At 38.0% G+C, this 144,179-nt stretch overlaps 9 protein-coding genes across 16 annotated transcripts in view; 6 read left to right on the plus strand and 3 right to left on the minus strand.

The window, feature by feature from the left end:
* Positions 1 to 24,514: 24,514 nt before the first annotated feature.
* slc38a10 (solute carrier family 38 member 10) lies at positions 24,515 to 55,553 on the plus strand. Its single transcript, XM_056233763.1, has 18 exons — positions 24,515 to 24,733; positions 25,670 to 25,886; positions 26,193 to 26,310; positions 28,667 to 28,712; positions 28,815 to 28,908; positions 30,660 to 30,803; positions 33,442 to 33,566; positions 38,203 to 38,305; positions 40,409 to 40,591; positions 43,148 to 43,259; positions 45,304 to 45,410; positions 47,394 to 47,556; positions 49,629 to 49,796; positions 49,874 to 50,338; positions 50,539 to 50,637; positions 51,291 to 51,311; positions 53,322 to 53,573; positions 54,400 to 55,553. The coding sequence occupies exons 2-18, from the start codon at positions 25,797 to 25,799 to the stop codon at positions 55,551 to 55,553; spliced, it is 3,444 nt and encodes a 1,147-aa protein (XP_056089738.1). The 5' UTR covers positions 24,515 to 24,733; positions 25,670 to 25,796.
* A 4,701-nt stretch (positions 55,554 to 60,254) lies between these two features.
* Positions 60,255 to 61,879, minus strand: ndufaf8 (NADH:ubiquinone oxidoreductase complex assembly factor 8). The gene is made up of 3 exons (XM_056233743.1): positions 61,542 to 61,879; positions 60,746 to 60,856; positions 60,255 to 60,363 (listed from the first exon to the last, which is right to left on the minus strand). The coding sequence occupies exons 1-3, from the start codon at positions 61,620 to 61,622 to the stop codon at positions 60,343 to 60,345; spliced, it is 213 nt and encodes a 70-aa protein (XP_056089718.1). The 5' UTR covers positions 61,623 to 61,879; the 3' UTR covers positions 60,255 to 60,342.
* Positions 61,880 to 62,159: 280 nt separating this feature from the next.
* On the plus strand, positions 62,160 to 69,594 carry tepsin (TEPSIN adaptor related protein complex 4 accessory protein). The gene is made up of 13 exons (XM_056233745.1): positions 62,160 to 62,332; positions 63,063 to 63,135; positions 63,229 to 63,320; positions 63,494 to 63,587; positions 64,600 to 64,667; positions 64,921 to 65,002; positions 65,805 to 65,873; positions 65,985 to 66,173; positions 66,249 to 66,414; positions 67,271 to 67,384; positions 67,548 to 67,626; positions 67,757 to 67,891; positions 68,604 to 69,594. Exons 1-13 carry the CDS (start codon positions 62,294 to 62,296, stop codon positions 69,102 to 69,104), a joined length of 1,701 nt encoding a protein of 566 aa, XP_056089720.1. The 5' UTR covers positions 62,160 to 62,293; the 3' UTR covers positions 69,105 to 69,594.
* Positions 69,595 to 70,219: 625 nt separating this feature from the next.
* si:dkey-21c1.1 (uncharacterized protein LOC100150256 homolog) lies at positions 70,220 to 73,851 on the minus strand. Its single transcript, XM_056233756.1, has 3 exons — positions 73,719 to 73,851; positions 72,909 to 73,020; positions 70,220 to 71,954 (listed from the first exon to the last, which is right to left on the minus strand). Exons 1-3 carry the CDS (start codon positions 73,847 to 73,849, stop codon positions 71,715 to 71,717), a joined length of 483 nt encoding a protein of 160 aa, XP_056089731.1. The 5' UTR covers positions 73,850 to 73,851; the 3' UTR covers positions 70,220 to 71,714.
* si:dkey-21c1.4 (uncharacterized) lies at positions 73,003 to 80,221 on the plus strand. 3 transcript variants are annotated; one of them, XM_056233755.1, is made up of 5 exons: positions 73,003 to 73,087; positions 75,822 to 76,910; positions 78,944 to 79,054; positions 79,132 to 79,248; positions 79,333 to 80,221. In XM_056233755.1, exons 2-5 carry the CDS (start codon positions 75,884 to 75,886, stop codon positions 79,359 to 79,361), a joined length of 1,284 nt encoding a protein of 427 aa, XP_056089730.1. In that variant the 5' UTR covers positions 73,003 to 73,087; positions 75,822 to 75,883; the 3' UTR covers positions 79,362 to 80,221. The 3 variants fall into 3 exon arrangements, with proteins under 3 accessions (XP_056089730.1, XP_056089728.1, XP_056089729.1); XM_056233753.1 differs by lacking the exon at positions 73,003 to 73,087 and adding an exon at positions 75,196 to 75,434; XM_056233754.1 differs by lacking the exon at positions 73,003 to 73,087 and adding an exon at positions 75,196 to 75,430.
* A 1,835-nt stretch (positions 80,222 to 82,056) lies between these two features.
* On the minus strand, positions 82,057 to 90,786 carry bicral (BICRA like chromatin remodeling complex associated protein). Of its 2 annotated transcripts, none has more exons than XM_056233757.1 (11): positions 90,549 to 90,786; positions 87,461 to 87,506; positions 87,300 to 87,348; positions 87,157 to 87,222; positions 84,754 to 86,145; positions 84,606 to 84,666; positions 84,085 to 84,169; positions 83,825 to 83,970; positions 83,642 to 83,736; positions 83,414 to 83,516; positions 82,057 to 82,785 (listed from the first exon to the last, which is right to left on the minus strand). In XM_056233757.1, exons 1-11 carry the CDS (start codon positions 90,637 to 90,639, stop codon positions 82,325 to 82,327), a joined length of 2,595 nt encoding a protein of 864 aa, XP_056089732.1. In that variant the 5' UTR covers positions 90,640 to 90,786; the 3' UTR covers positions 82,057 to 82,324. The 2 variants fall into 2 exon arrangements, with proteins under 2 accessions (XP_056089732.1, XP_056089733.1); XM_056233758.1 differs by having other exon boundaries at positions 90,275 to 90,785.
* Positions 90,787 to 92,199: 1,413 nt separating this feature from the next.
* tbcc (tubulin folding cofactor C) lies at positions 92,200 to 93,416 on the plus strand. Its single transcript, XM_056233741.1, has one exon. It carries the CDS (start codon positions 92,233 to 92,235, stop codon positions 93,298 to 93,300), a length of 1,068 nt encoding a protein of 355 aa, XP_056089716.1. The 5' UTR covers positions 92,200 to 92,232; the 3' UTR covers positions 93,301 to 93,416.
* A 1,363-nt stretch (positions 93,417 to 94,779) lies between these two features.
* prph2a (peripherin 2a (retinal degeneration, slow)) lies at positions 94,780 to 98,924 on the plus strand. The gene is made up of 3 exons (XM_056233751.1): positions 94,780 to 95,779; positions 96,600 to 96,846; positions 98,147 to 98,924. The coding sequence occupies exons 1-3, from the start codon at positions 95,199 to 95,201 to the stop codon at positions 98,354 to 98,356; spliced, it is 1,038 nt and encodes a 345-aa protein (XP_056089726.1). The 5' UTR covers positions 94,780 to 95,198; the 3' UTR covers positions 98,357 to 98,924.
* A 25,177-nt stretch (positions 98,925 to 124,101) lies between these two features.
* qki2 (QKI, KH domain containing, RNA binding 2) overlaps positions 124,102 to 144,179 on the plus strand; it is a 41,255-nt gene continuing 21,177 nt past the window's right edge. For 3 of the 5 annotated variants that reach the window (XR_008803794.1, XM_056233761.1, XM_056233762.1), the window contains exons 1-3: positions 124,104 to 124,852; positions 136,192 to 136,331; positions 141,456 to 141,572. Coding sequence is in view for 4 of the 5 variants with exons in the window: in XM_056233761.1 (XP_056089736.1) it covers positions 124,711 to 124,852; positions 136,192 to 136,331; positions 141,456 to 141,572 (399 nt within the window). In the remaining variant the exon portion in view is untranslated. Of the gene's footprint in view, positions 124,853 to 136,191; positions 136,332 to 141,455; positions 141,573 to 144,179 lie in introns of all 5 variants that reach the window. The other 2 variants (XM_056233759.1, XM_056233760.1) reach the window with 1 other exon arrangement.

A 144,179-nucleotide genomic window follows, 5' to 3' on the forward strand; every position in this document is an offset into this window, starting at 1 on the left:
CTGCTGATTTGATTTTATGAGAAGAATGAACAACCAACTCCATCAGCCACAAAATGAAACCGATTTAAGGAAGAGAATGTGAGAAGCAGAAAGTGAGGGGAAAAATAAGCAAAATGGATGAAATGGGAGACCTCCTGATCTGTTTGTTTACTTTTACATCACATTCATACCTCTAATTATATGAATTATTCAATTATCTTGCAAACACCAAAATATATTTTTTAAGTCAAGTCAAGTCACATTTATTTATATAGAGCTTTTTACAATCCAGATTGTTTCAACGCAGCTTTACAGAGCAGGAAAATAATGCAAAAAAAGTTTGTTTCCAGAAGAAAATAGCATCACAGTCCAGCTTAAGTAAGTTCAGTGATGTTTCATTTTTGTTTTAAAAAAGTTATTAATTTAGTTCATTTATATACACTCACCGGCCACTTTATTAGGTACACCTGTCCAACTGCTCGTTAACACTTAATTTCTAAGCAGCCAATCACATGGCGGCAACTCAGTGCATTTAGGCATGTAGACATGGTCAAGACAATCTCCTGCAGTTCAAACCGAGCATCAGTATGGGGAAGAAAGTTGATTTGAGTGACTTTGAACGTGGCATGATTGTTGGTGCCAGAAGGGCTGGTCTGAGTATTTCAGAAACTGCTAATCTACTGGGATTTTCACGCACAACCATCTCTAGGGTTTACAGAGAATGGTCCGAAAAAGAAAAAACATCCAGTGAGCGGCAGTTCTGTGGGCGGAAATGCCTTGTTGATGCCAGAGGTCAGAGGAGAATGGCCAGACTGGTTCGAGCTGATAGAAGGGCAACAGTGACTGAAATAACCACTCGTAACAACCGAGGTATGCAGCAAAGCATTTGTGAAGCCACAACACGCACAACCTTGAGGCGGATGGGCTACAACAGCAGAAGACTCCACCGGGTACCACTCATCTCCACTACAAATAGGAAAAAGAGGCTACAATTTGCAAGAGCTCACCAAAATTGAACAGTTGAAGACTGGAAAAATGTTGCCTGGTCTGATGAGTCTCGATTTCTGTTGAGACATTCAGATGTTAGAGTCAGAATTTGGCGTAAACAGAATGAGAACATGGAACCATCATGCCTTGTTACCACTGTGCAGGCTGGTGGTGGTGGTGTAATGATGTGGGGGATGTTTTCCTGGCACACTTTAGGCCCCTTAGTGCCAATTGGGCATCGTTTAAATGCCACGGCCTACCTGAGCATTGTTTCTGACCATGTCCATCCCTTTATGGCCACCATGTACCCATCCTCTGATGGCTACTTCCACCATGTCACAAAGCTCTAATCATTTCAAATTGGTTTCTTGAACATGACAATGAGTTCACTGTACTAAAATGGCCTCCACAGTCACCAGATCTCAACCCAATAGAGCATCTTTGGGATGTGGTGGAACGGGAGATTCGCATCATGGATGTGCAGCCGACAAATCTGTGGCAACTGTGTGATGCCATCATGTCAATATGGACCAAACTCCCTGAGGAATGCTTCCAGCACCTTGTTGAATCTATGCCACGAAGAATTGAGGCAGTTCTGAAGGCAAAAGGGGGTCCAACCCGTTACTAGCATGGGGTACCTAATAAAGTGGCCGGTGAGTGTATATATATATAGCCGCTCTGGAGTAAACCGTGATGTCATCGTCCAGCTCAGTTCAGTTCTTGTTTAATACTGTCAATGCAGGCAGATCAATATTATTATTGAATATTAAATTAAATGTTAAATTTAATGTCCCCAACTAAGCAAGCCAAGCCAATGGCAACAAAGGTGGAAAAAGGTGAACGTTTAAAAGAACAAAAATTCTGTCATAATTTACTCAATGGTGTGTTGTTTAAAAAAAGGTCATACAGGTTTGGAACGACATGAGGGTCAACCAATAGCCTAATTATACTGAATTCATTTTTTTTGGGTGGACTGCCCCTTTAATTGTGTATATTTGCTTATATGTATCATTTTTAAGGAATAGTTCAGGCAAAAATTTAAATTCTGTCATAATTGATTCACTCTCATGTTGTTCCAAACCTGTATGAGTTTCCTTCTTCTGCTGAACGCAACAAAAGACGATATATTGAAGAATGATAGCCACTGACTTCCATTGTATTTTTTTCCTACTATGGAAGTCAATGGCTACTGTCAAATGTCTGGTTACCAACATTCTTCAAAATATCTTCTTTTGTGTTCAACAGAAGAAAGAAACAGGTTTGGAACAACACGAGAGAGTAAATGATGGCAAAATTTTCATTTTTGGGTGAACTATCCCTTTAACACCAAAATTAGTTTCACATGCATCAAAGAATATGGCTTATTAACAAAATTAGGTCTCATGTGACGCATAATATTATGTACTGATAATGGTTCATGTTGTATCCTCTGCAACAGGTGGCCTCTTATAGATCAGTTCCAAATCCTGTTGGCTCTTTTATCACCGGACAGCAAGAACACGAGTGATATTTCATAGGGAAGGCTTAAAGGGTGCCCAGACATTGAGTTTTACAAGCTACATGAGCAAACGCCCCCCTTGGCAAAAGGCAATAGTGCTGTTATACACATATTCTGGAGCGCACACACACACTCAATCACACACACACACACTCAGTATCCTGACAATGTTAGCTGGAAATAAAATTTTAGTACCCCTGGTAATGTGCAAGTCGTGCTGAAGACCAGGACAAAACTGAACACACAGACTTAAACACACACACACACACATATTGATGCACACACATCTTCAGTTTACACTTTCATTTCACCTTTCTATTTGTTACAGCAGTACTATCAATAAATGCTCAACCCTGTGCAACAAGTTTCAGCATGTATAAAACATTGCAATCAAAAACATAACAAGATACAAAACACTAACAGAGGAAAGGGGATTAGTAAATTAACAACATGAATTGATCTACTTGGTAAATTGTACCAATAAAAGTCAAACAATAATTTACAAATAAGGTTTATGCATTTTTAGAGCAAGTCTCTAAAAACCCACTGCATTCAAAAACAGATCTACTGTCTGATCCTAAAACTTCAAATCAAATCCAAAATGCCTCTCCATTCCCCTCTGCACGCGCTGCTGTGTTCTTTATTGCTTTTAAATGGGGCTCCTTACAGACAACAACAGGGGGTCTGCAGCTAGCTCAGGGGTAAATGACAGCCATGTTATGTTTATCAGAGTTAACGTTGGAGATTGCTTCCAAAATTCCAAACATTATTGGCTACTTATTGCACTTTTATGCTGACATGCAGAACTCTCTTAAAAACAGCAGCAAAATAAATCTATAAATGAACGTAGCATGACTTTGGAAAAAGAAAGAACTGTCACAGTATCAAAATATGCTATCAGAGATAGATAGATAGATAGATAGATAGATAGATAGATAGATAGATAGATAGATAGATAGATAGATAGATAGATAGATAGATAGATAGATAGATAGATAGATAGATAGATAGATAGATAGATAGATAGATAGATAGATAGATAGATAGACTGGTCCGGCTGATTAATAAACCAGGGGACACTGTCAGTTGAACTCGATTGTCTAGACTAGAGTGGTAGTAATTCGCACATTTAGGGGGAGCACCAAATGTGCGTCAAATGATCAATTGTCATGTAGCTGGTGACAGACGGACTATGAGAAAGGCAGATCAACCCGAAAGTCGAGTAATCACCCCTCTACGGAGTTATCCATTAATTCAGGGTTAAAGTCTATTTGCATTTAGACAAAGAGAGATCGTCCATCCATCACCGAGTCGAGGGTAAAAAGGAGGGGTAAAATAGTTCTCTTGCAAATAAATCTGTTGCCCTCCGGGGTGCGTTTACATAGGTGTGAACTGCGACTGTTGGAAAGCCGAGAGTAATTCATTTGAAATGCGAAACCCCAACTCACAATACTTTCCAAATAGCCACCCCTCGACTTTTTTTTGTAATTCTCCAGGCCTTTATATTATATAATGTATAGGCCACACAACTGGCACTATGTTAAACATTATACGTTGTATAATGTTTAACAGATACGTGCACATAAAACATTGTAAGAAACACGATTTTAATGAAAATTTCACACACGAATGCGCGCGCGCGCGCACAAACACACACACACACGCAATGTTGATGACTTCACCATAACTTAATTTATTCTAAGGCATTTTTCTGATATCCTCATAGTTCCCCTTTTGTTTTTGCAAATCAATAGTCTTAGCTTTCCAAAAAGTAGCCAAGCAGAACATCTGACCAGGGCATTAACCACCATCATGAGCTCTCTGCGTTTGAAAGAGCTCATGTTTTAAGGTGGACACGTTCAGCTCCAACACACTCGGTTTTCTTTTAAACAAAAATAGGCTGGTGCTGAATTTAAATTCTGCTATATTTCAATCGGTTCTCGTTGGGAACATTCTATGCCACGTATGATTGTCCTGATCTATTTGTGGACATAACTGGATCACATTTATTTCCAAATTATGTTATGTTATCTATAAACGAGTCCGACGGATACCATTCCCTGTATTTCAAAACAACTTCTCCAACATTGTGTTTTATGAGGTCTAAATAAAATTCTGGCACGACCGGAATGCACATTTAACGTGCCAGTTGTGTGTGTCTATCGAGTCTACGGATCCCCCTTAAATATGGGCTACGTTTGGTGGGAATTCCTTTTTGCGCGGCTGGCCAAGGGCTCCCTCCCGTAGATCCAGCGGGTTTCCCCTCCCCCTATCCACCTCAGCGGCTGGGTTGGGGAGGGGAGATCCCCTTGCACGACTCCTCTCCAACCCTGCTACCTTGGACGCCTGTGATTTTGCGTTAAGAAGAATGGCGCGCCTCCGGTGCTTCAAACCCTGTTGTGGAACGACGACGGTGCACCTACAACGGAAGAAGCCAAATGTCTTGCGTTTTCTTGATACGTCTAGATCGTTGTTGTGGAATACAACAGTGAGGAAGATTGAGCGGACTGTATCGTCTGGAGCAGAGAAAGGGCTAGATAGCTTATTTCAGTCTTTTCCGAGAGCTGTTACACGTAGTCTTTAAAAAGGCACCGCGAGCATGAACGTTCTTCTCCGCGTAACGCTCTCATGTTGTCATGGATGTCGACTATTTGTAAATGTTTCCAAATAGCACTACGAGATCAGCACGAGTTACAGCATTGCGCGTCATAATGACCAACAAGACACTGGATAATTTGGCGCGAGTTTCGAATGTCGCGCTTGCTTGTTTTCTTCTTGCCTTGCATTTCGGATTTTAGTCGTACGATAGTGTAATGGTAAAGATAATGACGACAATCAACAATATTTGGGAAAAAAAAAGGAAAGAGATTTTGTGTGGTTAAACAAATTCGTCGTTTTCACATCAAGGATGTTTTATATGCATGGGATGTCTCGGAGGTCACGTTGCCATTAAGGTGGGATACAGCGGTTTATTTATTTAGCCTATATATATAGGCCTAGCCTAAATAATATTACAGGCTGTTTTCAAAAGGACATATATGAATAATTCATTGGGTATCTACCGATTTCTTAGAGGACAATTGTTTGGATCATTAGTATCATACACTTTTTTTAACAACGCAATTTACAGCAAGACTAACGATTTTTTTCCCCTTAGTCATCTTTAGTAGCCTATAAAGTCTATGTATATGAATGATCAAACCGAATTGTTCTGAAATAACGAATGCACACCTTGCGCTATATATTTTAAATCCACGCATATATACAATTGCGATTTCTGATTCAGGAACCGAAAAAGACTTATGGTTATTTATTAGAATAAGTTCTGCTTTATTTTTTATATCGCACATGATTTGCATTTTTTTTATTGTATTTTTAGCCTACTTATTTATTTTACATTTGCACAGCATTGTTTCCAGATACAAAATACTGTAATCAGATGTGTATTGTTTATTAGTGTGAAAAATAAAAGTAAATAAAATCTTCCTGGTCCTGTCTCGTATTTTATTTCGACCTATCTATCAATTTAAAAATTATGAGCCATATTTTGTTGCGTGTCTATTAAAAATCCCTATACACAGACACGATTTTTAACGTGTTCTTTAAGCAAATCTCGTCTTTAAGTTATAACGTTATAAATAAAGAGTTGATTAAGATTTTGTAGGTTGCATTTTTAGAAGCCTATAAGGACTTCAAAGAATGATATTTGTATGAAATGTACATTTGGTGTGTGACACAACTGCCTAAAACTAAAAAGCGTTTTGTGTGTTTTGTATCGCCATAATTTACACAGCGTTGTGTGTGTGTGTGTGTGTGTGTGTGTGTGTGTGTGTGTGTGTGTGTGTGTGTGTACGTGTGTGTGTGTGTTTTATCAACATGCACAAAAGCAAATCCAATTCAACATTGCCGTATAGGCCCCAGATAATTCATAAAACATATTGTCCCAAATCTAAAGCAAACTACAACCCTATTTTATTTTACGATCTTATCTACTATTTTCTATTTTTCTACATAATTACATGTAAGCTATTTATTTTACCACATGTTTGTTTTATTTATTTTACCATATTTTTTTGTAATTGTATGGCTATACTTTTTATAGCTATTCGCCTACCTATATTATGTTTTTCAATTTGTGCAGGCATGTGATCTTTTGCATATGTGGGAGTGTGAGTTTGATAATATTTTTTTTTACATTAAGCCTATATGCTTGTATGTTTTGTAATTTTGAGATTAACCGTCAGATTGTCGATAAACTGGCATCCTTGTGAAGGATATAGATAGACAGCATAACCGGTTTACCTCGTGCACTGACTTAACAATAACAACAATAACAAGAATTCAAGAACACAGAAAGAATATTTAATTTTCCTCGTTTTTTCTTTCTTTCTGTAGGCCTAACAATAGACGGAGCCCCGCAGCGAATAGTGACGAGTTTCTGAAGTTAATTCAAACTGACTTGAGCAGAAGGGATTTTTTATGAATACGATGACGGAGTTAGGCTAGTAGCAGTATATTCTTAGAGGAAAAGACTACATTTATAATAAATCAAGACAGTCAATTTACACATTTTTGTGGCAAGGCCCTATTATGGTTAATGGAACATTGTGATTTGCAATTACTCAATCTTTCTAAAAATGTTCACGCCAGACCAACAGCCTGCCTATGACCCAAAGCCTTACTCCGACGACGGCCAGTAGAGGATGAAGGCCAAATAACCAGTTTTTCCTCGATTCTTTTTACAAGACCAAAGACAAATCTGTGTTTTGTAGATTTTCCAGATTGACGTGGGTACTTGATGTATAAAACATTCATTAATTTATGCAGGCTGCTGGCCAGTAGGGCCTCTCATAGTTCGTGTTATCAGTCTTTTCACTTCACTGACAATACATCTCGCTGCCAACTGTATTTGGGATATGTATTTACAGTGTAAACCCTTTAGAAAAACAAGCTATTGGGGGGGGGGGGGGGGGGGGGGGGGAAATGTTATTTATGATGTTTTAAATAAATTCAAATTAGGTAATTTTATACGAAAACCTGAAAGCTATATGGACTCAGGCCATTTTACAATTAGGCATACCAATAAGTCAATTTTTATTTATTTGTTTGGTTGTTTGTATGCTTGTAGACTGTTAACACGCGTTGAAGATAGCAGAGGAGTTAATGTGTGACATTTTATATGGTCATATAATAGCTTTATGTGTTATTATGTAAGCTTAGAGTAATGTAGTTTACCAACGTTCCAACGCTTAAGCCAAAGCAATAAGAATATTTATGCAACTACTTTATATTTAATTTTATTACTTTTGTTTATTATGTCCGTTTTCAAAAAAATCTTAGGAAAATACGGTCAGAGATTATAAATTCTTAAAATACGATTCTACGCCTATATATGCAGAATTATAAAGCCTATAAAGTTGATGCGAACATTATGATCAGCTGAAACATTCAAGACAGATACTCAGGTAGACATATTCACCAAATATTGTACTACTTCAATAGCGCTATTAAACTGTTGTTCGTATAGTTTAAAAATAGCATTGGTGACGATTTATATAACCTTTCATTTTAATAGGATTAGCAAGTATTATTGTATGCTATACATTATGTAAAGCTCATATAATTTGTGATAGGCCTACATCAGTGAACAAATGCCTTAAACCCTTGATTTACATATTTTAATAAATATTGTAAATTGAATGTAGCCCACACTAATTACTGATCTGTGTTAGTTAATATAGTAAACATTAATAAAATATATTAATAAAAGTTATTTGACCGTGTTACCAATAGCCTATATTCAGTGGGCCGACCGATATCAAGACAGAAGGTGCATAAGCTCAATGTAAAACTCCGAAGTCTCTCAGGCAGGAGACTCTCGCCCCCCTGAGGCAGCCTCATACCTTTCCCTTTGTGTCTGAGAACTAAACTATCACTTCAGAACGCCTTCTAAAAGTCATTATGGATTTATAAGAAATATTGGAGAGCTTGCAGCCATTTAATTGAGTCATAACTTGAAAATCGTCAAACACGAAATTGAATTAAGAAAATGCTTATTTGAAAAGTTCGAAAATAGTGACGTGTGGATGGAACATTCCAAGTTGTTAAAATTCCTTAAATCATTTTTAGTTATATTCAGCAAGTTTTCAAGATATTCCACATATACATCTAGCGAAGTATTATTACAATTGATATATTAATAATAGCCTATCACATGTGTAAATAATTATATTTATATATATATATATTAATATATATATATATATATTATTATTAATAAACACCCACAGTCATCGCACAGAAAATAGGCCTACCAGATTTTTGTAGAAGGCCTATTTTTTATAATATGAATGCTTCTTTCTTTTCACACGATAAACTTGTTCTTAAAGTTACAACTTAAAGTCAATGCTTTAGGTACGCTAGATGAACATTATAATACGTTTAGAACACTAGAACTCAACGGCTATGAGTCGACAGAATCTTGCGCTGTAAAACACAGGAGAGCCCGTTAAACACAAGTCCAAAGCCGCCGTGCTCATTTAACCAAGGAGATCCAAATACCTTTCTGGAAACGAGCTTCTTTCCTTTGATTATTTTAGCTATGGATTTTAAACATTTTTGGAGCAACGTCACTTAATTTTACCTTGCATAAAACAAAAGTCATTTGAAGGCGTTTTTTTTTTTTTTTTTTTACAAATAGGACGTGATTTCAGATTAAATTGCTAATACAAACAATGTCAAACAGAAGTTAAGAATATTCTTTAGGTAATGAAATAAGTCAAACAAGAAGCATGTCTGTTTTTACGCTTTTTTCCCTCACAAATATAATATGTGGTTTTGTATGACCCTGGCTCTTTCCTGCAAATTCCTGTTTTATTTATTTATTTTTTAAGTTACACTGTATCAGTACCGAATCAGTTTTATAACTTTGCCAAAGTGTTTTCTCTCGTGTGTGTGTTTTCTCTCTTTAGTATTCAGTTTCCTGTGGTTGTGTGAGCTCTGCATGTAATGACCAATGAGGATGTGAAGACTAACTGCAGATTCTGATGCAGTGGCCATGCTGAATGTTCATTCAATACTTTTATTCTTTCACTGTATTGATACAGACTATTGACTGGTGATCAGAGATTGATCTGAGTATTTCATGCAATGTTACAATCTTTCTTTCTTTTCTGTTTCTCATTCCCTTGTGTGACCCCTACTTTTAATCCCTTTACAAATGTTTTGACAGCAATAAAAATATTCACGAAACATTGGTGTTGAAGAGTGTTGGATTGGAGAATATATTGGAGAATACTGTATTTAGAAGTACTAGACTTTTTGTTTTATACAAGATCAGACGTATTCTGGCCAGTGGCTATCCATGAAAATTTTTATTTGGACTGATTGGACGCAGAGCAAAACGTACTTTATCATATACTTTGTTCGTACCGAAACTATCGTCCGCTCCCATCATGCTTATCATTTCATTTAAAAAAAATTGCTAGGGTCAAATCTTTACTCCATCCTGACAGGTGTCCTGGCCAATGACTGGGCTCCTAGGTGTTTTTTTTTTTTTTGGCTGAAGTCTGCCCTGTGCTGAATCCCCACTGCAAACACCCCACAGGCTTGTAAGGTACCAAACATATCCGAAGACTCAATGGCCTTTCTCTGCTCTTTGGTCTATCTGCTTTACCTCCAAGGCCCATGGCTATGACTGACAGACACTGATGACAATAGAGATCTCTCTTTCTTTCTGTCTCTCACTCCCTTAGTCTCTAGCTCTCGCTTTCTCTCTGTTTGCCTCTCCGAGTGAGGAATGAGTGTTGAATAGGAGGTGCAGGGGGTCTTGGAGCGAAGGGTGGGTGGGGGTAGGGTGGAGCTGGATTGGTGCTTATTTAATTGGCTGTCAGACCTCCTGGAGTTTCAGCATTTCCACAAAATGGGATGAGCCTCCCTCTCCACCCACACCCCCCACAACACACATGCACACCCCTGACATCTTTTCAAACTAATGTAATTATGATTCCTGGGGATGTATTACGATACATTGACTCAACATGCATGCACAGAACAGAGAGCAGCACAGCAGAGAATGAAAGCAAACCAGAGTTTGAACCTCTCCACTTAAACTGATATGACTTTTATGGTAAATGACAATACATTTTTTTTAATCCAAAGAATCCCCATGAAGTCTCAGTGGATGATTCCTGTGGGAAGACAGCAATCATCTGTGTGTCACAGAATCCTAACTTGAAATCAGTTTCTTTCTGACTCCCTAAAAATATGGATTGGTCTGTGTGTGTAACTAAATAAGTGGGAGATCAGATGCAATGTCCATCTGTCTCATAATAAAATAAATAAATAAAAGTTTTTTGACCTCTCATTTATTAACACCTTTTGGAATGTTTTTTTTTTTTTTTGCATACAGTATCTAATTTCCCAACATCCGAGATACAATTTTTAATTGAAAAAAATTCATAAAACTTTTCAAATTGTTAATTCAAGTTAATTGTAGCCTATGAAAACATAACCTTCTGAAACTTTACGAACCAAAACCCCCCCTAAACAAAAAAGAACAGTAATTGAAAAATGACTTGTTCTTGACTCTTTTACTTCCAAAACACAAATTCATTAACAAAAACACTGCCCACTTTTACGTCAATTGCGCTTGTTTTGTGTTCAGAAACTTGGCCTGACAGGTCTATATGGCCACGTTCACACAGCAGCAGAATATGGTTGTCAGTCCTATATTAGAGTGATTCATTCTTGGTAAGCGGCATTCTATAACTGAATTCACAGGCTTCACAACTGCATTTTCGGTAAATATGCTTTGTGAACGAAACCGTAGTGGGCTGCGTTTCTCAAAAGCATCTTGAGCTAAGTTGATCGTAGAGACCATTGGTGCTGATGATTTATCTTTCACATCACACACGTGTATTTTCATGTGTGGTTTCAGTAGCTTGCAAAGACTGATGTGAGATAGGCCTGTCTTGTTCTGCCATCAGTTTCTTCCTCATCAGTTTTGTGTCTGCACGCAATTCTCGACTCGGATAAAAAAAAAAAAAAAGGCAATTTACTGTAATTTGATTAATAAAAAAAAGATAAAAAAAAAAGATTTTTTTTTTTTTACATAGGCTATAGCCTATATATACATACATACATTTAACATGCATTACTGTTGTGCATCTGCTTCATTTAAGAAAATTAAAAAAAAAAGCTTTTTTTCAGTGATTGTGTACTGCTCTTAATTATTACAGCCTCTTTGTGAGGTTCAAGGGACAGAATTACAGTTCAGTGATCATTGTTTAACACCGAAAGCTGCGGCAGCGTTTGGTGTATTTAGGCTGAGAAATAGCAGTGTTATTGCTGATGACAAGATGGCTGAAAATTAACCCCACATTGTCTTTCGAGACAACAGTTAGTTGATGTTTTTATTATTCACAATGACAGTACAGTGCTCTCCTTCCGAAGAATCATTAGAATCTACTGCACTACTGAAAAAATTCTAATGACAAAATGCATTATCTCAAGACTTTGTTCTACTATGCAACAAAAGCGGTGCAGCGTTTATCATAATGGGCCTTACATTTCCAAAAATTAACTGTATTTACATAGTAAGATGTAGTTTTGGAAGCACATAAGGCAGCAACTGCCTTCTCCAGGTCCTCTTTCTAACAAGGCTTCGGCTCAGATGCTTCCAATAAAGGGCTGAAAAACCCCTGCCTGTAAACCGTTGTGACATATAAGGAGGACAGGTGTGTCTTGCCTATTGGGAGAAAGGATTTCTGGGAGAAGAGTGGGGTCCTTTGAAGGGGGAGAGAGCGGCACAGCGGGGTCCGGCCGAGGTTGAGGTTCTGCTCGATTGTCGTTTCCGTAGCAGAGCAGCTCATACATCATTTTCACGTCTTGGGTTTACTTTACCAATCACTGCGAAAGCGGAGGGCACGATGTGGCTGATACGATTAATGGACGGAGGGCAAGAGGTGGCGCGCATGTGTGTGCATGTGTGTTATGTTGAGGTACCTGTGTGTGTGTGTGTGTGGATCACCGGCAGGGATAGGGATAACCAAACCAGATGTTGAGCCAGAGGAAAAGAGGGGTTGAGGAAGGTCATGTGCGCTGTCTTCCTCGTGTCCTTTGAGCCTTAAGTCCCGTCTCAGCTTCTCAGAACTGCACAGACCTGGCGTGTGGAGGACCCCAACGGACACCGCTGTATGTGTGTGGTGTGTTCAGGTTTCCTTGACTGTGAATGCCTTACAGGGGAGAGAAAAAACAAGGAATAAGGCAGTGTATGTGTGTTTAAAGATGTGTGCGTCAATCTCAAGGCAGACCTGTCAGCAGGGGTAACCTATGACTGATGAGATCTGAAAGGGTAAGTTTCAGTAAGAGAGATGTTCTTGGGGAGGCCACGAGGGAATTGTATAATGAGTCGAACGGTGAGGCCTGCAACATTCAGTCCCTCTTTTTAAAATTCACAGTCACATATTACTATAAAGCCCACTGAAGCAAGAGAGAAATAAAAATAAAAATAGCACTTATTGCTTACATTACGTGTTAAATGATGTGTTCATGTTATGCAAGGAAATATGAGCAAACGTCTCATAAAATACATGATGTTCATGCTCACAATTCCATTATTAGAAATATTCCCGAGTCAAACAGGATATTCAAAGAGAAAAATGTTAAGAGGGACTTGATTTTATTCATCAGGAACTGATTGGATATGTTATTTTTATAAAATTTTGGTGAGATATATAGATGGGCAATATTTTGCAATATATCCTTTCCCCCCATTTGGCTTGTGCAGAGTATTGAATACATGACAGACACTTTGATGACTCCACCTACTGGTGTAAAAGCACAGTGCAGGCTAAAAAAACACTGGACCACACTAAGATGGATTGGTTTGTGTCCTATTTACCTGTTTAAACATGCAAGTAAATAAGGAGCTAAAATAATAAGAGCAATAATGTAACATGTAGCCTGTAAAATCGTGAAATAAAGTAAAATGCAGATGTATTAGTTGGAATTCTCATCATTTTCTGTAATTTGTCAAGTAAACTTCTTGCAGTTGTTTTTTTGTTTTTCCTTTGGGGGGATTGTAAATTTACAGGTTGTAAATGTATTTTTGTCTGTGCCTGAACTGAGATGATATTGCCACGCCTGTGATGTATAACCCAGGCTCAAGGTTTAGTGGTAAACAGTAACACCTGCTGTATGTATAATTCATACAAGACCCTCTCTCTCTAACACACACACACGTACGCATATACAAGCCTATGTATGTGGAAGAGGCTTGCAGTGACAAAAACATCTGCAAGAGATTTGTAGAGTGAATTGATACCTAATCATAAATAACATGAACATTTGAAACTCATTTGGTAGGCTGGCTGTGACCTCAGAAGAGTTGAAGGGAGCAGTAGGGTTTGCGTATGGCACAGAAAAGTTTTAGGCATGGAGTTAAGTGACTCTAAATGAGATGGGAGATGAGTGCTGTAACATGGCTGCTGATTGGTAGGGGATGCCCTTCCTCACACTGATGAGAGGGATCACAGGGATACGCAACCGGACCCGGATACAACGCAATCCCCCCTTGTGCCCCCTTATTAAGCTGAGTTCAAGATTACACAAAATGTAGCTGGGAAAAAATGAAGAAACTACTCCAATTTTAATATAGTTAAATGAGACACTTTGTGGTTGGTTAAAATGATTGCATATGATTAGATTTTTCACTTCTTGGTTTCTTACTTCTACACAATAAACAATAAATATAAAGTTGCAGTTATGCGAAATGGTGAAATATAGTCAGAATTTCGCAATAATTGTGAAATATAGTCACATTTTGAGATTCGAGGCTTACAATTTTGAAGTATAAAGTTGCAATTGTATGACAAAAATCACACAATATGTGAGTTATAAGTAATGAAGTTGCAACTGTGAGATGTAGTCACATTTTAAATTAGAATAACAATTACGATAAAGTTGCAGTTATGAGAATTATAGTTGCAATTGTGAGATGTAGTCACATTTTGAAATGTAGCCACAATATGATAAAGTTGCAGTTATGAGAAAAAACTGGGAGAGACAAAGTCATAACTGTGAGATATAGAGTCAACCTTATGAGAAATAAAAGTGCAGTTGTGAGAAATAAAGTCACAATTACTGTACTCTGTGTCACAGTAATAATAAATTACTGGTGCGGAAATGGACATCCCCAGCAAACACTGTTTACAAGCCTGTCTTGCAAGCAAAATTAAAAATTGAAGTATTCAAAGCCCTTAAGCATGTTGTATGTCAGTGTGCAGAAAATACACTTTATGTGACAGACTTGGAAAAAGTATGTGCATTCCAATTTCCAACAAGCTTCCAAGAACTTTTCAAATCTGTGGCTTGTAAAAGGTTGCTTGTTCATACAGTTAGTCAAAACCAGCATGAATGAAACTTGTCAGCAAACACACATTTTTCCCACAGACACTATTTTTAGTAGTAAAAACACTTCAGCCTCACACATGTGATAGCCGTCTGCCTCTGTAAGCAGTAACACAGCATGTTCCTCGTATGAAAACAACAGCACGCATTATGCGTGGACAGTAGAAATACCAGTGACCCTTAAACAGTGTATTTCAATTTTCAATCAGTCTGAATAACTGTGTATGTATAATGCAGTACGTCATTTGAACTGCACACGGTCATTCAAACAAATTTCTGATAGTAACACGAAGCTGATGGAAATATTTTTTCTTACTCTTTGTAATCACTTTATTGTTTTATCTCTCCATAAAACAGTTTTCATCACTTGCTTCTGTTGTTGGATCAAAGAGTCTTTTTTTGACTAGCAACTAGGCCGGTATCTCAGAGGGCATGCAGTCTTGTTTCTGTTGAAATCGGTTCAGCCCAGGTTGGGTGGGTTTAAATATTTTGACACTGGCTTCTTTAATTTGAATCGGCTTGTTTATGTTCTCGCCTCAGCAGAGGTAATCATACAAGAGGAGTCTCTTTGTCCGAATTGCATGTGTTTCTTATCAAGGCAGCCAGGCACAGGCATATTTCCAAACTGCACACAAGGATCCAGTGTGGCCAATGAAAACCCTAGACCCTACAGCGCCCCCTACCTGCACCAACTTGTCTGCTTGCAACTCATTAGTCTTGAAGTCTTAATTGTTCTCTGTTACCTTTTAAATTTATTTTCCTTTCGGATCCATCATTAATTATTCACTGCACGCCCGCTATCAACTCGCTATCATCGTTTTCTCTCTCTCTCTCTCTCTCTCTCTCTCTCTCTCTCTCTCTCTCTCTCTCTCTCTCTCTCTCTCTCTCTCTAGTCCCTACCTCTTGTCAGTGTGATTTGCTGTGTTTCTGTCAGTAGCTGACTCAAGGCAGGTGGAGGGGTTTCCATGTGCTTTCCATTTGCCCTGGACTGAAACGGCCACAATTAAAACCAAATGTGCAACCTGTGGCTCGCGCATGCAGCGCCACTTTGACACACAGACACGTACTCGCTTGCAAATAGTAGGGCGAACAATAACAATTCAAATTTATTGCCTCGAAACAAAACGATTGGCTGAACTCTGGAAGTCTGCGCTGTACTGCAGTCTCCGAGCAGGAGAGAGCGTAAAAGTTGTTTTGGTCGGGTGCTAGACGTGCGGAGGCCGGGGTGAGCGAGAGGCCAGGCCGGGGTCACCGGCGCATTTCAGTTAAAAAAGGAGAAGATTATGCGGGCAGCTGAAGTTTCTCCACTGCAGCCAGAATGTCTGCTGACCACACCATGTAGCTTGAGGACATGGAGACTATGATTAGAGCCCTGGTAGGCAGGGCTGGGGTGACTCTGGTAAGGTCGTATATAAGTACACCCACATGTTGTAGAAGTGCAGGTCCTTATACCTTGTGGGCATATGCGCCCCACCTCTGACACCCCGAGGCCCCTCTTCTCTCTGTAGCATGACCTCAGCGAGCTGATAATCATAGTTATTGACAGAACAGGCTCCAACTGCGCTAAACACTCCCTGTGGACAAACCGAGCTCTGATTTTCCTTTTGTCCAGATATAGGCTATGGTAGTGGTTATGTACAGCATTGCTTTAGGGTGAGGTTGAATCAATTTTGGGATGTTCAGGGCATAAATGTTCACATTGCTAGTTTTCATAATACTTTTTTATCGATGTGCAACTTACATTTATTAATAATGTTATCTATTGCACCACTACAACTGCTCATACTAAGCCTCTAACCTCAAATAATAAACGTTGATGTAACTAATAACTTGCTTGCGTTACAAATTGCAAAGCTTCTTAATATTTAAAAAAAATGTAAAATTGTCCCGCAGTTTGTGATGCAGACAAGAGTGATACCTCAAATTATGCGGCTTGTTGAGGAGAGCGTGCTATTACTTTTCTAAACAACTGGACTTATGAAGGCAAGTATGACTTTTTCTTCAGAAAATGTAAAAATCTAGTTTCATTTGTGCCGGAGTCTGACCAGACCACCTGTTTCCTCTAAAAAAATAAACCTGATCAGAATACTGAGTCACTGCAATGAGACCCAGAACGCTACTAATTCCCCTTGCAGTCTATCTGTGGGCTTCATCTAATTTCATAAGAGCTAATTAAGCAGTGAAGGAGAGGTGAGTAAAGGGTTAGTTCCTGCGCTTGTGCACAGAGGGGAACAGTTTTATCTCTCTGTGTCCAAGGGCAATGCCACTCCTCTCTCGTGAACACAAAGTGCCACCCACTATGTGCTCTGTGCCCAAATATTTACACTCACTGCTGGAATGACCCCCACCACACCCCTCCTTTTGATGCGGTTTACAGCTCAAAACTCACTGGAAAATGTGGCTTTGGCACAAAGTCAATGACTCACAGCAAATAAGCAGCACCATTACAGAAAATAAAGAGCAGCGCTGTTGTTTCAGGACACTTGGGAAAAAAAACAAATGGGTAGGAGGATGTAATGACAAAGGGAAGACATGGCTTTATTCCTCAACCACTTTTCTCTGTCCACACCACTGCATCCCCTACAGCCGCCAAACACATCAATCGCATGGCCCTCTTTTTTCATTTACCTGGAAAAAGGCACGAATTACGGAGCTAAATTTCAGAGAGAGAAGAAAGCAAAGGAGTAGACATGGAAGAGAAATATCCCCTTGAAAGTGCACGCAGGCAGGGCACAAGGAGCTCACAAAGACTGCCCTTGATCAGACCAGTGTAAGAACAAAGGCGAGATTGTGGGGACAGTGAAGGCTTTCATGTGGATAGCCACTGTCTGTGTGCAGGCCTCACTCATGTGCAGGCGGACACAAAACCCAGGCCATTCACAACACACAAGTGGCAACCAAAAAATACAACAAGTACAAAAGCCCCAAAAAGTATCTGGACACTTATAGGCTTCACTTGCATGAAAAAAAAATACATAAAAATGTCATTGCATATTCACAAAATATCAAACCAAGTGGCATTTATTTAAAGTCATCTCTAATTTCTAAAGTCAGATCTATTTTCTAAATGAATGAACGAATATAGAGAGAGTATTGTAAGTAAAATATCACGGCTGGTGGGCACATAAAAAATACATTAAATCAAGCAATATCACGTGCAAAACATGTGTGGCCATTTATCAGCACAGCAGATACTTTGTTTGAATATATACTGTAGCCTATATAATATATATAGTGTATGTAGTAGGCCTATACTGTATGTGCTATGTGTATATATATATATATATATATATATGCCACAAATGTTCTCTGTGCTATGAGGATATATAAAAGGCAGACTGTGAACTAATAACTGTTTAGATTTATGTGTGATTATGTTTACATATGTTGGGTTTCGACATGAAATAAAAAATAGTGTGTTTCCAGGGCCCAACTGTGCAGTGAAGCCCTTACTTATGGCTATTTAAGAAGACATTTCCTGTTTAGAACAGGATAATGTGTTTCTCTTTGGCCCGAACCTGCGGCTCTTGCCAGCAGCTGCTCTGTGGTGATCCTCACGCATTTCTGCGCCACAGAACGAAGGAGGAGGAGGAGGAGGAGGAAACGGGGCAATAAAACGTGAGGGTCTGAGATTCCAGAGGAGTCGGAGCAAGTGTGACACACTTTCTCTGGATGAGTGTGTACCTGTCGGTATTTGTTTGTGCTTGAGTGCAAGTATGTGTGTGTGGTGGTGAGTGAGTGTGTGTGTGTGTGTGTGTGTGTGTGTGTGTTCCTGAGCATGTGTTCGTGAAGGGCTGAGTTAGAAGCAGATGCAGAGATAATGGATGGATGTTGATTCTACACTGTCACCACTGTATGGCCATTTGGAGCCATTAAAAATCCCCAAAGTCTCCTTGATTCCTGTTCACTTCAGCTGCTGTGCTCCTTCTGAATTGCATGTGTGCATTTGTGCATGTACGTACGTGTATGTGCCTATTAGATCTGACAAAATGACCAAAAAGGAAAACCATGCTGGAAAGCGGAGAGACACTGAATATAAGAAATACATAGAAGTTTCTGGGTAAGTTAGTTCCACTGGGCTAATGGGCTTATTTTATGAAGCGATTTTAATCATATAAAAAAAAATTAAAGAAGAAAAGGTTCATCCTCAAGCTGCCCCATTAGCTTGTAATAATCCTGAAGTATGTGTGGGAGTGTGAATACACACACACACACACACACTATATGAAAATAGATTTGTGAATGGTGAGTATCATGTAAGATATCAAGACTGGTGAGCACATAAAAATACATATCACGTGTTAAAGGTAAGATGTTATGGCCGTTTATCATCAGCACTGTAGGTACTTTGTTCTTATAAATATGATTTAAAACATAACAATATAACATAATAAGAACAATTCCGTTAGAACAGGTCTCCGTTGCTAATTCAAAAACCGTCACGGTAGCAATGACGGTTCGGCCATTTTTGAGGCGCAAATGTATCTAAACACAATTGTGTGATATTGCTTTTATACAACAGTTCCAATAAACATGAAGTTAATATTGAGTAACTTACTGTCCAAACACGTCTTTCAATTCGCCTTCAATACGTCTTAAAAACAAAAACAACAGAAGAGCAATGCAGTAGTGGCGTTTCGTTGCTGGAATGATTCCGTCTTTTCGAATGAATCGGTTCAATGAATGATTCAATTAATCACCCGTAGACCTTTCCTGAATTCGGAACCGCATTCAACCAAACTACTCTTACTATTTCTGCCATAGAGAGATATGGTTAAAAAAAAAAGTAAGAATAGTATGCGATTCCGAATTCATTATTACGTCATTTGTGTCTATTTCTGAATGAATCAGCTTTATGAACAAATCGGCTGAATGAATGATTCCAAAAACGTATTCATAAAAACAGACACCTGCTGCCACCTAAAGGCGTGTCGATACTATTTACATGCAGAAAGAGTTATACACTTTTTGTATTTATCTTAATATTATAGCATTGTTAAGTATTGTTTGACAAGTAGCATATTGTCAAAGTAAAATGACATAACATTACAAATTAAAGCAGTAAGAATTGCCTCCATAACTCAATTCATTCCACCAGATCAGTTTTTGTCAAATGTATTGTGTAATACAATTTTTATTTTATCTATTTTGCTGTCTAAAACATATTTGGCAACATGAATAATAAGATATAATGTCTGAAAAGTGGCAACAGGAACATCTCCTCAATAATAAACGACAACATGAAACAAAGCTCTCCTGTATCAGGTAGACTGTTAATTTTGTTTTGACGCCAACAGAGACTTTTCAAAAGATTCTCTATAATTTGCAGCACACATTTACTTCCCTGGAAGAAAGGAGCCTAATAAAGCTGATGGAGAAGAGAGAGAGAGATTATGGGGTCATGGTCCATAAAAAGGGGGGTGGGGTTATGTGGTGGTTATTCGAAAGAGTGAAAAACGGGTGAGGAAAGGGGGGTATTCCTGTACCCCATCTGTTCCCCTCAGTCACTATGAAGAATATACGTGGCCAGGGATGGGGTCAATCAGAGGGCAGGGGCTGGGTAGCTCACTTGCTGCATGTGAAGCCATGAAAGTCATCTAAAAGAGATTCATTAGTAATGTTAGGGGAGCAATGCTGTACCCCACTAATTCCTCAGCAGCTGTGAGCCACGCATCTGGTCTGAGCACTGTGCCTGTGATTGGCTGTGTTTCAGTGGGAGGGGCAGAAGAGGGAGGGGCCACAAAAAAGATCTATGATCTATGCTTTTCTCTTTTAAGGCACTGAGCTGCCACTGTCTCCTCTCTTTTTACCATGAGGGTTATAATTAGTGAGAAACGGCCGACGCAGATCTCTCAAAGAATTATAGAGAGGCCCGAAAGTGGAATAGAAAGATTTCCAGAGGCATGCGGTGGCCGTTGCTTGTGTAAACTGAGGCCAAATCAAAGCATTTATGGAGTAATATATTATATTTAGAATTCACTTTCATCAAGCAAGTCCTAAATGATCCGTTAGTTTTACAGAAACCTAAAACCACCCCAATCACTCCCCGCTGCCACACAGAAATGAGGTGCCTTCTTTCTCCGCACGGACCCACCTACCAAGACTGTATATCAAAAAATCAGTCAAGTGTCGGCATTCGCACATAACCATGTCTCAAAAAAGGATTTTAATTGGAGGAGCTCGACGGGAGCCTACTCAGGGGCCCTTTCTGTGCCCGTCGCATGTAACAGGCCTGGCCATTGACTGGCCCTCCATCCCCCGTGGCTGATATACGGCAGGCTTGTATGAGGATGGCTGTGCATAACTTTGAGAGTAGAGGCTACATAGATCAGCCCATCAGCGCAACTCTTGTCACCCTCCTTTTTTATGAGTCTGAGGTGGGGTTTTTTCTCGTGTAAAGATTTATGACAAGTTTTTTCTCTGCTATTTCATGGGTGTTTGAGAGGGGTTAGTTAAGCCCAATTCAACATGAAGACCTGATTGAGCTGTACCAACAGACGCTACTGTAGTTGGCAGTCACGGGGGAGGGATGGGTCGGGTGCAGAAAAAGACGGAACGAAAGAGGCAGAGGAATGTCTTAGGCCTGTAAAATAGCCACCTCTCAAGCCGAGACGCTTGCCATGTTTGGGTGGAGAGCAGTTTTTAATGGGGAAAGACAATTTGGCGCTCTTTCTGAAAGACTGACTTTCAGTGAGTGCTTCACAGGCAACCAGCGTCTGTACACATGTGGTCAGACAACTGATAAATGGACAGGACAACTAATCTGAAAGGAAAACATTCTCACTTTAATTACCCCCTATCTTTAAGCTGTGTGAAAACCGAAATTATAGCTGTCAGGCCAAGTAAATACTGAATGCACAGTTTTTCCCTTCACAATTGCCATCTTGTGTGTGTGTGTGTGTGTGTGTGTGTGTGAGAGAGAGAGCTTCGCCCCAAGCCGTAATAGCAGTATCTGTAACGTAGAGAGATTTAGTCGTTCTGGTGTAAATGTCATTCTGACACTTTTACTGTCCACATGCACATGCCAAAGAGCTGCCTGTGCATGTGTTACTGCGGGAAAAATTCCCAGCAATGTTGCTGACCCCCACGCAGTGACGCGTTGATGTGTCTGAGGCCGTGTTCTGCTTATTTAACAAGATATATCCATGAAACAATGAACACTGTTTTCAAGCACCAGCTAATATTCAGTGTCATCTCCCAAATGTTCTCCCTAAAGCGGAGTTGTAACCACCAAAGACATTGAAGGGGTCACGTTTTCCCTGATATTTTCCTCAATGATGAATTCTTAAACTGTCACCTGCAATCTTGAATTTGGCATTTGGTAAAAAAAAATATACACTATATACAGTAGCCTATATAGAATATGATCGATTTAACTAATTAGTCAATTAATTCAGTGTTTGTGCTTTTTGTTATTTTATTTAATTTATCACCAGGATTATGACAAATTCAGTACTGAAGAATTGGTTCCCTTTCAATCGCACACCTACAGGAATGACAGGAAGGAAGCTTCATTTACTGAATTGAAATTCAACACATGCATTTGGGGAAATGAAGTGGTTGTCCCACCCTAAAACTAATTCATTACATATAAATTAATTAATTTAAAATATATCTACCTCTATACTGTAAAAAGTGATCAGTTGACAACTTAAAAATGTAAGAAAACCAGTTGCCTTAAATCTTTTAATTTTTAACTTAATTTTTTTCAATTACAAAAAGTGTATTTACTTAATAATTTTAAGGCAACTGGTTCCTTCTATCTATCTGTCTATCTATCTATCTATCTATCTATCTATCTATCTATCTATCTATCTATCTATCTATCTATCTATCTATCTATCTATCTATCCCTATAAACAAACTTCAATGGTTTTTAAAACTTTTTTCAAAACTTTCAAACTATTTTTTAAATGTTGCCATTTTAAGCCAATTATAATTTACAGTCATTTGATAAAAAATCAATTCATTTGAATTGTACTGATATTAAAATTCAAATTACAAATCTGCATCCTGTTTGCTACTTCATTCCAAAGTCAGTTGAATTTGAAAAATTCTTAATTTGCAGAACAAGACATTCTAAAGGATTTTCTTCTAAACTGATTTTCTTATCTTCATCACTGAGTCTATTAAAACACACCAACATGAATTTGAAATAGATTTAAAACTCATGATTTAATTTAGCAAATCATATTAAAACAGGTGACACTGGAGTGAGCAAACACCGACAGGGCTGTTTAGAATACTTAGTAAACCATTGATTGGTGACTACAAGCGTTGACAGATTATTGGCACAGGAACAGGTATTTGTTTCTTTTACTGAATCAGTCCTTAATTTCAACCAGGCTCCCATTATAGGTCCGACCTTTGGTTGAACGGTTGATTGAGGCATACCATTCTCATTGCACAAAAAAACATCTTTTGTTCCTTTTATTCACTATTATCAACATAATGGTCGTTATCTGCAGCCTTTAGCAATGCTGATGGTTAATAGAGAGGGCTTTAATAGATTTTAGGAGGACAAAGGTAGCCAATGTTTAGCTGCACATGTCAGTCTTTTTGTGTGCAGGGAGAGTTTGCATTAAAAACCTCATTCACAAGGCTGGTTGATGTGTAATTAAATGTGATTACAGCCGCAGTCTGTGTGTGTCCTTTCTGAGGTCACTTGCGCGCACACACACACATAAAGCGCTGCAACACTCCGTCGCCAGGTTTCATCCCCCTTCCTTGGCTTCCTGAGGAGCCTGTGACTTTGGTGGCTGATGGGAAATTTTGTGCATGCCTGAGCTCACAAAGGCTCTCTTTCAGCTGCATGCATGCTTGACCTCTTGCAGTTCATCGCCCCGCTTTGTGCTCCCGTGACCTGGCGCTGACCAGGGGTTTCCCCTGGAGGTCAGCGGTTCAATCGGGTGGCTGTGTCTAATTTCTTGCTGGCTACAGAATCTCTCTCCCCCCGCTGCCAAATCTGCCCAGCAATCTGCCCACAGTCTCCCCTTCTGCTGCTTGGGCCTAATTCCAATCTTCAGGGATTAGGTGTGGAGTGACAAGACCCTCGGGCCAATAGGCTGACTTGTCAGTTAGGTTCGAAGGCCAATGGTACACAATAGCCAGACTTTTCCTGTCTCCTACCTAAAACCAGCCCCCCTAAAACAACACACTAAAATCCCCTCCCAGGAGAGCATATGCCTAACTGGGGCACGCTGGTCCCAACCTCTCCTCCAAAAACACTAGCAACAGAAAAGAAGCCTATGTTGCCCGGAATCCGCGGAGCTCCTGTTGCAGATCAACATCCCTTGTTCCTGTTTCCCTTTCCTGCTCAAATCTCTGTCCAAATGAAACAACACCGTGTTTCGTCTCTGTGTAGGTGCTGTTGACAGACAGAGCCATTGATGTGATCTCTGCATGCATAATAAAACCTACACCGTGTGTCAAAGTAAAGCATTGCGGGACTCAAAGATATTGCAGGTGTTGGTTACTTTGAAAACAAAACGAACAAACCGTCAACTTCCAATTTCAGTAATATTTGTCAAATGAAAGTGAACCTGACTAACCGTGACATGCTGTGACGCTGTAGGCAACATGTAACTCCACTCCTGGCCACTGGAGGCAGCAGGGCGCACTAGTGTCTTTGGGAACGCCACACTGGCAACACTGCGCGTACTTCCTGGTTACAGATTGTGCAAACAAGGTTTTTTTGTGCCTATTTCGGGAAATATCTTTCTAAATATTTGTTGACTCTCTTTTAACTTTATACAGACGGCATAAACATCACCGGACGTTTATTCATAATTATTTTAAAACAGTTATGAACCGATGGTGACATAGAAATGAATGACTGATGGGAAAAGTGTGGACGTGGTATGTAAACAAGCTTTTTTATAGCATCCTCAGTCCTGAGATGGGAAACTGTATGAACTGTCAATGTGGTTAGTTATGAGAAATGTTAATTGTTGCAATATAAATAGCATATTAAATTGGCAAATTAGATATATAGTATAGAACAACTACTCGATGTGTTACTGTAGTATTCACTCAGTGTTATACATACTGTCACATGAACTCTTAATATTAATCTGATAGACTAAAGTGTTTATTTTCTCCATTGATTGAAGATAAACGCAAACACTGCATATTTTCTTCCATGTAAACATGCCCAATCAACATGTTCTATGAGTTGTTTAAAAAAAAACTGTTGCCATATGGCAAGCAAACCAAAAACACATTTGACAACTACACTTGCTGTTTGTAATCAGTGCAGCAATTAGATATATGCCATTGTTAATGTTTTCAAGGAATCAGGTTAGTTGAACTTGTCTGTAGACCAACAATAGAAACATTTATTCAATGTATTCCAGGTGTCATTATGTGATGATCTGCTTTCCTTTAGCATGGAAGGGAATCTCTTCTAAATTTAGCATCTTTTCTATATTTCAGAGTTTATTTGGAGTTGGTTTATTAGTATAAAGTATTTATATTATAGTATATTAGTTTATTAGTATAGAATTTGTATTGATTTACATATATATATATATATATATGCTTTGATTGGCATTGATTACTGTTTTTAAGAAACTGTTTGCATATTATTCTTCTGTCATACAGGATAAAAATTGAGTAAATTAATAAATAAGCAATTTAATTGTTGGAAATTGTTATTTTTTATTAACCTGTATATTCCTCTTCATTTACAAAGCATAACACTATAAAAAAAAAAAAAAAAAAAAAAAACTCTCAATTTCAGTAAGGCTGAATGTGATAATGCTGATGTCTTTGTTTTCTTCTGTGTCTCCACAGAGCATCATAGCGAACAGTTAAAGGACATCTGTGTCAACCCACTTATCTTAATTAAACCTTAAGCCAGTGTAGAAGCACCACACATACCCGTCTGGACATTAGAGATCTCAGCTGTCCGAGAGCCAAAATGACTGCGTCAAATTCGGGTCTGATCATGAACGTTGTAAACAGCATTGTGGGTGTGAGTGTCTTGACGATGCCCTTCTGCTTCAAACAGGTAAACACATGGTTAAAGCCGGGGTTATGGGAACGTGTGCTGTGCAGTTTTGTGTGCTGATAGGAGGATTCCATATGATTAAGTCTGCCAAATGCACTTACAGTGGTTTACACACAACTTTGCTGGTTAATAATCTGTAAGCTGAGTGAATCAGAAATTGATAAGCTGCCATTTTAGTTTGTCCACACTATTTTGTATCAGTACAAGAATCAGTGTAACCATGTGACTTTGATTTTAAACATGTAGGACTGTGTTCATCTATTATCTATCTATTATAGAAAGTTTTCTTTTTCCTTCTCTCTGCAGTGCGGAATTGTGTTGGGCACGTTGTTGTTGTTCTTCTGTTCGTGGATGACCCACCAATCCTGCATGTTTCTAGTCCACTCAGCCAGTAACACCAAACGCAGGACTTATGCTGGACTAGGTGAGAGTGAACAAAAGCAACAAACACACAGAGGTTGCATTCATTTTCCATCATTTACCAAATAACAATGTTTTAGAACAGTGGTTCTCAACTCCAGTCCTCGGGACCCGCTGCTCTGCACATTTTGTATGTCTCTTTTATCTGACACGAGGGGTGCTTCTCATTTCTTATTTGTGCATCCTCGTTTCCTTTCCTTGTTTCCTTTCCTCGCTTCCTTTCCTCGCGTCTCAGCTCCACCCCCTGTAGAACACGAGGGAAGGCTGCAAGGAAAAAAAATGAGGATGTAGGAATTGAATAAAAGCTTTTTTATACATTGGAATACTTGATCACTCGAGCGTCACTTCACAGCGTCATCAGCAGCGCTCAAAGGATCTGCCCTTATGTTGTTAAAGTTAGTTTATTTAAGAAATTCATAATAAATAATAATAAAGCAAGATACCTTGTTGAAATATGTGAGATGTGTGGTTTATGTAAACTACAAAAGTAAAGTATAAATTCAAATGATTGTGACAGATGTGAAGGGGGAGGAGAATTGATACGTGCGTCACGTTTAGTCGATAAAACTCTTCCGCAAAGGGTACACCTGTGTATCCTCGCTCATAGCTCCTCTGGAAGCCTCCTCACTCCTCGATCCTCGCCTCCTCGCGGTGCAAATTATAGAATTGAGATGTCCTTCTAGATGGCTGAGCTCAATCGGTTTCCGGGTCATAGGATGGAGGACGGAGGAGCGAGGAGACAAGGAGGGATATTGAGAAGCACCCACTCAGTTCAGTTTATAGAGTCTATCCTAACGAGCTGAGGATCTGAATCAGGTGTGTTAAATAAGGGAGACATATGCTGCGTCCCAATTCGCATACTATCCGTCCTAAATAGTATTCGAAAATAGAATTAGTACGTCCCAAATCGTAGTATGTTGAAATGAGTGTCCCAAAGAGACCCGGATGGTCTACTATATCCGGTCAGAATCCGAAGTGCAGATCGTTGCGCACTCTAACGGCTGATATTGCCCACAACCCATCGCGCGTTGGACGAGGATTCGGTTAGAACTACAATCACGAGTGAAAAGTGTTCAAAAACTACAGACATGGAGGACGCGCAAGTCCGACGGTGATGTAGAGAGGTTTAGACAAAGGGGTTTGAGTGATTAATTATCAGTATCTAACCTGACGAAAATGTATTTATTCAATGTCGTCCACATTATATTGCATCTGCAGCATTGTGAACTTTTGCAAAGATACGTTTAGCCATTAACTTTTAAATGCATTATTATATTCAAATTCCAAACACGCGAGGAGAGTCTCCTCATGAAAGACCCACGACTGGCAGATGAACGTGCGACAACAATTCTCTCCGAAATGGTAAGAAGTTATATTAGATTGAATGGAGGATTTTAACTGTGACGAGATGATTGACAGGGCAGTTTACGGTGACAGGATGCACGCGACAGAGCTGTCCGTTAAAGATGACGAAGTAGTATGTCCCAAAGCTTGCCTACTCTTTTGCTACACACTCAAAAGTATGTACTTTTTCTTCACAAAAAGAGTACATACTTTTAGGGCGTAGTATAAGTAGGCGAATTGGGACGCAGCAATACACAATATGCAGAGCAGTGGGTCCCGAGGACTGGAGTTGAGAACCACTGTTTTAGAATGTCCTGCGTGTGGATTACTGTGGAATAATTCATTCAATTCAGTTAAAGGGATATTTCATTCAAAAATTCAAGTCATTAATTACTCCCTCATGTCGTTCCAACCCCGTAAGACTTTTGTTCATCTTCAGAAACACAGATGAAGATCTTTTTGATGAAAAAAAAAAAGACCTTTCTGTCCCTCCATAAACAGTTATGCAACTAGCACTTTGACACTTCTAAAGGTTCATGAAGAGATTGTAAAACTAATCCATATGAGCACTGAGCAGTTTAGTCCAAATTTCCTGAAGAGACTCACTCGATCGCTTTATATGATGAACAGATTGAATTTAGGTTTTTATTTAACTTAATTCACTTCTTTGCTGAAGATTAAGAGATCATTATGAAACTATCATGAAATGAAATGCATTTACAAAGTTTGAGAAGGCAGCTAAAAGAAAATCTCTAACTTTATCAATGCAAGTGAATCAAACAAAATAGGCCTTTTAATTTATATAGTTTCACAAAAGCTACACTTACAACTCATCGTTAACGCAGATTGAAAGATCTCCTGCCACAGCAGTGTTTGTACAACCTTTATTGTCAAAGGGGAGAAGAATAATAGTAATAAAAAATGTACTTTTACAAGACATTTTTGGAAGAAACTTCCTTTTTTGGTTTTGGTTTTGAAATTTGCCAACCTTTTTCTCTCTATCTCTTCCTTCCCAGCTTTTCATGCTTATGGAAAACCAGGCAAAGCACTTGTGGAATTGAGGTAAGATGCTTTTGTGGAGATTTAACTTTTCCAGCTTCGGCCTCATGAATGAAGTAAGGTCTTATTGCTTGTATTTTCTACTTACAATCTCTCTCTTTTCAGCATGATTGGACTCATGCTGGGAACATGCATTGCTTTCTATGTCGTCATCGCAGATCTGGGGTCCAACTTCTTTGCTCAGCTGCTTGGGCTGCAGGTAAGATTAACCTTCCTACTTTTAGGTTGTCACCTGGCTAAAATTAGTTAAACTCCTGTTGCTACTCCAACACATTTCTTCCAAATCAATTAATTGTTGATACGCAGTTCCCAGAACTGATCATTGCCCTTGTTCACAATCCTCCTGTAATGATAAATTGAATTCAAAGGCCACTATCTATAAAAAAGTGCTGAGCTAATAAAAAAAGAACACTTCATAGACTTTTTATAACTCTAGAGTAGATTAGATCACAGTTTCTGTGTGAAAATTAACTTTTTATCACACCTTATCACACCAGGTGAATTGAGAAATATTACTGGCCATGAATATATCTTACTAGTGGTCGAATGATATATCGCCAAAGCGAATATATCGGCTTATCAACCTTATCTTCGGCCACCCTGCTCTCTAAGATATCGCCATTTGCCATCAAAAAGCATAATATTGGTCGATCACTAGTAATTACATTTTATATACACTCACCTAAAGGATTATTAGGAACACCTGTTCAATTTCTCTTTAATGCAATTATCTAATCAACCAATCACATGGCAGTTGCTTCAATGCATTTAGGGGTGTGGTCCTGGTCAAGACAATCTCCTGAACTCCAAACTGAATGTCAGAATGGGAAAGAAAGGTGATTTAAGCAATTTTTAGCGTGGCATGGTTGTTGGTGCCAGACGGGCCGGTCTGAGTATTTCACAAACTGCTCAATTACTGGGATTTTCACGCACAACCATTCCTAGGGTTTACAAAGAATGGTGTGAAAAGGGAAAAACATCCAGTATGCGGCAGTCCTGTGGGCGAAAATGCCTGGTTGATGCTAGAGGTCAGAGGAGAATGGGCCGACTGATTCAAGCTGATAGAGGAGCAACTTTGACTGAAATAACCACTCGTTACAACCGAGGTATGCAGCAAAGCATTTGTGAAGCCACAACACGCACAACCTTGAGGCGGATGTGCTACAACAGCAGAAGACCCCACCGGGTACCACTCATCTCCACTACAAATAGGAAAAAGAGGCTACAATTTGCAAGAGCTCACCAAAATTGGACAGTTGAAGACTGGAAAAATGTTGCCTGGTCTGATGAGTCTCGATTTCTGTTGAGACATTCAGATGTTAGAGTCAGAATTTGGCGTAAACAGAATGAGAACATGGATCCATCATGCCTTGTTACCACTGTGCAGGCTGGTGGTGGTGGTGTAATGGTGTGGGGGATGTTTTCTTGGCACACTTTAGGCCCCTTAGTGCCAATTGGGCATCGTTTAAATGCCACGGCCTACCTGAGCATTGTTTCTGACCATGTCCATCCCTTTATGGCCACCATGTACCCATCCTCTGATGGCTACTTCCAGCAGGATAATGCACCATGTCACAAAGCTCGAATCATTTCAAATTGGTTTCTTGAACATGACAATGAGTTCACTATACTAAAATGGCCCTCACAGTCACCAGATCTCAACCCAATAGAGCATCTTTGGGATGTGGTGGAACGGGAGCTTCGTGCTCTGGATGTGCATCCCACAAATCTCCATCAACTGCAAGATGCTATCCTATCAATATGGGCCAACATTTCTAAAGAATGCTTCAGCACCTTGTTGAATCAATGCCACGTAGAATTAAGGCAGTTCTGAAGGCGAAAGGGGTTCAAAAACAGTATTAGTATGGTGTTCCTAATAATCCTTTAGGTAAATGTATATTTACGGTCTTGTTATATTGCCGGTAACTGATTTTCCTTTTGCTTTTTCAGGTGACACGTAGCTTCCGTATCGTGTTACTGATCTCAGTCTCGCTGTTAGTCGTACTACCTCTCAGCTTGCAGAGAAACATGATGTCATCCATCCAGTCATTCTCAGCCATGGCGCTGATCTTCTACACACTCTTCATGTTCACGGTGAGTCGTTCCCCTTTCCACCGTTCTAAACTCCAACCCTGTAAAATGTAATATCAGATCCCATCAGCACACCCTCATACAGATGTAGGCAGTTTACTTTATATATATATATATATATATATGGCATTGATAAGAAGTAAAGGAGTAATTTGATCTTTTAGCGTTTTGAATATTTAATTAAATTATATAAAAATCATTTGTCATAAAAATCATAAAAAGGATTGTAAAGCGTAAGAACTTCAAATTACAGCTGCTTATTATGGTTGCTTTAAGGAAATGTTTTTGAAAGTCACTTCAATGATGTAGTGTATTAAGTATGTGTGAAATTCATTGATAGCTTTTTTAAAAATTAAATTAGCCAATTTCTGTTTCTTTTGAGTAGTTTAATGTGGCAATTGGCTGATTTTTGTGAATACAATGTGAGTATGCATCACCATGGCAGCAGGACTTCAATGTCTGTGGATTTTTTGGAAGCTTAAAAGTGAAGCGTAAGCTCTTAAAGAACTAAAGTGAGCCGTCACAGAACATTATAAAACTATATTAGGAAAAGATGTTGAATGCGGTGGAGAACAGTTTTTAAATCAAATTCAATGAACATTCATGTAAAAGGTTTTCGAGTTATATACAGTGTATAATTGCTGAGATCATATTGAAATTCTGTAATTTAACCCGTACGTATACGTTTCAGAATTTTGAGAAGTGTAAAACAAATTAGCTTAAAAATTAATAAGACAGATATGGAAGATTCTGCAATATTGATGATAAATGATTTTATTGAGCATAAATGTGATATTGAGCAACCTCTTTGTAAAGACGGTCAGATGTTCTTTCTTCCATTGAAGCTAAAAAAATCCTTAAAGTTCAGGTTTTACGCAGGATTTTACTTGAATTGTGTTGATAATTTAATTTGTAATAATAAAATGACAAAAAGGCATTTTCCTCACAACATAGAAGCACTAATGGTTACTAATGTTCCTGATATCGACATTTTTTACCCAACTTTATGTAATCTGAACATTTTATAACATTGACATTGCAAACATGGATGTTCCTGGAGTATTTTAGTCTATTGCATCACAGAGTAATCACCTTAACAGTTTATATACCTTTTATCCAGCTCCACGGTGTGCCCCACCCCCCACCCCCCCGACCCAATTTATTAGTCTAGCATTTAACCAATTATGTGTCTTCCCTCTGCCCCCATCTCAATCTCTGCCCCGCTCCCATTCCTGATGCTGACTTCTGACTGACCATCTGATGCACCGGCCTATAGATAGTGTTGTCGTCTCTGCGTTACGGAATAATCAGTGGCTCCTGGGTGGAGCAAGTCCATCTGTGGCGCTTCAAGGGTGTCATACAGTGTCTGCCAATAATCGCCACCACCTTCTGCTGCCACCCGTAAGTAATCTGCCCCGGAGAACGGACCACTCCACTGCCATGGATTCAGCTACATTACCCAAAAACCCCTTTCTCCTCTGTCCACCTTCATCCAATCCAAAGCTCTGTTTGTCAGCGCTGTCTGGTTCCGGGTATTTTTGTGTGTGTCTTTATGTGTGTGTGTGAGGTTAGTGCGTTCGTGGCAGAATTCATATGAATTGTGGGTCGTCAGAGTTGTCTTGACTCTTTGGTAATAGCCAGAGTCCCCTGATATATTCCCGCTTGAATTATGCACTATGACTGGGTAAGCAGATCTGATAGGGTTGGGATTGGTGGTGATTCTGATGGTTACACGGGCTGGCGCTCTTGATTTCGAAAGGTGCTGCGAATGTTTTCTGCAAACGTGTGCAGCAATCAGATTTTATCCTTCAAGATTGTCCTGCATGAAAGTAGAGAGTTTTCCTGTTCTTTAGAGATGAACTCGTATTAAAAATCATGTGTGGAAGTTGATCAGTACAATTTGTTGCACTTTTAGTTGGTTAAATTAATTTATTTGTTTCTCCCCTTAAAGAATAGCTCACTCAAAAATGAAAATTCTGTAATGATTTACTCACCATAATATTGTTCTAAATCTGATTACTTTCTTTCTTCCATGAAACACAAAAGAAAAAAAAGTCTGCGCTGTTTTGATGTTTTCAAGCTTCTAAAAGGATGCAAAAACCATAAAAGTGATCCATACGACTAATGCGCTGTTCTGAACCTATGTGATAGCTTTGTGTGAGAAGCAGTCTAAAGTCAGTTTGTGGTCAGTAAGATATTTTTTTTTAAAGAAATTAATACTTTTATTCAGCAAAGATGCATTAAATTGACCAAAAGTGACAATAAAGAACTTAAAAAAATTATTTTCCACAAAAATACGAAGTGATACAACTGTTTTCATCCTTGATAATAATATGCAATGCAATAATTAGATAGCCAAATTGCTTTGACAAGAGCTACTAGTGTCCATAATTTCTCATTTTGTGTTCCAAAATAACGTCATACTGGTTTGGAACGACATGAGGGTGAGTAAAAGGTGACAGAATTTTAATTTTAGGGTGAAGTCTTTAAATCTCTTTAAACAGATTATAGCGTCTCCATGAACTCTTCGTAGTCAGTCTAAGGGTTTAATCACAGCATCATCACTGCCCTCCTCGTCTTTTCCCCCCCTCCCTTCTTTCTGGGATGTTCTGTAACCCTCCTGCTCTCCCCTCCACCACAGATGGTGCTCTCCTCCTTCAAACACGGCCTCCTCACTGGCCAGTGGCTGAACAAGGTCATTTACGTTCGGTGGGACGGCGTCTTTCGCTGCATCCCTATCTGTGGCATGGCATTTGCCTGTCAGTCGTAAGTACTCCCCAATCCTCGCACTGCCTCTTCCCTCCTTTCTGTCGCCAGTTAGGCTTAATTTAAATATCTGAGGAATTGTGTGGCTCTAATCTGCGTGGATTGCCTAACTTGTTGCCTTCTGCGTACTGTTTTTACCCTATTCTTAACACTAACTCTGTTCCTTAAAGGCTTAGTGACCCAAAAAGGAAAAATCTGTCATCATTTAATCGCCATCATGTCGTTCCAAATCTGCATGACATTCTTTCTTTCATGGAGGAAAAGACCAACAGTTAAGTTTGTCTTGCTTCCGCTGTAGCTTTTAAATCTTTCGCACAAAAAAAAAAAAAGGAAGAAAGTCATACAGGTTTGGAACAACGAGTGAGTGAATAATGGCAGAATGCCTTTCAGTTGTGAGTGAACTCTTCCTTACCATGAAAGGCCTCTGGCCCTTTCGAACATGTTTGAATAGCTTCGGTTTTCTTTGCAATAAAAGACCCACAAGCCCGTCTTAATTTATTCTGTCAGTTGACATCTTGTCAGATCCGCATACAGTTGAACTGTAAGTGCATTTCGATATAAGCATAAATGATGAGTTTTTGCAGCTTTTCATAGTTTTTCTATAAGGAGCTCGCCGTGACCAGATCGTCCCCTGGTGAATTCAACCACTGTGAACTGACAGAGTCTTTGTTTGTATTATGTTGAAACTCTGATATGTTGTGGGAGTACCATTAACTAATGTTGAGATCATAGTTCAAATTGTTACAGCTCTTTGATACTGCTGGGAGACATTTGTCCAGTGTTTATACATATCGATAATAATTCACATTCTTTTTCTCTGTCTTGAACTAATTTCATGTCTCTATTCTTTCCTTTTCCGCTAGCTCAAATATACTAACCATGAAAGGGGGGGGGGTGTAATCTCAGTGTTTACCTGATCAGGTATTCTCAAGCTTGGGCAGGGAGCGTCATTTACTCACTCCTTTCTGTTTCTAATGTTTCACAACATTAACGCCATTCACCACGCCATGTCCATTCATCTTCCACTTCCAGTTCCTTCATGCTCTTTTTTTTCTCTTTTTTTTATTATGCAGATCATTCTTACTGTAGTTTTTCTATATCCACATTATATTAAATACAATCTCTACAATACACATATGGTTATCATAGTTTTGACCTGTCTAATATTGTCTGTTAAATGGATGTTTTTTTAAAACAATTAAACTATCAACATCCAGGGATGTTTTTAAAAAAAAAACTACATTAATGTAATAATATTCCTACATCTAAATGTTTATATTTAAACATTACTGTTTAAAAGTTTGGGTTCTGCAAGATTTGTAAATGTTTTTGAGATAAAAATGCACAGACAAAAACAGCAATTCGTGAAAAAAGTAAGTTTATAGAAATATATATATCACATACATGTAGGCCTACATATAAGGTTCCTTCTGTTTTCTTTAACATGGTGCATGTTTGTGTGTGTCTTGGTTTTAATGTGTTTGGAAGTGAATAGAATTGAGGTGTCTAAGTGTGCGGATGCCAGTACAAATTGTGTGTGTGTGTGTGTTTGAGAGTGAGGGTGTTGGGGTGGAGGAGGTGTCAGTGTTGGATTCTGGTGTGGATGAGGTAATGTGGTTCTTGAGGCTAACTGTAACTCTCACTTTACACACACACACACACACACACACACACACACACACACACACACACACACACACACACACACACACACACACACTCACTCTTTCTCTGAAGGGTGATGAGTGATATTTGGCTGTGACTTCTTGGCCAGCATTGACATACAATGCCACTTACACCCGATCATTAGAAGAGCGAGACAGTGCTACATGACCTCTGATCCGACCACAAACAGTTCCTGTCATCGCCTACGTTTATCCATCCATTTACATTTATTACTTTAGTACATTTAGTACGAGCTCTGTTTGATGCCAAATTGAATCATTAGAGAAAAGTTGACTTGTTTGCTCTTTTGACTTCGAGAACAGATACTGTTTATTGAAGAGCAGCATTCTGGGTCCACTGGTGCCCTTATACGGCTCCTACTTAATGTGTAAATACCTCTGTAATGTGTAAACACCAAAATAGTGTTATTCCTATCATAAAATTGTCATGTCAGCTTACACAGCATCAAGTCACAGATTCACAGCTTTAGGTGTTATGACGGAATCATTTTAGTAGTATTACAAAATAATTACTGTGGCAACAGTTGGTAGAGGTGTAGAGAAATTGCAGTGGGACTGTAGCATCACCGATCTTCCCCCTTCACGCGCACTGAAATTTAATCAGGAATGGCTTTTCTGGGGTCTTTTCTCTCCATCTTATGACACTGAATTCTACAAATCTATATAATTCTATAGTTATGTGTCTGAATTCCAGTTTGTGTCCTTGTCATGGCTGTAAAAGCATTTGATTGGCCATGCTACTAACATATGCCCCCCTTTTATTTCCCTCTCTCACTCTCTCTCAATTCAATTTGAACTATATTGGCAACATGAAAGATATTGTGAAAAAGCATTTGGAAGGACTTGAAAGATTAAAACTTACACGGAGGGAAATGATAAAACTATATTTGCATTTCCTGAAGGAAAAAAAAACAGGGCTTGCATTTTTTAAAATAAAGTCAGATTTTAGATTTGGGTTCTGGGTAAATTGCGCATCACGTGTTGCACATCTTGTTGTCATGAGACTCAATATGTGACTGGTTTTCTGTCAGTAGTATATGAGAATCAACCATTGGCTTCTAAATGGTGTCAGTTAATAAGTATTTCTTAGGAGAAACAAAGGTAGCATTTACTGGCCTTAAAACACAAATTCCCAATTATGCCACATTCAGATCACGTTTTTTGTCTTCCTGGAGACATTTGTAGACATTTATACAATACAGTATGCAAATTTTACAATGACAAGACAACATCGATTCATTTTCAAAAGTTTGGGGTCGGTAAGATTTTAAATGTTTTTGAAAGAATTCTCTTATGGTCACCAAGCCTGCATTCATTTATTTGCAATAAATAAGTAAAAACTGTTTTCTATTTTAATATATTTTAAAATGGAATTATTATTGTGATGGCAAAGCTGAATTACCTTTGTCGTCAGTGTCACATGATCCTTAAGAAATCATTGTAATATGCTGATTTAGTGCTGGAGAAACATTATTATCAATGTTGAAAACAGTTGTGCTGCTTAATATTTTAGGTTAAAATTTTAGGATTCTCTGATGAATAGAAAGTAAAAAAAAAACAGTAGAAATCAATAGAAATCTTTTTAAACATTATAAATGTCTTTACTGTCACTTTTGATCAATTTAATGCATTCTCCTATCAAAAAAAAAAGAATGTTTGGCCAATATCATAACAGTGCTGTGTTGCAAATACTGTAATGAATACGTGAAAAAAATACACATAAAATGTGTAAGTCTACATAGATGTCTCTCTCTCTCCTCCTTCTCTGGTTTTTATTGCAAGTGGGTTCCTGCTATGAGACAGACTGGCCTTTGGTGTGAGATCAGGCGTTGGCTTAAAAAGCCCAGAACATGGTACTGTATATCCCAATAAAAGCAGGAATGGGCTCCGACTGTGTCTACAAGAGCTGTGAGTGGGCTGAGAGCAAGAGAGCCCAAACAAAAGCCCATACTGCCAGGAAATTTTATAACATGCTAAAGTCTGACTAGCACTTGTCGATAATATATAGCCGTTGTAAATTCCCCATTTAATGTTTTGCTGGCGTCTGGTTTTATTAGTTGTCCTGATGACAGACACAGATTTTTTTTCCTGCTCTTTTTGTAGCTGTTTTTTGTTTCTCTGTGATACTGAACCCTTTATCAGTGCTCGTTTCATCCAATTCGGCTCTCCCTCCTTCCCACCCCCCCTCCATTTTGTCTTTTGTATGTCTGAAATAAGTGATGGCCTTTCTATATTAAATTCCTGCTTCTCTTGCTCTCTTGCATGTTTATGTCTCTAGAGCTCAAATGCACAGTTCAGTATGTCCTTATGCTAAATAATGATGATTATACTGTGACTGGTCAGTTTGAGTTAACCCATAAATAAGCATTTATGTGATTTCGCATAGTGTTATATTTGTTATATTTAACGTTACTATAAATCTGACATTGCAAAAATTGTGCATCTGTTATAATAATGTGTCCTTTAGTTTTGTGATTTTTTTTTTTTTTAAAGGAATGCTTTGGGTTTGATGCAAGAATTTATCAGTGACGTGCTGTAGATTACCACATGGTGTCCCTCATTTTGTAAAAACATACAAAAAAAAACATCAGTCCATGTTATTCTGGTAGACCCCGTACATTGACATGATATGTAGAAAGATGCAAGAAATGGGCTTTTAAAAAAAGAAAAAGTAAAAATTCACCCACAATAATTACATCAGTTATGCACAACCAAATGTTCTTCCACCTAGAACACTGTTAAATAATGATTTAGACTTCTTTACAGTTCAAATAACGGACATTTTGGAAAGAGCTAATATAAACGTTAATATAAGCATAATATGAAAATATGATTTCCAACTGAATTTTTGTCTGTGGTAATCAACAGTATGTCAGTCTTAACTTGTATTGACCCACTTCAACGTGTGCATCTTGAGCCTGATGTATATAAAAAAGTTTTTTCTTCCATAGGCAAGTATTACCCACTTATGACAGCCTGGATGAGCCCTCGGTGAAGAGAATGAGCACAATATTCACCTCTTCCCTCAACGTGGTCACCACCTTCTACATCACAGTAAGTGTGTGAGACACTTCATCAACTGATAACTGATAATCTGCAGCTTGTTGAGGCCAAAACAATAACCATTTTGTTTTTGTATTTTAGCCTTTTCTTCTGTTTTAACCTTTTCTGGAGTGATGAACTAAATAGCGTATTAATTTTCTGACAAATGAGAAGTGCTCTATTTCATACTTACTATAATCTTATTTCATAAATAATATTAGGAATCAGTAAAACATCATACACATCGGATAGTCGTGTCATATGTTTTTCAGTCATTTGAAAGGGTATCGATTAGTAACAACTTTTATTCTGTAAGGATGCATTGAATTGATCAAAAGTGACAGTAAAGACATTTATAATGTTACAGAAGATTTGCGTTTCAAACAAATACTGTTCTTTTGAACTTTCTATTCGTTAAATCCTGAAAAATATATCATGTTTTCCACAAAAATATTAGCAGAACAGTTTCTACATTGATGATAATATGAAATGTTCCTTAAGCAGCAACTCAGCATATTAGAATGATTTCTGTAGGATCATGAGACTCTTAAAATATTTTAAAATAGAACATTTTTAATATTTCACAATATTACTGTTTTACTGTGTTTTTGATCAAATAAATGCAGCCTTGGTGAGCATAACAGATTTCTTTCAAAAACATAACATTTTACTGACCCCAAACATTTGAACGGTAGTGTATAAGATGCATTTTTGTTTATACAGACTAGCAATTACCGTATATAAAACTTATAACATTTGCTCCGTTGCTGCTCTGTCCTTATTGGCTCCTGGGAACCTGTGCCCTCAGACACGGGAAAGAAATTAGGATTCAAGAATGGTAGAGTTGCTGTCGGCTCATGTTCTTGCTTTTAGATCCATATCCGTCCCCTACAGGTGATTGCCCTTCCCCTTTTGTGGGTTTTGGGTTCACGCTGATACCCTGGAAAATCCTTCCAATTCCCATTTGGAGCTTAGAGGAAGAGAAAGAACTCAGACGATGGGGTCAGACCCACTGGCACGTTCCTCTATAACCCACATACACTGACATGCTCCATCAACATCAAATGCCTTGTCTCTTTTATTCCTTCATAAATATTTTCAGGGCCACTTTGTGTGGAATGTGTTTTAAGACATCGTCAGAATGTTTCTGGTCCCTATTCTCTTCTCTGAAAGCTAAAGTATAAACGTTACCTTGAGAGATAATATTGCTCGTGATTTTTTTTTTTTTTTTTTTTTTTTTACTGTGTTCTTTGTATTCTGCTTTTATATTTCATCATCTTTTTGCTTTTTTTTCTCTTTGAACAAAAGCTGAATTGATTCAGGGGAGGGTTTGTAGAATAGAATAGAGAGGGAGTTTTGTGGCAGGCTCAAGGACTTCTGCCTGGTGTTGCTACTGAAGGGAACCTTTTCCTCTGCGGATAGATCAAGGCCAGCAAGGTCGGGAAAGGAGGGAAAGCACTGCTTTGTTTCTCTGTAGAGAGGGCCTTCAGGGGGCCGATAGGCTTTAAAGACCTTTGAAAAGCAGCTCGCTATTTTTCATCGCATAAAAACAATATCATTGCACAGTCAGGAGGGGTTGTGAGGTCATCAAAGAGACACGGAAAGAGACATGGATCTCTGTTAGGCTGCTTCTGTATAATGCCATAAGAAGTTTTGTTTTAGTCCTGATCATTTCAAGCAGGATCAAGTGACCCCATATGAAATTATACACTTCACATACTGAAGTGGAAAGTCAGTGTAACAGAATTCTTCTCCTTGCTTGCCTCCAAACAAACATTACTTCAGTTTTGAGTATCCATCTTTTTAAATTGAAAAACTGCAGTGAAACTAGGACTGTGCCAAAATGATCATTAATACATCACAAAATAATTTCTCACACATAATGCACAAAAGTGCATTAGCAAAAAATGTTTTTAGATGATTTTTATGTAAAATAATATAATGACTTTCTCAGCCTCTCCAATCCAATCCTGATGAACAAAACTACAACGATGAGTCCTACACTACATTAATTTTTGCCTAATTTTTAGTTAGTTATGCAGATTTGTCTGTTATGCAGATTTGTCTTTCATAAGTCTCAAATGATTAACTGTACTTCGTACCGTGTTCCTCCAGGTGGGGTTCTTCGGCTATGTGAGCTTCACAGACAACATTGCTGGGAACGTACTGATGAACTTTCCATCTAACCTGGTAACGGAGATGATCCGTGTGGGCTTTATGATGTCTGTGGCTGTGGGCTTCCCCATGATGATCTTGCCCTGCAGACAGGCCATCAACACAATGCTATTCGAACAGCAGGTAACAGTCTTACAAAGACGGGTTTATTATTTATTTATTTTGATGCCATGGACCTCCTCAAAATGATGTTTCCCTTGTGACCGACCACCTTCCTAAAACATAAAGACAGCAATTTACTTTCATGAATAAAAAAACATTTATACTCTAAAATATAACGTGTTGTAATATTATATATACATTTATAATATTATATGGAAAATATGTATTTTCTATTTAGTAAAATTTGGTTTATTATTTAAATTAATTACTTTTATTTAATTATTTTTATTTATTATTTTAGTTTATTTATTTATAAATCATTTTTACACAATGTTTCTAACTAAACTTATACTTAACCCCCTTGCGGGTTTTAGTTTTTATTTTAGTTTTATTATAGTTTTATTCATATTTTTTATTGACTAAAATATAAAAATAAAAGCTTTCATGTTCATTTTAGTTAAATGTTTTAGAAATTTCGGTTCCTCATTATATATATATATATATATATATATATATATTTAAAATATTGCTATTTAGGTTTCATTTATTTTTATTTCAGTTGTAGTTTAGTTTTTATTTATTTATCATTTTAGTGCTTCAACTTCAGTTTATTGCCAAGGCAACATTTCTCATTTTCGCTTAGTTTAAGTCTTTCAACTAATATTTACAATTTATTTTATTTAAGCTTAATTTCATTTAACAGAAATAATTTTTGTTAGTTTTAGTTGACGATAATAACCCTGCCCAGACCTAGGGTTTTGATTGGAAAATCGATTCCAATTCTGGAATCAGATACTTATTATGAAATTAATATTTCAATTCCTCTTATTGTGTAAGTGCATTTTAACATGACTTTATACCATTCAAGCGCAAGAATACCTGCATGCTTTTTTTCTGTGCTGCACACTCATCCAAAGTGCGCACACAGAAAAAGTGATTTTAATGTGATTTTAAACCATCCAAGCGCAAGAAGACTCACTGTTCCAAGACATCCGCACAGAAAGCAGATTTTCATACTGTATAGTGCACGATACTGAACTGAGTTCTCTACCGCATCTTTTTGCACTTGAACAAATACACTTAAAATATGTCAAAATATTGTCGTGAACGTAAACTGTTGACAAAGAAAATGCATGACAGTATAGATCCGTACTGCTCTTAAAGTGACAGAAGCCTAATATTCCTGCTGTTAATCAAACAACTAAAGACAACGAGAAAATTCTGTTCTTGACGATAACTTTTTAAACTATTTGTAATGTATATTTTATTTATAAAATGCAATGTTATTTTACATTTGATTACATAGTTTCTGTACATGAAAATCTTAAAACACTGTTTTCAATCGCATCTTTGTTCAGTTGCATTTATTTGTGCTATTGCTAATTTGTTTATTTGTTTACTTGTTTTTAATAATGCTTGAAATTTATTTTAGTTACGCTAGTGTTAAGTGTTCTTTAGCCTGTTGATTTTTATTCATGGCATTCAGCTAAAATAAAATGTTTTGCAATAGGACTTAGAATAAATGTGAATGATATCCCAAGTTTTTTTTTTTTTTACCTTATTGGAATCTAAATTAATAGGAATCGATAAGAATCGGAATCAATAAGCGGAATTGGATTCGAAATCTTTAAAATTCGAATGATACCCAACCCTACCCAGACCCCAGTTTGATGACCCCTTTTCTAACCCCAGCACTTCATTGTTTGCTGCTTTCTGTTTTGATTTCTGTTTTTATTGCATTTGTCATTTACTTTTGTGAAACCGAACAGTGCAAATTTGTTTTGACCTATTTTGAAGGAGAATTGAGAAAGAACTGTTAAAAGTGATGTGTATTGTAACTGGTTGGACATATCAACAAAGACATCCCATTTTATCCACACCAAATTACCCCTCAATATGTATCCCCTTTTTTTAAAATGCCAAAATTCTTGGCCCACATTTGAAATTCTTTAGCTTGCACCGTCTGGACAAACTCAGGTGTCTCCTCCTTACTGATGCACATAAACTGCACCAGCCGCAAAAGTATTTTGCTAAATTTAATGGACTCCATAAAGACTTCATTGAGTCTAACAGATTTACACAGGGCTGATGTCAGACCCCAAGTCTGGTCTCAGTCAGCATGCATTTGCATGCTCTGTCCCTCGGTATGGATCCCTTGAGATTCCTCGAGTCTCCTTCCACTACTCAGACACCAGAGATCCAGCCTCCACGGACAGCAGACTGCTGGGGCACTGAGAGATTCAAGAGGAAATAAAAGGGGCTGGATTGATGAGAACAGGTCCAGATCTCCTCCATAAAGCAGCCAAGATTTCAGCTCGCTGTCTCACCATCGCTGCCACGCTGAATCAGCTCAAATCACGGCTGGATTCGCGGTCGGGCGAAGGGTTTTATGCTGTCGTTAAATCTGGCATTTTGACAACTGAGCAGAGGGGGGTTTATGAAGCTTGCATGCCAAACCCAATATCCTTACATGCATTTTACTTGTTCAACCATAACAGAGGCTTGGAGAACTACATGCATGTCTGGAATCTAGTAACAGCTTTTAGTGAAGGTGCTCTGTTTGTCTCTGTTTTCCAGCAAAAGGATGGCACCTTCGCCGCAGGTGGTTATATGCCACCCCTTCGTTTCAAGAGCATCACTCTTTGCATTGTTTTTGGCACCATGCTGGGCGGCATCCTCATTCCTAATGGTAAGTCTGTGTGTGCTCACGTTTCTCAAGTTTCACTCTCCCTAATACCGTCATGACATCACACCCTTTTAAAGTATCTCTCCGTCAATCACTTGGTACCGTCCATTCATTATCAGCGGAACAGGATGATAAAGATGTGTGTTTTAGGCGATGGTGGGGTGGGCCATGTTTTATTCATTCTTCATGGAGATTGGCTGTCGCTGGTGCGGGCTCCATTTGGCTCAGTGGGCCCAATTAGACTAATAGAGAGGGGAAGGTGAGACTCGCAGAGACGATTGAATGGGGGAAAGGCATAGCTCTGTCCTCCATGACGGCTCCACTGGCCACCGGCGTGTCCTCACGGCCACAAATCCAACCATAGGGAAGCAGACATTGCAGGGCATAAATTTGAGTAAAACAATATGGCTGCTCTCAGGATGAAAAATACCCCCTGGGCCCACTGCCCAGCCTTGCAACACAAGGGCAACATGGAGGAAGGATGGTAGGAGGCAGATAGAGGGATGAGGGGGGAGCGTGTGATGGGACGGGCAGGGGAGAAAGACTGATGGAGGATGGATGTGGTGATTCAGGAGATGAGATGGTGTAGATTGCCTGTGCCATTTTTTTTCCGCTTTAAACTGCCTCCTCATGGTGGGTCTGAATATAGTGCAGGTTGGAATGGATTTTTACACTGAGTAAGATCAGCTTGCCTTGCTGTTGTATTTTGGTTTATATACTAAAGCAATTCGCCATCTAAGGATGCACATTACAGTGATGTGTACAACTGTTAAAGGGTGGTGTTATATCACTTACATTGTGTGTCAAGGTCAGTAAGTTTGAATATCAGATAATATTAAACAAAAATCAGATAATATTACCTTTTTATGTTAAGTTAGTTCAGACTGTCTTTAGAAATATGATATAGGTTTTATATTTACACTACTATTCAAAAGTTTGGGTCAGTAAGATTTTTTTTAAAAGAAATTAATACTTTCATGCAGAAAGGATGCATTCAATTAATCCAAAATTACTGTAAAGGCATTTATAATGTTACAAAAGATTTATACTTTAAATAAATGCTGTTCTTTTGAACTTTATTTTTATCAAAGAATCCTGAAAGACAATGTGTAACAGTGTCCACAAAAATATTCAGCTGCACAACTGTTTTCAACATTGATAATAATGAGAACTGTTTCTTGAGCACCAAATCAGCATATTAGAATGATTTCTGAAGGATCATGTTACGCTGAAAATTCAGCTTTGCCATCACAAGAATAAATTACATTTGAAAGTATATTCAAATAAAAACAGATATTTTATAATGTAGAAATATTTCACAATATTAGTGTTTTTACTTTATATTTTTTATCAAATCTTGGTGAGCATAAGAGACTTCTTTAAAATAAAATCTCAAACCTCAATCTTTTGAATGGTAGTGTATATATTATGTATTTTTTTTAAAAATACTCTTAAAATATTCTTGGAAAATTTGTTTGAATAAAATGATTAACATGTACACTTACATGTCTTCAAAATGTAAAGAAAAATGTTATTGTTGAAAAAAAAAAGAGAGAAAATTTTTAGTTGCACCACCAGAAATTCTAGAAGCCATTTGTAACATTTGAAAGTTTATAGAAAATGTAATGAGCGATACAAAGTAGAAAAGTGAACTAATATTTAACATATTTACTAAAAAGACACTAATGTCCAATGAATAATTACAATTCTTAATTGCAAAATACTTACACAAATAAATTATTCCAAATAATATAGCTCATTATCATTACCTCTGTTTTTTTTTTTTTTTGGTTTTGTAATGAAGCAACTTAATACATTAATATAGAATGCAAATGATGTGTGCATTGGCGATTTTACAGCTTCAAATATGACTTGTCCAATCATATTTTAGAGGCAAATTATTCAATTACTACCAAAAAACAATATTGGTTATATAGTATGATATTTTTTTTATGTTTTTAGATTCTTAATTAGTAGTGCACTCACATTTTTGTGATTACAGAATGATTCTATAAAATAAATGTATGTGTGTGTTTTTGTGCCATAGTGGAGACCATCCTGGGTCTGACTGGAGCCACCATGGGCAGTCTGATCTGCTTCATCTGCCCAGCTCTCATCTACAAGAAGATCATGAAGAACGCCTGGACTGCACAGGTACGGCACACCCGACGTTTCATTTTTTACCCATATGATATATATATTAAAATATGAAACAGTTATTTTAAATTCCTATTAATTTTTCACAATATCACTGTTTTTACTATATTTATTATCAAATAAATGCTGCCGTGTTGACCAATTCAAGACATCTTTCAAAAACATAAAAAAATCTTACCGACATCAAATTTCTGTCTGTGTGAAATCTTATGTGAGCTGAAATAGGAATGCACTGGGATTGCGTGTGAGGAAGAAAAGGCAGCTGCTCTTCTCTCTTTGTAATGGAGTTTGTCATTAATTTTGATATCCTGCAAGTGCATTGACTAGCTGTGTGGAGTCACTCACAGTGTGTGTGCTGGCACTGTCTGGCTCTGTGCCTCGAGCTGTGCCCCCTCCGTCTCCCGCCCAAATTGCAGATGCCTTTGCTCTCTCACAACAGAGTGAAAACAACTGAGGTCTCATCTTAGATGATGTGTAACCACAATGCTGATGTCTCCCTCACCTCTCTTGCATTGTGTGGTTTCCGAGCAGCCGACATACTGTTGTTCATTGTTCTCTAGTGCCAACCATGCCACACTTCCATGCCCATGAGTCTTTGCCACCAGGGTCACTTCCCAAACACTGGAGTTCACCCAAATGGGTGGCGTTTCTGATATTGGGGCGAGGATCATTCCAAAAGAGCTTCTTGTCATAATGAGTGCAGCAGATGTTTGTGTTGGCGTGAGTGTATAATGCCAGTCTTCCATGTCTCATGCCAAGCAGCCTGACATGTCCAGGTCCACTGCAGCACAAAGAATACCCACAGATCAGGGGCAGTGAAACTGGGAAGGGCCTGCTTTAATAGATTTCATCAGCGTTTGGGGCACCATTAATGACTGTAGGACATTATTGTAGATCGGATGCCAACGATACCCTTGCCAGCTTTGTGTATTGAGCGGAGCGGTGCTGCTGCACTGGGACAGTTTAGAGAGCACACACCTCACGCCATGAGCAGGAAGCGCAGCAGAAGTGGAGTATCCTTGAGCAAAGGAGGGGGGAAAACGAATACATCCTTCCCATTTTCAGTGAGGTCAAGCACTTGAACAAACTTTTGATTTTATCATCTCTAGGGGAAGCTTGACAAGGTGTATGCAAAATACAAGCTGTGGAAAGTCAAAGTGAAGTATGTTAGGTGCACTACAAACATGAGGACTCACGTTGAACGCATTCCAGAGATGAAAGATGTGGATCAAAAACCCACAATCGCAAACATTCTGGTCAGCTAACGCACCAATTTTCTAAACTTCTGGCCAACTCTGAATGGGCGAGGATAATAATTCCATCCATACTTTTTCTAGATCTAGCAAATTTGAATTTGCTAAAAAAAAAAAGAAAAAGATATCTTCTAAAAAAGAAAAAAAACACTTTTATTCATTTCATTTCATTTACCAGTTTTTATCTTTGCAAGTTATTTTTGTATTTTTATAAGTGGGGTAATCATTAAGTAAAACTTTACCTATACCTATAATAATTTCCTAATACATTGAATACCTGTTAGTGTACATGTCTTAATTATATTCGTTAGTTTTCAAAGTAAACTTATTTTTTTAATATGGATTTTTTGGAGGGAATTTCATTTGACTACATGGACATATCAACATAAAACAGTCAAATTGTCTATTTATATTTAACATTTAACAGATATTTATATATTAAACTTTCTAAAACTCTGATAATAATTTCCAGTATTGTTTTTTCATCCACATAGCAACGTTTTGAATTATATCAGAAATTGAAAAAAATATTCATCAAAGGCAAGGTGTATTAAGTCCTTGTCTGTATAAATTGTATTTTTATTATATTTTTGAGTGCATTTAATAGAGCCTGACAATAAAAAAGAAGACAAATCTTAATCACAGCATTGATCTTTTACTGAAGTATTTCAGATGACCATATACACTAACTCTCTTTTCTCTCTTCATTCCTCTCTTTCTGTTTTAGCTGGTTCTGTGGGTCGGTCTCGGTATCCTGCTCATCAGTACCTTCACCACGCTGTCCATTTCCTCCAACGAGCCGCAGAAATTAAACCCCCCTCTGGATGTCCCCGCAAGAACTGAGGACAAGCTTCCTATACTCATACCCCACGAGTTGCCCAAAGTACCAGGTACATCTATTCCTACTATTTATGGAGAGAGAGTTATAATCAGTTGAAAAATTATGTTCAAAAACATAAAAAAATCTTACCGACATCAAATTTCTGTCTGTGTGAAATCTTATGTGAGCTGAAATAGGAATGCACTGGAAATAGGTACATCTATTCCTACTATTTATGGAGAGAGAGTTATAATCAGTTGAAAAATGGTACAAAATAGAAAATGAAGCTCTGAAAAGATGAGTTATAATGAGAAAAAAGAGAAAGAATTGTGAAGGAGCACAAATGAATAGCTCCAGTAGAAGGCCTCTGTTTGAATCAGTGACCTGCATGACGCCCTTCAAACCTGAGTGCTCGGTGTCCCAGAGCAGCAGTGAAACGGCCGGTGGCGTTTTCCCGTTATGGCTCCGGTCAGGGGAAAGATGGGAGGGCGTCCAAATCTGGGAGAGGGCAGAAACGACAGTGTTCCCTCCAACACATGCTGATACAGGACAGAGGCTCGTAAAAAGGCACATACCAGGAGCGTCCCAACAACTTCATCCACCATTACCTCTCCTTTTCTGTTCTGCCACTCCTCCTTCCTCTCCCTCTCACTCCCTCCTGCTGACTGACACTGGCATTTATCATTGAGCGGACACCCACTTCCACACCTGTTTCCTGTTTACAGCGTGCTGTTGAGGGCAGCTGTATGAAAACGCAGGGCTCAGCGAGCGAGTGGAACATGGGGCCCGCGGGCATGTAGAGGTGTGCGTTTGCAGCTGTACGAGTACACACAGGCACGCTTTGCTTTTCAGGATTGTAGGGAAGTGCACCCAACCCCCTTTACTATACGCTCGCTCTTTCTTTTCAACTCCCTTCTTCTTGTCTCGCTCCCTTAGATAATGTTTATCAAGACTGCTATCCTTTCTCATTTGAAATGTGTAACTCCTTTCTGCATATGCATAAATGCTGTCGTGCAATAGATTATCTGTTCGGTAGTGCACTCCGGTTAAAGAAAGGTGTGGACATTGTAAATATTCAAAGGCTGTTTTGCACAGGATGAGTGGCAAGGTTATATGGAAAGCATTGAGCATCCATCTCGTACCCTTATTAGAAATCTTTACGGTTCTGCTCGTATCCTGTTGGTCTTTCATGCTCTGCTGCCCTCTACTGGTATTTGTGTAGTGCACTCTGGGATTTTTAAGAGTGGGCTGCAGCTGAAAAGCATGCACATATTTTAGTTTCAGGCTTCTTGCTATGACTTGGAGTAAAAAGAATATTGCATATGACAGTGGTACTCAGCCTTAGCCAGGTTAATATACAAGTTCTTTGGTTTGAGAGACTCACATTTGTATAAAGCCTTGTTAATGTGCACAAATTAAAATTGACCCTATTTATTTTTTAATACACATTCATTGTCTTATTGTGAAATGCTATTCCAAAGAAAAAATATAGTTTATTATTTAGTATTACCTTTCTCTGAAGCGGCTTTACTTTTTGACTCATGTCACCAAACCCTCTAATTCGTCAATTCTATATACACTACCATTAAAAAAAATGTAGGGTCTGTAAGATTTTTTTTTTTTTTTTTTTAAGAAGTCTATTATTCTCTCCAAGGCAGCTCTTATTTGGTGAAACATTCAGTAAAAACGGCAATATTATTTTGCTTATTTGTTTATTTTATCAGGGACAATACACATTAATAATACATGACAATATGTAAAATGTGCTAGATTCCCTTGTGAAATATTTAAAAACAAATTTTAAATACTTCTCTATTTTAATATATTTTTAAATGTGGTTTATTCCTGTAATGGCAAAGCTGAATTTTCAGCAGCAAGTACTCTATTCTTCAGTTTCACATGGTCACATGGTCAGAAATCATCAATCAAAGAACCAAAAACAAACAAACTTTGAAGAGCTACGTGAAGAGCCACATGCCACATCATTAAAGAGCCACGTGAAGCCTGAGAGCCATAGGTTGATAACATTGGGTATGGGATCATTTTGACATGCCTTTTACCTTGCACAGAAATCTGAAACATTTTTATATATGTTTTTTGCACATTGTGACATCTAGTTTGTCTGTCTGTTTCTAATGCAAGAGAATGGAGTGGATCCTCACCCAGGAGAGAAGCCAGATAGGCCCCCGATAGAGATTGAACAGCCAGCAGAGCAGAAAGCAGCAGAACCCCCTCAAATTAAAGTACCTGTGGAAGTGGCCGAGGGAAAGAATGAGGAGAAAGAGGTTCAGCTGGATCGCCCTGGAGCGGGTAATGCATTTAGCTTTGTAATATTGCTGGCTTTATGAACATCTGAGCAGTTAAGAGTTATGACTTCTCTTCTACAGGTGTAGCGGTCCCAGAAGGGGAAGCCCACCGCCATGAGCCGCCCATCCCTCATGACAGAGTTCAGATAGATGAGATCAAAAACCAGGAGGAGCTAGAGGATGAAAAGAAACAACCTGTAGCTGTGGAGGAAGAAAGGAAACTACCTACCAGAGAGGAGGAGGAGATTCTTGCTGAGCAGGGGGCAGGGCAAGCACAAGACTTAGGGCAGGAATCTATAAAAGAGGAGGAGTCAAAAGAAAAAATAGATGTGGTGAAAAGGTTTGCAAATCAAGACCAGCTTGCATCTAATAAAGTATTGGACAAGGCAGAAAATCCAGAAGATCTGAAGAAGGTTGAGTCCTTAGTGGTACATAAAGAACCAGAAAACCTGCCTGAAGTGAATGAAAAGCATGATGAGAATGAATTGGCCAGAGACAAGATACCAGAGGAGATTGAGAAAGCCCTTGAACCCCAGGATGAGAAACGTGAGTGAACACATTAGCATCTCCTTAACAACTCTCCCAGATCTTCATAAATGTAAACATCTAGTTTCTGTTTAGCGTACATGACTGATAAACTATTAAGTAGTAGTCTTTGACCTTTTGTATTTATTCATATTCTGATTATATGGCACATCATAAGGTCCAAGCTAATTATTTGTTCATTCATTGACTGCTTCCTCCAGCGAAGGAGAAGCTTCTTGTGCAGGAGCACAAGGAAGAGAAGGTTCCAGATGGAAAGGATGGAGGAGCAAACAAGGATGGAGATGGGGACAAGATGGAAGGTAAGTGCTTTATCCATCACAGAACATTGTCCATAAGCTATAGGAAGTGTGGTTTGAAATAGGATTGAAAAATAGTGGTTCCTATTCTATTATTCAGTCAGATGTGTGAGCTCACAGTTGCAATTTTCCATTCTCTTTTTCTGGTTCTGTTATCCTTCACAACTCCTGGCCAGTTGGTTTCTACCCTTGTTTCTTAGTGGGAAATGGACAATGTACTTTTTTTGTTTATCGTTACACAATATCTAAGATTCATAATATTCATAATTCATATATATATATATATATATATATAAACTCCTTTACCCATGACTTAGTAGGATACAACACAAGATCATTTTATTAAGCAAATTCATTTTATTCAATCCATACACTAGAAAGTAGTATTTGATATGTGAACCTATCTTGCTCTTTTTCTTTTCTAAGTAATTGTTTTATTTTCTCTATTTTCTCTGGCCGACATCTGAACTGTCACATTGCATTGCTATGCTCAGATATACTGCAAGGACGCACCAAATCTTAAATCTGTCTCTTTCACGTGGCTTGTTTTTTATTAAGGCACTTTGCACTCTTTCTGCTGTCTTTTTCTCTTTTGTTTCTCGATTTCTTATCTTCCTCCACCATTCTGTTGTGCCACGGACTCCTGCCTCCTACAGTGATTAAAAAGATTGTTGCAGGTACGAGATGATGTGTCTTATATCTGCTGTTCTCAGTTCATTCAGTCTGTCATCTTTGTTATTATTTTTAAGTCATTCTCTCACACTACAATCATAACTGTTAATAATAGTTTATTAGTCTGTTAATAACAGTTTATAGTCTGTTACCTGTGTTTATACATTGACCATTATTCATCTAGTTTACTGTATATAGCCGCTTTTCCACCATCGGGCCCGGCCAAACCATTCTCTTTGCTTAACCGTTCCATTCCGTGCCGATCCAGGCCAGCCGGTACCGTACAGATATGGTTTCATTTTTCACTGTGGTGCTGATAACAGAACTCTTCGGAATGTAATACAAATGTGTCAGTCATTGCCTTGGTAACACAAGAGTTTACAGACATTGGGTCTCATTCATGAAACATTCGTAAATATACGAGTAAATATGAGAGTGATTTGCGCGTAAAGAGACCTTCCCGAAAACTCATCTCCTGATTCACAAATACTTCGTAAATGTCAGATGTGATATTGAAATGTGTGTGTGTGTTAATGAATTCCAATCAGTCGTAAATGGGACGCGCGTGCACGCTCATTCTCAATTACCATAAATCCCGCCCATTAAATCCGACTGACAACTATATATGGGCATCATATTATGACACGAAACAAAGGATTTCAACATGTCTTCTCAAAAACGAATGAAAAAGAAAAATTTCTCAGATGCAGAAATCAAAGTTTTATTATCAGAAGTTCATTCAAAACACCACATTTTATTTTCAAGCGTAGGCTACATGGCGTATCAGGTCCTAAAAAAAGGAAGTTTGGCAGCATATTACAGATGCAGTTAATGGAGTTTCATCTGTTAATCAAACAGTCCCAGAAGTAAAAAGAAAAACCATATGTAATTACTATATATAATATTTTTTCAAAATGCTGTGTAAATATGTACCCGATTAAGGTGAATTAAAATGCAGCCTTAGCTATTAATGAGCAAAACGTTCGGATGTTAAACTCACTATTTACGCGTGGCTGGGAGCAGGTGTAGATTTCTTTCGTACCAACTAACATTTGGAAAATACGAACATTTTAATGAATCCGAAAATTTACGCCAGAACCACTTTACACACGATTTACACAAAAATTCGTTCTGCTCGTGTTTCATGAATGAGACCCAATATGAGAGAATAGCGACCGTTATGGAGGATGATCAGATATTTCTTTTAATTTTATTATTAATTTGTGTTTATATTGCTCAAATAGTGCACAGAGAAATTGGTAGCCAGGCAACAGACAAGTGACCAACCGTGCTGAAAGTTCCGGGCCGAGAACGGTTTGTAATCATGTCGTGCTGTACCAGGCTCAAGTGGAAATACAACTGGAACCAGTCCTTACTGTTCTTAGAACCGTTCGGCCCGACGCTGGAAAAGCGGCTTATGTGTGTATAGTGTTCTATAGCCCTGGAAGTACAACTGTCTCTTGTTTTATGATGAAAATGGTTTATTTGGTAGAATTCCATATTGATGTTGTTAGGATTCCATATTGCCTAGCAATGTCTTAGCACATGCATAGAACCATCCCTAGTAACTATCTAGCAACACTGGCAAGCAGTGCACTAAAAATCCCACAGAACAACACAGCAATCGCCTAGCAGCCACCTAACAATGCACTACTAACTGCATAGAAACACCCTAGCAACAACCTAGAAGAACTTAACAATACGCTTGAGATTCAGAACACCTTGTTTTGAATATTGCTTATAAGTTATCAGGCCAACTACATCATCACGGCGGCAGGTTTTGTATAGGCATTCACCACTAACATTTTCTTAAGTAAAATTAAAAAGTTTTCATTTGATAAACTATCAGACTGACAATTGTTTTGGCCATGGATAATTACATTGTGATTATATTCAAAGGATTTTCAATTTTAAATACAATTTGAATAATCACATTTTTAAGTATTATTGTATATTTTAAGGCATGTTGGATCATTGTTTCTTCTCTTTTTCCTTTCTGTTTGACTGATCCTCAGAGGGTCAGTTGGACCATGCTATGCTGCTGCAGGTCATTAAGGTGCAGCAACAACAGCAGAAAAGGCTTCTGGACCAACAGGAAAAACTTCTGGCGGTGATTGAGGAGCAACACAAGGAGATCCACCAAATTAAGGACGGAGAAGAAGAACCAAAGGCAGTAGAACAGCAGAAAAGACATGTGGACCTGGAGGAAAAACATGAGGAGGTCCATCAAGTAAAGGAAGGAGAAGCTGAACCAAAGGCAGCAGCCGGTTAGTCTCTAAAAGTCAGATAATGATCCTGTTTACAACCACGCCAGTATCCTGATAACTCACAAAAATTAGCTTATTGAAATAATTTGTTGTTTACATGAAAACCAATAACCAGACAACGCAACTAAACCGCCTTTACAAGACTTCAGGTTAAATCAGGTTATAAATCAGGTTATTTCCCAGTAGTGACGTCAAAACTTAATTTGTGTATCTGACTCAGAGCATGTCATTTGTTATGTCGGTTGTGATGTTAAATAAAGCATTAAAAAGAGTATTGCAATGTCAGCTGGAAACTTACGGCTCAAATATTATCCTCTCGTGCAGTTACAGATGCAGCATTTTGACTGTACCACTTCTGCTGCTGCTGCACGAGATTTCAAGAAAAGATTGTGATCAAAAAAAGAGTTGCTCTGTCTGGATGCGTTCCGGTCACGTATCACACATGCGCATTTCAACAAGCCAACAGAACGCTGGTTAATGTGTTTACATGATGGGTGAAATTGCCGTAAGGGGCAAAAATCTAGCTGTGATGATAGGTTTATGCATAAGCCTTTTATGACCTTACTCTGATAAAAGAAAACTTGTTAATGCGGTTACACGATCACGTGCATTGCCGGCTTATTAAGCTAAATCTAGTTAAGAATGTGCATGTAAATGCATTCATTGTTACATACTGGTGGTACCAATACAAACACAGCTCTTCTCAAATGTATTTGTGGCCCTGGTCATGTAGTAAAAAATAAAAAGAGAATGAGCAGTATTGGTGCTCCCTTCTGAAGTGATTTTGCATGCAGTGCAGTAATGAAACACATCATGTCTTTTGTAGGAGAGGGCGCAGGTGAGGTGGAGAGTGTTGTGCAGAGGCAGCTGGAAGGGATGGCGGGGTCAGTGAAGCCTAAAGTTGCCGCTGTCGTTTCGGCCCAATTGCAACAGCCCCAGGGGGATTCGGTTCCTGAGGACCCAGCAGCAAAAGAGGCTCATGTTGTAGCCGGTCTTCCCCACAATGCCCTTGAATCTGTGCAAGAAGGAGGTGTTGAAGTTCTCAAGAAGGAGCTGGAGCTGAAAAACCAAGCAGGGCAAGGCGAAGCAGTACCTGCAGAGGTCGATGGCCAAGGTGTTCCGCTGCACCAACGAGAACCAGAACCACCCAAAATCAATCCTGACGCTTTTGCTGAGGAGCAGAGATTGAATCAGAAACTGGCCCAACTGGAGGCGGAGAAGGAGAGAATAGAGAAAGACAAGTTGGATAAGGAAAGGATTGAGAAGGAGGTGCAGGCCCGTGTTGAGAAGGAGAGGAAGGAGCGGGAAAGACGAGAGGAACTGGCACGCGAGCAGGAGCTAGAACACGTGCGGCAGCAAAAGGAACAGCTAGAGAAGGAAAGGCTTGAAGCAGAGAGGTTAAAACAGGAACAAGAGAAGATGGATAAAGAGATCATGGACCGCGCCGAGAAGGAGAAAAGATTGCTCGAGCACAAGGAACGGCTAGACCAGATGCAACAGGTCATTGATGCGCGACGTGAGCGGCAGGAGAAGGAGCGGCGGGACAAGGGAAGTCTCGAGGATGAGAGTTTAAAACGGGAACGAGAGAAGACGGATAAGGAGATCGTGGAACGTGCCGAGAAGGAGAAAAGAATCCTTGAGCAGAAGGAACAACTAGACCAACTACAGCAGGTCATTGACTCGAAGAAAGAGCAAGGTGCACCCAAAGCAGAACTCCCGCCGATGCCTAAGCAAAAAGGAGGCAGGGACTTGAAGGAGAATATAGAGGAAAAGAGGAGTGGAGAGAATGACCTTAGGAGGAGGCGCAGAGCTGTGGACCCTGAGGGTGGAGGAGGTGCTGACCTGGATCTTCTGCGGGACGTAGGAGGTTTAGACTTAAACGCTGACCTAAAGGGACAGCTGCTGGCAGGGTCTCTGGTTCACACACGCCAGCTTAAACAGACGTTTCAAAGGCAGGAGAATGAAGATGTTCTGGAATGACAACCTCTGGAACCACATGGACCTCTCAAATGGACGTGCCGACAAAGTGATCTGGCTGTGAGAAGAATCTCTTTCCTCCTCATTTTAAAAGTAGACACAATATTCCTTTTGGGTTCATGATGACAGTGGGCACTTTGATGTGATCCTTTAGTTGTCCGCCGGGAACACTGAATCCATAGTCCCTTATGAGCTTCCATTATTGTTTTGTGTGAGATTTTGCTGAATCTGGTGCAATAAACAGAATGTCTGGTGTAATAAACTGAGCGGGCATCACATTAAAAATGGGCCTTGATGGGCACGCAGGGCATTTAAGAATATTGTGTTTTGGACCATCGCATAGGAAGGAAAACGGCACAAGTGTACCCCCTTGTGTCTGCTATGGTAAATTATTTACTTATTGCATACTTACTTCTAAGAATGAAAATAGAAGCCAGAAACTTCCGTCGGCTTTACAATTAATATGAGGTGAGTTTTAAAAAAAATCTTTTATCTTTGTAGGACCTGATTTTTATTTTTTCTAGGAGCTATTGGACCATTTACTGTGCCTTAGTGTTTTCAATCTGCTATTCTGTATTTTGAATATGGAGTGTTAATGTTACCTTGGCCAATATGTTCAGTGGTCAGTCTGATTGGTAAAAATAAGTTTCTTATCTGAGACTACAGTCACTGACTTATTTGTTTTTCCAGTGTACCTTGTTAAGTCCAGTAAGAGACTTCCTTAATGGGTTTCAGAAAAATCCTGAAAATAATATTTTCTTTCATATTCATCCAAAGTCCTTTTTGAAACCTATTTTGATCACATTTTTTAAGTTCTTTCTCTTTTTAATGCAATCAAATGTAAGCCTTTTAAAGGAGTGTCTTTCTATGTGGGTCTGCTGCAGTATCAGATTTTTCTTCCAAAGAGTTAACTTATGATAATTAATAGTATATTTAAAAGTTAACTACATTGTTAAGTTAACTGTTACATCTAATAGTTAGTCAAACCAGCTATAAGTGAATGAAGTATGAGAATCGCTGATGTTCCGACTGATGCAAAATGTCTGATTTATTGCTAGCCGACTAAAATTATTGTGCGTATTGTTTTTCTCTTTTGATTTGTTTCAGTGTGTTTATCACTTTATGAAAGTACTCAACTCTCATCTTTTGAGGTTTGTCTGAATTTGGACCATATAGATTCTTGGTAACTGTTTCCCACAGTCAATTATTTGTTTTCACTGTGCAATGGATTTCTTTTAAGGGTTGCATTGCTTTGTTGTTCTACATTCCATATATTTGCCTATGAAGATGTGATTCTTATCAGTGCCTCATGCGTTTATGTTCTGCAGTGATGTGTATGTGAAGTCTGTTACACCCACACTGTGTGTGGATTGCGTCTTTTTTCCCCCAACTGCATTTCTTTTATTATACCTTGCTGGTTAAACTAATCATGGTAATTGATTATTCTTTTGATAAATTTCCTGATCTCGCTTTCTAGGGATCTTACATTTTATATTTCAAAAGAGCAAATATATATAGAGAGAGAGAGAGATATGGTTTGAAATCCTAAGAGATTAATGGAATGCTGCCTTCTCAGCTTACTTATCCATGTACAGGTGTTCAAAAGTTAAATGTTAGCAGATTTCAGGAGTTGATAACTGTTTGGCCTAAACCATTTTAGTTTGGTCTTTTGGGTGAAAATTGGGTTAAATTAATAAAATGATTTGCAGAATTTCTATACAAAATGTTCTTTGTGTTCAAGTTATTATATATTATACGTACAAATTATTTCTATTATCTTTCCCCCTCAAGTTTAGGATTTTAGGTTACATTTTATAGTGAATAGTACACTTTTCAAACTTTTTTGTGCAGTTCATTTAAAGGGATAGTTCACCCAAAAATGAAAGTTCTGTCATCATTTACTCATTCTCAAGTGGTCTGTATGAATTTCTTTCTTCAGCTGAACACACAAAAAAAGATATTTTGAATAATGTAGTTAACCAAAAAGTTGATGGGGCCCATTGACCAAAAAAAAAAAAAAAAAACTCAGGAAGTCAGTGGGCCCCAGCAACTGTTTGGTTACCCGCATTCATCAAAATATCTTCTTTTCTGTTCAGCAGAAGAAAGAAAAGCAGGTTTGGAACAACTTGAGGGTGAGTAAATGATCTATCCATTTAAACAGTCCTGCACTGTGACAAACTATTTTTGGAATGCACAATATCCTGTTTAGTCTCTCAATTAATATGATGTCATAAATATGGCATGCTTGATGACTATAAAAGAATTTGAAATGTTTAAAACGTTGTTGCTGTCCCTGGTTGATTTGCCATGTCAAGTACTGGCATGATAAGCAGAGGTGGACAGTAACAAAGTACATTTACTTGAGTTACTGTAGTGTACTTAAGAGTACACTTTTTGAGTATCTGTGCTTTACTTGAGTATTATTTTTTATGGAAACTTTTTACTTTAAGGCCAGACACTACAGGCAGAAACAGTGTTTTTTCATGCATCTCTCAATTTTGAGATTTTTGGCTTTAAAAAAAGAAAAAGAGTTTTTTCTCCTACATTGAGCCAGAAATCTCCACTTCAGTAACACTTACATACACCAAACTTTACAGTTTTATTATTATCCATATTATGAATATTATTATGATTCCTAAACAAATGGAGAAAATTAAATTATTTTCAGCTGTTGACAGTATTTTCTGATTTGTAGAGTGATAAACAGAGATATCCAATATCCCCTCAGTAAAAACCTTTGGCTCTAATATATCAAATAAATGAAACGATAATTTGTAACCTGACTTCATCCAATGTTCAGATTTTTGTTCTAGTGTATGTATGCAAATTAGTCATATTTAATTAGACAACGCCTCATTCGCATATATAGACGTAAAATTTGTAATACAAAAAACAAATGTTTGCTATTATTAATGTAATCAATCAACTGGTGAAGTAAGGTGATATTTATTAGGGTTTTTTTTTTTACCCTATTCACCTGGGGTGTCTCGCCTTAACTTCACTACATTTGAAAGACAAATATCATACTTTTTAACTCCACTACATTTCTGTCAAGTTTCTTGAGTAGAAAGTAGTAACGTCAGTCAGGGGATGATATTGCATTTTGGTTGGAAATGAAAGTCGGGTTGACGTCAGAACCCGACTGATGTTGGTACAACGTCTGTCCAAAACTGGAGATTAACATCAATCTGATGTTGGATTCTGATATCAACCTGATTTTCATTTTCAACGTTGGGTTTGGTCTTCTAAATGCAAATTTTGTCATTGTTTTGGAGCACACTAGCTTATAGATAACAGTAAGGCTAACATATTCATACTAAAAGCCAAAAAACTTTAAATGGGGCACTATTTAAGGGAACAGCCATTTGGGTGTCCGAAACCATTGTGTATGTTATTGAGTGCACACACTCACATTCAATCCCACTACTGGAACTGTGTTCTAGTAATAAATTTGATATTGATATGAGGGTAGGCAGGCATATATTCAAAGGCATAAGATACTGCATACAACAATGTAACAATAATAAAACAATGCATTGGCATTTACTTTTGATACTTAAGTACTTTTAAAAACGAGTACTTCTGTACTTTTACTTAAGTAAAAATCGGTCTTTACAACTTTTACTTGTAACGGAGTAATATTTGACCAGTATCTGTACTTTCACTCAAGTAAGGAAGTTGTGTACTTTGTCCACCTCTGATGATAAAGGACAACATGTGCTTCTTTAATGCTCAATGTGCACAGAACTGATTGTCTGCATAAGTTCCCCAGCCTAAACCTTTCGATTTTATAGCCAATTTGGACCAAACACAACCGTTTCCAAAGGACCATTCTCTTTCAATTAACACCTTAGAGCACTGAAAATGTGCGAATGAAGCCCATATGAAGGAAGGCCACAAACACTGATTGTGACTAAGCTAAAGCATAACCTGTAGCATGTGTTTTCTTATAGATATACAGGTCATTGCTTTGCTTGAAACATTTTTTTAATACCGGAGCCATTCTTCGTTTGTTGATCCCCAGTCATTAGTGGCTGCCTTTATGGCCCTTCTATCAATTAACATGTGGCTAATGAGGGTGCGGGTTGTGCAGGAAGGGTGTATTTAACAGTGGCACAGCTTTACATTCCATACGAGACGACTAAGAGCCCATAATCTTTTGTGGTGCCAGTGACATACACCCCACGGATACACATTAATCAGCTGGCCTTTCATGTTTCAGCCTGCTTTTGTTTGATTGGAAACAAACCCCTTAAAACCGCCATCCTAGATTTCAGGAGCGAGGCCAAATTTGGAGCCTGACTGGAGTGCTGATCTGCAATCGGCGGTCAAGGGCGTGATAATGACCACCCATCACGCAACACCTCATATCTCATTTCTCATTCTGACAATTACACACTCCAAACAACACACAGCGTCTGGTTATCATTAGTCTGCCTCTTTTATCCCAATTCTGATATATTGATATGTGAAAACAGCAAAGTAATGATGCAGATGGTGATATAATTCAGTCTAAACTGCCTCTATATATTATATTGTAACGATATGTCTGAACAAAGGAAGAGAATTATGATTCCACGTTTTTATGCAAAAAATGTATTGTGGTTTTGTGCACAATACAATTATCCATTTGAAACACATTATTAATATATCTGTGTGTATTTACAGAGCGAGATATGACAAAAGCAACTATGAAAGAAGATATTCATCACCAGAAATGTTTTACTGGCTAATTAATTCAAATGATCTCCAACGTTGTCAAGGTTAACATGATATTTATTCATGATGTTGTTCACTTTACTCCCGTTTTCGCCTGCAAATATAAAACAATTAGTTAGGAAAAGCCAACAAAATATATTATATACATAAAAAATTTAATATTACAATATCTAGACAGAATATTTATAAACATTAATATAAAATTTGTAATTTACATTGATGCATATATCTGTGTTCTACTTGCATTCCATTCAAGGTTGCATGCATTCCCTGGGAATCAAACCTATGACCTTGGTGTTTGAGCTACAAAAATTTAATTATTATTAAAGTATAGAATAATTTAAATACTACTTTATGATACTTTATAATCGTAAACATTGTTTTCTGATTAATGTCTCTAATGTAGGTTTGTGTGAACTGGATACTTGTCAAAAAATACTTGTCTATATGCAGCATAATCACAATAAAACACTCACAGCAGATTGAAAGCAGCTTCTCAGTGCTTCAAATTCTTTGAGACACATGTTTTTGGTCAGCTCCTGTTTTCCAGTGGTTGTGGCGGCAACACATTTCCCATAAGCAGCTGCCTAATAATATAATATAGAAAAACAGACCGCTTTACAAAACGATAATAGAATGCATCTATCTATGTACCTATCTATCTATCATGCGAATCTACCAAAGCTGCTCTATTGGATTGAGATCTGGTGACTGTGGAGGCCATTTGAGTATAGTGAACCAAAGTGAACTCATTATCAAGTTCAACCAGTTTGAGATGATTTGAGCTTTGTGACATGGAGCATTATCCTGCTGGAAGTAGCCATCAGAAGATGGGTACACTGTGGTCATAAAGGGATGGACATGGACAGCAACAATACTCAGGAAGGCTGTGGTGTTTAAACGATGCTCAACTGGTACTAAGGGGCCTAAAGTGTGCCAAGAAAATATTTGAAACACCTTTACGTAAAATGCTGACCCTACCATTTGAATGTCGCTGCAGAAATCAAGACTCATCAGAGAAGGCACATTTTTTTACAATCTTCTATTGTCCAATTTTGGTGAGCCTGTGCGAATTGAAGCCTCAGTTTACTGTTCTTAGCTGAGTCTATGTACCTTATAAAGCGGCCGGTGAGTGTGTGTATATAATATTATATATATAATATATATATATATATATATATATATATATATATATATATATATATGCACACACACACACGCGCGCATGACAATACTTATTAAACTAATAAGGAATACTAAATGAACGTGTACCTCTCCTGAGCACTGAGCCAACAGCTCTGGGAAGAGTCTCATTCTCGCTCTGCTGCGAGTCCAAACATTTGAACCAGACATAGTTCAAAGACTTGAAAACAATCCTTTAAATGGCAGCAAAATAACACTTTGGTGTGTCGAAGTTCATTTAAAATCTATGAGACCCATCATAGTTATTCACAAAAGTCCTACACAGAGATTTATGTAGTGTGTATATTCAACATGGACAGCGCCATTCTGTTGACCTCTGAGATAACGTGTGTAAACCTCCCATTGACGAGTAATTGGCCAATCAAAGCGTTAATATGGAACCAGAAATATCTTCGCTGATTTCTGATTGGCTGATTTTTCTGTTGTAGTTTCCTGCGTCTGGTGAAGAGCCAATGGTAACATGCGTTGATTTCAAAGACATTTTCAGGATGGTCAAAAAATCCACTCCAGATTAACTTCCGTATCCAGTCACGTGTTCTTTATGACCGCGTTCGATTGGCTACAACCACATTTCCGCGAACGAATCGATTGCATTGAACAGATCTTTTCAAAGGAGTCATTCAAATATTTCTGAACTTGTTCAACTTTTTCACTGAAAAGATTCGATTCATAAACCGGACAGCGCTGTGTCAAGTCAGAGTGGGCGAGCTAAACAGAGGTCCGTATGATTGAGGATATTCTCGGGCAGGCAGGATCCGCACGGTCACCCGCCCTGTGAGCAATGGTACATAGACCAGCGAAAAAACACAGATTGCTCCATCATGGCTACATTATTGGAACGTTTGATTTTCCTACAAAAAGTACGTATCCGTGGCACCAGGGATATTATGTCATTTCATCTATCTTTTAAGCCAAACCTAGTTTCCTACGTTGTTTACTGTATATCTGGCGTTAGCAGCAGTTGAATAGACTGTATATATCTGCATATAATCGATATTTCTGTTTACAGACACTCAAAAATACACGACCAAAATACCATGGTACTTCCATGGTGTTTTGGACATGTACCGTGGTCATACCATGTTTTATTTACTTGTACCATAGCATCAACTGAGTGCCTATGTTCTATAGTAAAACTAGTGTCATATAATGGAGTGTTAGCCTATAAATACCATGTTACATTCAATGTATATAGTAGTTACGTGCCATGGTATCACTGTACCATGTTAATTTAGAATGTTAATGCACAGTAACGTTACTTCTAAGAATACGATACACATTGTGATATGTATATATAATATATATATATATATATATATATATATATATATACACACACACACACACACACACATACATTTCACATATACAGCGAGTTAAAGTCACCATGAAAGCAAAATTCTTAATTCTATTATAATTGATTTATCTGTGCACATCATTTTTTTTTAATTCATGTGTCCTCATATTCTTTAATCAAAATAATTTTGAAGAACAATAGCGAAGAAAAGACTATTGCAACTTCCATTTCAAACTGACTTTAAAGGTGACTTTGGGAAGAGAGATTTCCTCACCTCTTTTTTTGTGTCTCAGGTGCCAACGCTTATGCGGGCAACATCAGATGACGAATCGCCTTGTCCCGGCTATCTTTTTGAGGAAATCGGCAGTATCCTTTTTGAGGCATTACAGAATAAAGTAGAGTAGGGCAGGATAAAGAATTCTCTGTCATCAGTGGACCTTGACAGTCATGGTAACTAAGAAATTTCCCATGAGTCAGTGGGCTGCTGCCAGTGTCTTCTCGAGTACCTCTTGGAGAGACTACAGGTGGAGTCCTGCCACGTCAAACTTAAGGTGAGATAGAGTGGTGTGGCTCAGTCTTATTTGGTTTGGTAACAAGAAGGTTGTAGGTTCAAACCCTGCAAAGGGTAATTCATGAACTCCCTTCATTGAGCTCAATGTTTTGAAGTATTTTTGATATCTTAAGTTGGTCTGTGGTGATTATTGTGCTTTTAACCCTGTCCAAGGTCCTGAAGATTCTCCTGCATTTATGTGGCCATGGACCACCTCACTTCCTCACAGAGCTACGGCGGAATGCTACATTTATACAGGAAGTAATAGGTAAGCAGGTCTAAACAATTCAAGGTAAACACTGGAACACTTTTTAAAGGAAGTCATATTGGCTGATTCTTAGGAGTCAGTGTACACACATAAAACCCTAATGTTTCAATCATCAAAACCAGAGCATCAGTAACTGGTGAAAATCTTATAATCAAGATGCAGGGATGTTTGCAACGAGATAAATTGAATTGTATTCAATGAGATAAAAATGTAGTGCATTGATTGAGAATTGAGAATTGATTAGATTGTTAAAAGTGGTCTTTGTATTACATGAAAGATGGGACGGATTGGTGAAGTCAGCAAACTTCGGAAGTCGTTTAAAAGCAAAGAAATAATTTATATTTTGATGAAAGTTTGCAAACACATTTTTTCTTTGGAATAACATGCACTCATGAATAAGTAACAACATCAGCAGGAACATACTGTGTGAAAGTTTGCTGTCAGTACATTTTATTTTTAATAGAAATAAATACTTTTATACAGTAAAGACATTAAATTGAGAATCGGTATCAGTAAAGAATTTCATAATGTTACAAAAGATTTCTATTTGAAATAAAAGCTGTTCTTTTGAACTTCATTTTCATCATAGAATTCTGAAAAAAATGTATCACGGTTTCCACAAAAATAATAAGCAGCAGCACAACTGTTTTCATTGATAATAAGAAATGTTTCTTGAGCAGCAAATCAGCATATTATAATTATTTCATTATAATCATGTGACACTGAAAACTGGAGTAATTATTATCAGGAATAAATAAATAACATTTAAAAAACAGTTATTTTAAATTGTAATAATATTTCACAATATTTCTGTTTTTACTGTATTTTCCATATAATAAATGGAGCCTTGGTGAGCATAAAAGACTTCTCATAAGATACTTAGTTTATCTTCTATTACAAAAAGCACACTGACCCCAAACTTTTGAACAGTAAAGTATTTTAAAGAAGTAAATAGATCAAGTTATGTTTATTTGAGTCAATAAAAAGGGTGACTGTATTCTGTCTTTCTTAGTCTACAGCGGCCCCCCGGACCCCATCCATGGAAGTGCTCTTTTTCAGAAAGTCAGAAGCTCGGCACAGGTAAAACAATATCATTGACCCATTAAACTCCAGTTAAGTTCTTTTTGTAGTCTTTTATGTTGACCTTCTGTTTATTACTTTACTTTAATATATGTTTTACAGTTTATGGTATATATAGAAAACAACCATAGATGCACTTCTATTCATAAAGAATATGAAATATATAATTAATACAGCAAGCATTCACTCTTCTGTCTATTTGTTGTTTGTTTCTTGTTATGTCTGAATTGAGCCAGCATTTGTTTCTATACAGGAGTTGGCTAGCCTACTATTTAATGATACCATGTCCTCAGATTCTGGACTGTCTCAACACAAAAAACTGACACATTCTGTGGGTGAGTGCTGTTTTGGTATTTTCACCATATTATGCTTTTTTTGTTTTTATTTTGGAGGTCTTCTACAATAGGTTTATATCAATACAAGGTCAAAAAACACTTTTATTTTCTCATAATATACATTTCAGCATCACCTTTTTTATCACAATGTCCGAAACCAATGTCTGGTTCGATCAAGGATCCGGTCTGTCTAAACCCCTCTGCTATGATTGGTCAGATGACCCAGTCTGTTGTGATTGGTCTAGCGCACGTCGGAAACCAAACGCCTATTGCCATATCTGAATTTCAGCTGCAGAGGCTTCCTCAGAGCACGATACACAGTGATACAAACGGTAACAATGGCGTCAGTTTCATCGTATCAATTCGACCGTGAGTCCTCAGTGACTGCAATGTGGATCTTCTTGACATATCAAAAGCACAAACTAAACTCTTTCCAGCATCAGCTACAACTACAGTGTTTGAAGGCGGGTCAAAGCAGACACTGTTCACGGGCAGCCGATGAAGACCATTGGCTGGCATTATGCAAATGTGTTACAAACCTACGGAGGTTCGAGCTGGAAGACTGGAATTACTGACGACTCGTTTCAGACAGTTCACAATCGGTTCTTTCTTTTGGGAGACATTAACTCCATTTATCCTGGACTTTGATCTTTTAAACTTTGCAGACATTTTACATTCCCAAACAGCTTTATAACACAACATAAAAGGTATTATCCGAAAAAGTATAATAGGTATACTTTAATATGTTAAAAAATGTTAAATAGGCATAGTATGTAAATAATACCAAGATTTCTGTTTGCAGGAATGGGCTCAGAGTCGCACAGGTCTGGCATGCAGGGGTTTGGATACAGCCCAGGAAGGAAAGAGTCCAGTAAGACACAGACATTTAATGTTATTCATCCAAGTCCTGAGCTCAACACTAATATTTACAACTGGAAGGCATTCTGGTGTGTGTCTTGCCTCTTTTCCCTCTCTCGTTCAGGTGGAGGCACTCTATTGGACAAGATTCAGAAAGCTGCCGAGGTGGTTGCCAGCGCTGTCCTTCCTCCAACAGAGCATCCTGGCATCCGTCTCCATGAAAACCACTACCACGCTGTGGTGGCGCCCTCTGCTACTGTGGAGATGGCAGTGCCAGCATGTGCCTACAACATCCCATCCCACGGCCACAGAGGTGAGCCATGCACCAGGTTATAAAAGCAGTGCATGTTAATAGTTTCAAAGAAATGAGCATTTCTCCTTCTCTTAGCATCCCACAGGTCTCCAGGGCATGCTGGTGGAGGCTGGGAGGAAACGGACAGTGGGCACAGCTCGTCCCAGGAGACTGCGGAAGCCAGCCAGGCCTCGCTGGGAAGAAGCAGTAAGTCGGGCAGCCACTCCGGGGCGAGTCGGGAGAGTGGGGACCTATCGGAACGGTAAGGGACAGACTGCTACAGGGCTTCTGTTCTTAATGGTGGTGAACACACATTGCTTTCTCAAGTGTTTGAGGTCATTAACGCCAGGTCATTGCATCACCAAGGGGCATTTTAATCCTGGCATCTCATTTCCAGAACTAAAATAGCAGCATACAGAGTCATGTCAGATGTCATTTGTCATATTTCACACAAAATCACAAAATATAAATGTTATTATTATTAATTTTCTGACCATTGAAACATGACTGATAATTAAGCATAAATACTCATTATCATAATGAATCAGTATGGTTGAGATTTGTTTTTAATTAAAATCTGCATACATTAAAGGCAGTTTAACAAATATTACCAGAAGTCCCTTATGTTCACTGAAGCTGCATTTATTTGAATATATTTCTATTTGAATATATTTTAAAATGTAATTTATTCCTGTGATGTCAAAGCTTCAGCATCATTACTCCAGTCTTCAGTGTCACATGATCCTTGAGAAATAATTCTAAAATTTCTTATATCTTATTATTAATATTTTTTGGGAATTCGTGATACATTTTTTTCAGGATTCTTTGATGTTTAGAAAGTTAAAAAAGAACAGCATTTATTTGACATAGAAATGATTTGTAACATTATATTGTCACTTTTGATCAATTTAATCTTACTGACCCCAAACCTTTGAACAGTACTGTACTTTTTTTTCACATAGTGCTAATAAGAATGAACAAATGGGCATCATGTTCACAAAGCCAAATACAGTACATTCATAATTTTTTTCTTTTGATTAGATTCTTTTGAGGTTTTGCGAGATTCACATATTTATTCTGATAGTTCTCATATTTTAGTATTTGTTCTTTTAAATCAGGGTGGAGGCCATTCAGTTGGGCGACTGTGGTCAGGAGACGGCGCTTATCAACCGACTGACCAATGGATCCAAAGTCTTCCTGTCCAGAGAAGAGAGCCAGTACTTCATCAAAGAGTAAAAAATTCCATATGAGACATGTTCTTGATTTTTTTGGCATCAGTGTTGATCATTACTGATCTGCAATACACCCTTGGATTATAATGTCAGCGTATATAGTTTTCTTTTCACATAATGTCATAGTTAAAATAACTGATGTCTTGCTTCTGTTTTCTTTCAGATGCTCAACTCTCAACTGTGAGGTGGTTGTTGAACTTCTCTCTCGCAGACTTCAGGACCACACACAAATCATCCAGATGGTAATGTTTCCTATTCTGCAACATTTATGCTCAGTATTTTTTTTTTTAAATAAACAAGTTTTCTTTAACTTGTCTGAAACATTTGCTTTGATAACGCACAGCATAACCAATTTGTGTTTGCTTCCCGCAGAGGGCGTTGTGTGCTCTGGCCTGCCTGATGTCTTCAGACTTCCTCTCTCTAGATCATATTTTCAATATCACACACAAACGCCTCGGACAACTTAGTGACGGAACCGCAGGCCCTGTCTCCAACAAGGCAACCAAGGTACCGTCACCAAAACCATCTGTAAATGAGTGGAAGCAGATTATTCAATAATAATAAAGCTAATATTAAAGCTATTATGCTTTTTTACAGTTTTAAAACTTTCTTTAGTGTGTAATGTTGTTCATGAATAAGGTCTGCGAAGTTAAACGGTCCACTCCAAATTCTCTATCCACCTTATTTTTAACTTAAGAGTGGATACGGCCATTTGTAATTTGAATGTGTGAGGCTTCCATTGTCATCCGCTTCCAGTTACTTTAGCTGTACAAAAACAGTCTGTTATGCTGCTTTATACTGCGAAATGGTAATAATAAATTCCCCAAAAATAATTCCCACCCAAGGAATATACAAAAAAAGGGGGCGAGGCCTGGCTAAGTTGCGTTTGTAGTGTGTTGTGTGTTGTTTGAAGTGTTATGGAGCACATCGCGCTTTTCGGAAAGAGGAGCTTCGTTGAGACAGAAACTAAACCGAGTGTTACTGACAGACTGGGAAGAGAGGTGCTGCAACAATGAAAAACTATGTTTTTTGAACATTCAAGCATCAAATCCTACTCTAGTAGATCCCAAAAACAAAATCAAGACTTTGTAAAATGGCATAATATGGCCTCTTTAATAATAATTAATACTAATACAGCTAATATTTACTGATAAGCACAATTGCCCTTGTTCTATCCTCTTGTAATTTTGTGGGACTTACAGATTCTTTTTTTCTTTAGCTCCTAAGGCAGTTTGAGGCCTTGCTTGATTGTGTCACAAATCCCAGGTGTGACCGTGCTGGGCGTCCAACCTTCGCCAGCTCTTCACTTTCAGACCAGCCCTCTGAATCTATGACCATCCCCTTTGTTCCAGGACAACTTGGAGAAATCGCAACCTCGGTTATCCCATCAGAGGAGACCCCATCTACACAATACCCACAGGGTAACAGCGCTGCACCTGGGTCTCATATGACAAGAGAGCAAGAAGAGGGGGGAAACAGAAACACGAACACCTCCAAGATCTCAGAACCACTCAGACTGTCGCTCTTCAGTGGAATGGAGCTAGTGAACAGAAGCAAACCTGTGTGTTTGGTTGAGCCTGTTCCTGTCGAGTCAGACGCCCAGACAAGTGTAGAAGCCACTCCAGGCATAGACTGTGCGAGTGAGAAAAGCTGTGAGAGAACTGCAGGCTCACCCACATCAAGTGAGCAAGTGTCTGCCTTCTCCTTCCTTAATCTCTGATGCCAACTTTCATTTACGGTTGTGTACTGACATGGGGGGAAAAACCCTTCCATTCATGTTCACATGATTCAGCCTATGAGTGATTTCTTCTTGCACAGAATCAGCTTTGCAGTGAAAGACATTTTTGAATGGAATGATTAACAACCCTGTGATATTAAGAATAATAATGATATTATTATAATTGCTGAAAGTGACTACATTTACATGCACATGCAAATTTTAGTCTGCAGTAACATGATCACAATGACCCGATTAGACCAATATTCTGGTGGTTTCCAGAAATCTGAATAGAGACCACTGGCTGATGCTTGTATTAATCATAATTTTGAGTCACTTAAACACCTTGTTAGGAAAAGCTAACGTTTATTTTTTATTTTTCACAGAAACACTAAAATAAGAAACTTACCGACCACAAACTTTTGAGAGGTAGTGTACATGTTGCATGTCAATGTGCTCTTGATGAGTTGATGTCAATATGCTGAATTACTAAGAACAAGAACATGCATGACTTTGTTTATATGCCGACTACATGTATACAGGAATATTCCAGTTGCTGTCAAGGATTTCTTGTGCATGTGAATGTGGTTACTGACTTAACCAGTGCTTATGGAGATAACATCTACCTGCAATTGCAACTGCAACATACTCTTTCTTTACGCACCGTCTAAATGCTGCCAGAGGTTCACATTAAGACTGGGAATAGTCTTGATGATCAGTATGGTACATCTCTTCAAATCATTCTGAATTCTTTGCGATACTATTGAGAAACAACTCAGGGCGCTTTTCAGTTGAGGTGTTAAACACGAGTGTTACTGAAATGGCTGCTACTATTTGCACTAGTGAAAGACTAAAAGCACTTATTGTGCTCTTACTAAAAGCACTTATTGTGTGCATTATAAAATAAGAACAAACATTAACACCCACATAGTCGAGTTTGATCAGAATACATCCTGCCAAACCATTGTCTACCTTGTGTGCAAATATATAAAGAATTGTCTTGTGTGAAAATGTTACAGCAACTTTTAAAACTAAAGCCATGAGTTTTGAAAGGCAGGTTTGAATACAAATGTCCATTCGGAGACTGAAACGGGAATAAAAAAATTATACATGTAATTAAAAAATCTTTATTTAATTTACATCAGAGGAACAATTCATAAAATAACAATGATTTCAAATATTGTATATATGCTAGCTATATATTATGTACAGTCCTACATACAAAACAATGGTGACTGCAGGGACGATTTTCATCATCAAAAGCTAATAGTCTTTCACACAAAGCACAGTGCCTGGGTTGTACAGTATTGTGTGCACTGAGTTGTTGAAAGTGTATCAGTATCTTGTACACAATTAGATCACCTGCTTGAAATGATGTAAGTATCCTCATACAACTGTTTGGACTAAGCTGAAGTTTAGTAGAGGATGTGTATCTAAAAAGGACTGAACTATTCTTGTGCATACTAAATTTAGGAACACTACCATTCCAGTTTGTTTTCTCATTCTGAAATGAATCAAGCCATCATATATATTGGTCAGACACAGGCATAAGTGTGTGTATGGACATTTTATGGTAAAATATTTAGGATTTTATTACATGACACTGCAGAGTGCTTAGTTAGGTGCAAGCTAATTTTAGGTCATTCCTTAGGTCTGCCCGTAAAAGACGAGTCCTCGTATTACATTGAGTGAATGATCTAAACTAGCGCAATTTTAATGCTCTGATCATTTTAAAATTTGTATATGAATATCGGGCATGGCTTTCAATTTGCAGTCACTGGATTTAAACACTAATTCGCCTGTCAGTTGGCTTACACCTTCTCTAAGAGTGCTTCATTATGTACATTAGCAGACCTGAGTCTAGCATGCATTTTCAGAATAGTCTCTCTACAGTGTGATGTCCTAGTATGCGTTTCCTCGTCTAAGGTAAAGGTAAAGAGATTTTTTTTTTTTTTTTAAATCGACGGATCTGGCACCAAGTTCCTCATTTGAAGTCTCAACCTTCATGGCACACAGGGAGAAATCCTCTAGACCTGAGTTTTGGATATGTAAGCAATCATCAAGCCTCCCCCCCCCAAAAAAAAACTTCCTGAAAGAGTCTAAATTCCAGTGAGAACCAAACCGGCATCTTCTGTAAACAACAGCATTATTGATCATCCTGGAATGACTCCAAAGCAGGGCTGCAAATATAATCACATGGTTTACCTCAGCTCCTAAATAAAGGACATTATTTTATTTATTTTTCCTTATCTAGACCAACCAAAGAGTGTCAAAAGTGGTCAAATGCATGTGTCTGAGTATAACATGACCCAGAACCGCAGTAGCACCATGTGTGACTGTCTCGTAAAGGGGAAAAGCTTATAAGAACTTGATGTTGTTGTTTTTTTCAAGATAGTTCTTTTATATAGCACCTATGTGAAGTTCATGGTCAACACATCAAGTAGAGCCCCACATAAACACTATGAACATGAAAAAGTGCTATAAGAAAGAACATAAATGCATTTAGAGGGCCTATATTTGTGCCAGGCCTTAAAGCGACCCATAAAATCCCTCTAAAAGCTCCCCAGTACATTGTTCCTTAATGCCAATGGGTGCTGGAAGAGTCACTGTCCATCACGTTGGACCTTGCTGACCACGAGTTTGCAGGCTACTGAAGTGGGCCTCCCTCAAGATACGGTTGATGTGATCATATGAGACGTTGTGGCTCAAGGAAATGGCCGGCTCTTCTGCAATAGTGGGGCTGCAGGGAGCCTGGGAAACAGGGAGTCCTCTTTGGTCGGTCTTCTGGATGCTGGAACTGGCACCTGCCATGCGGTCCGGACTGCTAATCCCACTGCTGTCACTGCTGGAAGACTGTTGGTGGAAAAAAGATTTGAGTTTGGTTTCTGTGCTGTAGCACTTCTGGTTAAAGTTTAAAGTGGGCTGTCAACTAATAAAATACTCAAAAAGAGATTAAGGGTGTGTTCACACTTGGCATATTTGGTTCGATTAAAACTAACCCTGGAGTGATTGCGGTTCATTCGAATAAGTGTGAACACTGCCATCCGAACCCTGGTGCGCACCAAACAAGCGGACCAAGGCCGCAGAAAAGATGGGTCTCGGTCCGCTTCCAAACCAACTCGGTTTGATATGAAATATGAATGCAACACGGACCAAAGATATGTAAAAGGACCAAAAATGGGACATGATGTCACAAGATACGACCCTAAAAAGGACAGAATGCTAAAGCATACCTGACATTACTCGTTACAGTTGCGATGTTGCCGCATCTAACGCGTCTCCTCACAGCAGATCTTCGTTTGTGTGTGTGTGTGTGACGGAGGGATTCCTGCTGCTGTTTCGACCCCTTTACATATTTTATAAGCTTTTCAAGAGTTCTCAGCTGGTCAAAATACCATAATATGTTGGCTACGCACATACAACGAGCACATTTATCCCAGCACACAGCATTGTTTTGGATGTTCGGCAAGTTCCATCTCGAAACGTTATAAAAGCCGACCAATCAGGTTATGAATGTATCCCTATGCCTTTAGGTTTGATGTTAAAATGCCAATGTGAACTCTAAGCGGACCAGTCCAGACCAAACAAACCGAACTACAAGTGTGAACACACCCTAAAATTAGGTTCATTCATCACACTGGAAAAGTCAAATACCTTCCATTTGATACAGCTTTGGAATCAGACTTAACTCCATACTTTTGTAAGAGCTAAGTGTGTGCCTTTACGAAACACATTCTAGAATGAACGTCAACAGTTGACCGTTCTTGAACGAAAGAATGTTCTTGGCCAGCTGTTGCGTCTTCTTACCTCAGAGTCCCAGACATCACGGCCAACCTCAGGAAGAAAGGAATAACCTCCAGACCTCTTTGCCTGGGGTAAGACCTGGAGTTGCTCAGCATCACAGCTGCGTCTGCGTTTTCTGTTGACAGAGACCATCACCTTTGACTACTCTGTTTAACATGCATGGAAGAATTCATAACCGCAAGGTCTGTTTCAGCTGGTTCAGAATAATTTAGATGCAAATCTTTCCTAGTAGTAAGTGTACCACTGAGCGTCACCATTTCTTAAACCAGGGGTTTGAATGTAATAATTAACTTAATAGTAACTAAATATGTTCCAAATAATATTTAAATATATTTATAATATTAATTCGTCACAATATAAATTGGGCTACAACAAGAAACTGAATAGATGCCTTTACAATTTCAGGATGGATTTCCCTCGCACGAGGATAATTATATTTAGGGGGGTGGGGGGTCCGTGGATTGAAAAGAACGAAGATTGAAAACTGTCTTAAGAAATGGAGCACTGCAGACTTGATTGCAACCATTAGTCATCAATATGTCCACTGCAGGATTATGACTCAGATTTTAAGATTAAAAATGTCATCAACACAAGAGCTATCAAAGCCTGATGCTGGATAACAGCACAGACTCGTTTAACCGATATAGTAGTAGCTAGTCAAGAGGATCAGCCTTCTAAAAGAACATCTAAAAATAACCACCACCAGACATGAAGTACTGACAACAGCAGCCACATGGATGTTGGCAGGACATGCGTTACATAAAAGCAACATGAAACATGCGTGCAGACACAATTATAAGCAAATGATGTTACCTGCTTTCTGTCAACATGTCGTATCTGTGCATTTGACAGCCAAATAAGGGCACACAACACCTCTTCAACACCGGCTTCTTTTCAGCAAAATGAAGGGATCTGCCAAGGTTTCCCCTAATGATGAGCGACATGACAAATAGAATACATTGTGAGAAGCTGCAGACACGTTTACATTGCAGTACAGGTGTGAAGAACACGTAATATTAATATCTATTATTAGCCTAATTTGCATTAAGGTGCATTCGTGAGATACACTGAGCTATTATATTCATACTAGAAAAATGATCTGCATAGGAGTGACGAAGAACGGAACGGAACCGCCTCTATATATAATTTAAATGTAAACGTGTAGTATTAATTGACATTATTGAGACAAAATGGCTCATGGGCATAAGTCACACTGATACAAAACGATACTAATGTTACCATGCAAAAATAGTGCGTTCAGGGTGTCAAGCTGAGAGACAGATAGCACAATGCTATGTGTAGTTCACTTTACTTCCTCCTAGCGATGAACTGTTCCTACTACAGAACCAACGAAGTGATTTAAACGGAATTAATGGAGTTTGTGAAGAGACGAAAGGGGTGTGATGTACTCTACCTCTCTCTGTTCACAGATGGATCTTGAGTTCAGTCATTTTCTGAAGTTACAACGTATCCATTTCGCCGGATCTCATTCTTTTTCTCTCTCTCTCTCTCTCACTCGCTCGCTCACACTTCCATCTGTTGCTGTCATAATGACGTAGCTTGCGTGCCTTTGAGCGAGGGGTGACGTACGATTCGCACGTAATGTTTTATTTTTAATTGAATTATTGTTTTTGAGATTTTTTCTACATTAAATAATACATTTAAGTTGATTTGGATTAGACAAGTTATCCATTAATTTAAGAATGTTATACCATTCAACGTTTTTCAGTCATGACGTCGGCATATGGCAAAGCTAATTTATCCTTAAACTTCTGTATTAGTAAAAAAAAACATGACTCTTTGAAGATAGACCCTTTTCACATTAACTGTATATCTTTTTTACTATTCTTTGCGAAATTTACATATGTACATTTATAAAGAAAATAGCCTAACTTCTTTGTATTTTCACGAAAGATATTATATCTAAATTCTTTATAGAAATTGCTTGTAAGACACTTCGATTGTGTAATACTTATATTACAGTAAGATAATAGGCCTACGTTTTAGTTGATTTTATAATTCCTTTGTAACCTATTTTTTTACAGTCTATGTTGTAACCCCATATATAGCCTATTACAGTAATATGTTGTTATTGCCTTTCTGCTTGTAAGTGTTGAGTTCTTACTTCTTTGTCGATAGATAGATGAATGATTGATTAAATTATTTCGTTCGGAAAAGAATGTGCAATTGCTTTCGTGATCAACGGTGTTATGCACACAGGCTACTTACACACAGGCATTGATAGAGACGGCTAACTGGGTCTTTCGTAACTCAAAATAATCCAGCAAGTCCTCTAGCGGGTCCATCGCATATCGCAGGGTCCGTTCTTTTACTGCATGTCCCATAGTAACAAACGGCAGATTTCATATGCGCAAACGAGCTAGTTAAAATACAACCGACTTGGTTTAAAGTGGCTGCATGAGAAAGGTTCCCAAGTCAAGAGTTTAATAATGATTAAAAGACACCAGAGAGAAGACATTTCCCTCTTCCATTGAAAGATGGCAGTGAAATTATAAAATATGAGTGTAGGTGAGTGGCAAATCTAAATATTTGATAGATTATTTGTCCATTTTAGTATCCCATGCCTTGTTTGTAGTTTTTAAGACCCCATTAAATCAAAATGGGAGTTTTGTGGCTGTTAGCCCATATCTGTTTTGAGGCCAGTGTACTACTTGAAAGTTGACAAAATGAACGTTAAACAGATATTTAAAATGTGTAGGTATTTAATAAATAGGTTAAAGGAATTATATTACATCAACAACACTGCTCATAAAACTGCTCATAAATTGATTTCATGTTTCTTCTAAGAGATATGGGGGAAAATATTAGTTATTGGTTTCTACAAGCAATACAGTGATTTCAAACCTATTGATCCAGTCCTGTAATATCTGATTTTTTTATTCTTTTCTCTTTCAGACGAATGTCCATTTTGTGGAAAGCCATTCAAGAGGCTGAAAACCCACCTACCACACTGCAAAATGACACCAGTTACACAACCCAAGAAAAGCATTAAAGCGCCAAAAGAACTGAGTGCAACCACATCCAGACATAAAAAGACAACAAATGGTGTCATCTTTGATGAGAGACTAACCTCCAAAAGCAGGAGGAAAGAAGATACTCACAATGCAGACAGTCTTCTCACAACTACTGAGGTCAAAGTCTTATCATCTGAAGCTCTGGACATGGAGAGGCCTAAAAACAAATGGCTTGCTAAAAGACAAAGGGAACTTGAGAGATTACCCCTGTTAGTGCCAATCTCAAAGATGCCAAGCAACCCTACCTCATTATTCAAGCATGAAGGAGATAAAAGCTTTTGTGAGATCTCCAAAGGACCAAATCAGGGAACATCTCAAAGTAATGGAAAAAGTGCTAAAGGCAAAAAGAAGCTAAAGATGGCACCATTATCAGAGCAGTTGTCCATCACCAAGAGTAAAATCAATACCCCTGGATTTGTGCCAGCCATTCTGAAAAACTCTAGCCTCCCATCTGAGTGCAGTGTACAGCATGAAAATCCAAAACTTAAAACAAAAGTTTACTTCTTGGAGGAGCTTGAAAGACTTGCGAACAGCCAGAACAAGAATACCGATCTAGTGTCGAGAGCAAAAGAGCATAAAGCTCATGCTTTCTTTACATCCAAGACTTCTGTGTGGGACCACATCAATTACAGTTTGTATTACAAGAGGTCTTATAATCTGTTTGTGCCTTATCCTGTTATTGAAACATCCAGAGATTATGCTCTGGAGACTATGCAACAATCAAACAAGCCTGAAACAGCAGTTACCAAGGTTGCCTTTCCACCCTCACTGACTTCATCTGAAACCATTCATCAACCTTCAGAAGACATCCTTAGTTCAAGACTGCAAGGTGCAAGACGTCTATCATGTAGTCCAGAGACAGTGACTGCTTACAACAGAATACAGTTCTCCTCAGTACCTTTAGGCAGCTATGCGAATGAAAATATTTGGAAGAAGGGTCAATTTCCTGGACCGTTCTCCCAAAGTGAAGGTAATCCATGATTTCTGTGATGTTTGGTTGTTTACATAGTTATTTTCATGTGAAGAGAAATCCCTTTTTAAAAAGAGAAATCACTTAGTTTAAAAGCATGTTTACACCAATGATTCTAAACTTAAGAGAATAGCAGAGTCCGCACCACAACAATAATGATAATGATATCATTGGAATCACTTTCACAACTGCTGATAACAACATTGACAGCCAATCAGAATCCGCCCTGCTTTAAAGAGCCCAAGAACATTATTGTGTGTTGGTGTGGACGCTATGCTAGTTATCTTCATAGTTATCGTTCTTGGTGTGAACGGAGCTTAATACTTGTATCTGTTTTACTTTTACTTAATTAGATTATTACATTTTAATTAAAGTTTGAACTGCCCTAAAATGAGTCAAAACAAAAAGTTGCCAGTGTATTGTTTTTACACGGTAAAGTTTAAAGGCCTATATGTAAGGGCCCTCTGATGTCTGCGATGCGGAAAACCTGGACAGGAGTCGCAAAATCAAGTAATAACAATAGAATTTGCTCTATAATGCGGAATGTCACTGAATTTGGCATGAATAAATCAAAAATGGAGATGTACACTTAATAAAATCACGATATGTGAATGTTTAACTGCAAAAAGTCTGTTATTGGAATATGAAGTCTGCATGTTCTGCGTGTTTCTGTGTGAATGAGCAACGCAGTATCTACATCAGTGGTTCTCAATCTTGGTCCTAGGGAGCCACTGCTCTGCACATTTTATATGTCTCCTTTATCTGACACACCCACTTCAGTTAATAACGCTCTTTCCTAACGAGCTGATGATCTGAATCAGGTGTGTTAAATGAGGGAGACATACAAACTGTGCAGAGTAGTTGCTCCCTAGGACCAGGATTGAGAAGAACCACTGATCTACATACTCAAGCACGTGTGGCGCATCTTCATCTGCTGTCTTATGATGACATTTCACATGAACTTCAGAGCTGCCCGGAGAGTTCACTTCATGAACATTTTACCATTTCATTCGATAGTATACGCTTTAAAACATTTCATTTTCACAAAAGGTTACATTAGTGAAATTGCACCGAACCAATAAGATTTCTGTTGGTCAGCGTGGCAAATCCGTGTGACCAAATTGAAACCATTGTGAAATCTCTGGAAAATCTTTCACCCTGACATAAAATTCCCAATCTCGTGGATTCCTATTAAAATTACTGGCTATATCCTATATGAATGAATCCTATATAAATTCACCTGGCAAAATTCCCTGAACAAAAGCCCGTATTATTTTAACTTATTTTTAAAATTACCTTATTTAACAGTGGAATTTGTGGTGAAAACTATATTACATGATGCTGTATTGAAAATTGAGTGTCGAAGAAAGTATGTATATGCATATTTTGCAATGAACTTAAAATACATTGTTTCTGTAGATACATTCTATAGATAATTTCAACAAATGAGTAGTTTTATATTTCAACATCAATTTTAATTTGATTATGTTGGATTTAATTTGCAATGCTTCATGGGATTGTACTTCTTTCCTCACTAAAGCTGTTAAGTTCACAGTCTTGTACCTTTGTATTTTTGTATTTTCAAAGTTTTTAATGCTATGATTCACCTTGTAGCTGGTTGGCTTAGTTCATGGCTTATAACGCTTTAACAAAGACGTCCTATGGTAGAAATTAATGGAAAAAAAAACTTCCATTTCCAACATTTAGGTTTATGTTTACATTTAGGTACCTTAGAATTGTTAAGCACATTCTTAAGTGCCTTTCTGATAGTAAATGAGCTACACTTTCATCTTGGCTGGAAAGGGATGTTGGTCCATGAAACGGTTTCATCTCATTCCTCCTATTACCATTTATATTCATTCTTTCATGTGATTTTTTCATTTCATCTTCAAGTTCCACATCCACATTGTGCTTCCACACTAGTTTTCATGACATGCTCGTTAAAATAATGAATTTCTCATACCAATTCAAAAGAAACAAGAGAGTTGAAATGATAAAAATATGAAATGATAAAAATGCCTTTGTTCATATAGTGCCTCTAGTGCAGCGGAAACTTGGAGATGTCAGATTGAATAAACTTGGTGTCTGGCTTGCCGCTCGAACTCCGGTGTCACCTGTAGAGATTGTGACCGTGTTAAAGCAAGGTTTGTTCCTTATCCAACATAATATAACATAACATTTGGGTTAGTGGTTTTCTAGTGTTTTCTGGTTATGTTATCAGGTTGGCAGTGGTACTACAGGAAGTATATTGATGTTCGTAGAGGAGGAATCGGTGGGATATCCATGCTGTTGACTGGATACTGCTTTCTGTGTTACATATGGAGATACCCACATCTCAGTGAGTCTGAATCGATGTCATCAACAAACATCCCATAATCATTGGCATGCATGATTGAAATGTCTGTTTTATTCTGTTTTACAGAGAACGAACGCTGGAGGAAGTACCATTAAGGACGTTTGGTAGTCTTTGTAATTGTTTTCAGGGCCATATGGGCACAATAAGATGAATAATTAATAGGGCAAGATTATAATTTCAGGAACTATTGGTTTACTACAATTGAGGTTTGCTGTGTTTTTGTTGACAAGTTAGTTAGAAATGTCAAGACTGTGACTGATAAAGTACTTATGAATTAATTCATCTTGAAGCACAGATAATGGAATTATTTGAATTAAATATTTATAATTGCCCAAAAAAAAAGAATGCTTTTAACCAAAACAATTTTACGTTTTGTTTATTGTGTAACCAGAGGACTTACCCAAGATCTAATAAATTATAGAATATTGTTCTGCACTTTTTTTGTGAGACCTGTCATATGGTTCTTTTGTTTGTTGTTTACATGATCTTGTTTAATTTCTTAATTTTTATGTAATATTGTTGCATATGCATATAAACAATCTGTTAAAAAGGAAGACATTACGACAGATTGGCTGTATTCAAAATGGATTTAATATTTATCTCTGCTGTTGTAATGAACACTCACAAAAACAACAAATCATGAACTGACCACATATACAGTATGACGTGTACACCTAACATAATAAAAATAACTTTTTAGTTTTACATTCTTTTTCTTTACAAAAAGTATAAATATTTTGTGTTTCATGTTTTTATTTTTTTGTAATACAAACATTACAAATCAAGTTGTAGGTGATGCAGAAAATAAAACGTTAAAAGCAACTTTTACCATGGGGTATTACGATAACTGAAGGCCACACTCGCACAACAAAAAGCAGTAAAAACAAACGATACACTATTTAAACTTGTTTTCACTCGCTCTGTCCTAAGGCAAAGAAGCCCTTCAAAGTGAAGGTCTTTCAAAATGCTCCCTAACACCGACCTCTAGAGCTCAGATCAGAGAGAAGAATATTTCACTTTTTTTTCTGTCTGTCATTTTTGGTTGAATTGCTGGGAAAGACGGTGGCGTTTAGTGTTAATGATGCAAAAACAATGGGATGGCATTAGATGAAAACAAGCAACCTTCCCTTCAGATCTGGAATGGATGCTAATGGAAACAGACTTGTGAAAATGTACGCACACTGCAGTTTAGCCAACTATGGTCGCAAATTCATTGGAACTCTGTTGGAAACAATGGAACCTACGACTTTAGTTGGCTTTGGGAAACGCTCCCCTGGTCAGTTTTTGACATTGTCTTGGTCATACTCCCATCGTTGACTGACAAAGCCCTGTAATGGCACAGTTAATATAGGTTCTAGTCTATGAAACAGGACTGAATGCTGACAGTCTCCTCTTTAGAAATGATTTCTCAAAACGGGTTCTTGAAATGTGGGCCTGTCCTCCAACCAAACTGCATTATCTCAGGAAACAGCCATCTCATAATGCTACTAATTAGATACCAATATTGAATTTAAAAAAACCTGATGTGCTGTGACATCACTACTTCTGCTTTCACCGATTTAAAACTGCGGAGGGGCTGTAAGAGCTGTGATCATGGCTATCTAAAGTACAAGGTCACGTCCACATGTGCAAATATAAGCTGCCACTAGAGGCAGAAACTGCAAACTGACTGCCAAGACTACAGCCTGACCAGCAGGGGACTCAACGCACAAGGGAAAATGAAAAGTTTCAAACAACATCAGTCTTGGTAAATCTCACAAAAATCCCCAAATCAAAGTAAAGAAATAAGAAATTATATTTTGCTCAGAGAAATCAAGTCTGTTGTAGGACCACTGAGATTGTGATGACAATATTTCATGACAAGCACAATTACAACCAATTTGTATTACCATAATGCAAAAAAAATAAAATAAAAATAATTTGTGATGAGAAAAAAATTAATTGTAATGTACTTGTACATAATAATAGAGATTGTTGCACTGCATTAAATTCTTTTAGATTCTTTCAAAATGTAATAAGAATTTATTGACAATAACGAAAATTTAAATGTGATTAAAATGTGCTTACTTGATTTTTTTTTTTTTTTTTTAGTTACCACAATGCAATTAATATATATTACTGGTCCAAAAAAAGTTTTCCTCTTCTTTTTGCAAAATATTATTTCTTAAAAATTCCATTGATTTTGGGTTGATATGCGACTGACATATTTTCATGAGATTCACCAATGTGGGTTCTTTGAGACACTAACTAAAGGTGCAAACCAGCACATATTATCTCCTGACAGGGAGCAGCACAGAATTTAAAATATATATATATAATGCATCATTTAAAAAAATGAATTAAACAAAAAAGATAAACATCATGTAACATTGTACCCTCAATCTGAGGACTTAACTTTCCCCTGCACAAAACCACACAAGTGAGTTTTGTCTCTGTGGAGAGGTAACATACCTGTAAGGTACAAAACTAATTGCAAAACAAATGTAAAAAAAAAAAAAAGAAGAAGAAGAAGAGCACAACCAATGTTTAAAAACAATTAAACGCGCAGGTGTGTTTGTGTGCCTCACTTGGTCAAAGTCTACTGCAATGATACAACATAAGTGTGGAGACAACCATAAAACCTTAAGTGCGGACAGACTATTAGACTAAGTGTCTGATATTGATCGATACGCTACAAATATCAATGTCTACTCATGACATTCCAAACATCACACTTACTTACTGCTTGATTGTGTGTGTGTGTGTGTGTGTGTGTGTGTGTGTGCGTGCGTGCATATATTGATGTGTGTGTGATTGCAAGTGTATCCTGTAAAGCATTGTCAAAAAGGCTTTCTTATGTAAACTTCTCTAGAAAAACAGGCACAGTATTAGAGTATTACTATCATTAGATTCACCTTCCTGTTCCTCAACCTAGTCAGAGCTGCTGTGTGCATTTCAAACCGTGATAATGCCAACGTACGTCCATTCACACATGCCGTGGAGTTCAGCTCGCACACACATGGCATGAAATGAAATGAGATTAACATGGAACAACTAACAAACATAAATATGGCACTGTCTAACATTCTAAGATGCTATTCACAGCAGCCTCAAGCACAGAGTCTGTGTCAGCCAATGAAGTGTGATTATGATCTGAGGGAAGTTGTTCTTCATGGCCCCGTCCCAGGCTCGAAGGGTAGCCTTGGGCAGAGCTATGCTTTGATTGGCTGGGAGATGTAGGGTAGTGAGCATGTTGACTGTTGCTGCTCATTACGGTGCTGGATGTCTTTTTTTTTAAGTCCACGATGCACTTGATGGGGGTTCTTCTGTGTTCTTCCATTCCTTGTTGTTGAGATTCTGTCCTATAAGCAGGTTCTGTGTGGCTGTTCATACCCTGCTCATCTTTTACAGTGACACTTATGGAATGCCTTGGAGATGTTTCCATTGTGCTGGGATTGCCCTCATTGGTGACAGGGGTCAAGACTTCGGGACTTGGGATCCTTAGTTTACGGCCACAGCAGAAGTCTTCCAGGAAGCCATCTGAGGAGCAATATGGCAAAAAATTACATGCATACATTCAATCAAGCAAGCGCAAAACATTTTTAAATTATATCATTTTGTTTGCATTTGGTATAATTAAAGGACAACATCGTAAAAGCGTTCCATAAATCACAACAATTTCAAAAGAAACCAAAATCTACCGTGCAGTTTATGTATCTGAATGATCAAAAATTACCAGCACCACCTACACACTCTACTTTTGTGATGATTGAAATTATATATATGTGAATATATATATATATATATATATATTCACACACACACATTATTTTAATTTTTTTAATTATTTTTAAATTTTTAATTTCTTCATTTGTTCTCCAAGGCTTTGCCAATTATATATAGTTTATATATATATATATATAGTTATATATAGTTTTTGCCAATTATATATATACAATTATATGCATGTTACTTTGCATATAACAAAATCGATGTGTGCATTTAAAATATTAAATAATCACACAAAAAAAACCCTCCAAAATATACATTGCAAATACTACTTAACTGTATTCAAACAAAATAAAACTAATTGGAAACACCGTGAAATTACTTTATGTCAACTCATAACATAAAACTGTGAAAATGCAACCAGGCTCCCATCTCTCACCTGGATCCACTAATATCATTCGTTTGTCTTGGGTCAAGTTGCCCCGTTCCTCTTGGTTAAAAGTCCTGTCAATCATCACCATTTCTGATGAAGGGCTAGACCTCTGAAAGAGCATTAAGCAGTGAATGGTTTTGCATTAGCGCAAGTTACATTAGAGTAATTAATTACCTACAAATAACTATATGTAGTATTTTGTGCATTTAAGTTAAAAGCATGTTCTGAACTTACCTCTGCTTCCACCATGAGTAAGCGTCTGTATTTGTTCACCATGGCCTGCGTTCTGTTTAGCACTTGTGTGGCAACTGCCTCAAACTCGTCATCAACTGTAAAGTCAAAAATTATCATCAGAACCTATGACATATTTATCTATGATTAAATATTAATTGTGTAGAGGAAAAGTTGAAAATGCACTTTTGGCGAAATCTTCATCTTGTGGTAGTGAGCCTTGGAAAACATGATAGGGCAGTAATCTGTAAATGCCATCATTTAATGAAGTGAAGGGTGTCCGCTCTGAAGACATGACTCTACAGTGATCCTGTCTTAACTGCTGGAGGACCCTGTCAAATAAGGCCCAGTGTTACAATCATTATTTCTGCAATTCTATTCATTGACACTAATGGTGCAGAAATTACACACTTCATCTGTAACAGGTGTACAATTTGGGCACTCACATTCCTCCTCTAGTAAGTTGCTGAGTTGCAGGTCGCTTCGGTGTGAGAGGCAATTCCTGACTGGCAGGAGTGAGTGTTTTCACAGCTAAGATTAAATAGAATAAAGAAAAATTACTTCATGGACCCGAGAAAGGAAATTCAGGTGCAAAAAACAACAACAACAACACATAATAATATATTATACACTACCATTCAAATGTCAGTATGTTTTTTAAAAGAAATTAATACTTTGATCAAAAGTGACAGTTAAGACATTTATAATGTTACAAACGATTTATATTTCAAATAAATGCTGTTCTTTTGAACTTTCTATTCATCAAAGCAACCTGAAAAAAATGTATCACGATTTCCACAAAAATATTAAGCAGCTATTAAACTGTTTTTAACACGGATAATTATAAGAAATGTTTCTTGAGCATCAAATCAACATATTAGAATGATGCCATGACAAAATAAAAACCTTATGAAATCTCACTTATGGTCACTGATGGAAACACAAAAAGGATTCAGAGTAGTCTTACCTTTGGTACCAAGGAGATTAACTAATTGTGTTTGCCCTCTTTGAGTTGCTGCTGTGGTGTTCTATGAAATTGAAGAAACATTCAAATGTAATGAAACAATACAACTTTGAAGAGGCACTTTGGATAAATTGATAAAAATTTATTTCACCTGGTTTAGAGAGACTTGAAACTCCGGAACGCCTGAAGTAGTTGGAGCGTTCTGGCCCACAGGCATAAGGTGCTGGAGGTGCTGTCCTGGACTCACAGATAACTGCTGACAAACCTGTGGGCCTTGAACACCAGAACTGACCATGGTGAGGTGGCTTGAAGTCTGTGACGCCTGTAGAGGCGATGGGCTAGGCGACGCGCTGGCATTCCAAACTTTGGTCGTGGCACCAGGCCTTTGAGACACCTCCATAACAGGTGTGGGTGAAGCTTGGCCTATTTGACCTCCACTGACCAAACCTTGATTGACTATTAGCTGCCCTCCAGCTGAAAAGTTCTGCCCAGCGATAAGCTGTACTGTTGTGTTCTGATTGGTGAGGATGGAGTAGGTGGTAGTGCTTATTGACCCCGGGTCACCCACTTGAGTGTTTGTTTGTAACACCTGCCCATTCACAGTCTGGAAGCTGTGAACAGTCGTACCAGGGGTTAGGGAAATAGAACTGGGTAGCAAAAACTGCCCCTGAGGCAGATTGGACTGGGACTGTGGTTGTACTTGTTGCCCCAGCGGTGAATGCATTACAATGCTGCCGGGTGGATTGACCACCTTCACCTGTTGAGCGGACTGAGGAGAGCCAGTTGTTGTGTAGGGGCTACTGACTAAATTCGCAGCAGTGTTGGTGCTAGGTTGAAGCCCGATGTTGCTGATATTGTATACAGTTTGTCCTCCTGCCTGTAAGGGTTTAGGCTGAATCGGTCTAACCAATGCCTGTTGCGTAGGGCCTCTCTGGATGATAATATTTTGAAGTGGTATCGTTCCTTTATTGAAAGACATTGACACCTGACCAGCTGCGGAAGGGGTGAACATGGTACCCTGCCCGCTGTTGTTTGTAACTACATTTCCGCTCTGCCTCAACAGGATCTGAGGCTGTTCCAAACTGTTGATAGTCATCATAGAGGAGGCACTGCCACTAAAGGATCCCACTACCTGGATATGTCCAGAGGGGCCATTTGGCAAGGGTAGTTGGGGAACCTGCTGGATAAAAGCCTGAGGTTGTGCCAATGGTGCCACCACACCAGGACCCGAGACACCTCCAAACCCTCCAGAGACCAGCTGCTGAGGGAAGGCGGTAGCTGTAGAAGTGAGAGATGGCTGGGAGTCCAAAAGGGCTTCTTGAGCCAATGTCTGCTCTGTGATATCTGCTTCCAGCAATGACTTCTGGAGGATGTCAAACGGTTGGTCCTCGCCACTGAGATCGACCCCATCTGGAGAGGTTCCACCGTCGAGCTCATCCTCAATGAACGGAAGACTGCTTGAGAGCTGAAGCTCAGCTCCACCAGCCTCCCCAAACTCTCCCAAATGATTGTGGCCATCTTTGAGTTCTTCATTGGAGCCACTCTGAGAAGAAAACCAAATAAGTTGTTGTTCAGATGCTCCTACTAAATCCCAATTCTAGGTATCCCCATTGCTTGCAATCTTTACCAGACTGTATACAGTATACCAAGACGGTTCACTCATTTCTATGAATGGGAGAAAGTACAACACACAATATGGCACGAAAACTCCCGCCTTCTAAATAAAAGACCCAATCGCCAATTGGTAAAGTCGTCACATCACTGCAGGTGTCATTATAAGCTCCTGTTCCTACAGAAACAGTTAAGCCCAATTAACGTGTAGTAGACGTTCTCTTGGCACATGACTGCACATGCGCATTAACCAACCTAAAATATGTGCTTTTTAAAGCTATTTAAGCATAAGAAACATATTTATAGGACAGTTCATGTCAGATTTAGTTGCTGATTTGAAAAATGTTATTTAAATATGAGTTTGGCAAGCAATTATTGAGATTTCCGTTTATCCAAATTCAAGTAGATAGGAGCTAGTCTCATAGCTGCCAACTCTCACGCATTGGCCGTGAGACACCCGCATTTGATTGGTTTCACACGCTCACACGCCACACTCCCGATTTCTCACGCTGAAGTGTCAACCCGGGCGGTCAAATGCCTGGAAGATGAGTTTATCTATATATCTACCTGTTGAGCCACTCGTGATCGACTAGTTATACCGCAAATTCGTTAAAAATCTCCCGTTATCTAGAGCGAGCGTGCATGCGAGACAGAGATTGTGCTCCAAACCGCGTAGAGCGAGACTGAGACCTTGCGCGAGCGAGACCGCCCCCCCCCGTCAACAAATCTCACTCGTCTCTACTACTCCCCCCCCCCCCCCCCCCCCCCCCCCCGTCAACAAATCTCACTCGGCTCTACCCCCCCCCCCCCCCCCCCCCCGTCAACAAATCTCACGCCGAGCAAAACTCAAAAGTTGGAAGGTATGTAGTCTTTATGACCAAAATTGCTTCCTGGAAGCGTTGCAAATATGGCCGCCATGTGAACTGACTTTAACTATACTCACGGTGTCACTGGTGAAGAATGAGCTGGCCGACCCAAATGCTGCATTTGTCACATCATCTTCTCCAATCTGTTTGAATGTCAAAGAAAGTTGTCAATAACCTTTCAACATAAAACACAAATGTCATATAGTGTAAGTATACTTACAGATTTACTATTTGAACCATGCAGATACTCATTCAATGCTTGCACATCTCTGTTGAAATAAAACAGTTCATTAAAGCTTGTTTATGTTTGATGGGCAAAATTTATTTTTAAACTGTTTGTAGCTCTTTAAACCATAACCATCAAATTATAAAGCTGATTACCCTAAAAAATCCAGAAGACGGCGGTCGTCTTCATCATCCATGACACCTGCGACAGTAACAGATTTTGAGATATTACAATGTACACAATTTCCCTGCCGTTTGGCTACAGTGAGACATACTTTGTATATAAATTTTTTTCTGAATACACCTAAGGATCCAATAAATGTAGTGTGCATAGTGTTTTACACAAAATCAAAGCATTGTAATCTGTCAGGATCCCCAGTTTTAAAACCTCTAGTGCTCTTTGGTCAAAATTTTACGTTTTTCTTTTTTTTTTTTACTTAATCGGAATGGTACGAAACTTGGTAAAGGTTTTGGCAATTGTTATGCGAGCACAACACAATTCACGGATATGATTCGAAAAGGTTAAATGGTCCTGAAAAAAATGACTGCATTGGAATTTTTTTTTTTTTTTTTTAGATATCAACCTCAAATTTGGAACACAACCTGTTTAGATTTATGGCTTTGATTTGAAAACATGTTTTGGGAAATATATAATTCATATAAAATTTGAAAATAGTATGTTTGTGCATTTTTCATAACAATACAATTATTCTTTTTTTCAACTTCAATCTGCTAAGTCTCTTCTTTAAAAAGAGACCAAACCATGCTCCAAAGCATTCCACATTTACGAAAAGTGGTAAACAGGTAATAAATGGATTATAACTAATGCATATAATTTAGTACCATAGGATCCCCTACAAATACAAAATATTAAATAAAAAGCTATCAAACTAAAATATAGTACATTAATTTCATTGAAAAGAAAATTGGCCATTTTGACTCCCACGCAAGGAGCACCAGAGGGTTAAAGAACATTCTCAGGACATGTATAATATAAGACTTCAGGTATAATAATAAATACATACAAGCATTTGACATTAATAGGCCAAAGAACTGTACTCTGCAGTCATAGGCCTCTATGCCATGTATTTTGACATAACGCTACGTTAGCAATTCGAATACACAAACTTGTGACAAACAGAAATGAATTAAGAATCAGAAATGTAGAGTGTTTATAGTGTGACCGGCTCTGGTAAATTCTTTTTTCCAGTGGAGAATAAATACACAACATAAAAATAACTATAGCTGATATTCTTGTGAAGTAAACAGTAAGAAATTGTTTGACTTCGCAACAAACACAATTTCATCCTAATCAGCTAGGAAACTTGTTTTTAGTGTTTAAGTACAAATAAGGAAAGTAAAATAGTCTAATATACATTGTAGTGTTACACGAATATGATGTTTATGTTTAAAAATGCACAAGTCTGACAAAGAATGGCTGTTCTCTTTGCTGCAGATAGCCTACATGCACAGACTTTAAAATGGCGGCTGCTGATTGAAACTGCGCCACTGCTCGCTATGTCGACAGACAAAAGGGCGCTATGACGCAGAGAACTTGTGCCGTGTAAAAATGTACTCGATTGTAATTTCAGATCATATTTTTGTAAAGCTGCCATAGAAATGTGAACAACTTGAAAATTCATGTGTGGAAATGTGATAGAGGAAGAAACGTGGGGGATGGGTGAAACATGTTTGGCCAGTTTGATTGTTCACACTCGCACTTCACAAGCTTCTGTTAATGCTTTATAACACATATTAGTGAGGGAACGAAATGCGTCGTCTGTTTTTCCCAAAGTGATTAAATGTTTGAACAGCATTCGATGGATATGTATTTTTGCCTTTGTTTCAAAACAAACGACGTCGTGCGTTGTTAAAAACAGCTTGACCTTGCAGAAATCCAAAACTGCTAATTTAATTAATTCATTATTAAACCGCATACACACAAGAACAGAAAAATAAACACACTGATCGGACCGTCTAAAAAGATACGAATGAATTATAAGTTTAAGTTAGTCGATTTGAAACTGAACATTTTCTAACTAGCAAGTCCAAGCTTAAAGCAATATCCGTGTAAGTTAGTGCAATCTTAATGAAGAAAAACGTACGACAGGTTAATCCGGCCCTTTTACATGTCTTTGATAAACAACTTCAAGATATATTTATAAAAACCTGAATTTGCATATAAATGAACGGGTTTTAATAAACTAAACGATGTATGTGAGGTAACTTATATTTAACACTTATATTCGTTAAGGCTGTAGTTAACTTAGCAAGCCAAATGAGGGAGGAGATGAATAATTTTTTCTTCCTCTCTACCAGAGGAAAAAAAAAACTATCTATCCTCTTTGCCTGATAAGTCAAAGGGGCGGAAAAGAGACACGTAGAAAACCAGCAACCCCTCAAAATACAGAGTAAAACCCTGTTGAAGGCAAGCAAGGCGACGCATTTTACTGATTCACTTGTCAAACAGGGTGGACTAAAAAGGCTCTCCATGGCGCAAGGGCAGGACGCACAAAACCCGCCTTAATCTCGCTGAAAATAACAGCTAGAAACACACAGGGACTTTGTCCATAAATAGAACGAGGCTGGAGAGACTCGGCTTTATCGCACGTCTCGAAAAAAGACTTTCTACAATGCGTATTTGCGCATCTGTGACAGCTGACGAGCGCAGCTTGGACGGGCGGCAAAAAGAAACGCGTAATCGGCATCGGACGGCTCGTTTAATACTGGTACGGATGTCTTAGGTTTGGTGAAGGGTGTAAACGCGGATCATCAGGCGAGTCTTATGCATTCTTCGTGCTCCGAGTTGTCGACGGCCTTCTTGACGTCGTGGACCTTCCCCACACCTATTAAGAAACGGCTGAATTCGTCGAGGAAAAACCGAACGGAGAACAATTCGTTGGCGAAGCATAAATATTTATTTGAATTTGCATCACATAAAGACGACTTGAAAAAGAGGCAAACCCTTACTCCTGTCTCACTCCTCTTGAAACCCAATATCTCCATTTGGCAACTTTTAATTTGCTCCCCCTCCTCCTCCTCCTCCTCCTCCTTCTTCTTCTGTCTCCCTCTCTCCCACTCATATATTTTTCCCTCACTGTCCTTGCTGCTCAGTCTCAGATAGATTTTTCTCTCTCCACGCTTGCTCTTCCCTCCCCGAAGGAAGGGGAGGAAGGAGGTTGTGTGTGTTTTTTCCTTGAAATTTTTATCACAAAATTATAATACACTCAAAGGGGAAACTCACCGTCATGAAAAAGCAGTGCCGTGTCCACGGGGTTTCCTCGCCATCTCTGCACGGGCCGGTGGAGCAGTGCGGCTCCAGCAGAAGGCAGCATCACTACATAGTGCACTAGACACCAAGGGCTCTTTACTTGAAACTAGAGGGGTTTCTTATTATGTTTGTTTACTACTGTAAAGGCTTCTTCTGTATCTTCTGCAAAATATAAATAAAACCTACTGTTTTGATTGACCACTTCAAATGCCTGACATGCATGAACAGAATAAAAATGGTTTGTTATGGGGGGCGGGGCCCTCGTGGACCACACCTTTAATTTTTTTTTTTTTTTACAATAATATGCATATTAAAATATACCCAAAAAGAACATGTGGTTAAATAGCAATTCGTATATCTATCATTTTGTGTATATGCTTAAAGGGGTTCATCATGTGTAGGCCTATAAAAGAAACAACTATACAAAAACATAATCTTCCAACACTTAGTTTAAATAAATTAAACATTAAAATAAAAATATGAAAGGATGTACAAAATTTTAAAAGGAAAGTGACTCATACATAACTTTATACAATTTACCAAGGGATTGATTATCTTCAAATAAGTAGGCCTATAAGATAAGTATTTTAGGGATGATAGATCATTTTTACATTCATTTTTTAAAAAACAAGTTAAAGAGGGTTCACTGTTATTCCAGTTGTTTGTATATGATATTTACCCATATTATAATAATGTTTAATATCAATGACATCTTTTTTTCCCCATTGACAACACCTTTGTGTCCTGAGATCACATCACCCAAAAGTGTGAACCTGAAGCAAAATAAGAAATGTATCATTGGATCCTTTTGATTGATTTTTATTTTTGGCTTTATTTTTTATAAACTGTAGCCTATATAATTATGAGATTGTTGCTACAGCAAGCATGTCAATGTTATCATTTATGAAATTAAATTAAAACATTGAAAACTTAAACTAACATTTACTGACAAACAATACATTTTCATCACTTCAAAACGAACTAAAACAAGTTTATTTCAGTGTTTAAATCATTTTGAATACTATGACAAAACTAGAAAACTGATCAAATGACAATAAAACTATAGCTAAATTAGTTGACTTAATTAAAAGGAAATTAAACAAGTAAAAACTGAAATTCAAAACTACAATATGCTGATTTAATTTGTATGTCCATAGTGCATACCAGTGATCATGTACGAAATTCAATATAAAATCAATATTAATTGTTAGGTAGGCTTTATCAAAAGAAAAAAACAGTTGGCAAACTGTGCAACTAAAAAAAACTAAACATTGTTTGTTTTCTCTACAGTCACGGGGTGATTTTGCAATTCTAAAAGAAATAAATCAACACTTATAATATATGATTTAAACTTATAATAACATTACATGTTGTCTAAAATAAATATCATATTAATAATTTAATTAAAATGTGAATCAAATACAAATATTAGAGAGGAAAGGGGTATAAATGTCTATGGAGTCTAAACAAAGTAATAAATAATTTTCTTCCAGTATCAAAAAGATGTGTGGGAAAACAGTGAACGTGAACTTTTAATGAGCCAATAGAAAGTCGCATTACTAATGGTACAGATTTTTTGTCCAATCATTGATCAGCATGCTTAGACGAGTTGTCACATGATCAGTGCGCGTTTACCACACCTCTTTAGAGAAGCAACATGGCGGCACTAGGAGTGGAAGTTAATGTGGCGAATGATGAAGGAGAAACAAATACAGCTGTCAATGTTCCCGAAAGCGTGTTACGAAGAGATCAAGCGCGGCTGGAAGAGGCAGAGCGCCGGAGAAATGTCAAGGAGAGCCAGACCGTGAAGGAAGAAAAGAGCGATTTCTTCACGTCCACCTTTAATGCTGAGAAGACGGCAGTCGAGGAGATGCTCTCCAGCTCCAACATCAGTGACCGCGATAAAGCCGCAAAAACACTGGAGGAGGTCACTGTGAGAATTCAACAGCTCCAGAAATTTCTCAACGACAGCATGTTGTTTCTAGCCCAATATGAAATAAGACAGGCACAGGCATCCATGCAGAAACTCCAGAGCTCTCTTGATGAGAAGAGGGACATGGTGTTGCCTAAAAAGAAATTCGCTTTCAGATCCAGGAATGCCGGAGCAAGTAAGCAGCCTGAACCGTGTAAACAAACTCCAGATAAGTCTGCATCTGATGTTGGTGGTACTGTAGTAGTGGATGCTGCAATCTCTGTATACCAGTGTGGATTCTCTAATGCTGAAAATCAAGTCCTGATCATGCAAGCTGAGGAGATCCAGCAAAAAGATGTTCTGTTATCTCATCTGACAAACTGTAAAGTGAGACTTTATGGCTGTCCGAGCACCCTGCACATCAAGAATGTCCGGAGCTGTGAGATCCTCTGCGGGCCAGTGTCCAGCTCTGTGTTTGTTGACCAGTGCACTGACAGCACTTTAGTGTTCCCCTGTCAGCAGCTGCGCACCCATAACACCACTGCCACTCAGATATATGTCCATGTGACCAGCCGGGCAATTATAGAGGATTGTCGTGAGGTCAGGTTTGCACCATTCACGTGGACCTATCCAGGTATTCATGATCATTTCAAAGTAGCCGGACTTGATCCAGACAGAAACAATTGGACAGATGTGGATGATTTCAATTGGCTTGCTGCTGGCACACCTTCACCCAACTGGACTGTCATTCCTGAGACTGAGAGAATAAGTAGTTGGGATTTTGTGGGACCATCTAAAAAAACTTTGATGTGATTACATTATTGTGTGCTCAGTAAAAATGATGCTAATATTGAGATGCCATAAAAATGGAATGTTTCCCAGTTCCGCACTTACAAAGCTCATTAATTAATTGAATGTTGTATTAAAATGAACCTGTAAGAAAATAAAAAAGTCTCATCCCAACCTTTTATTTGTAGTTCACTTGCCAAGACATTTAACTATACTGAATGAAATCGTTATTAAAGGGACAGTTCAGAGAAAAGTGAAATATCTGCCACTGTTTAATGACGCTCACGTCGACGTCGTTCCAAAACTTTAGACTTGTTTTCTTCTGTGGAACATAAAAAGAAGATATTTTGAGTGTTTTGTTTTTTATTTCTCTCTCTCCATACAATGGAAGTCAGTGGTCACCAAAACTGTCCGTACGCCCATATTCTTTGAAATATCCCATTTTGTGTTCTGCAGAAGAAAGAAAGTCATACAGGTTTGGGACAACATGAGGGTTTGACAGAATTTTCATTTTTGGGTGAACTATCGCATTTAATTCTGTTACTCATTTATACATTTATTAATATATAATGTCATTTGTTTAGTAACAAATTATGGAAAAAGTGAGATAATTTTTGTGCATTATGGAGGTTTTAATTTAATACTTTAAAATGATAACAAATCAAACGATTGTAGTTATGCATTAATTGGCCTGCTATATTCAGATTTATAGGCTCTAGTTTTTTTATACAAATACAATTATTATCTACATATGCATTTGTTGTGTAGACTAGTGATTTTTTTACTTTACGATAGTCTCATTTGTAAACATTACTGAACTACAGGTGAAACTCGAAAAATTAGAATATCGTGCAAAAGTTCATTTATTTCAGTAATTCAACTTAAAAGGTGAAACTAATATCTCATTACATGCAAAGTGAGATGTTTCAAGCCTTTAATTCTTAAAATTTTGATGATTATGGCTTACAGCTTATGAAAAACCCAAATTCAAAATTAGAACATTGTGGAAAGGTTTATAGCTGTAAGGCATAATCATCAAAATTATAAGAAATAAAGGCTTGAAATATCTCACTTTGCATGTAATGAGTCTATATAATATATTAGTTTCACCTTTTAAGTTGAATTACTGAAATATTGCTTTTGTTAACTAACAAAACTTAATAAATTCCATAAAATGATATTGCTCATTGTAGTTCATGCTAGCTAATGCATTAACTAATGTTAACAAATGAGACCTTATTGTAAATTGTCATTGTTTTTGACTATCATTCGTTCCATGAATATTTGAACGTTGAGAAATTTAGAGATCCTCTCAAACAGTGGCTTGTTTGTCATGAACTTTAAGACACTTGCAGTGGAAGTGTAATGGTTTTAACTCTTTGCCTCCTGGTTTTTGGTGTCTCTTTAGTTATGCCAGTCAAACCATGTGACCAATCAAGCCAATCACACGGCACGGCAGCAGCTTACAGATAGACTCATCTGCTGGCCAGGGATTTCTGTAAATGGGATGAGGGTGATTAGCTGGGTTTAGGATGACGTACAGTAACTTTGTGTTTAATCATTTGGATCCTTGGCTTTTGTCCTCCCTTTGCAGATAGAGGGACACCACTATTTGCGTCAGTACCAGGGCACACTGTTGTTTTTAAGTATTGTAGATGAAAATCCATTTTTAAGATTGTGAAGAAGATAATCTATTACACTGGCATTTACCTGTAAAAGAATCTGAGTTGGATTTAGTCTATTATGGGTGCAAAGATCATCATGAAAATAGCTATTAAGTTCTCGCTCTACTGGAATGGATTACACATTGCGCCTTGAACGTACTTTCAACGTTCAGCTTCTGTAAGGTACATTGCACAGCTGTCTTTGGAGATCATCAAACTCTGTTTTTTCTTTCTTTGGACTTTAACTAGTTGTTCAACATGGCTCTCATGAAGGTAAAGTTTGACCTGAAGAAACGGGTGAAGCTGGCCCAGATGCTATGGCTCATGTACTGGTTTTCTGTTATGGCTGGTGTTCTTGTCTTCAGCATGGGACTTTTCTTTAAAATCGAACTTCGCAAGAGAAGTGAACTTATGGACAACAATGAGAGTCATTTTGTACCCAACATTCTAATCGGTGTGGGTCTTTTAGCATGTTTTCTCAATGCCTTTGGGGGCAAAATCTGCTATGACTCGCTCGACTCCACCAAGTTTGCGAAATGGAAGTCCATTTTGCACCCCTTTCTCATTTGTTGTGTGTTCTTCAACTTCCTCCTCATCCTCACGGCGGCTCTGTGCTTTGCCATGCGCATTCCTCTAGAGTTTACCCTTGCCGAGGGCCTGAAAAATGGAATGAAGTTCTACAAGGACACCGATACACCCGGTCGCTGCTACATGAAGAGAACTCTGGATCTCATGCAGATAGAGTTCCGCTGCTGTGGCAACAACAACTACAAAGATTGGTTCGAGATCCAGTGGGTGAGCAACCGTTACCTGGACTTCAGCTCCAAGGAAGTCAAAGAGTGAGTGTCCTTTTGCAGCATAATGATTGGGTGATGCGTAAACATTCATTCCTTTCAGTTCTTTTCAATCAATTTTGTTCAGATATAGTTTAGACGATTAGATAATGAGCTGAGAAGTTTCATTTAACAGTCAAAAACAGTGAGTTTCTTTTGATGGTTTTTAGAATGCCTGTTTTTAGCTAGTTTAAAGTGAGGCTAGGTACTGGGTGATTTGCAGGGGTCAATGTGCAGTGTAAGTGGTATCAGGTATGTTAACCCGTTTAGATTTAGTCACTAATCTTCTTGGATCACATTTTCTTCCCCTCAGAGCTTACTGTCCCTTTCAATCAGTTCAATACCTGGTAGATTGGCTTGGAATAGACATTGAAATTACAAGCCTTAATATCAGAGTGTGTGATATTTTCATCACAGAGGTTTTTGATGTTTAACACTTAACCTATAAAGTCTATTAAAAGTGTCCCAAAGAGATTAAAATTATTCTATAAATTCATTAAAAAAAAATCGATTTTATTGATAACAATAATAAGGAAGTTATAATGTATAATTTTGTGGAAGTTGCTTATTTTGTCAGCATTCACAGCTTTCAATCAGAAAAAAGAATGTCAGCATTTTTCAAAAAAAATTCTGACTAAGACACGAACGTGTAATGAATTTTATGTTGAAATTGTAAATGAAGACAAGGGAAAGTTTCACAATGGTATTGTTTTTGCCATTTTTTTATTTACTGTACATTTGAGTCCTACTTTTGTCTTAAATGTAATATAAAACCGATATACAGTATATTTGCAAAAAAAAACTTTTTTTGTGTGTGTGTCTTCAGTCGAATCAGCAGCAATGTGGATGGAAAATACCTAATGGATGGCGTTCCCTTCAGCTGTTGTAACCCTAGCTCGCCACGGCCCTGTATCCAGCAGCAAGTAACCAACAACTCGGCTCACTACAGCTATGACCACTACACCGAAGAACTAAACATCTGGAAACGTGGCTGCCGAGACGCTCTTGTATCATACTATGGTGGAATGATGAACTCTATTGGGATACTTGTGTTGGCGGTCACCCTCTTGCAAGTAAGATGTTTAGCTTTGAAATATCTTAATGTGCTGATCCAGGATCAGACCTTAATGACTTGCATTACGTACCTCTAATCTTAATGGATTGTGCTGTAAAGGTCAGACTGAACTATGATCAGTACTTAAGGAACGCTTTGTCCAGTCTTGATACTTAATCTTAAACAGCCATCATAAGGTGTTTTTGTTGTCTGCCCCCTAATAAGGTAAATTATAACTGCACATTGTTTTGGCTACAGATTTGAGGACCCTGTCCTCCTTATCAGACAATCCCCAAAGGTGCAAAAGTAAAGGTTAGTTAGAGGAGTAATTGCTTATCTTTATGACGTCATACCATTTTTAATGACAGAAGCCTCATTCCCTCAATCAATCATCTAATATGGCACCATCAGGGAAAACATCTAACTGACTTGGGTATTAACAAATGTGATAATTCTTCTGATTACCTTGTAGTAGTTCTGAAATATCTATATGTCTCAGGAATTCGCATTCGTTACCTTAAGGAGCTATTTTTACCTGATCTAACTTTTAAAAAGATTGGTAAATAATATTAATAATAATTTATTTGACTTAATATTTACCTAAAAAAAAAAAAAAAATAGACTATATTTAAAAAAGTTCATTTGGATGATACATAAAGTAAATATTAGTTTACCCAATAAAAACAAATTTTTTATTCAATTTATTTTCAGTATTAATGGACACGTATGGAAATAAACATTGATTTAAACAAAATCTGTCAAGCTTACAACAGTCTGTAGCAACAACAAGACCTTAAACTAGGGTTGGTGGAGATTAGGAGTGTGAGATGGTGTGGTGACTGAAGATTCACAGGGATCAAATGTTCTAATCTGCAGGGCGGCGTTAAATCTTGCTTTCTTGGAAAAGGTGATTTCAAATCACCAATTAAAGATATAGAACATTCCATCCATTGATTTTACACACACACACACACACACACACACACACACACACACACACGTGTGTGTGTGTGTGTGCGTGTGTGTGTGTGAGGAAGGGGTTGCTTATTTTTATCAAGTATTTATACATCACGGTAATATTTGTTGTTCTGCATTTAATTGTTCTGCTGATTTGAATAAAAAAGTTTTGTTTTTATTACTGACAAAAATATATATTATAATAAAAATTATTTTATTGCTGTCACAGTAAAATTACAGTTGAGAATTACAGATTGAGAATCATAGAAATCTGTGAAATGTAGCCTGGACATATGTTAAATATGAATGAACATATCACTTTGTACAGCTATCTAACTCATATCTTTTATGCTTGTCTTCAGACTGCTGTAATGATTGGACTTCAGTACATAAACACCTCTCTGTCCACGCTGGTCAACCCAGAAGACCCTGAGAGTGAGAGCGAGGGCTGGATCCTGGAGAAAACTGTCAAAGAGACCTTCACTGATATCATGGCTAAGATGAAGGCCATGGGCAAAGGCAATCAAGTGGACGAGGGGGCAAATGAAGAGGCTGTTGCCACTGCGAGCTGAGCTAACCCCGCCCACCAAACTTTGGCCACACCTACCTGAGGTAGAGAGCTGTGGGACACAGCCTAAAACTGTAACTATATCATCCACACTACACAAAGTGTAGACAAAGCCAATTAATGAAGAACTGGTGAAGAAAAAATCGGAATACAAACCTTTGTCAGTTATTTACATTCCTTTAAATAATTTGGTATACTAGAAACCAATATTATGGTGAAAACACGTATTAGTATACAAATGATTGGTTTGTAAATAGGGGCTTTAAATATAATATAATATAATCAAGTTGTAATTTTACCAGCTTCGCTTTCCCCTTTGACTTTGTACTTTGCTACAAAAAATGTAAACGTTTTTATAGTCATTTTTATAGTCATATCTTGTTTTATTTATGAGTTGATATTCAACCTAAGAATGGCTAGTCACGGATTTGGCATAGTGTGAACGGTAAAAATATGGAAACTAGCCTCGGGACAGTCAGTACTTTTATTTATTAGGAATAAACAACACAATTTGTCATGGGACAGGTATGGCAAATGCAAAGAAAACACATTTTTAGACAGGTGTCTTTTCACCCTTGTGGACTTAGGTACAGTATGAAATGTGTATGAAAGGTGGGAATCCACATACTTGACAGATGGATGGAGAGACAAGAAGTTAGTTGTTTTGTTTTATTTTAAAGTAATGCTTTATAATAAAAAAGTACCAGGGTTGTGATTTGAGAAAGGGGTATACTTTTTTATTTATTTTTGTGACCTGCCTGATGATGCTTTGTGCACATGTTCAGCATCAGATAATATACTTGATTTCAACAGCACTGAAAGGAGAGGCTGATTTTGCAGGTTTAGGAGACCCCAATGTGTGCTATGGTACAGAGGGATAACCAGGTCCAGGGTTAGGGGATGCTTGAGAAGTCCCCTGGAGTTGAGGAGACAGCTTAAGACTGGCAGCTAAACCCTGACCTGTGACTTCTGCATTCCCACTGCTGGGAGCTCCTGTGCTTTTACATCCGCACAATTACTCCACCAAACGTCCCAGGCCAGAGACTGAAACTCTATGCTCAAACCTGTAATTTTTTGTAATTATTTTATTTTAATTCAAATTATGTGTCTATGTAAATAGTGTAGAATTATTACAAATATATTTTTCCTTTTGTAAAAATACAATTTAATTATGAGAAAAAGTTGACTACTCTAGGACAGTGTTTGGTGCGTAGTGATTATTATTGTGAATAAAACTTGTTTAATTGTAAAAAAAAAAACACAAAAAAAAACATGCAGATTTCTGTTGTCCAGTCATTTGCTGAGATCAAAGTGCATTCTGGGAGCTCTGTGGGAGGTTTGCCTCATCAAATAAGATCAGCAGAAAATTATGTGATTATTGCGTTCACATGGTGTTTGTTGTGCATGGCACATGGCAGTGAATCTGAATAGTAGGTCTGGTGAATTTCAACATATGGTCTGTATTTAAAAAGTGTTGTACATTAAATACCTCACACTTAGCCTGGTTAAAACCAGACCATTCTCAGTTGGTTGTAACTGAGTTATGGTCTGGCAAAGCGTCATAGACAAATCATTTCCAGAGGGGCGTCACCAACGGACGTCGCGGATAGACCTAAAACCAATCAGAGCGATGAAGGAGATGACGTATGCAGAGTGGCGGAGAAACATCTCCGAGTGTTGTTCTTTGCTCGGTTTTTAACAAAAGGGAAACGTTCAAATCGCGTAAAACAGACGCGATAGCTGATTCGAACGAGTGATGTTCGACGGCGGCATCCATCTTTGTAATGTAGGCTAAAATCTGCTTCAAAATCCCAGCGCTGTCGTCATCGTGTAAAGCCCGCCCCAACTTTTCTGATTGGTGCCTCGATTTCGGCGGATTGGAAATGGGCTTGAATGAGCTCTTTGCCAGACTAACTTTCAGAGCAAATCTAAATTTGCCGGAATTTGTCTGGTTTTCCCAGGCTACCTCACACTTATCAATAACATGATATGTTAACAAAAACATAGAAAAGCCACATAACTGCTAAATTAATTTGAAAGTCATCAAGATAAGTCATCCACACTAACAATTCTGTTTTGCTTTTAGGAAAGAAGCAGAATATTAGCATGGAGAATACTATGGGAAATGATAAGGCCATAAAGAGGGCGACTTTCTTTGGGTATTTTGGTTTTCCGACAAGCACATAAACACAGATGATCTGATAAAGACAGTAAGCTGCTTTTGAGTGTGCTCAGCTTAACTTCTTGGCAGGTAACCTGGACTTCTGCTGCATATCCGGTGAAGAGTATGAAACATTGAAGGACACAGAATGTCCTTGAGCAGGTACAGAATGTGTCAAACAAAGCTGTGCGCTTCTCTTTTCACCCTTATTTCCCCTTTTGGTCACAGGATATTTGGGAGGGGTGGGAAATCATGCAAGTGCTGCTTATCCCCGATTAGCGTTATGTTAAGAGAAAGTGATCTTAGAGCTGTAATTGGGACATGTCAAACTGGGGTCACGTGAGATTATCATGTGAGATTATGATCAGTTTTGAAATAATTTTAAAACGACAAATTTCAGGTGAGGTAGAGTACTATTTTGAAAGTTTGTTGAGAATTAAATCTAACTTCAAATGTGTTCAGGTGACATTTGGATTCTGCTCAACAGAAAGATCAGACCACATTCAACAATTTACAGGAGTCATTATACAGTCACAACAAATAAAGTGGAACTGAGAGACATATGCACAATATATGCAGATACAAGAGAGAAAAACATTCTAGCTGTATGTGGATTAACTGGTAAAACAAAGTGCGAGTCTGTACGTCAGATGATAACAGATCCTCAGTACAATATTGGGAAGTAACTTGAAGTTGTTGAGTTGGGAGAAGCAATATTTTTTCCCCCTTAAATTATGTAGAGCAAATAATTATGATGTTAATGATTATTTGTTCATTCTTATAAATTCCATCCTATATGTTCCTTTATCAGGTTAATGGAAATCGCACTTTGACTCATTTAATCAGAGATGATTCTTAAAGGTGGAGTAATTTTTTGTATAATGAAATGTTTTCTTCTACCAGCTTAAACCTCAAAAAGGCCAGAACATAAACATGTATTTATTCATCTACAACTCACTAATGGCTCATTTGGCGTTATTTGTTTATTTATGCAATTTCATAGAATTACCCTAGTGGCCCAGAAATCTCACACTTCACCTTTAAAGAGTATAAACTCAAAGGATTTGTGCATTGACCTGTGTTTAAATCCTCTTTCTCTAGCTTGAACAGTAGAGGTCAGAGACAGAACTAGGCCAACCAGCATAAACACATCATTAAACCTAAACTATCAATTTAAGTCTCAAACACTGCCATCTGTTGGTTTGCTTTAATGTATTGCAGTGGTTTTCAATAAACACTATTATTGTCAAGATGATGACGCAGTTCTCTCTAATATATTTCATTTGTTTCTCAGACTAAATTAAGTCTACAAACACTGCAAAACCTGCTTCACTGTGTTGTGATGGATAGTATGTTCTTACTTCTTTCTCAGGTTTGTTTTCTTCTTTACCTCCTTTCTCTGTTCCTCTCAGCTGGAAAATTGCCTCATGATCTCTCGATCCATCTTTTGCCAGCATCTTCAGGCAAAGTTGAGCTCCTCCTACATAGACCTACTATCATACACACTCTCTCACACTCATTATAATGCCTATGTTGTTCACCCACTTCAACTCATTCAATTAAATGAAGTAAAAATGAAAAGACTATGATCATTATTTACTCATCACAAATGAAGACATTTTTTTTGTGTGTGAAACTGTCATGACATATTTGACCCTTACGGTGAGGATTTTGATTCATCCCAGTAACTAGAGTTTTTTTTATCCGTTCATTAAAAAAGATTCGTTCAGTGACCATTTCTTCATATTGCATACATATTGTGCCAGTAGGTGGCGAAAAAACCGAGCGTCTTTTATTTAATTTTTTAGGCCTATTTTTTCTTTTTCTTTTATGTGTTATGAACAATGCATTGAATCATCATTGTATTGAATAATATTATGTTTCCTTAAAATCTGCGTATTTACAATTCTACTAAGCGTTTCTGAGCCTTATGAAACAATATGATAGGACAATTATGCAATTATGTTTTTTTTTGTCCCGTTATGGATCTTGACAGGCTCCGTAAACTACAAGAACCTGCAATTCTTTAAAAAAAATTCTACTTTTCTATTTCATAGGGTAAAAACGGCATATGGACTCGGAACAACACGAAAGTGAGTGGCTACTTGATGACAGAATTAGGCCTATGTCATTTTGAGCAAACTATTCTTGTAAAACATCTTTCCTGAGTGTTCCTTACTCTCTCTCTCTCTCACGCTCGCATGTTCAAAATCACTCCTTCTGACAGTTAATACACATTTCGCTTTGTGTCTTTAGCCCTCCACAGCCTCATCAGTATAATGTGTCTGAGAGACGGCTGATGGCGTTCCACACATTCAGCAAAATGGGATCGTGATCTCTGTCTGTTTGAATGATGCATTGATCTGTGAGGAGTGTAAGTGTGTGTACATCTACTTGTAACTTTTCAGACAGGGAGTAGGCCTGCATGACAGATTCTAATCCATTTTCCAAGCCGTTTTTCCTATGTAGGGAAATATAATAATAAATGAATTATTTATCTAAATTGTTTAGAGTGCATTTATGTCAATAAGTTAATAATGACACTGACACAAAGCATTCTTCATTTCGATTCACACATTTAAAATAAGACAACACAAGCTTTAAAATACACATCTTTATTTAGGCCAAGCTCCTAAATATTTGACCTGGCCTTCACAAATAGGGGAGTCGGCTATAGTTGTCTCAGGTAAGTTGTAACAAGGGTTATGTATTAAGGTTTTGATTCAGATGTCTATTAAACAATCTGTGTGCTTTCTCTGGCAGTGATTTTGTATGTTAGTTTCAAACACTTAAATTTGAATAATTTGGTCCAATATCATATTTTATACTTGAGCAATCAAGCAAACACAATAAAATCACACATGGATATGATCAGGCAACAGTCAACAATAGTCAAGCGGTATTTCTCATAAATGTCAGGATGAAGTAAGTTGTCACATTTGTGTTTTATGTTGCAATTGTAAATTAATTACAATATGGTTTGGCCTTTTAAAAGTATGTTCTTATGCAGAAGTTGGCTACCCTCAGACAATTTTACTGTAGTAAGAAGTGTGACCCCATAGGCCTACAATATTCTTGAAAATTCCAATGTGATGTTATAGCCTATATATGAATTAATAACTATGTTGCAGATGCTTCTGAGCAATGATTCCTTCTTTCAAATACCCTGAATTCTGACTGGTCATGTGATCTCAAGATGTTTGTCCCCATGAGGTGACCCGCTTGATGTAAAATATTTTTATAATACTAGAGTAGGCTATTCATCTCATGTGAGTGTAAATGATTTTCAAAGAACTTTTTTAAAGCAGTGCACCTTTAAATTATGAGGAAAGCATGAGACATTAACATAATCTACCTCATGGGGGCAGCATTTACTGGCGTCTCACATTTATTGACAGAGAATCTATTCTGTCAGCATTCAGACAAGTTACACCCATATGATCTTTGTATGCAAGTTGCAAACCCTAATAATTTCGCAACAGACATTTATATCACATACACCCAATGAAAAAAGCGGAATAATGTCATGATGATCAAATACCTACACAGTCATGACCTCGATGTTTCTCTCACCCCTCTGCACTCTGTGCTTGGCCTGAGTCCAGGGTTGGTCTCATTCTACGTGACCCGGAGATAAATGCCTGCAAGGAGACTGCGAATGACAAAAACACTCTGGGGACCGAGAAAGGGAGATAGACGCATTGAAGTGAAGAATGAAAGGTTCTTTGTAGGTGTAGTTTCATTGTTGCGGGGCAGGTTAAACTCTATGGCTAGAGGAGAGTGTTTTGTCTTTTTTTGTAGGCTACTGCTGGCTGTTGCCCCTCTGAGATCAGGATTAAACAGCAAAGATGGTGAAAGTCTGCGGGGAAAGACTTCATTATGTGATTTACGACATGGCCGCCAGGTTTGCTCTGATGACTGGGGGTCTGTCAGGAGGCCATGATGGCGTTTATAGTTTAGGGCAACTTTACCCTTTTTTTTTACTCAATTCTTTTAAAAAAATGTTCCAGTCTCTGTCAGTGAAGATGAAGGGCTCATATGGTTTTCTTTATTCAGCCTTAGAGGCATTAGCGTGTCAAGTTATGCTGAAGTAAGGCTTCATTGTGAGTTGATGTTGGGTCTGTTTGTTCTACAGCTTTGCAGAGGCAGTTTGCAGCAGAGCTTAAAGGTATAATTAGGTTTTGATATTAATGGTAGGCCTAATCTATATTCATGGTAAGTTGATGCCTTTCACTTTTGCTTCCAAAAGCCCATCTCATCACATCTGTCTCTGTTCTGATTCAAAGTTCTCCCCTTAAAGAATATTTCAGGTTCAAAGGAAGTGTCACATCTGCGAGATGCAGTTTTTGCCTCATTCCTCAGTTTACAAGGGTGTCATGCACCCATTTATTTATCTAGGCAATGTATGTATGTGCATGATTGAATGCATACATATAGGCTACTTAGGCTACATACAAACTTTTCATTAATTCATGTATGTATGCATTTGTTATTTCACCTACAAATATAGTGAAATTGCTGTTTCATTGATTCATGTTATATATATATATACACTCACCTAAAGGATTATTAGGAACACCATACTAATACTTTGACCCCCTTTCACCTTCAGAACTGCCTTAATTCTACGTGGCATTGATTCAACAAGGTGCTGAAAGCATTCTTTAGAAATGTTGGCTTATATTAATAGGATAGCATCTTGCAGTGGATGGAGATTTGTGGGACGCACATCCAGGGCACGAAGCTCCCGTTCCACCACATCCCAAAGATGCTCTATTGGATTGAGATCTGGTGACTGTGGGGGCCATTTTAGTACAGTGAACTCATTGTCATGTTCAAGAAACCAATTTGAAATGATTCGAGCTTTGTGACATGGTGCATTATCCTGCTGGAAGTAGGCATCAGAGGATGGGTATATGGTGACCATAAAGGGATGGACATGGTCAGAAACAATGCTCAGGTAGGCCGTGGCATTTAAACGATGCCCAATTGGCACTAAGGGGCCTAAAGTGTGCCAAGAAAACATCCCCCACACCATTACACCACCACCACCAGCCTGCACAGTGGTAACAAGGCATGATGGATCCATGTTCTCATTCTGTTTATGCCAAATTCTGACTCTACCATCTGAATGTCTCAACAGAAATCGAGACTCATCAGACCAGGCAACATTTTTCCAGTCTTCAACTGTCCAATTTGGGTGAGCTCTTGCAAATTGTAGCCTCTTTTTCCTATTTGTAGTGGAGATGAGTGGTCCCCGGTGGGGTCTTCTGCTGTTGTAGCCCATCCGCCTCAAGGTTGTGCGTGTTGTGGCTTCATAAATGCTTTGCTGCATACCTCGGTTGTAACGAGTGGTTATTTCAGTCAAAGTTGCTCTTCTATCAGCTTGAATCAGTCGGCCCATTCTCCTCTGACCTCTAGCATCAACAAGGCATTTTCGCCCACAGGACTGCCGCATACTGGATGTTTTTCCCTTTTCACACCATTCTTTGTAAACCCTAGAAATGGTTGTGCGTGAAAATCCCAGTAACTGAGCAGATTGTGAAATACTCAGACCGGCCCATCTGGCACCAACAACCATGCCACGCTCAAAATTGCTTAAATCACCTTTCTTTCCCATTCTGACATTCAGTTTGGAGTTCAGGAGATTGTCTTGACCAGGACCACACCCCTAAATGCATTGAAGCAACTGCGATGTGATTGGTTGATTAGATAATTGCATTAATGAGAAATTGAACAGGTGTTCCTAATAATCCTTTAGGTGAGTGTATATATACAGTATATATACATAATATTCCTTTAAAAGCCTTTTTTTAACACTTCCATGCCAGTCTTTGTATTTCAGTAGGCCCTGAGAGAAAGAACTGACATGCAGAGAAAAACAAATATTGTTTAGTCTGGCATCAATCTATTCAGATAAAGCAAGAGATAAAGAAACATTAGAGGGGAATTCATCTTCAACCCCAAATCTGGTGTTAGTGCCAGAACCACATTACCGGTGTGAAAGCTTGACAATACACTCATTTCTGTTTGGGGTTTGTAAACTATTTCTGCATCACAATAGAAAGAAGAGTTTATTGTATTCCACCTAAACCCTTAAACACACATCTACGATTGACTCATTCTCATAGCACCATCAACCAATCATTCACAATGACGAGCTATATTGTCCACACATATCACGTATTAGATTGCCAAGAAAACTATTTCTATTTGTGTTAAATGGATTAAGGTGAGAAGGAGGAGTGGTAGACAAAGGGTAAAAGACGATTTCATGGGGAGATAAAATGGCATACGAGGAAGGCTCTGGTTTTACAATCGTTATTAAAGCATTTCTAAGGCCTGCATGCTTTAGAATAACACAATATTTTAGTCATTTATTTTAATAGATGCAAGGCAGGCCCAAGTTGGTATGTTATTTAGTCATCCAATGATTCATAATTTTTTTTTGATAAGCACTAATTTATTTATTAAACATTGATTTGTGTTATTAGTTAAAAGTCAGTGATTAATTACTCGATCATAGTGGTGGTACAACCTCGTTTTCCCCAGGTCTTTTAAATTCAAGCAACAGATAGGCCATGAGCATAATCGACAACTCCCAGTATTTATTTGTTCCAATCTAATTCACATGGACAATTCTGACATTTTTATCAAGTGATAATTTAATGCATTATAAAGATGCTCAAACCATTCCATGAGATAATAATAATAAAAATCCAATTAGAACAAACAAGGAGCAAAAAAAGGAAAGAAACCTGAAAACTTTTTATCAAAGTACCACCGTTTTAAGTCATTGTGGAGATGATGTGAAATTCAATAAGAGGCAAATGTAACTGTCTATAAAATATAGAGGAACATATTCTCCATTATTGTAAAATATCTCTTTGGTAAAGGCTGATTTAACTGACTGAGTGTGTGTGTGTGTGTGTGTGTGTGTGTGTGTGTGTGTGTGTGTGTGTGTGTGTGTGTGTGTGTGTGTGTGTGTGTGTGTGTGTGTGTGTGTGTGTGTGTTACGTACAGAGCTCAATGACAGGCTCCATCGCACTCGTCTCTGAAGGACAATCTCAAGCAGCAACAACACAACATTATCTGAAAATCAATTTTCTCAAGTTTCCTTTTGATCATTTGAGAGTTTTGAGAGCTGATGCAGAAGGGGAATAAAAGTGTGCGTATTTTGAAGACAATAAAAATAAAAGGCCTTGAGCTGGAGAGTATATAGCATTAATAGGATATATTGATCCGAATGGGCCTGTTCAGTATGATACACATGCTGGTGGGGAAGGACTGTGACATGTAATGCTTTATAAAGTGTAATACTTTTAAAACTCTTCCTATTTTCTTGTATTTCAAAATGATATGCTATCCTCCACTCAAACCTCTTTAAATATTTATTTAGGTGATCAAAACTACAGTACAAAATAGGGTTACACTTTATTTTAAGGTGATGTAGTTACATTGTTTTTACTTAAATAAGTACTCAGTAATATTAATTAACTACATGTACTTACAATAGAGTTACAGTTAGGGTTAGGGTTTGGGGTTGCACTTTATCTTACTTACCTAAGAAAGTACTGGGTATATAAGGTAACTACATGGGTTTAGGGGTAGGTTCAGGGTTAGTACCTAGTTATTACCCAGTTATTGTAATTATTATAATAAATGTATGGGGAACAGGATTGTAAAAAAAAAAAAAAAGTGTAGTAGCGTGAAACTACGTCACCTTAAAGTAAAGTGTTACCCAAAATAGTATTAATATTGTGAAAAATATGGATTTCTAATTTTATATACTCAAATATTTTAAAATGAGAACATTCCGTTGACGGCAAAGCTGTATTTTCAGCATCATTAGATCAGCCTTCAGTGTCACATAATCCTTAAGAAATCATTATAATATGCTGATTTGGTGCTCAAGAAACATTTCTTATTATTATCAGTGTTGAAAACAGTTGTGCTGCTTAATATTTTTGCATAAACTGTGATACATTTGTTCTGGATTCTTTGATGAATATAGGTTCAAAAGAACAGCATTTATTTGAATTACAAAACATTATAAATGTCTTTACCAATCAATTACTTTTTAATCAATTGAATGTATCCTTGCTGAATAAAAGTAAAAAGTGGTAGGTTTATGTAAAGTAATACCAAATTGATTTATTTATTAAATACATTAAGTATAAATATTTAATGTTTATAATATACTATATAATATACTATATACAATTTTCATTAGGAACTTAGCTAATCAAAAGCAAACCTGTAAAAAATAACATTCTGGGAACCAAAATTTGTTAGCTGGGTTACAAGCTCCACGGTTAACGTTTTTAACACGGTAACGTGTTTTATTAATCATGTAATTGGGGTAAATATGACATGGCTTGAATGCACCTACAGTCAAACATGATCTTAAACAGCCACATAAACAAAAACAAAAAAACGGATGAAAAGAAGATAAAACATCATCTTGCACCAACATAAATTAGAAAGTGGAGTTTTGAGTGTCAGACACAAACCACATAGTTTGTCATAATTAGTGAAGATATGCTGTGTTTTGAAATTAGAACACGTATTTTTATTCTTATTTTACATGTATACACAGATGTTTCATGGATCGTTAGGTCATGAATATTTGCCTCAAAAGTCATGGAAATGTATTGGTAGAAATGTGTATGAACCCTGAATATAAATAAACAATTGGATACAAATGTCAAAAGAATAACTAACATAAAGCAAAACGCATTATGGTCAGTTACTCCTGCTATCACATGCAATCGGCCCCTCATTGCAATCAGGGGGGTGCGTTGTCCCTCAAAGACAGTGTGGCCTTCTGAAACGTGCAATTGTTCCGTTTGAGCGAGAACAATGGGTCGTCTTCGCCCTCACATGCCCACCATACCAGCTGGCGATGACAAACCATGTCACCACACTAACCCTCCTTGTACGTCCAAACGCCCATCGAGCACATAAGGCCACTGTTGTCCTTGGCTGGTCAATGGACACTTGATTGTTTGTGAACCAGTGCTATGTGTTGGTCTGCCTGAACTGGGGGTGGAGGGTGGCCTGGACGAGCATTCACGATGCTACATATTTGTCTTAGAGTCCACAATAGAAGTACACATTTGGACTCAATGAGACGCATTGAGTTAGACTGGACAAAGGCAGGGCAGTTCACAAACACACTCATGTAAAAACATGGGCAAATATATGTTAGCGCAGCATTAGCATGTCAATACTGAAGAATCCTAAACTGCTTCGGCATGCATTGGATTACCATAAAAAGAAAGCTGGAATTAAAAATGAACCGGCTTATTAAATCATGCCCCATTTAACCTTTTTCCAGAGTGTTTTCATGTTCTAGCACAGAGGTTACTTACAAAATTTGGCACATTCCAGCTGAACACAGTAAGCTTGAAAGGAATCTCTTTGAAAATTACAAAAATACTGATCATGCAAACAGTTGTTGGCATGTAACAGTTCGTTTTCAAGGCAGATCACAATGCTCAATTCGATAAACAGGAACTTCACAATGAGGAAGTATGCTTGCGTGACCTGTGTGAGCATTTGCAGTATCCAGTAACAAGCTCTGGAACGAGAGGTTCTCGATATGACAGACTGACAGGACACTGTGTAGCATTAATGAGCCAAGTCTGAATTACACTGGGCTGTGACATTTGCTCTTTGGAAGATTTTGAGTTCTATGACTCATGTCTTTCTAAAGGTTGGACCTTATATCTGAGTCGCTGACAACAAACCACTCATGATGAAATGAAAATGCAATTCTTTGTTTAACCTTGTTAAGGGGTTTGGTTGTTTTCGACTACTTGAACTTAATTATTTTTTTTACCCCACAATATAAAAGATTATTTAATGTTTTTGAAAGAAGTCTCTTGTGATAACTAAGGCTACATTTATTTGATCAAAAACAGTAAAACCATAATAATATGAAAAGTTGTTACAATTTAAAATAATAGTTTTCTATTTTAAAATATTTCAAGATAATCTATTCTTGTGATGGCAAAGCTGAATTTTCAGCAGCCTTTCCTCCAGTCTTCAGAGTCACATGATCCTTCATAAATCATTCTAATGCTGATTTGCTGCATTTCTGTTTATCAATGTTGAATACGTTTGTTTTACTTTATATTTGTGTTGAAACTGAGATACACTTATTTGCAGCATGCTTGGATGGTTCAAAAGAACAGCATTCATTATGGAATGGAATTTTTATAACAACATATACTGTCATTTTGGACCAATTTAATGCATCCTTGCTGAAGAAAAGTATTAATCTTTTCTTAATCAGTATCTTACTGGCCCCAGATTTTTGAATGGAAGTGTATAGCAATCAAAGGTTTATTATTTATTTATTTTTGTTTATTTGTTGCATTTCCATTAGCTATGCACATCATGGACTGCCGACTTACGTATCTTCAAAACAAATAGCAGCAACTCCGTGCATAATAATTCCTATTAAAAACTACACACACGGTTCTTCAATAACTCACAGCAAATCAGACATTAATGACCTCAGGGATGAATGTCACAGAGGCGGAGAGCAGTTTTAAATCTTTCAATAAAACGTGCTCTCAGAAGTAAAGCAAATTCAGATGGACTACCAGCCTTTCAAATCCCATGAGTTCTGTCATGTCTTATTGATTATCTACACACAGTTCCCAGTCCTTCCATTTCCTCCCACTTCTGTGAGCACTTCCTCATTTAGTGTCTGGTCCAAAATGTAATATCAGTAGATCAGATGTCTGCGCTTAAATATCTCGAGACGCTATTTACGAGTCACTATTTATGTTTCGCTATTTATAATGTACTATTTATGATTGATTTGATTACTGAACTTCTTTTTACTGTCTGTCTACTCTTGTTTCTTTTGATTTTGCACTGACATAGTATAGTAGTATCATGTGTTTTTCATTACAAAGTATGGTTGAAGCAATCATAAACATATACAGTACTTCCCCAGCCAGGGTTTTATGATGTGGTGAAACTGACAGTGTTATGGGCTGGGCTGCAGTCTTCATACTCTGTTGTGTGCGCTGACATTATATGTAAACTGAGTGAGATCAGAGAGTAGAGAATCTGATTTCGGCAGATGGCCATGACGTAGTGGAACCTAGAGATATTTCCTTCAACATGTGTGTGTAATGTGCAACACCCCATTCCTGAGAAAGAGAATAGATCATTTGCCAAGAATACTTTGAGCACAGGGTCTTGGTCCAGTTTCTTTTGTTACAACTTTGTTTTGGACAACTTTGAAGACAATTCCAGGTGTGTAAAGATAAACAGAGCACATTTCCTTCTATAGAGTGAAAGCAATGTGATCCTTATGACACATTTGCTATTTTTGGGCCATAGAGAATCTACATTTTACTACTCACTGCACTAATACTGACTTAGAGAGTATGAGTTCTGTAATTGCTGAAACAATACAACAAAAGTGATGATCTCGAAGAAGCTGGATTTGTTGTTTTTACAATATGATTATTTCCCATTCCCCAATGTGTTATGTGGCAAAAACAAACCAGTTCATTTTTGTGGTGAATCTGGTTTTGAACTTAATGTGCAGGCTAACAGAGATGACAACAGTTTAAAATGAAGCTACAAAATGTGGCTTTCATTTTCTTGATATGTTTGCTTTTAATGTAGGTCATTGGATCCATTTCAAACCCTCCAAGTCTGTTTATATGACTCTTGAGAGTCAGTTGCTTCACACTGAGAAGTTTCGCTCTAGCCACTTGTCCCTCAAAGGCCCTTTGAGCTTAAAAGACAAATGTACACACAACCAAATAACATGTGCTTCTCCTTTAGCAAATACTTTTAAAGAATTTCAGCTCAGGATTTTGCAAAACTTTTGACACCATCTTATCAGTCTTTGTGGGTAAAATTAGTCACACCATATATTTAATTAATCCGCCTCACGACAACTGTTGGTATGTGGTTTTAGATTAAGTAAGCTTATATTTATCAAAATCACAGACTTCTAGAGTAGAAGATCTGGATATATGGAGTGTATCTTCATCAACAGGATAGATAGCAAGCACGTCCTGATTTTGCAGAGTTAGTCGCGCTCCTGGGTCCACATATTTTCCTGGGACAACATTCCTGTCCGAAAATGTAATCATAACCATATCCCTACCCCTAAACCTAACCCCATAAGTTATCCCTAAAATCAGAGGGAAATGATATGTGAATAACACTGATATAGAAGCACCAAACCCTGGTTGTAAGCTTAAACGTGATATAAACTGTAGACTCCATATCTGATTGTTTGATTGGAATGTTGTTCCAGGAACGTGTTGTACTTGGTGAAATCATGTTCTGCGGATAGATACAGGTTTGGAAAAACATGAGGGTGAGTAAATACATTTTTATTTTTCATTTTTTGTTTCTTTAAAACCCCTTTTCTAAGTCATCAGTCTTTCAGAATATTTCATCAGTGTTTTCAGAGGCAGTCATATGATTTTCAGATGTTGCTCATCTGGTATAGTCTGTTGGATGATTGGAACCGACGGATCAATCCGTAGGCAGCTGTGGTGATGTCATCGGTTAGACTGCTAGCTCAATTAATGAAGTCACTTCTCTGTTCTAAAAACAACAGACCACAGCCTTTCGATCCTTCAAACCCTCACTGATTGACATTTTGAAACCAAATCAAACTAAGGAATTGATATCTATCTAATCACATCCATTGATCATGAAGTGGATGTGCGAACCAGGTGATCCTTAATGTATCCATCACCAATGTGAAAGACAGACGACTGATTATCTTGATACCACAGACGTGCTCTCTGGACTCTTTCTGTCCCAAGACTCTATCTCTCCCTGAATCAGTGTTATATCTTCTTGGATCAACCAGTGGAAAAAACAAGGCATAGATTCCTCTAATCATGCCTGTCTCTGACACACATCTTGGTCAGCCATGGCTGTCACACCCTCCCAGCCCCCCCGATTAATAGCCATCTGTCTCTCATTTGGATTTGTGACAAGGGCACCAGGACCTTGGGGCATGTGCGACATGCAGCGGAGGTAAGGTGGTGATGTGAAGGGCTTTACAAAGACCTATCTATAGCACTCAACCGGCCCAGTGCCCAAGGTGTCAACTTGAACATATTGATCTCCCTCTTTTGCCCATAAATCAACCGTAATTGTTATGATGCTGGCAACACTTTAGTGGATGTCCCCTCTTGTAAAGTTCATATAAATGAACCATTTCAGTCAATGTGATATGAGTCATTGAGATTCAGTTTGCCCCAAAGCATCCAAATGGCATTCTCATATGTTTACCATTTCCCTTCATACTGGCTAAAACCTAAACAGAAAAAAAGACTTTGTGCCTGATAAAACTGAGAATAAAGTGCACATATGGGTTTGTTTAAAGAACTGGAAAATAAACTTTTTTTATAAATAAGGCATAGGCTACTGTACAATTAAGGCCCGTTCACATCAAGGGTGATAACCACAATGAATGACAACGAGAACTATAGTTTTAAAAATCATTCTAAATGTAGAAGAATAGCAGAGTCCACACCACAACTATAACGATAACAGAGGCACGATATCGTTAGAATCACTTTCCAAATGATTTTTTTTTTTCATCTGGTGGATGATAAAAACATTGACAGCCAATAAGTATGTCACGACACAGAAGGGAACAGACAGTGGATGTAAAATAAACAGTTTATTGATAGAGCGGGAGCAAAACAGATGACACGTAGGACTTAGCTGACTGTAACGCAAATGAAGATGAAGGAAGTGAGGTTGAGGATGATGTAGATCGAGGAACAAAGGGAGGTTACGAGGAGCCGAAGACTGCAGACTACTGAAGAGGATGACGATGAAGAAGACGAAGATCAGGTAAGGGAATGCTGGGAATCTCTGGTGAGAGCAGGAAGAGTATGTAACGTGTGACGAGACCAGACAGTGAACTGGAGGGAGTGCAGGCTTGATATTGTCACATTCTGTTCTGTCTCGTGACTCTCGTCTGCACCTGTTCTTGTTAGTCCCTAATTAGTTAACCTTCATCCACCTGTGTCAAGTTAGTTCCCTTGTTTACCCTGTGTATATATTCTCCCCATTCAGTCCAGTCCCTTGTCGGTTTTTGTTCATGTCTTCTTGTTTATGTTTACACGCTGTTACATTTTGTTCATCTGCTTGTTACATTAAATCCTATTATCGTTTGAAATCAACATTCATTTGTCTGCTTCATCTGCCTCGGCGTGACAGAATAACCGACCCTCAATAATAAGCGACTCAGCCACGCTGCTGCAAGTACTCCTCCGCCCAGAGAGCAGAGAGCAGGCCGTATCTGGGGTACCTGGCCTGGATGCTCCGGAACAGCGGCCTCTCTTCTCCAGCAAACGAGCCCGAGGCGCCCACCGAGGTTATGCCAGAGTTAGAGCCAGAGATTTTCAGAGCCCCGGAGTTGACGCAAGCGAGGAGGTCCATCGCAGAGCCAGGAGCAGACTGTAACCTGATCGACCTGTGGTCCGCGGATCCAATTCCCGCCCAAGTCCCCATCCTCACATCATCATCTTCTTCTTCGCCGGTCTCGTCCGGAAATCTTCTGTCCGTGTCCCTGCCTGTCCTTACCCCATCACCATCGCTGGTCACGGCCAGCCCCCTGGATCCGTTGGAACCACTGGTGTTGTCAAGCTCCTCGGCTCTGCCACCGTCGCTCACTCCGTGCGGCTTACCCTCCGCGCCTCGGGCTTCCCTGCCCCCAGCTCGGCTAGAGGCCGAGTCCCCTGCTGCACCTCGGTCCTCCGGGCCCACACCTCCATCTCGACCTGTCAGCCCGTCGCCTTCACCTCGACCCACCCCTCCTTCATCGCCTCCGCGGTCCGTCTCCCCGGATGCTCCTCTGGGCTCAATCGCCACTCCAGGTCGGCCTTCGGCGGTCGACGTCCAGCTACAGCCACGGACTTCCGGGATTTGGGCTGCACCCTCACCCTGCACCCCTTCAGCACCCCTGGATTCCTCCCTTCCTCTGACCTCCCCATCGCCCTCCCTCACCACATCGTCACCCCGGTCATCCATCCCCACGACACCGCATCAGTCCTGCAGGTCAGCGGCTCAGCTCCCATCTTCCGGGTCTACAGTGTCGCTATGGTCCGTCAGCCGCTCGGTTCCACCGGTTCCTCCACCTCTCACCATGGTTCCGCCTCCGCCGATCGGCACCAGATTTCCGTCCACCCCCTCTGTCTGGACTCCACCCTGGCTCCTCCCCCCATCCCCAACTCCACGCCCTCCGCCGAAACGTTTCCGAGGGTGGCGTAATGTCACATTCTGTGCAGTCTTGTCTGCACCTGTTCTTGTTAGTCCCTAATTAGTTAACCTTCATCCACCTGTGTCTAGTTAGTTCCCTCGTTTACCCTGTGTATATATTCTCCCCGTTCAGTTCAGTCCCTTGTCGGTTATTGTTCGTTCCTTCCTGTTTATGTTTACACGCTGTTACATTCTGTTCAACTGCTTGTTACATTAAATATTATTATCGTTTGAAATCGACATTCATCTGTCTGCTTCATCTGCCTCGGCGTGACAGATATGGTGAGGGTAACAGGTGCAGGTGATTAGAATTCCGGTGATGATGAACCAGTGGGCGGATCTGGTGCTGAGTGGATGGTGTGAGTGACTCCGTGACAGTATCCATCATGCTTAGAGCTTGAGCATTTAAAGTCGCAGAATACAAAACTGCAGTGCTCTTATATTACACAGAACGTTAACGTACGTTGGTGTGGACGCTAATATAATTCTAGATATCTTTATAGTTAGTTCTTGGTGTAAATAGGCCTTTAGCCGGTGACTGTCGCAAAATAAACCCTAACAGGGTGGTCAGGATTTATATATATTTATACATCAGGGTTTTTATATCCATGTAAAGCTTAAATTGTGCTCAAAATCATAATATGGTTTTATTATCTTAAGCATAATGTACAGTATGTGTGCTACTTAATTTTATTTAACTGAGCCGCTATATGCTTTTTATCTCTATTGTATTAATTTAAGGGCTGTTTCCTTTCATTTTGCAAAGGGACTGTTGGTGAAAATTAGACTTTCAGCTAACTCGAGTTCATTTACATGTATTTGAATTTTGATTAATGTACATGGGCCCTTTTTAAATTAAGAAAAAAGAAAAAAGCAAGACACAGATGTGAAATGATGTGAGCATTTTTTGAACTGAATCGCACCAACCCCACAGCCTCACACCAGTACGTCGATTTCCATACTGCCTGGCATCATTCCGTGCCTATTAGCATTTAGTGGCTACATGTGGGTTTGAGAGTCACCTCAGGGTATCTCTTTGCCTTGAGCGAACTTTCCTTTTTATTGAGAGGGAAAGAAGAAGAAATGAAGTGGCAGCAATGGAAGTGTGGTTGGAGGCCAGGACTGCCCATCTACTTGCAGGGTGGCATGTTGTGATGCCTGTGGGTTTCTCTGCTCTCCAGTTTTCCAGTCTAATGTTCAATGCACTTAAACCCTCTTTTCCTCCCGCTGTGCGCCTGTGCATTGGATATGTTACATTACCCACTATGCATAATGGATTAGCAATAAATCTATTTCTGTAACGGGGCTATGTCTCCTGCATTATGTCTCCGAGGTCTTTATTAGTGAATACCAATGATTTTGTGCAGAAAGAAGTGGTGGGAGACTGAAAAGTGGTGATGAAGGGGAGGAATGGAGCTAAAATAACTGTTGTGGATAAACCAGAGAGAGAAATGAGTACGGTGGCACTGTATTATTCAGTGTAGATTACACACTAATGCATTCTCGGCATCTGAAGATAATAGATTCGTGATCTGTGCATCAGAAAAACAAAAATAAACAGGTTACACAATGTTTTAGAAAATGAATACATCTGATGTAATTCTTAGTTTCAACCATTGAGCATGATCAGGGATGTACGCAATTTGTCGCAGAAAGTTGAATTTTAAAAATTAGAAACAAAATTTGTAGAACTCCAAATATTCACAAAAATCTTTCCCTCAGCCCTTGCAATTTATTGATACAACTAAATGTTATAAAAAGTAATTGTGATAATTACTTTTAATTAGTAAAGTAAAAGTAAATGTTATAAAAGTAACAGATTTTCCCTTAAGCGTCTAGCGATTTCTGAGAAACGCTGTTGATATTTGAAATCACCAATCCAAACACGCCCCTTCCGAAAAGGATCACACCCCTTTCTTGATAGCTCCGTCCCCAATTCTTGAACACGCTGTGTAGCACAGGCACCTCCCCCCTCATGAGTACTGCTGATTGGCTAATGGTATTTTGGTGCTCGGTCCGATCCACTTTCAACAGCATTTCTCTGAAATCGCTTACTGCACCTTTAAAATAAGCGCAGAGAATGCAAAAGAAAGTATGTCCGAACATGATCATACATACACAGAAATATTGAATTCTTTCCAGCATGATTCTTTCTTTCTACTGATTCTTTTTGAAAAGATACATTTCCTTTGGTGTTCTTCAGATTCAGAATGTTCCAGCAGAATATGGTTGACAAAATTATTCATCCTCTGAATTTAAGGGATCCACAGGTGTGAACCCCTGTCTAGAGGTCTTTTTTATTTTGGAAAGAAAAAAGTAGTGTTTTTCTCAAGCTGACTAAATTATTCTTCAAACAGAGCAACAAAGTGTCTCACTATGGCCTCCCAACAGTTAGGACCACCAGCGGACAGGTGATTGACAGGTGATGGACAGCTGAATCTACAGCTAAGGTGGGCGGCCTCACTGGAGGTGGTCTTAAGAATATCTGCTGAAATGCCTGCAGGCCACATATGAATTGCAGTGATGCAGAAAGGATTTTGATATGAGTTGTAGAGAAATCATGAAATAAGGAATCATTTGACTCTATACACATATACGAGACACTGCATTCTCACTGCATGTGCTTGAGTCCTTCTGAAATGAGACTGATGGTCTAAATAAGGATAAAAAAATTCAGTGTTATTTATGTGGGCAGTAGCTCACAGAATTATTGTCACATTCAGTGTAAATCCCCTTCTTGCCAATGCAACTTAATCACAGTTAACAATATAGGAGCTATAGTCATTGTTTTCTTCAATGCGGTTTTTATATAATTATGTACAATTTATATAAATACACTACTGTTCAATTTTTTTTTAGAAGTTTATACTTTTATTCAGCAAGGATGCTGCAATCAATTGATCAAAAGTGACAGTAAAGACTTTTACATTGCTACAAAAAAATACATATTTCAAATAAATGCTGTTCTTTTGACGTTTCTATTTGTTAAAGAATCCTGGAAAAAATGTATAACGTAAGAAATGTTTCTTGAGCACCAAATCAGCATATTAAAATGATTTCCAAAAAATCACGTGACTGAAGACTGGAGTAATTATTAAAAATTTCAGAATATTACTATTTTTAGTGCATTTTTGATCAATTAAATGCAGCCTTGGTGAGCTTAAGGGACTTCTATTTAAAAAAAAAAAAGTACAAATCTGACCGACCCCAAACCTTTGTGTGTGTACACACACACATATATATATATATATATATATATATATATATATATTAACAAAATATGTTTTAAAAAATATAAAATGTGATAAATACAACACACAATGAATGATAAATTATCTTAATGCCATGAATGTCTGTGTATCATATTCCTTGCTTTACATGGTTACTTTGCACCACTTGTATCAATAGATTATAATGGAATGTCAGAAGATGCAGACATGAAGCCTAACCATGGGATGAACTTTGACCTTTCAACTGACCCAGGCCCCATGCTGAATGTAAAGCTTGTTTGGCTTGTTGACAGAACAGCATGCGTGCACAGAGCAAAGGCAAATGCACTTGCCTGTTTAACTCCTTCTTGGCTTTGGTATGTGTGCTATGACGTGGGAGAGACACTTAATAGTCTCTCTGCATTCATCAAAACATCATAGACAAAGCATGTTCATTCTCTGTATTCCACTAATATATATACACACACTGGATTGCAGAGTACCGACAGGCTACAAACCAACTTTGTTAGTACACAAAGGCCCAGTGGCAAAGCATGCATCATTCACCATGTCATTCCCAACGTACATTCCCAGACATACAGCATTCTTACACACACACACACACACACACACACACACACACACACACACACACACACACACACACACACACACACACACACACACACACACACACACACACACACACACACACACACACACACACACACACACACACACACACACACACACACACACTGGATGCTTATGTACAGAGACATGATTGTTAAATGAGCATACATTCATACCCAAACACACATGCAAACATGCAAAAATATACAGTTATTCACAAACAATCTGTGAACAAACATTGTTTAACATAATCACACAACTAGGACACACACTCTCATCGCCATGTCACAATTAGCCAGCCTGTCTACCCATGAAAGCAAAACAGTTGCATAAGTTCCCTGTATCTGTTTAACAATAATACCATATGACCAAAATAAAGTTTTCAAATGGTTTTCCTGTCAGCTTACAGTCCTCATTACGGAACCCCTAAAGGGATATGGTGGTGGAAAATATATATATACAGTATCATTTTTTTTTTGCAAGCGAAACCAAAGTTTCTTGGAACAACACAAAACATTTGCAAGAGAACACAAAAACATTGACTTATCATTTTTCCGCCCGTCTCATATTTTTTCCATCACCATGTACGGGGCTCCGTACTTCTTAAAGTCAGCATGAATAAAAACGGTCTAACTTATTTGAATGTACGTTTTGGCATTTACATTTAATCATTTAGCAGATGCTTTAATCCAAAGCGAACGTTCTTTCAATCTTCCATTTGTCCTGTTGTCAACAGACTCAAGCGCATTGAGTATGTCAGAAACTGAATGTGTGTCTGTATATTGTATCCAGTGTAGACAGTGTCAGTGATTATAATGGCTTCTTTTTGTTTTTGACGTGACATAATGCTCACATCCAGTGTAGGCAAATATCAGCCATTAAAGGGTGTTAGTTCACCCAAAGACTGTACTCATACTCCTAGGTGTATATGACTTTCTTCTTTCAGCCAAACACAATCAGAGTTAAAAATATCCTGGCTCTTCCTAGCTTTATGATGGGAGTGAATGGTACCATTTTTTTTAAGCCCCCCCCAAAAAAGCACACCCATCCATCATAAAAGTAATCCATATGGCTCCAGGTGGTTAATAACGACCTTCTGAAGTGAAGCGATGACTTTTTGTAAGAAAACTGTCCATAACTTTATAAACTGTAATCACTAGCTTCCAGTAACATCCGTCCGCACATTCACAAGAGAGTCGAGTTCCGGCGTATGACATATGATGTAGGAGTGGGTGGCATAAGCTTAGGTGAGAGTGGACGCCTTTCAAACAATCAGGGCTGGGCAACAAACTCAAGCTTTTCTGACATTTTACTTTAAAAACTACTCGTTTTAGACGTCTTATTCGTGACCGGTGTTTTGTTTTATCAAACAAAATAATCATCATGCGTCGGGCCAGAGGTCACTCTTCCGCCGGAACTAGACTCACGTATGCGCCCGTTACCGGAAGCCAGTGATTAGGGTTTAAAAAGTTATAAATATAGAATTTATTTCTTACAAAAACGCACCGCTTTGCTTCAGAAGGCTGTTATTAACCCCCTGGAGCCTTATGGATTAGTTCATGATGAATGGATGTGCTTTTTTGGGCTTCAAAAAAATTAGTACCATTCACTCCCATTATAAAGCTTGGAAGACATATACATTTTTTTAATATAACTCTGATTATGTTTGGCTGAAAGAAGAAAGTCATATACACCTAGGATGGCTTGAAGGTGAGTAAATTATGGGATAATTTTCATTTTTGGGTGAACCAACCCTTTAAAGTGACTGAACGCCAGTGGGAGGGGCCTATGGTGTGATGTATAACTATTCGTTGTTATTCGCTCTGCAGGCAGTCATTTGCAAATGTATACCCGTCTGATGTCACAGATCTTTATTTTTTATTATTAGCTTTATTATTATTTTATTTAAAATTCATGTGCTCTCATAAACGTTAATCAAAAACATCTTTCCCTCCCCCTTGCAACTGACATCTCATCAAATCCCACCCTACATTTTTCTTATTCAAGAACAATTTATACTGTAGTACTATTACACATTGTCTAAAACAGCCCAACCAATGGCAGACATAGATAGTGAAAACATATTTGAAAAATAGTTTTTTTTTGCACATTTCAGTTGCATTTAATGGTTGCAGGCAGCCATCACTAAACGAATGCTTTAATAAGCTTCTGTTGAAAGAGCGAGGATATGTGTTTGTGTGTGTGATGTGCACATCAGCATAACAAATCTGTGTAGTTTTTTAACTTTCCACAAAGACAATTAAATACTTTTTCTTTGTTTTGCTCAAAGCCTATAATAATAATCTTATTGAGGTGTCAATCAAATGACTATTGTGTGTTTTTCCCTTTTTTCCCCAAAGAGTGGCACATAGTCTTTTGTCAATACATCTCACTGCATGGCTTTGCCTAGTGAACTGTTTTCTCTCTTGCTCTCTATCAGAAGAAGGTGCAGTAATGAAACGGTCTGTTCTCTCACTAGTCTGTTAATTACTTCTCTATTTATTTAGCCGTTGTGCTGTGGTGATGGGAGGCCCTGGGGATTGTCTGACTCCCATGCTAAATAGCCTGCATTCCAATCCCTTGATGCCCAGGCTAATACCATCCTCACTTTCATCTCCACGGCCTGGCAAATTAGCACCCATCTGACTCCCCATAGTGAAAAATAAGGGTATAAAGGGTCGCATATAGCATCCCGGAGTAATGTTCTGACCACTGGAATATCTGTTATATACTCATACACACTGTGACTTGACAGTTTTCTGCTAATGTTTTAGCCAGAAACCGTGATCCTCAAAAAATCTGTTAAAATGATTTATCTTTTAAAAAACAAACAAACAAAAACAAATCTCACCCTGTATTTTTGTATAGTTTCCAGTTTCATATGCTTAAAACAAGAAAAAAGTCCAATAAAATAAAGGGGGAAAACAGTAAGGTAATGGCATTTTTCTTTCTTGTTTTAAGAATAAATGTGGTGATGTGGTATACAGGTATATATAATAGAATATATATAATAGAAAATATATAATAGAATATATTGTATATATTTTGTGTCAAGTAAATTGATCTTTACTGTATATTTTTGGGTATTTTTACTAGGAAAAAATGCGCTGATTACGTGTTTTATTTTATTTTTATTTTTTTAGTGTGTGCGTATAGTTTAGCATGCTAACCCATGCCAGCCTTCACGATCACCCAGTGTACAATCACAAAGGGAGCAGGAACACTAACCTTTTCTCCTGTCTTTGGATCTGTTTCTTTTTGCATTTACCATAGTTGCTTAAAATGTCACATGGCACAAATCTGATCCCAGGTCAGCATTTCATCATCAAACTGTTCCCTGTAGGAGGGCCTCTCACTCTGGCCTTTTGCTGTTGTGAGAGCAATAGCTGAAGTCTGTGTTCATCTACATAAGAATGCTGCCCACTTCACAGAGGAAAGAGGAGGGCCGCACAAACTGATGAAAACTTTTCCTGTTCCCCCAAGCCTTTTCATTCCTCTCTTTCCTTTTTCTCAAGACTTGGCTGAGATGTTTCACACACACACAGAAATAAAACCTTCTTAAAACGTGGCGTTTGAACATAACACATGCTTATAAAACAAGGTCAGTGTAGTAACAGGAAAGTAGCTACAGACACAGCTAGTCAAACTTGATTTTTAAAGACCATGATATCCACCATGCTTCCACCAAGATAATGTTATCTCTGAGACAGTCAATGCTTAAATATTTAGTAATGCATTGGAATGCAGAAAAATACCCACTTTTTTCCTCATGTCATCGCTTCGGGGTTATAGTGTGTTTTTGTTTTATTAGGGCAGAATGTCTAAATGTAGTAGGGCCTAAGGTTTAGGATTATAAAGTGGATCTTGGCTAGTTGTCTTGTCACACAATAAAATTGCATATCTCAGTAACTACCCAGCTAACAAAAGTGTTCATTTGTTAACGTTCTCACTATGTTATGAAAACGTTTTTTTCTTAATGGTTTCTGAACATTCAAAAATAACGTTTTTTTGTGCTAACATTTTGATGACGTTATTAAAGACCAGATCAATTTAATTGAATGTTATATTAACGTTACTAGAAGAACGTTGTTCATAACTTTAAGAGAACATTGTCAGAACGTTAGCCCCGTTCGAATGTCCGATTACATATTTTGCATATGGCATATTGTCACAAACTGTATTTTTAATGGGAATGTTTCATTAAAAAAGTGTAACAACTAGGCTCTAGCCCCTGGCTGGCTTCCCATACAAAGAGTCTGTAGAATTCATAATGATTTTAATGTAAGAAAAGCGTTGTGAATGGGAGCTCCTCCTCAACATCAAGTATACTGCATGTGTACAAGTTTGAGAGAGAGAGAGAGAGAGAGAGAGAGAGAGAGAGAGAGAGAGAGAGAGAGAGAGAGAGAGAGAGAGAGAGAGAGAGAGAGAGAGAGATTGTGCTGGTTTCTCCTCCCATTGGCGACTTCGCACGATGGCAATGTTGAGCAGTGTAGGGTTGATCATGATCATGTGACTGACAGACAGCTTTGGGAGAGAACGGCACTGAACACAGAAACATCAGGCGAGACTAAAGGAGTTTCCACAGCGCGACAGATAGAGCCTACAAGTTAACATTGCCTCTGCTTTAAACCCGTTATTCAAGTGCTCTGAAACACATCGACGGTCGGTGAAAAAGTCCTGGGAGAAGAAGAAGAAGCTGTTTTCAACAGCCAGGATAGAGGTTTGGTGTGGTGGCTATAAAACATAATCTGTAGAAGAGGAGAGACGAACAAATCTCAGCGGGCATGCGGGAGTTTTTGGAGTTATTTGACTGCAAACATTCTACAAACAAATAAGAACTTTCGCGCAGATTCGTTTCGTTAATTGCGTCATCATTTTTTTTTAACTGATGATTGAGGGTGATACAAACTTGGAACTTTGTGTTTGAAAAGTAACGTTAGTAGCAACATCGGGTCAGAAGTTTGGAATAAAACGGAAAACATATCAAACCCCTCCGTTTGCGTTTTTGTGGGGGGCTGTCGTGTTTTTCCAAAGCTTAACGCGTTTTTTTAAGCTTTTTTTGGGGGGGCCAATATTTTAAACATGGTTGGGGAAATGGAAACGAAGGAGAAGCCTAAGCCGACTCCTGATTATCTGATGCAGCTCATGAATGACAAGAAACTGATGAGCAGCCTGCCAAACTTCTGTGGCATTTTCAACCATCTCGAGCGACTGTTAGATGAAGGTGAGAGTGCGAATGAATGTGTTTGGAAGAACTGCGGATGCTCGCAGATAGGCATCCTAAAAATGTCAGTGTTGTTATTTTTCCGTTTCAGTTAATCTTTTAATCACTTTTATTCATTCCAGTGATTCGAGTTTTTTTATTCGTTATCCGATTAATTTAGTATAGGCCTACACTTAGCAAGTCACTATGTTGTTGTTACGCCAATGGGTGGCGACAAGTGCATATGATTATGAGTGAGTCTTTGAATCATTCACTCCTGATTCGTTGAAAGCATCAAGTCTTATGATACTTTATTAAAATGTCCGTGCTTGCTAATGAGACTATGGACCTAAGTGTTTATGCATCATTCATGTTTTGTCACCTATGCTGCAAAAAGCTACGACTTTTGTCATGCAGCAGCATTATTAGAGAGTCAAAAAAGTCATTTCTACACATAATTTCTCTCTTCTTTATTGTGAACAAGTTTAACTCTGCATGTGCTTCCTCAAAACAACGACTTGTTCAGTGATGGAAGGAAGTGTGTTCTTTCAATTGATCCAACTAATGAAATTATTTTTCACAGCTCTTACTTTAAAGCTATTGGCTTGCCTTGTGGTTTAGTCAGTATTTGAAACCAGGAAAGCAGTCAAAAGAAAGGGATTTTGATGAACGAAAGATATGTCTCCATGAAAGCAAACAACAGCGATTTGTCCGAGGACATGGCTTATTTAAAAAAAAACATTTGTTCATGAACGAAAGAACACATTGGCTTATCACTACAGAAAGTTATTCATTCTTTCAGACTGTAACAACGATGCTAATGACCATGTTCTGATTTTTAACAGGCTTCAGAAACATATAAGACAGTATCATTTCTTCCCTAAACGACAATATAGCTGAAAAAGTTTTTTTTAAAAAAGTTTGCTCAAATGAATCAGTTACATGACCTGGAAATGTCTTTAATCATATCCAAACACACTGAGATATTTTGCAGCACGCTTATTAAATCAGCACAGATGAATTCAATTACAAAATATCATTACGGGCCATGGTGTAGCTGGGTGTACTCGGATTTGGGGAACTGATGGCTGTAATCGAGACTAACCTATTGTTTGCTTTGTGAATTTAGAGGTATGGCTATTTTTAACACATACTACAGTGGCATAACATCTGTCTAGGCTCTCCAGACCTGGATGGTATTGTAAAATAAGTTTTGTACTTAAAGTGAAAAGCTTGCGTTTGCTCAGAGTTGACACTTCAAGCATATTCAAATGATGCAGAACGCATGTAACAGTTTTCCTCTGAGAATGCAGGGGAAGCGAAGGATGTGATAACAGAACCACTTCTCTCTTTCTCCCTCTCATTCTAATCAGCCCATGGCCCTGGTTTATTTCATTCCCAGTTTATTGCTGATAATCCAGTGTAATAATATAAATGTTATCACTGCAATACTTTCATAGAGAGAAGGGTGATCTGTTAGATTTCTATATATTCATTGGTACACTGAAATCTCTTTATTCATCATAGCTTGAGTCACCCATAGCTTGTGGCATATTGAAGTATGTGTCATTAATAACCTCACACTACATGAGGGTTTTCACTTCCTCTGTTTAGAGCTAATTTAGCCTTATCTATTCTCTTCAGCTGAGCAAATCACAAACTGGTTGGAACTCTTGAAATGTTGATTGTCAGGTGGAATTACAAAGTTTAGCTTTCTTTGATCTAGCTTTCTTCTCACAAGCACAGTTTCTGAATCACCCACTACATTTTGTATAGCTTTAGTGTCTCATATATTTTCCTTGAATGAGGATCCCAGTTCTGTCAGGTTATTTTAAAGAGGTTACTGTATAATAAGCTTGGTATTTTGCTTGAGCACAGGCTATTTTTTCCACACACTCATTGGATTTTATGATGCCAGAGAACTCCATTGTTTGGGGTTTGCAGTTTTCAAATGTGTTAATTTATTACCTAAAATTGAAGGCATCCTGACAGTTTAGTTGCTCCTATAGGTTTATCTTTGCATTATTTAAAATGTACTGATTATAGCAGTTGTTCTTATGTCTATTGCTTGTTGTGTTCTAAATTAACACAACCCGTTAACACATACATTTATTTTATAACCCATATTATTTAATATTGTGCATTGTGGTGTGTTATTGGTTCTGGGTATTGTAAATCTCCAGTGTTGGTTTTCCAAGTGCTGCTCTTTTTCTTCTCACTTCTTTTGTGTTCCCTCTGAGGAACATACAGTATATTCTGCTGGTATGCAGCTAATTGAATTATTTGAGTAATTATGCCATCATCGAAGGAAAATATCTGGGAGTGAATCCAGAAGCAGTGTTGAACCTCTCTTTGAAAACACTGGCTTTTCTTTATCTGATTTAGATATAAAAAGAGACTTCGGAGCCCCAGGGGGCCTACTAGTGATTCAAAGATGAAATTGTTGCAAAATGTGCTTTTTTGTTCTTTTTACTGCAACTGTTCTGTTGCCTCTTATTATTGCGTAATATAAATGATATTGGGCTTGTGTTAACAACATTGCTCAAATGTTATTGTTGGAGGCACTTTCAATAAATGGGGTACAAACTATGGCCAAAAAAAGTATTTTCACTTTTTTTCAATAAATGGTCAGCAAAAGAATGTTCTTATCCTTCAGAAAACCATCCACCTCAGGAGGTCAAATAAATAGTATTTTAGAGGTTTTATAAGAACCCATCCCCTCGTTTAAAACGCCAGATTTGTTTTTCTATCAATAAAAGTTAAACAAATTAAACAGGCAATATGTATAAAATAAATTACATGGTTCCCATAAATAAAAAAAAAAAAAAAAAAAAATTTGATTGTGTTTTCTATCAATACACTTTAAATAAACATTGAAATGAAATAGACAAAATGTATATGGTTACCACACTGTAAAAAAGTTGATATTTAAGTACAATCAACTTTTCAATCAATTACATTTACTGTCTTAAAAAAATTAGTTGAATCTTGTATGACTAATAAAAAAAATAGAATATTGTACATTGTTAAATCAATGTAAAAACATGCTGTCATAACTTATTGATTATATATTTTTTACAGTGCATCTCATTTATAAAGTGCCTTGAACATTGTGATTTTTTTTCTTTTTTTTTCTGGTGGGGTATCTTTTAATGCTTGTATTTAAGTCTATCACTTAAATTAGTTATTTAAGTTTTCTAAATGTCTCCATAGCATCATGTATTTCCTAAAGGGGTGAAAGTTGCTCCAGGCAAATGTGATACTAGGAAAGTTTGAATTCTCACTAGTGCCTCTTGACCTCTGATTGTCCTCACATTATGGTCTTCTGGGTTAAACTGTAAAGTGCGGTGCTCTGGTCACCCTGTCCAAACATAGACTGGCACACGAGCAGTGAAGAGACGCCTCTCTGACCTATATGCATCATATGACCGTAACAAGGGCACACACAGAGTGGAGTGGAGCAAAGATCACATGATTCTTCATGAGTCTGTCATCACTTCATGACTGTTAGAAGTGCTGAATGTTCTACAGATAGAGATCAAGTGAATGTGTGTGTGTGAGAGAGAGTATCGGGTATTAATGTGCGTTCCAGGACACATTTTGTCACATATAATTGTGTCCATGTATCTATTATTTAACAAAGTTCATAATTGTTCCATATATTCATGCTCCCCTGAAATGCCTTTCAGTATCAATGTGTGTGAGTGAGTGTAGTTATATGACCTTTTCGACTCAGAATACATGTGACATCCATGGTCTTTGATTTTGACTGCATTAAGCTATTACCTCCTTAGCCAGATCCCGTGACACAGACAGAGCGAGATGCTGAAAGTCCCAGGGGAACAGGGTTTGGGATGAGGGCACACCGACTAGACAGCTTCCCTCAAATTCATGGAAAGTGCAGTCAGGACAGATGTCGCAAAATTAACATGCACTAAAGGAATCCTTCTGAAAGACTTTTCTGTTGGGAACCGGTGAATGAAAAAGGCTTAAATCACTGTTCAGCCCAATGAAAAGCTCCATCAGGGTGTCACACCAGTTATTATATTTAGCATCAGAAAATGTTGCAATTAGAAAACGTTTTATTAATAAAGCAATATTTTATTATTACATTTTACACTACTGTTCAAAAGTCTGGGCTCAGTTAGATTTTTAAAATATTTGTATTCAGCAAGGATGCATTAAATTGATAAAAAATAACTTTTTTTGCATTGTTACAAAAATATATTTCACATAAATGCTGTTCTTTTGATATTTCTATTCATCAAAGAATCCTGAAATTTTATGGTTTTATTTCTGTTAGTGTAATAGCTGTATTGATTTACATTGAGAGATGATCTTATGGAAAGTACCCCATGCCAATCTCTAGGTGTGGTGAAGGGTATATGTGATGATGATGTGGGGCTATTTTTATTCCAAAGGCCAAGGGAACTTTATCAGGATGCATAGTATCCTGGATCCATTAAAATATCTGGCCTTTAAAAATAAAAATCTGCCTGCCTCTATGGGAATTTAACATAGGGGTGTCCTGACTTATGCCCCCTGTATTTTAAGGAAGAACATTTATTTATTTACGATACATTATTCATTCACAAAGAACATTGGTGTTCTTAAAGGTTAGAGTTTTCCTCATTTTTTAAATTAAGGCATTAAGATAAATTTCCAAAAGATGATTTTTTTATTCCTCTTTTTAGTCAACTTTAGCATGGGTGTGTTCACTTATGCTAAGCACTGTATATGTTTTGTCCCAACATATTGGTAATTTGTTGTTTAAGCACCGATCCCATTCCGACTGTCATTTATTTTCGGGTGTACACATTTCATTTTGGTCTCAGATCTGTGAAAGGCACAGCATTTTACTGGTTCTGTTGATAATGCTTCTTTGACAGCACTGTCTGGAGACTTCTTTCAAAAACATAAAAAAAATCTTACCGACCTCAAACTTTTGACCGGTAGTTGATATTTTATTATATTTATATTTTTCAAGACATGATTTTATCCATCAGGAATTTATTGGATCATAAAAAGTGGTCACTTTGACAAGTGGTTTCAAAATAAGAGGGTTTAGAGATGTCTGCCGAAAAAGGAAGTCGTTTCAGAGGTCAGCACAAGTTCTTAGATTTAGATTAAAGATGACAAAAACAAATGTTTTTCTGTGGAATAACAATCATAATTGGCCTCAATTGTTTTTCTTTCCCAGAGAAAAGCTAAATAAATACTCATCCACAAAGGGATTTAACAGAGGTTTAGAGGTGAATCTCAAACAATATTGGGGAAAAATGGTTTTAATGATGTTTAAATATGATTAGATCTGACTCCCTGACCATCAGACAGTTTTTCACAATGGCTTCTCTGAGTGAAACTGCTTTGTTTGGCAGTGGCAGACATGGCCTTGAGCTATAAAGTAACAGTCTTAATGCCGTTTTCAGGTCAAATCTTAGCTTCTGTGTCAATCCTCGTGTCTTGTGTGTTTGTGAAGGTGCTTTTCAGTTGTTTGTGTGTGCGTTTGTTTTTCTTTGTCTCCATTTTGGCCGTTTTCTTTGATAAGATAAATGTTGATTATCAAGCGTGTCAGTGATCTCATCAGTCTCCTGGCAGCTTAGCTTGCATCTGTAAATACTCAATACTTATCTCACCCTTAACTGCCAGTTTGCCTTGCAGTCGTCCTGACACCACCAGACAATTCCTCTGTCTGTCTCTCTCAACCTAAACTCAATCAGCAATCATCTAATCACAATAGCACGTTCCTGCTGACCAACACAATCAGAGTGATAAGTGCAAGCTGCACATTCAAATTTCCTGATTGCTAGGAGAATCAAGATGACCTTGATTGGAAATTCTTGTCATGTACATGTACTCACCCTCGTGTAGTTCCAAATCTGTTTTCTTATAGTCAAAAGAAGCATTTGAACCATCTTAATTTATATCAATCATTACAAAAGTCAGTTTATATTTATGTTTTGAAGTCATTTTGATAGTTTTGATGATGTTTAGTCTATATTCTCAGAAAATCCTGCACTCCGCTGTACCTTTTGAGTGAAATATGGTGCTTTTCAGTGCTTCGCATGTCAGGTTGGATGTCAATGACATCATCAGAGCTCATCGGTCCTTGTGGCACATCACATGGTCGAACATCATTGACATCATGCTTGATTTAATACTGAGCTATGGCAGAAGGCATGATTTTCAGTGGAACATGACTTAAATTTGTGTCTGTTCGTCATGCATGGCTATCGCAATTAAATAATGACAGATTTTTTTATGCATGGAAGAGATGCATTAAATGCTGTTAATTAGAATCATTTATGTATGTTGGATTTTTAAGTCAATAATTGTTGGTTAAAATGACTAGTTGCAGTTGAAATAGATCTGTTTTCAACACACGTATTTGGTCTGAAGCTGAAATCAGTATTTAGTTTGAAGATATATTGTCAGAGCAAAGGGAATATTGTTCTTTCATGTACACATTTGTTTTTACACTGTCACTAACAGCCTGACAATTGCAGTAACTGTGGTGTCTGCTCTCTGTGTGAAAACGGAGGAGTCGTCGGACAGTTTCCTGGCAGGCGACGATTATCCAGATGGTTTCACGGTTTGCGGTCTACTCTTTCATCCCTCTTGCAACCTTTTCTAGTTTTTTTCCTTCTTTTTTTTTACCTTTATCATGATTCCTCTGTTCATCTCAGCGTCTCTCATCTCTCCCACACTGGCACAGATGGTTAACTCGCTGCCTGCATGTTAGAGACTGAAATAATCTGTTTCTGTTCCAAAGTCTTAAAACTCTCTGGTGCCTGACGTGCACTTTACCGTTGAGTAGTACATCAAATATTAATAATTAAATACAATTATTTTATTTAAGACTTTCATAAATCAGTGGGGAACTTGTAATCTATTGCAGAAATATGATTAATGTGATGAATTAGGAATGGGCACAATAGGCCGATAAAACAGTATTTTGAAATATTACATTTTATTCTATTTTAATTAGGGTTGCACAATATATTGAAAATGTACATATCGCGATAAGCATATCTTAATGGCTTACTATAGCTGAATGATTTTAATACTTCAAAAGGTCTAAGTTTTAGGGAGACGCAGACAGCAGAGAATAGACTGGACACATGACTGTTACATACGTGTGACATGCTTAATGTTATTAGGCGCAATAAGCGAAGTACACATGCACACATGATGAAGCCGTCTCTCGGGCAGTGTGTAATCACGATTTCAACTCTTCTGCAGTTATAGCCAAATACACACAAAATTATGTCAGAATGCCAATCTTGGTGAGTTTTCACATAAGCACAGTCAGTTATGTCAGTCACAGTCAATGGAGTAAACAGTTACATAGAAGGACAGTGCGCATGTAACAACATATTGGAGCCATGCAGCTCTTAAAGTGACAGCAGCCTAATACACCTTCTTCAATCTGTGTGCTTAATGTTAATCAAACAACAATAGACAAAGAGAAAAATCACTCCCTGATCTTGATGGATTAACTTTTGTAGCTTTAATAAGAATCAGTGTATATTTAATTCATACAGAGAAGACTAGGCAGTGTTTTATTTTTACATTTGATTATTCAGTTTCTGTTAAATAAACATAATGTCCTACCTGAAGCCCCCCCCCCCCCCCCATATAATTTTCAGTTTTTAAATATAGTTAAATAGAATTTATTTTACACACTTAAAGCATTATCGTATCGCATATCAAATATCAAAATATTTAACACGTTATTGCATATCACGTTTTTCTTTAATATTGTGCAGCTCTAATTTCGATACATTTCAAAATATATTTTAATTTATTCATGTGATGCAAAGGTGAATTTTCAGCATCATTACTCCAGTCTACAGTGTCGCATGATCCTTCAGAAATCATTCTATAATGCTGATTTGGTGCTCAAGAAAGATTTATTATTATTATCAATGTTAAATGCCGCTTAATATTTTTGTGGAAACTGGACCCGTTCATTCATTCATAAAAAGCAAGTACTTGTGTACTTGGTTGATATTTCTGTTAAGTATTTGAATTGACAACCTAACCTTCCATAAATGATTTATTCATTGTGTTGTCTTTCTTGTTATCTCCACTTCTGTTGTTTATATCAATTTGTGTGTGTGTATGTGCACACATCTTTTCAAACCTTATGTAATGGCACACACTATGAAGCAGTGTTTGGTTGAGTAAACGCTTTGTCTTTATCCAGCGTCCAGCATGGTCTGGAGACCGCCAGCTCTCACAGGCAACAACACTTTTGTTCACTAAACGACCAAGGAATGTGTCTGACATCTCACATTAAATCACGCTTGTTTTTCTGCCAGCACATATCTCTGCTTTCCAATTCTTTGGTTTAAAAAGTCAAAAGTTTCAGAAAGTCTAAAAACTGCATCCAAATTTGCCTGTTTGAAAGTATGATATAGGTGCAAACTTTCCATGGCTGACACTGAAAGTGTGAAAAATACTAAAGTTGTCAGAAGAAGTCATTTAAACCAGATGCGTGACAGTGTGCCATTAGTAAATAACAGCAACTGAATAGGTTATCCGTAGCACGGTGTGTTTAGAGTGCAGGATCTGCTGGCATTATGGAGGTGATATTTATGTCGCAGTGATGTACTAGTTGTTGCTCGCTCACAGCCATACCAGACCAAGTGTATCATACTGTAGTATTGGACAGGCTCAGATGACAGCAAACAAACTGTAATCAGAGTCGTCTTGCTCTCTCTCTCTCTCTCTCTCTCTCTCTCTCTCTCTCTCTCTCTCTCTCTCTCTCTCTCTCTCTCTCTCTCTCTCTCTCTCTCTCTCTCTCTCTCTCTCTCTCTCTCTCTCTCTCTCTCTCTCTCTCTCTCTCTCTCTCTCTCTCTCTCTCTCTCTCTCTCTGTCACACACGTAAGTGATGGTCTGCAGCAGCAGTAGGAAGGACTATCTCACTGTCTGTGTATGTTGTGGTTGGCAGTGTTGACCAGTCGCCTCTAATGTTTGTTTTTAGTGCACTTGAAGCTTGTGCTAATAACAGCCAAACTGGGGGTGGAAAATGATATGTCTTATGTCACCTCAGCTGTTCTTCAGACAAAATACATATGGTTAAAACAGATAGTATTTATTTTTACATTTTGCATTTCTATTTATGCATTTGTTCTGTATTTCTATTTTAAATATGAGGATTTACCATCTCAACCAAATAGTGATTGTTTCCATATATAGGTCCAAAATATTTTCACATTGATATTTACCAATTGAACACAAATTTCATATTAATATTGATCGTTTTCATTTGCACCAATATATATAACCCAATATGTCAACATTTTTCAAGATGAATTTTTATCAATATATTAATAAAAAAAATATGAAAATAGCATGGAAAGAATTCTGTTAAAATGTTTGTGTGATGCAAACAAATCATTGAGTTTTAAATCCATTCTTTGAAATGGACAATGGACAAAACTGATTCCCGGAATTGAATTAGACTCCCTGTTAAAGCCATTTGTTTTTCTCCTGAATTTTAAAAACATATAGGCCTGGTTCCACAGACAGGGCTTAGATGAAGCCAGGATTAGGCCTTAGTTAAATTAGGACATTTAAGTAGCTTTTATAAATGTGCCTCAGAAAAAAACTTTACTGGTGTGCATCTTGAGACAAATCATTTTTTAATGATTATTATTCATATACTCATATTTTAAGATATGCCTGTGCAAGTTGCTTTCAGTTAAGACAGCTCAAACATGCATTTTGGTCTGAGACTAGCTTAAGCCTGGTCTGTGAAACCGGGCACTAATGACAGGGATGGTTCTCCCAAAAAATGAAAATTCTGTCATCATTTACTCACCCTCATGTTGTACCAAATGCCTAAGACTTTCGTTCATCTTTAGAACACAAATGAAGATATTTTTTAATATTCTCTCATCATTTTTGTCCATCCATTAAAAGTCCCTTCAACCAAAGATTTAATGCATCAAAAAGTTCATCCATATCCAAATGAATTGAGCTTTTTAATATAAGTAATGAAGAGACACGATCACTTTATATAAGAAACAGATCTCATTTAGGTCATTTCGGTTCCGAAGATGAATGGAAGTCTTGTGAGGGTGAGTAAATGATGGCAGAATTTTTATTTTTGTGTGAACTATCCTATCCCTTTAACTTAATGGGCAAACAAAAAACATTCAAATTGAGATATCCACAATGTTGCTTTTTATTACTGGCAGCAGAATTATTGTGAATATTGTATTTATCGCCCAGCCCTTGTGATTCAGGGGATAAGTCATACTTAGTCCAAAGTGTCGAGACTGTTGGAATGTTAAGCCGCAGAATCACACAAAACCCAATATAAACTTCTGACTGACTGTTTAATCCCCTTTCAACACTCAATGTAAAGTGACCAATTATACCAATTTCACGAGTAAGTCCCAGAATGTGTAAATTAATCGGCTTTGAGCAGTTAGAGCTGATGTTTGGATTTGGGCTTCATTGTGGGACCTCAAATGGCTGGTTTTACTCTGAGGGTTTATTTCATCAGCTTTATTCTGAATGATAGCATATGAACCGATGAAACCAGTCCTAATGTGACAGTGCAGTCTGGATTCATTTAAAACATTATAAATCAGAAAATGCTGTGTCTCATGGCAGGGATCGAACACATGGCTAGATGGGGCAGTGCCAAGAGCATGTGTTGCATGTAATTGAGTGTAAATGTGCTTACATGCCTGCGTTCACTTATGTAAGGCATTTGAAAACAATCCTGTTCGTTCTTCGGGAGGGGGGTGGTGGTGTTGCTGGAGTTCAGAAGACCACATCCTGCTGAGTACTGTTGAGTTATTGCTTATGAGATCTTGTTGAGGTTCTCTGCTTTACTCTGGGAGGCTCCTATGGGAGCCCAACAAGCTACAGCTAGCTCAGATCAGGGTTATATTTAGGTCATTTTAATCTGTAGGCCTGGGCCATGCTTTGATGTTGTCATTTTGAACCATATTGTACATCGGTGTAAATCCATTCTAATATACTGCTGCTTCTTCCCAATATCCTCTAAAGAGCTTTAGTTAAAAAATAAGTATTGCTTCAGTCTTTTAAGCTGGTCTCTTTGGAATTCCTCGGTTTGGACCAGCAAGCATTCGAAAGGCTGGTGTCTGATTCACTCTTTGTGAATGCACATCATGTTGCGCTAGCTCCTCCATGGCTGGCTGGGCTCTCATGCCCTTTGGGAGTTGTTTTTATATTTGAATAGTTGCATGAACTCATCAAGACTTCTGCAAGTCATTTTTAACAAAAAAATTACTTTTCTTTGTTTTTAAAGATGGATGAGGCAACTTTTATGGATTAAGCCTCCAAATAATTGAGTTTTCAATGTGTCTGTTTGACAGAAATTGGACGGGTACGGAAGGACATGTACAATGACACTATGAACGGCACAGATAAAAGGACTTCCGAGCTCCCAGATGCTGTGGGGCCCATCGCACAACTCCAAGAGAAACTCTATGTGCCTGTAAAAGAATTCCCAGACGTAAGTATTACTTCACTGCTATTGTAACCTAAATCAAGTTTTTAGAAATGTTTAGTTAGTAGCTACACTGTCAGAAAAAAAGTAAAAAAATGTGCTTGTTAGTGGGGCAGTACCCTTAAAAGTACACCTTTTGTATGCCATCTTACCCTAAAGAGCACATACCTTAATGCCGTGTTCAGAACACACGATAGCAGCCCGATTTTGGCACGATCCGTTTGAGGTAGGGTGTTGTGCTGATTCATAAATGACACACGTCACATCTGTAAGCACAGAAGCTCTTCCGTACACAGCTTTCAAACATGGTGAAACAAAAGAGAGACGCTGCTAGGTGGAATTATGCAATGGAGGAAAGGTTTGTGGAGATATAGCAACAATACTACTGCCTTTTATAATGTTTTTTTTTGAGGGACTAGCAGGACAGAGTGAAAAAAGATAAATGCTGGCCAATGGTAGCGGAGCCACTTCAGCAACTCGGTATGTACCGGCTTCTGTAGCCATTGTTTGTTTACGCTCTTGTTTCCGGAAGTCAGTCGCTAGTTCCGCATTCTTGATGACATCACGCACATTGTTAAAGACGACAAGTGATGATTGGTCGGGAAGCAACGTGTAGTCTGACATGTTTCTTGTCCACGACACAACAAAAATGTAGGAATCAAAATGTCATAATCTGACACAGTGACTATCATACCAGACAAAAATATTGTGTAGTCTAAACCCGGGATAAGATACTAATAGGTACAGTTAAGGTACTAATATGCACACCTAATATTATACTAATAGGCAGTCTTTAGGGGTAGATAAGATACAAATCTGTCTCATTTAAGGCTACTGCACAGAAACAATCTGTTGTACCCCTAAAGATTTATTTCTGACAGTGTATGTTTTCTACAGAATCAACACATTTATGCCAATGGCTTGGCAGCAAGTAAAAAGTAGAAAACCATTTGTGACACTAATGACTCCTGGAATTGCAAAAATAATGTTTGGCCCTGTCCCAAATGCTGCCCAAGTCCTTGCTGTTTTCTTCCAACTCATAGACTGTTGAGTAGCAGTTTACTGTTGAATCTCCATCAGTGTGGGCATGTTCATGCAACATTAAGGTCAATACAGAAGATCATTATTTTGATAAGATCATTGCCACTTCATGATATTTCTGGAAAAGTAATGTACCGAAACTGCCATTTTTACCTCCTGAAAATGTTTATGAGGAATTAAAATGCGCCCTGACTAGTGCATGTAAATAAAGAGAGAGACATGTCTTGCTGTTAACACGTTTTTTTTTAGAGAAAATTGGTAATTTGTCCATGAAAGCACATTTATTTCAAGTCTATAATCACAGGTGGATCCTCTGGGGTTTTTTTTTTGCACGTTGATTGTTTTACCTTAGACGTCGACTCAGGGGAGCATGAGAAGCCTGCAGCAGATTGATCCAATTAACTCGTCTCTACCAGGACAGCAATAATCAAATGGTAATAATTAGCATGGTAAATATTGCTTAATACGACAATCCTAGGCATTGTTTGGCTCACAGCCCGTGTTTCTAATTTGAATACATCGTGACTTCCAAATCTCGATGCAAGGGCAGCTTTCACACTCTTCTCAGAAAACATAATTTATGCAGAAACGGTCATCAGGCCCGAGAGTGGATTACGCGAGGAGTCCAATCTGAAACATTTGGATATGAACTGAACAAAGTGTTGGGATGTACGTTTTCACAGTGGGCGATTATCTGGCTCGTTTGATCTTGAAAAGGTTTAGGGTTGAGACTGAGTTTAAGGAGATGTTAAGTAGACGGAGGAGTGTTTCTGTCTGTCAGCTCACGATTCTGCCATTTTAAAGAGCTGATAAGAGTGATAGTAGGGTCAGGGTTAATCGAGTTTGAATGAGAGATGCGTTGCTGGGGCTTCTCTCTTATCTCTCGTTTAGTTATAATTAACCTCTGTGCATTGTCCTCTATATTAGGGTGAAGCCCAACCAACGACTGACAGCACTTGAGCAAGTGTGCTAAAGTAACTTGTTTGAAAAGTTATGTAGAGAAATTGGAACTCATAAAATGTAAAACTTCTCATTCTGATGCTGTTCTTGCGTCAAGTAAACATATTTTTAAGAAAGAAAAGCTTTTGAATAGATTAGCCTGATGGATGACAAAACACAGGAACTTCCAATTTGATGTATGGTGTCTAGTGTATTAAAATGTGATACATTTTGACAACCTGCTCAGGATTTCCCATTGTTGAGTGACTTATTGAGGTTACAAATTCATAAAGCAACAAAGTCATTTGGAGTAGCACACCATCAGCATCAATAGGTCTGGTTCATGTGCAATATATTACCCAGTTATTGTAATTAATCAGGCTCAACAATAGGGATTTTTCAGGCCTATGAGATCTTTAATTGCCTGGCCAACATTTTCACTGGCCCACTTCAAAATAAGGTACATTTTATTCTTTGGCGAAATGTTTTTAATTAAATTAACCAAAAATATGTTGCTGAAATAAAATAAAATATTTATTTTGGCAAAATTGATTCATATATATATATATATTTATATGTATGATTGTTTGTTTTCAATTGCAATATAGCTGGAAATTTTACAATTTCAAATAATTTAAATGAACAAACTACACAAACACTTTTGCTAGAATAGTGGCATATTGTGCAATACATTATTGATTTTGTTATTTTCAAATATTTCTAATGATGCTTCCTAGAATATTCTTGACATTTCAACATAACTGTCAACCAGCTAGTTGCCTTTAATCAACATTCAATTCAATTTTCAGTGTTCACGTCACAGACAATCTAATGTTTGCAAGGTTTTAAACAAATGTACATGATTAATGTAAGATACTGTTATTCCCTCTTTTTTTTTTTTTTTTTTTTGTGCTTTGCCTCTACCTTTTTTTTTACCTCCTTACACTTTGTTGGCCGTTGTATTTTAAAGATCAGTTGGGGCCCAACAAATCTTATCTTATTTGCAGCCATCAATCATCAGGCTTGTTTTGAGAGTGACTTTGCTCCCCTGTAATAGAACCAGAATTCCGATAATCCCGCGGAAACCTGTCAGGGTTACCACCATCCCACAATCAGTGCCAAGTGTGGGTGAGAGACATGCAGGTCACTGGCCTTTCTGTCCTCCATCGCCTTTTGGAGAGAATGATCTAGAACATTATCCCTGCCTGCATGGTCTGTGTGAAAACAAATGTGGACTTTGATGAGGAGATGGGAGGGGTGGGGAATGATGATTAGATTTCTATTCTCCATGCTCTCGCTGTTTCTATGTAAAGACCATTCAGAATGATTCTCAGGCCGTCGTCTCAGTCTGTCATCCTCTTCCCACTCTTTTCTCTCTAGCTGTCGACTGGTAATGAGGTTTTTCCAATGCTTCATTGTTGTTCATTAAGAGCCTTGAACTTGTTAAAAATCACAAAAAAGACACTGTTTACTTTTTGTTAGGATTCTCTGACTTTCTTTGTTTTCTTAAAGGAATAGTCTACCCAAAAATTAATATTGATCAAATAAAAACAGCCTTATTTTCTTTTTCTTTTCTTAATTTTTCCCCAATGTCCACTCATAATGTTAGTAAAGCATATTTTTGTGCTGTAAACACAAAAATATATCCACCCTCTATCCGACTCTTCGAAATTAATGGCCTTTTTTTTTTTTGCTGTTGTCCCTTTGTTTTGGAAATTATACACTAGCAGTCATTTCTGTCATTTATTCTGTGCGGTTACGTAGACCAGCGGTGACTCATCTCACTGTTACACGGCTTACCAATCAGAATGACAGGAAGGTAGCAAGAAACATCTTGACTGACAAAAACTAAGTTCACGAAGTCAACAGTTGCACAAACATTGCCTAAAAACGACAATAACACAAGGACACAGACAGACAGTGCCATCCACACAGTAGTTTGATGAGCTCAACTCTAAATATACAGCACAGAGAGCCAACGACCCCCAGCAGCTGTGAACGGCCCGTGAAGACATGAGCTTTAAAAGGAAGAGAATGCATTGTGACCCTGAGAGAGATGCAGCTGCCTGGCTTATCACTCAACCCTTGTGACAGATAAGGTTAAATGCTGAAAGAGCGGCGCTGTCACTGGCCCACAAATGCCAAAAAGCACAATGTTCTGGCCTCGTGACTGTTAAAGGGGCAGCACAATAAATCACGCCATGGGTCGAATCACAGCTTTACTAATCATTAAGTATGCTTGCCTGGTGGTTTCCCTACGAAGACGGCGAAAAACATAATTTATAATGTTTACGGTATTCGATTGATTGTGGAAACTAGTGGAAACGGTTCAAACCAACTTGGTTTTTGAAAAAACTATGTCAATGTAAGAATTCAAATTATTGTTGCTTGTTCATAGTCCCACATGTCAGGACAGACTTGTTTGACTTTTAAAGCAGAAATCATGTAGAAATCAATTGGAACATGAATTTGGATTGGACTAAAAAACAAACAAGCAAGCACTTTCGTGTACATCCTGTACCTATTCCAAGTCATATTGGCTGTTAAATATGGTAGGTATTTGTGTTTATATGACTCTTTGACCCCTTTGTTAGGTTAAATTTGTTCCATGTGACTTGTGTCAGTGCGGTAATAGGGTGGAGCACGGTTAAGGCTTCCCCGTGGCAAATGGTACATTCCAAAACCCCATTTGGTCTCTAGATGTCCCCCTTTCAATAAAAGGGGATTAAGCATTCCTCACATTCTGCCAGGGTTTAAAAAGTCCCTTTGATTAAATTATACAATTATGTTACCATGCTGCAGTTTGCGTCGAGCTCTGCCAAAACTTCCATATGGGAGAACCATTTAGCTGAGGGGATGATGGTCCGTGTTTTGTAACCTTGAGGATGTGACTGTGGCTGCCTCTGCCTCTCTAGTTTTTAAAGGTATTTTTTAACCAAGTTAAATAGTTTTATAATGACTAAAATATCAGAGCTATGCGTGTTCACAGTGATAAAGCACACATCATTCAGTCACGGCGAGACTGCAACACCGTTTCAGATCCGTTTCAGCTTTTCAGCACTGGGATGCTCATACCAGATGTGTAAAATGCAGATGTTTTCCACTGAAAGAATTCACTTGTTTTCCTTACCTTTTGATGTCTCTTCACAGTTTAATTTTGTGGGAAGAATCCTGGGGCCCCGGGGCCTGACGGCCAAACAATTGGAGGCAGAGACGGGCTGCAAGATCATGGTGCGAGGCAAAGGCTCCATGAGAGACAAGAAGAAGGTGAGATCTTTTGCATTTTACTATTTTTTACTTTTCCTCTTTTGTTTCTTTTTACTGTTTCCGTTTTTATTTCAATATCTTTTTCTCTTTTTAAAATATTTCTTGTCTTTTCCTTCCCTTTTTACTTTGTCTTTCCTTTGTTCTTTTTTTTCACTGTAAAAAATATATATGATCAATAAGTAATGACATGTTTTTTTTTTACATTACTTTAACTCCTCAAAATAAGTTGAGCAATTTTTAACATTTTTGTAAGTTATACAAGATTAAATTATTATAAAGACTCAAACATCCAAGTTGATTGTACTTAAACATTTGTCAGCTAATTTTTTTTTTTTTACAGTGTTCTTTCTTTCTTTCTTTGGAAGAGCTTGTGAGCCGTGTTTTTACTGCATGTTTTATAGTGACAAAGACCATATACTATATTTGCGACAGCGCATAACTAATAGATACCAAATGGGAGGAGACAAATCCAGGCAATTCCATTTTAATGGAATTCCTGACGGAGTCTGCATGGCCTTCCCAACAGTAGAACTGAGGCAGACGATCTGCCTGCCTCCAAGGCTGCCTGACACAGAGGAAAAATGACTCGCATTAAAATGAAAATGAGTGCTATTAGATAAAGGAGAATGCTCTGTTTTTCAAGCTCAAAGAATACGGTTTCACTTCCTTGCAATGTCTCATCCTACACCATTTAGTCCAAGTTTGGGAAGAGGAAGTATGGGCATGTTGCAAATATCCAGTTCTTTAAACTATTAAAATCAAGAAAAGAAGAAATAAAAAAGAACAAATAAATAAGAACAGAACAAATAATGGTACTGTAAGGGTTCTTCCATAACATTTTCAGGAGACATTCATGGAGTTAACAAAGTGTCATTGTATTGACTGCAACACTTAAGTACTGACCACACATTGTGCAGAAGAAAGAGAAAAAACAAAACAAAAAAAACACTGACTAATAAATGGGACATCAGCACATTCCTGCGTTCTGTCTCAGATGTTTCTCCGGGATCCCTCACCAGAACTAACCCTGCCACAGAAAATGAAGCCCTTTTAACAAACCAGACCAAACCATTTTTATAATTACAGGGGCCTCACAATTCTCATTCCATTACATCAAACTTAAAGGGGGAAAATATATATATACACAAACTCAAATGAGCATAAAAATCACATTTACCATAAGGCAATAATGAAAATACACTTAAACATACACACACACACACACACACACACACACACACACACACACACACACACACACACAAAAACAATTTAAACACATTCAAATTAACACACGACCCCAACACATATTGTCCCAAAAACTACATTTCCCATAATTCCCATCCGAATATATAAAGGACACCAGGAAAGGCCGTGCCCTTTTAATTTTTGAGATAAAGCCTTTGTTCCATGCTGCAGTCATGGATCCCGGCGGAACCACAGGTAAGATGTAAATAAATGTAGATCAAATATCAAACCTATATCTTGGTTGTGGTTTCATTTACTCACTATCGTGCTCTTTAGAAATAATGGTTATTGGCTTTGTCGCTCTTTGAGGTTTAATGCGTGCTAAAGAGACAACGTAGCTCCTCCAGTTCCAATGTTTGGGTAAATCATATTTAAAGAAACAAAATAATTACATAGGAATTTATAAATAAACAGACAAAAAAACATTAATCCCTTAGAACAAACGAAATATAATTTTCGCATACAAAAAATAAAATACAAAGTAAACTAGAACCATTCAAATGAAATGTTCATTCAGTGTGGCCTTAGCCATCACAGCTACAAACTGTTGTTGTGCTTTAATGGCATTGCATTGGTGCTTTTCTAAAGTGCTTGATGTCATCCTGTTTGATTTCAATGTGGTATACAGACACTAGCAACTACCGTTTTGAGTTCAGGCCTGTTTCCCACTCCCACACACCAAGCCTGTAGTAGTGATCCACAGATGGATCATAAAATGTCTCCTTTTTACATAATAGAAATCACTTGTTTCATCAGTTTGAGATTTTTGAGAATACACCATCTGTGTTTATTCCTCACAGCGCAACTTCTACTTCCTACACAGGCATGCACATAAAACACTAAGAGCATAAACAGTAAAATATTGGGTTAGACGCATTGATGAGATTCAGATTGATGGGGAATTAATGAAACACAATGAGCTGAGATGCCTTAGGCAAAGTGCCATTCTCTCACTGTATTGCACAATCTATGTCTATCACACCAGAGATGCTTATAAAGGCTGTTTCGTACTGTGGGTCAAGATGGAAAAACAGACTGGTGGCTCAGCATTCTTTGCCAGACTAGTGTTGCACATCGCAGAACAGACAATTGAAATGGAAAGTTTAAACCTCAGCTGTTTCCTCAAGTTTGACATAATTGTTTTATGACAGCAGTGCAAAAAGCTGTTGTCATAATAGCATGACAAAATTAAATCTGTGAAGTTTTTGAGTATTGTGGTTGTGCTAAAATGAATGTTAGATTATGAAACCATCAAGCCCTCTAGTGCTCTGCAAACTTATTTTCTGTAACACTGAAACTACTCTGACAGCAGAGCGAAACCTGTGCATAAATCTTGTGAAAAATTATGGCAATCAAGGA

The sequence above is a fragment of the Rhinichthys klamathensis genome, unplaced genomic scaffold, assembly GCF_029890125.1.
Source record: "Rhinichthys klamathensis goyatoka isolate OS25496 unplaced genomic scaffold, OSU_Roscu_1.1 h1tg000376l_1, whole genome shotgun sequence".
Classification (NCBI taxonomy): Eukaryota; Metazoa; Chordata; class Actinopteri; order Cypriniformes; family Leuciscidae; genus Rhinichthys; species Rhinichthys klamathensis.

Bases quoted from the DNA above. Each gene is read 5' to 3' on its own strand.
- slc38a10 (XM_056233763.1), top strand. From the start codon at position 25,797: ATGACTGCGTCAAATTCGGGTCTGATCATGAACGTTGTAAACAGCATT. The intron at 25,887-26,192 runs GTAAACACATGG...TTCTCTCTGCAG, and splicing joins TGCCCTTCTGCTTCAAACAG to TGCGGAATTGTGTTGGGCAC. The intron at 45,411-47,393 runs GTACGGCACACC...TTTCTGTTTTAG, and splicing joins AGAACGCCTGGACTGCACAG to CTGGTTCTGTGGGTCGGTCT.
- ndufaf8 (XM_056233743.1), bottom strand. From the start codon at position 61,622: ATGTCTGGTTCAAATGTTTGGACTCGCAGCAGAGCGAGAATGAGACTC. The intron at 60,857-61,541 runs GTACACGTTCAT...TTATATTATTAG, and splicing joins TGGCTCAGTGCTCAGGAGAG to GCAGCTGCTTATGGGAAATG. The intron at 60,364-60,745 runs GTGAGTGTTTTA...TTATATTTGCAG, and splicing joins GAAGCTGCTTTCAATCTGCT to GCGAAAACGGGAGTAAAGTG.
- tepsin (XM_056233745.1), top strand. From the start codon at position 62,294: ATGGCTACATTATTGGAACGTTTGATTTTCCTACAAAAA. The intron at 62,333-63,062 runs GTACGTATCCGT...TTTGTGTCTCAG, and splicing joins GTTTGATTTTCCTACAAAAA to GTGCCAACGCTTATGCGGGC. The intron at 66,174-66,248 runs GTGAGCCATGCA...TCCTTCTCTTAG, and splicing joins CCCATCCCACGGCCACAGAG to CATCCCACAGGTCTCCAGGG.
- si:dkey-21c1.1 (XM_056233756.1), bottom strand. From the start codon at position 73,849: ATGTCGCTCATCATTAGGGGAAACCTTGGCAGATCCCTTCATTTTGCT. The intron at 73,021-73,718 runs GTAACATCATTT...CTCTGTCAACAG, and splicing joins GACATGTTGACAGAAAGCAG to AAAACGCAGACGCAGCTGTG. The intron at 71,955-72,908 runs GTAAGAAGACGC...TTCCACCAACAG, and splicing joins GTGATGTCTGGGACTCTGAG to TCTTCCAGCAGTGACAGCAG.
- si:dkey-21c1.4 (XM_056233753.1), top strand. The intron at 76,911-78,943 runs GTAATCCATGAT...TTGTTCATATAG, and splicing joins ACCGTTCTCCCAAAGTGAAG to TGCCTCTAGTGCAGCGGAAA. The intron at 79,249-79,332 runs GTGAGTCTGAAT...TCTGTTTTACAG, and splicing joins ATGGAGATACCCACATCTCA to AGAACGAACGCTGGAGGAAG.
- bicral (XM_056233757.1), bottom strand. From the start codon at position 90,639: ATGCTGCCTTCTGCTGGAGCCGCACTGCTCCACCGGCCCGTGCAGAGA. The intron at 87,507-90,548 runs GTGAGTTTCCCC...TTACTGTCGCAG, and splicing joins GGCACTGCTTTTTCATGACG to GTGTCATGGATGATGAAGAC. The intron at 82,786-83,413 runs GTGAGAGATGGG...ATTGCTCCTCAG, and splicing joins AATGATATTAGTGGATCCAG to ATGGCTTCCTGGAAGACTTC.
- tbcc (XM_056233741.1), top strand. From the start codon at position 92,233: ATGGCGGCACTAGGAGTGGAAGTTAATGTGGCGAATGATGAAGGAGAA.
- prph2a (XM_056233751.1), top strand. From the start codon at position 95,199: ATGGCTCTCATGAAGGTAAAGTTTGACCTGAAGAAACGGGTGAAGCTG. The intron at 95,780-96,599 runs GTGAGTGTCCTT...GTGTGTCTTCAG, and splicing joins AGCTCCAAGGAAGTCAAAGA to TCGAATCAGCAGCAATGTGG. The intron at 96,847-98,146 runs GTAAGATGTTTA...GCTTGTCTTCAG, and splicing joins TGGCGGTCACCCTCTTGCAA to ACTGCTGTAATGATTGGACT.